At 40.4% G+C, this 144,179-nt stretch overlaps 2 protein-coding genes across 3 annotated transcripts; one reads left to right on the forward strand and one right to left on the reverse strand.

Moving 5' to 3' along the window:
• Window positions 1-50,853: 50,853 nt before the first annotated feature.
• MOSPD2 (motile sperm domain containing 2) lies at window positions 50,854-92,390 on the reverse strand. 2 transcript variants are annotated; one of them, XM_045856108.1, is made up of 15 exons: window positions 92,259-92,390; window positions 92,024-92,093; window positions 77,133-77,288; window positions 75,142-75,228; window positions 73,342-73,496; window positions 69,149-69,209; window positions 66,634-66,672; window positions 63,166-63,290; window positions 60,266-60,442; window positions 59,557-59,669; window positions 57,403-57,499; window positions 56,437-56,533; window positions 55,992-56,121; window positions 53,931-54,033; window positions 50,854-51,767 (listed from the first exon to the last, which is right to left on the reverse strand). In XM_045856108.1, the coding sequence occupies exons 1-15, from the start codon at window positions 92,265-92,267 to the stop codon at window positions 51,726-51,728; spliced, it is 1,461 nt and encodes a 486-aa protein (XP_045712064.1). In that variant the 5' UTR covers window positions 92,268-92,390; the 3' UTR covers window positions 50,854-51,725. The 2 variants fall into 2 exon arrangements, with proteins under 2 accessions (XP_045712064.1, XP_045712063.1); XM_045856107.1 differs by having other exon boundaries at window positions 50,854-53,339.
• Window positions 92,391-92,755: 365 nt separating this feature from the next.
• On the forward strand, window positions 92,756-119,399 carry FANCB (FA complementation group B). Its single transcript, XM_045856140.1, has 10 exons — window positions 92,756-92,802; window positions 93,948-94,103; window positions 98,870-99,893; window positions 105,031-105,183; window positions 105,922-106,014; window positions 110,900-111,028; window positions 113,762-113,928; window positions 114,581-115,014; window positions 115,131-115,368; window positions 115,897-119,399. Exons 3-10 carry the CDS (start codon window positions 98,946-98,948, stop codon window positions 116,303-116,305), a joined length of 2,571 nt encoding a protein of 856 aa, XP_045712096.1. The 5' UTR covers window positions 92,756-92,802; window positions 93,948-94,103; window positions 98,870-98,945; the 3' UTR covers window positions 116,306-119,399.
• Window positions 119,400-144,179: the final 24,780 nt, after the last annotated feature.

The raw sequence follows: 144,179 nt of genomic DNA on the forward strand, positions 1-144,179 counted from the left end.
AGGGGTCCATTTCTAAGGCCTTTCTGGTAAGATTCGAAACTAATTATTAGTTAAGATAACAATGACTAACCATTGTTAATGTTGTCATGAAAAGCAGTATCTGGAGTTTTCACTCCTTTTATTTTTTCTGTGTTCTTCTGCAGTCTTAATTTGACAAATGAAGCTCTGAGATAATAAAAAGAAAGGCAATAATGGCTGAATAATGTCTCCCCAAAATGTCCACATCTTGTGAATGTGTTATCTTACATTAAAAGAGGATTTGGCAGATGTGGTTAAGTCAAGGCTCTTGAGTGCGGAGATTATCCTGGATCTCACAGTTAAATTCAAGGTGCCCACAAGGGTCCTTATAAGAAGGAGGCAGGAGGATCCTAGTGGTGATAGGAGGAGAAGGCTCGGTGAAGAAGGAAACAGAGGTGGGAGTGATGCAACCTGGAGGCAGGAATGAGGGCAGCCTCCAGAAGCTTTAAGAGTCAAGGGACAGGTTCTTTCCTGGAACCTCCAAAGGGCCCAGCCCTGTTAAAACCTCAATTTTAGCTCCTTCAGGCTTATTTCAGACTTCTGAGCTCCAAAACTGTAACATAATAAAGTCTGTGGCAACTCGTTACAGGAGCAATATGAAACTAATCCAATAAGCAGTATTCATTGGGTGTATCCCATCTGCCATGCACGGTTCTAAGTGCTACAAAGCGCCCTCTTCCCCCGCAAATAAGGGAACTTGCCCCTAGGTCCACAGCTGCTATGTGCTGGGAGTCAGAACTCGGATCTGGACTTCAGACCCCACGTTGTTCCCATTGTGTTAAGAGTCAAAGATCTACCTTTTCTACTGAAAGCTGTGAGAGCTTCTTAGACAAATTGCTGATTCTAGACCTGGAGCAGGGAAGACAAGGTAACACAAGATGAGCCTGGAGCATTGTGTAGTGCAAGAAAGCAAGGAAGGACTCGAAACACACAAGGACTCGGGCATGTCAAAAGGACACAGGAGCCAACCTGTGCAAGTCCCCAATGGTCAAAGCTGGGACAACTTGAGGAACAAAGTAAAAAAGAAAAGTAGTATTGGAATATAATCCAAAGTATAAAATAGTCATGCATCCCTACTGATAATTGGGTAAATAAATAAGTAAATAAATAAATAAATAAGAGGGGGAGAAAGGACACACCTTCCTCACAGAAAAGTTCCAAATAATGCATTTAGCTACACATCCCCTCCAGGACGTAAAGTTTAATTCTCTGTCCTCACCCCAATGGGGCTAGGGTTAGTGACACCTTCTAATGAATAGAGAATGAGAAGGGAAAAGGAACTTTAAGGTGAAGAAACCTGGAAGACAGCACCTTATCCAAATCATCAAGGTTAATATCACCAGAGATAAGTCATGTGAACATAACGTATTCCCTGATGTGATCAGATGAGACAGGCACTTTGCCTCTGAGGTTCTTTCCTTCAAAATCTATTATCTTCCGTTCAAATCATAAGAAAACATCAGACAAACCCCAAATGAGGAACACGCTACACAATATCTGACCAGTGGTCTACAAAACTGTGAAGATCAAGAATCGTCTGAGAAACTATCACAGACCAGAGAGCCATGACAGCTAGATGCTGTGTGGTATACTGAATGGGATTCTGGAATACAAAAAGGATATTGGTGGCAAAACTGGTGAAATCCAAAGAGAGTTTTTAAAAAGTAAAATGAAAAAGAGGGGGGAGGAGAGAATCTGAACTGTGAGCTGTGGATATAGAACACTGTGTTATTGTTTATTATTCTTCATTACAACAACAGTTTGATGGAGTATTTCCCATATTGCACAGAACCACAAGCAGTAAAGTAAGCTGGATTTTACTGTCCTCATTTTACTGTGTCATTCAATGCTGACAATTTATTGGGCAAAATCCTAAACAGATTAGGTATAATATCATGTAACTCACTAAATCCCTTACAATACCCCGAAGTTGCAACTGAGTAACCAAATTGTAACCAAGTAACCCTGGGGGAGTTACTGTTTTCACCTCCATTTTCCAGAGGAAGCTAACGAGGCACAGAGTTGTTTACTGACTTGCTCAGGTTAACACAGCTAGCGTGGAGGAGCCTATGAGCAGAGGTAGTTGGCTCCAAGTCTTGCCAGTCGCCACTAAGTTACAGTGCCCTAGGTCTCTGGACTCAGAGAGGTTAAGTGATTGGCTCAAAGTCCCAAAACCAATTGGTTCAAAACTGACACTAGAACTGAGGTCTGCTCATTCCCAGCCCAGTGCTTTGCCCCCGTTTCCAGGCACTACCACCCACAATTATATTTCCTTTTCTAAAGCACACTACAATTAGAATTTCAGGAGCCAGTCTGAACTTGCTCTCAATGGCCAAAACAGAAAATTTGAGCAACAAAATACAGTAATATTGGATTATAACACGAAGTATAAAATAAGTAACTATGCATCCACACTCATATAGGTAAATGATGAAATAACTAAATAATTGCGGGGGGCGGGTAGGAATTCTTTGACTTCTACTCTTCCTGAACAACTCAAAACCCACCAAGCTGTCTCAGCTACATATATTTGTGGTCCCAGGTTGTATGACAAATAGAGAAAAAAAAAATCTTTGTCATTGTTTTAGTTCCTGACAGGATTCTAAATGATTGTCTCAGAGCTGATGACAATTTGAAATTTCTTAGGCTTTGCGGATGTTGTCTTGACAGTTCTTGAGCTTTTTATAATTCTTGAGGTTTAACTCTGTTTACACTGCCTTTGTACTTTTCTTTTAGTACGTGTCCTCTGCACGTGGACCCTAGTGTTGACCACCACCAGTTGTCGTCGTCAAAACACTGTCGTAAAATAGAAGAATGACTTTCAAGATTTATAGGTTTCAGAGATGCTTTTATGATTCTTTTCAAACCTTGAAACTCTTTTCTGGTGTAATATTCAGATTGAATCTGAAGAATAGTGAATACTAACTGTGGTCATATTTTCTTTAAAAAACCTGTCATTCTCTCAGGGTTTCTTGGGTTTTCATGAAAAGTGGTTAAAAACTCTGTAATTGAGAGAATCGCCAGTTGGATTCACGATTCAATTGTACTATGGTGTGAAGGTAATAAAGCTGAGGAAAAGCCTTTCTCACTGTAGCAGCAATTGTAATAACGTAACATTTGTCAAAGGCGTTTGCATTCCTAAAGTGCTCTTACCCTTCTTCCTCCAGTCTCACAAAACCCAGCAAGGTTGGAATGATTTCCTGTCTTTTATAAATGAAGAAATTGAGGTTAGACTCAAGTTCATTCAGCTAGTTGTGGGCTAAGCCAAGATACCATCATTTCCTGATACCTTGAGCCCTTAAAAAGAAAGCATTGCACTAGGGCAAAATCTTACCAGTATGTCAATCATCATTGTTTTGATAAATACTGCATAGTATCAATTCTTCTTAGATATGTCACTCTCATCAAAATGACAACAAACCCCATTCGATAGTTTATATGGTGATAGAAGATGAAACAAGGTCAAGGCCAATACTGGCCATTTATTATTATTTTATCCTCATTTAAGAAGCAGAAAGTAAAAAAAAAATTCTTGGGAGGCAAAGTCTACCATAACATAATGAGATAGTAATGGATATATATATATCCATTATATATATATATATATATATATATATATATATATATATAATCTCTCAAGGATAATTTTTTAAAGAAAAAAATCACAGTGCCTTAAAAGTACCTAGCATAAAAAAAAGGGGAATTAGTACTTATTTTTAAAAAGCAGGGCAGTAAGTGATGTACCTGGGATGGTCTTGGACTTCAATCCATGGGACTTGTTAGTTGGGATGTTTAATGGGGATGATAAAATCTTCTTTGCGAGGTTGGTGTGAGTGTTACAAATGAGAAAATTTATGTCCCTTGCCTAATACGGTATCCAGTACTTCATAATCACTATATTTTTATTTATGTTTTTATTAAATGAATGTCCAGGTACCTGCTTTTTGAGAATCTATGGATAAAAGCTTTCTTTTCTCTCTAGTAGAACAGATCAACCTTGAGAATTGTTTTTTCTTCACACTTGCTGTCATCTAATGCTTTCAAATTAATGTACCAAAAAATTACTTGTTTAATGCTCATAAAACCACTTCTTAGGCTATTTACTTGGAAATGAATTCCATGGAGGGGAAAACATCAGGCCAGAGGATATAAGAATTTTCTTTAAATATGATATAAAGGAAGTGTAACAAGTATTAAACCAGCAGGTACTTCAGATGAAGGCATGTGCCTTTCAAATAATGACAAAAGCCATTCGAGGCGGAACAGTGGAGACAAGTCCAATTTGCTACACAATTTTAACATGTAGAAGTATGAGTAACACTTCAACCATATTTAGCCTCTGCCTTCACACATGAAGGAATTTTATTCCAGTAACCATGGTTACATTATGTACTACTCAGGTACTCACAAAGTGAAAGAGACAAGTGAAGAGTAAAGTTAAGCCCTACTGAGATATACAAAGCAGAGACTAGTAATACAATGGCTTTTCCTTTTGCTTTGAAGATTTAGGTTTGTATGAACACGCATCTAGTTATTTTTGTGTGTATTTTACCTGTATCAGGACTATACTTTGACTAGGTAGATAATAATATCTTATAATCTAAAATAGCAAAGCAGCTCATCAAAAAAGTATATTAACTGTGGTAGAATAATGGGAATAATTTGGAGAAGTAGCGATGTTAGAGTAAGGGGGGAAATCAAGCATAGCAAATAAATCACAAGGGGCAATAAAAATCACAGTGTTTATGAGACGGCCATATAATTACAGTTAAGGATAAAAAAAAATACAGCAACTCCTCCCCCAGCATAAAGTAGTAAGTGAATCTGAAGAATTCAACTGTGTTCCTGCATGGTTAATAAATCATTTGTTTTTTTTTTAAAAAAGTTTTGCCAATTCCTGATAAAGAATAGATGAGATCTGTCCGGAAAGTATCCCATCGGGTACTATGAAAAACAGAGACATTTCCTGAAGAAGACACAAGATACATGAAACATTGTCCATGGGACAATGACGCCTCAGTCCCCTCCAAAGGAGGTACCTTGGGACCTCACACAGCTCTCCCAATCCCCATCAGCTGCCCTGTTGTATTTTCCTGAATCTCATCAATAGTCTGAAATTTCTTTCCTTTCAAAGGGAATTTGAGTTTTGGAAAAGCCAGAAGTCACAGGGCACCAAATCTGGGCTGTAGCGGGGCTGAGTCACCTGGATGATTTGAAGTTTTGCTAAAAAGCACTGCGTGAGATGTGATGCATGAGCACGCACAGCGTTGTGATGAAGCTGCCAGTCACTAGTTGCCCATAGCTGCAGCCTTCTGAATCATTTGAATGGTTTCCACAGAGTAATGTTCAAGCTTAATGCAAAATTGGATGTAGATTCTTTGCTCTCCTTGCTCAGTCATTTTGAGTGCGATGGCCACACAGTGCACATGCTCACTCAATGGCATCTACTGCCCCCACTGACCAGTACAGTGAAATACTCATTTTTCATGCATGTGTATTCCAGTCCACTCTCCTTGGCTGCCAGGTTACATCGATGTCACACAAACCATTCTCATTATGTTAACAATGGGTGGACTTTTTCTGGACTGGCTATACAAATATATATAAATATATAGCCTGTCCAGAAAAAACTTTTGATGTCTCTGGGCCACGCTGGAAAAAGAAGAGTTGTCTTGGGCCCCACATTAAATACACAGACACTAATGAAAACAAATAAAATCTCATAATGTTTTAAGTAGATTTATGATTTTGTGTTGGGCCACATTCATAGCCATCCTTGGCTGCATGTGGCCCATGGGACACAGGATGGACACCCCTGGATACGGCTGACAGTTGATTGACACCCCTGAAGGAGCTGCATAGAAAACAGACAAGCTTATGAGGAAAAAGAATGTTTTCTTACCTCACCCCACATACTACCATCCAGTAATACTCCCAGATGGGACTCTTGGTATTTTTAGTTCTTGTAGTGATGATTTCTATAACTGTAAATAATATTCTTGACTTAACAAATTAAGACAATACTTATTGACACCTTTTATGAAATATGAAATTACTTTATGCACTATCCTCTACCTGTTTCCTGTTTTGTACGTCCAACGTGTGATAGTTATATTTTGTAAGTTTTCTGCTTGGTTACTTTTATAATTTCAAATAATGTATTCATATCTCTATTCTCATTCCATTAGGAATAAGAGGCTCTAGCTAATATTTCAAACTTTATGTAAGAAGGCACTATGATATTCCTGAAAAGGGGGGAAATGGCAATAGAAAACAAATGAAATAAATATTTCAAAATAGAAAAATCACTGATTTAACCCCAAATATAAAAATATTCACGTTAAATGTAAATGACGTAAACATTCCAATTAGAAGACAAATTATCAGATTAAATAAACAATTAAGGCTCAATCACATACAGCCTACAAGAAACTCCTCTCCTCCCTTCTCCTCGCTTTATCTCTCTCTGCCTCTCCCTCTCCCCCGGTCTCTCCACAGAGGTTTCCAGGATCTCTTCATTATTCTTTGTAACAGACACATTTTTTTCTTCTCATCTTTTCTTCTCATTTTTATGATGCACCTTCCAAGGAACCCTCTATTTTCATTGGAGACTCATGGGTTTCTAATGAGTCAAACACATGACTTAGGATAATCCAGTTAGAACATTCCATCCTTCTGGGTGTGTCGCTTATGTCTGTGTCATCTGAGTGAATCTCTGGGCTGTTGGGGGGGGGGACTCTGAAACACCCGCCCTCCCTCCTTATTGACTCTGCGGTATGCCAATGTGAAGCCTGGAACTTCTGCCAGCATTTTGCCGCCATGAGAAAAGCCTGTCTGGGAAGAATGCTTGGCTCCTGAAGAAGGAAAGGGCTGAGGGCATGACAAAGAAATGGATCTAGAGCCTTGCTCAAGCCACACCTAAAGCATGGCATTTAGTCCGGTGAGCTCTAAACCTTTTCTTTTATTTCAGAGGAAATGGAAAGTATCAGGGAGCCCATCATTAAATCTGTAAACCAAATTTACAATGAGGAAATGTCTTTTCCTCTGTAAACCTCAGGTCTCTCCTATGCTTTGGACCAGAGGTCTCTCTCTCTCTCTCTCTCGATGTTCAAACTGTCTTAAGGCTCTTGCAATGAAAAATCTCTCACTGTATTCAATGTTTGCCTCAAATTGTAGCTTTATTTTTTCTCACCCTTCACACTCAAACTTCTCAAAAGAATGCCCACTACTTGCCATTTTCATTTCTTCACTTTCCCCTCACACCTCACATTCTAATTTTACAACTTCTGCATAATCAAAACCACTTTTACTAAGATCATTGGCAATCTCCCTGTCGTTAAATCCAATGTACCACCTTCAGACTTCTGACTTAACATCTCACCATGTACCTTTGACACTACTGTCCTTTTTCTCTTTCCGGAAACACCTTTCTTTGGTTTATGTACACCATATTTTTCTGGCCACTTGAGGCCCATTTCTTTTTAATCAACTCAAATGTTAGAGCTCCTGAGAGACAGGCCCTGAGCCCTCTTCTCTTCTTGATCCTTGCCCTCTTCCTAGATGATCTCACCAGTCACCTTGGCTTCATTGTTGTGTGTCAGTGGCTTCAAACGAGTCCTCCCTGCTGAACTCTAGATACAGTTTGCGTCTCTGAGGCATAACAAGTAAATTGTACCTAGACTTCCACTCAGCATTTTATCTAGCAAACTCTGCTTCTCCTTCAGTGTTTCCTATCTCAGTAGATGGCCCCCACAATCTTCCCAAATGCTAAAGGCAGAAATATGAGACTCAAAATGTGCTGACCACATCACCGTCCCTTGAATCTTGTCATGGGAGAAAGAGAATGAGGCAACCGTATGACAGGAGGCAGTGAACTGAGACTGGCATTTCAGAGTCCAAGATGGTGGAGGTGGAAAAGTTTCAGGCAGTGTTGAATTTCAAAAGATGACTAGGGCCTGGCCAAGTAGCTCAGTTGGTTAGAGCATCGACCTGAAATACCAAGGTTGTGGGTTCGATCCCTGGTTAGAACACATACAAGAAACAACCAATGGATGCATAAATAATTGAAACAACAAATCAGTGTTTCTCCCTTCCTCTCTCTCTAAAATCAATCAGTGAATTAAAAAAATTAAAAGAAACAATGACTAGGAGTGTACATGGCTCAAGTGGCGGGAAACTGAATGAAGGTCCTTAGATTGAGAAGGGTAAGGCAACTATGAGGTTAACATGTTGAGAATTTCTACATCTTTCTAAGAAAAAAAAAAAGCTTAACTATCTACACACATTTAATCAAAGAATAGGAATTAGTTTTTCCTTAATTAACATTGCCTGGGTACAAAATGTTTTCCCAGGAATTAGTGGACACGTAATTCTAAATGATATCTAGTAACATAGAAACAGATCCTGAGAAAAATAGTGATATTCTATACTGTTAAACATTAGACTGTGTACCTCTTTTTCCCAATTAGGAGAATATGAGTTTTTCCTCCTAACATTGCCCTTTAAAGGTAGAACTAATTTAAAGGCTCTGGTCTCTTGGCAACCATAGCTGATTCACACACTCAGTGTGGATAGTAGATGTGGTCTTCTGAAAAGATTCAAAGTTACTATCTATGCTTCCCAGAGAATGATTTTTAAATGTATTTAAACGGCACATAGCAAGGTATTTGAACAGAGATAAGAGTTCTTTTATCTCTGGAGTTGTACGCTATTCGTAATCTTCACGACAATTAAATCTATTCCAAGTTTCTTGAACTGCGCCCTCTTGCCAGGCTACAATAGTAGAACACAAGCTTGCTTGCTCTCTTTAATTCAGGGATTTGCATTCGCATTTGGTCTTCTGTACTACTCACAGGAAAATGTTAGCACGTTGTGATTCATTACAATACTGTTCTAGCCACTACACTGGCTGATGCACCAGTTCATTCTGACTAAAGACCTACTCCCTCATTCAGGATTCAACTTCTAAACTTCTTAAGTCAAGAGTCACAACCTTTGTGGAAAAACCTCTTGTCACATACAAGATTACAAACTACAGTAGTAGAGGAAGCTGTCAAAATGACACAGTAAGCTGTTTGCAGGAAATTTAGTTGTGGCCAAGTAGTTTTTTTTTTCCCTTTTCCAGGCCAGAAATACAAATTCACATAATTACTTTCAACATACATCAGTGAGAGGAAGGTCAGAAGTTCTCAAGTTTGATTTTTGTGTTTACCCCATAGGCTCTAACACTTAGTCAGGGGCTTTCAAATGGATTGAATTTGATTTCTTTTATTTTCTTCGAAATAATGAATGTTATAAGTGCTTGGTCAGCAGTTTAAGGAAATTACTAAAAACATCCTTACAGGCAATGTGGAAAGGGCACAAAGAACTGGAGAGAGAAGTCAAGCAATTTTCAAAGAAGCCTGAGAAAGAAATTCATTAGCAAATTAAGTTCTTTCCAGACATAAGGGGTTTCAGGGACCATTTACAGTTTTTTAGCTCTATTCAGCCACCTACCTTTCTGTTCCTTTCATCTCTAGCTGAAGTGTTTTCCTGTCATAGTTCTGCTGATTAATGAAATAAAAGAAGTGAAACTTCTTAAGACTGTCTTCTTACTCTTTTTGGCTCACCTATGAGCTGTCTCTAGCACAGGCCCAGGCACAGTTAGAATATTCATGGCAGAAAGAGGCTCATCATTCTGAAATAACAGTGAAATGAGCTTCTTTCATGTTTCATCTTGTGAATCAACATATACAGTGTTCATCAAACATAAATATTTAGCTTAAAATATTATTGAAGAACACTAGTGCATCATCCCTGCAGATCAAAACGTAGAACAGCTTCTGCCCCCTGTTCATTGCATTGATGTTTTTGCTTCCTTTGGGCTTGTACGACATGATTAGTGTGTGCATTGTAACTAATAATATATTGTTATATCATTGTTATTGTACTCCACAATAATGGTTTAATTTGGCCTATTTTTGCAATATGTACGAATGGGATTATACAGTACATAACCCAGCTTCCTTAACTTCGTCTTCCATGCTCAAGATTTAGCCACGCTGTACACTGTATTGTGTAAAAAAAGCAAGATTTATCCATGCTGTTGTATACATGGAACTAGTTCATTCATTTTCTTACTGTATAGTATACTATGGTATGGGCCTACCTCCATTGGTGTTTTCAGTTCTCCTGCTGAGTTGTTCTTGTTTGGAGCTGCTACTAATTATGCTGTTGGAAACATTCTAGAGCAAGTTTTTTGGTGTATGTACGTAAGAATGTCTGTGGGATTTAGATGTCTAGACATGGAATTGCTAGGTCATGGACTATATACATGTTCAGCTTTATTGTTAGACTATTCAAAAGGGATTTTACAATGTATACTTCTCTCAACAGTGCCTGAGAATTTTTATTGTTCTACCTCCTTGTTAAAATAAGGTGGGGCAAATGTAGGTTTACAGTTGTTTGTATGGAAAATAATAGTGATTAATAAATAATAAATAATACATGAATAAACTGTGTTTTGCGTACTCAACTATAAACCTGCTTTTGCCCCACACTGTATTTGGCGCTACCATTTATTTCTAAACTTTTTGCCATTCTGATATGTGTGTATTATCAGATGTTTTATTTTTTTTCACTCTGCTGCATCTCTTTGTGGTTTCAACTAGCATTCACCAAATAGCCAATGATGCTAAGCATCTTTTCATATGATCTTGACATTTAAATTCCCTCTATAGAGATATGCCTGTGCCTGTGGTTCTCCTGTTTTCCCCTTTCGGTGTCTGTCTGTTACTCATTTGTAAAAGGTCTTTATTTCTCAACAGGAGGGTTGATCTTAATCATCTCGTTCACCCTTACCAGAAGCTGGAAGCATTAACATATACATTTTATTCGTATGTACTTTATGCTATCAGTTTCCTTGGTGGTTCACAGTGGCTGCCTGTAAAGTTGAAAATGATTACAATAATTAAGCTAAAATATATTTAATCTGTAACAGACCTGCTATTTTAATTTTTATGCAGTTCTATTGTCAATATTTGCCTTCTGTTTTTCATTACTTGTAATAAGTTGACTTAGTGACAATTTTATCACTTGGAAATCTCCATCAGTCAGTCCATCTCATCTTTTTCAAGTACAAGGACAAATTAAAGTATATTTTCAATGAAACCATATTTAAGAATATGTAATATTAAATTAAAAGAGATAATATTCTTAAGTTATTAACACATAACAAGAACTAAAAAACATTAGTTATTAGACTTTATTTAAGACCAGCATTAATATTACCTTTCTGAATCCTTACTCATTAAAAGTAGATAATCTAGCCCTGGCTGGTGTGGCTCAGTGGATTGAGTGCTAAGCTACGAAACAAAACAAGGGGTTGCTGGTTTAATTCCCAGTCAGAGCGCATGCCTGGGTTGAGGGCCAGATCCCCAGTGTAAGGTGCATGATAGGCAGCCATACATTAATGTTTTCCTCCCTCTCTTTCTCCCTCCCTTCCTCTCACTGTAAAAATAAATTTTAAAAATCTTTATTTAAAAAATCTTTAAGAAAGTAGATAATCTGGGTGTTGTGGAAGTTCTAGGAACCAGAATTTTTATTAACCAGAATGCTTTATTTCTTCTAAAATATTGTACAGCTGCACTGTCAATCAAAATCTAGAAGAGAAAAATCTTTAAATAGTCTTATATATCTGATCTATAAAATTCCATTGTAATACATCTTCAAATATCCTTTTTCTTTGTAAACATTCTTTCTGCTTTTTCTCCTTCTGAGGTCTATCAAAAGAGGAAGCACTTCTCTGAGAACAATACCAGTCCTCTAGAGCAGGGGTCCCCAACAGCCAGTGGTACTGGTTCCTGGCCTGTTAGGAACATGGCCGCAAGAAAGTTCGTCTAAGCTCCGCCTCCTGTTGTGTGGGAGGGGTGGTGAGTCTTCCATGAAGCCTGTCCATGGTGCCAAAAATGTGGGGGACTGCTTCTCTAGAAGGCTTGGTTAAATATGAAATCCTGTCTCCTGTAGTTACATAACAGATTGCAAAAGGATATTAGCGTAAATGAAAACGTAACTCAAACTTCAAGAAAGTATATATTTCTGGTGCTTTGCAACTCATCACGCTGAAAACTTGCAAAACTAAATGAAAAATATTAGCATTAGCTATAGAAGGCAATTTCTGGCAACTCTCCTTCAGAATAAGGAATTCAAAGAAAGAGGATCATTTCTTTTGATTCTGAAGAATTTCCATTTGCTTTACAATGCACTTGGGACAGAAAGGTACCAAGGCCTCCAGTTATTGATGTCTCCATGGCATCCTTGGAAACTGTGCTGGAGGAAACTTATGGACTCCAGGTCTTCCTTCTGTAACAGTTATGCCCTAAGTTGCCTTCTTAAGTATTTTACAAAATGTAAATGCTTGATGTTTTGATAGACACCACCAGTCTCAGAGTAGTACAGAATCCTTTCAGCATAAACCTTCTTTGAAAATTAAAGGTTCACCATCCTCTATGTGAAGACCTATAAGTTTAACACCTGAAATGCTTTAGTAACTTTTTTTGACTTACTACTTTTGCTCTAGGGCACCAGAATTTTCATTTCTCTCTTTGTTCAAAGAACAGATTTTATAATAGATTTAAATATTATGTCCTCATACAAATTCAGCATGACAGAAAATGTACAGAGACTCTTTGAAAAGCTTAGGATTTGATGGGATCCATTTATCAACCTTATGGAACTGGATGTTAGCAGCATAATCTATATTTCCACTTGGAGCTTGAGCATATATACTATATGATTGCATTGTGCCAAAGTCTAATAGAACACAGACCATCTATTAATAAATGACTGAACTATGAGAGGATATCTTTGCTGAGTTTACATTATCATTCTAGGTTTAGACATGATTATTTTTTGTCACAAAGAAAAATGTAATGACCCAAATACATTCTGCCAGTAGTATTTATAAATTACAAAATGAACATGGAAATGGAATACTGAGATTATTAATTAAGCAGGGGCGCTTTTTAAAAAAACAAAAATTAGATATTTCATGGTAAATGAACACACATCACTGACTACCAAAGGCCCTGAATATCAAGGTCTTATTAATGGAGGAGCAGAGCAAGGCTGAGTATGAAACCTACCCGAAGAGTCCACATCTTAAAAGAGAGGTGACAGGCTTTCTGTGAGATGTGACTATAAAAGTTAACAGCACAGGCTGTAAGGAGTTGAATTGCTTGGTTCGAACCTCAGTTTCTCTGCTTGATGGCATGGTTCCTCAAGCAAATTGTTGTCTTCCATTATTTATCTCAAAAATATTTTTGAAATACAGCGGAGATACATAAAATAATATTTAAATGGCATGTACTTACTTCTCAAAATAAACATGTTAAAATTTTGAATTTTTTAAATTTAGATAACAACTGTGAAGACAATAGTTGAAATCTCTAGTCCTCTTCCCAGGCCTTTCCTTTGCTTCCCTCTCCAGATGTGACCACTTCAATTATTTGGATGTATATCCTGTTCAGGAGTCTACAGTCTATACATGTGTTTCAGGGGGCTATTCTTAAAATAATTGGATGTGTAAGAACTTGAGCTTGGCACCAGCAGGCTTTTGAGCTAATGGGCTCCAGCTTGCTGTGAAGAAGTAAACAAATAGAGGCCAATATACAGGGGCCATGTTTGGCTCATTTATATAACAGTGCATCGAAATAAAACTGTGCTTTTTTTCTTTCTTTGTTCATAGTTTCCAACACTTTCTTAAAGTGGTTATTTTCCACTTGAAACCGTTTGATGGCTAAGAGCAGGAACTTTGCCTTCAGCAAGCCGGAGTCCAGCTTCATTTCCTGGCCATGCGACTTTGGGCAAGGTATGGAAACAGTTTACATTTCAATTTCCTTATTGGGAAAATGCAAATAATAATAGTCACCTTACAGGTCTGATGTAAAAAAAATAAGTGAAAGAATACATGCAAAATATTGGCTCAGTACCAAGAGTGCAGTATGTTCTCAAAAAAACCTAACCACTATTATTATTGTTTTTGCAGATATGCGCATTTAATGATGTGAAGATGCCTTTTTTGCTTGTCAGTAATGGTCAAACGTTGGTGCTTTCATATAGTGCAACCCAACACAGAACATGACAACTCCTCTGACTTGGGGGCCTGGTAGTTTGCCTCCCAGGCTTTGACTCAGTAGGCTGGAAGCAAGTAAGCACCTGCCTTCCTAACCCTTAGCTACATTGAGAATTCTCTAAGCCCAAAAGCACTTACCACCTTGTACTATTTCTTCCATGATGTGAGCAAGGCTTTTCCTGTCCAGTTCTGCCTGTGAGAAACTGGGCTTTCGCTGCCTCCATCAAGGGGTGAGCCAAGCACAGCCATGGGTCAAATCAGCTGCCACCTGTTTTTGTCATGAAAGTTTTATTGGAACACAGCTATGCCCACTTGTTCATATGTGTATTGTCTATGGTTGTTTCACACTGCAACAGCACGGTTGGGCAGTTGTAATGGACACTGTAGGTCCACAAGGCAGAAAACCATTTACTCTCTGCCCCTTCACAGACACAGTTTGCGGACCCATGGTCTGGAATGGAGACCCGCAAAACAGAGTCTGCGTGTCTCAGGGACGGGGAGTTTTATTATAGTGCAGCGGGCAGAAAACTCTTATTGGTGGTTACTTTTCTCTTAAAAAAGGGAAAACACAAGATCTTCTAATATGTCACATGTGGTGTCACATTGCCACCCTCATTCCTCCTCTCCATCCTGTTCCAGAGACATCTGAAGACAGGACTGCACCCCACGACGGGGGGAGGAGCCAGCAACGGTGCCTCTACCTCCACGTTCTCACTGTATCATGAGACAAGGGACTTTACAAACACCCATTCAATATGTCATACAGGTTGTATTACCCAGTGTATCAACTCGAGCCTCCCAAACAGACAAGAAACTTTAAAAGATACCAGTAAACAATACTATTAATAAGATAATACTACTAATGTGAGCACCAGGGGGGAAATGAGACCTGAAATCAGTCAGGTTAGGAATGAAAACAATCCAATCCAATCTAATAAAAAAGTCAGCTAAGAGAAATTATCAAGAGGATTACTTGAAATGAAGGTTCTCATGTAGTACAATCAAGACTAAAACTCAATTATCTATTGTGTTTAAGCTATTGGTAAATGAGAAAATGAAGCATCCTAATTAGCAAGATTTGTAAGAACTATTTTATTTAATTTCTATAATATTAAATTTGCAGACTGGCTTTCTTTTTTAAGGTACAAAGCACTATCAGAACTGTAATATATGCATATAAATTTAAAATAAATGCATAACCAAGTATATAACGTAGATGGCTACTCAAATTCCCCCTTGGAGCAGTGTATAATAAATTAGAATTGGGCACCATGGCTTCTATATAGCACAGTTTCTTTCGTAATGCCTGTACTCACTGGCTTTTCTGTGGGTGACTCTCTCTTCCTTTTTCAAGGCTGGGCTTGCAGCTACAGTGTTACTGCTCATCTCCTAAGCTGGCAACATCTCCAGGCCCTGCTGGGTCATTATTGGGTAACCTTTTAACTTAGAATAAACATCCTCCAAGCTGCATCTTAAATAACTTGGCAGGGGAGGGGGAGGCAGGAGGCTGTAGCTGGTGGGGAAGGTAGATGTTGTTAGTGTAGAAAAATCATGCAAGTCCTAGGTATATAATATTATAGTAAAACCAAGTTTCCTAAGTAGCCTAGTACCAATGCATTCACATGCCAATACATTTATTCCCCCAGTCTCCCAGGTGGAGGACAGAGTCTAGGACAGCTAGAGACCACAGGTTGGTGGGTTCTGGCCAGAAGTTGTCTCTTCTTCTGGTTATCCCACTTACTTTTATACGTATACATTTTCTCCTTGTGCCATGATGCGTAAAAAGGTTGGGAAGCAATTAAAAACCATAGGCAAACTCCTGACCTCATAGGGGTTGCATCCTACTATAAAACCACAATGAAGCAGTAACTAGTATAGTGATCATTTACAATTACTTCATTACCTTTGAGATAAGTGCTAAGTACTGGATGCTGAGAAAGCATATACTGGAGATCTATTGTATCTGGGAATCAAGAAAGGATTTTTTGGTGGAAAATATACTTAAACTGAGAACCATGTAATGAGCACGAAGTTTTCTATGTTGCAGGTGGAGGATTGGAGGAAGAGTGAGAACATTGAAAGCCCTGGAAAGAGTTTTTAATTTGATCCTAAGAGCAATTGGAAGTCATTGAAATGTTTAAACAGGACTTGTCTGGAGGGTATCCTGAAAAGGGTACCTTTGGTGAATTGACTGAAAAGGACCAGTTATTATTTGTTAAAATATATTTTATTGATTATGCTATTGCAGTTATCCCATTTCCCCCCTTCATTCCCCTCCACCCTGCACACCCTCTCCCACCCACATTCCCCTCATTTAGTTCATGTCCATGGGTCATAAGTTCTTTAGCTTCTACATTTCCCATACTATTCTTGCCCTCCCCCTGTCTATTTTCTACCTACCATCTATGCTACCTATTCTCTGTACCTTCTCCCCCTCTCTCCTCCTCCCACTCCCCTGTTGCTAACCCTCCATGTGACCTCCATTTCTGTGGTTCTGTTCCTGTTCTACTTGTTTGCTTGGTTTGTTTTTGTTTTTGTTTTAGGTGTGGTTGTTAATAATTGTGAGTTTGCTGCCATTTTACTATACATGTTTTTTATCTTCTTTTTCTTAGATAAGTCTGAAAGGGACCGATTATTTTTAAGGAAGACTGGACTGTCGTAGAAGCCCAGGACTACAGTCGGGCAATAGAGATCAAGGGAAGTGCCAAGGGTCAGATATACAGTTGTCTTGATTTGGGCCATAGAGATGAAGAAGGACATCTGAGGAGTGACTCCTGGGCCTCTGACTTTTCCAGACTGGGTGGATGGATGAGGGTGCCCTCTCCAGAGAGGAGGACCACTGGGTGGGAGAGAAAGCACGAGTCCCGTTTGCAACATGTTAGGATCGAGGTGCTGGAAGACAGTTCAGACACAAAGTGCAGCATAAAGAGAGAGGCAACCAGGGCAGTTGCTTGGGGTGGGATAGAAATGGACTCGAAGGAGGTTTTCTTTCTTTTTTTTTCCCAGATGAGAGAGACGTGATTATGATTAAAAGCTAGTTGAAACATCCTTTGTTCAAAAATCAGCTGTGTTCTAATGTGAGCACCATGGTGTCACGTGGAGAAGACTGGCCCACCTGCATGGCTAGACATCCCTATGTGTGGAGGTGGGAAATGGGTTGAAATACTTAAACAATAGCACATGCTTTCTAGTAAAAATGTGTGTGTGTGTATAGTTTCTAATTGCAATTCTTTATTAATATTTTACATCCATTCACGATCCAACAAATATTTATTGAGCATGTACTCCGTGTCTGACTCTGACAGAGGCCCTTAGCCCACATTCTTGTGGAGAAAACAGACTGTGATCAGGTTAAAATAAATCAGTTGTATATGTTATATTTAAAATAATATGGTAATACTTGTATAGTGATAGTATTAAAAATAAGTACATGTGATTTTAGTAGGGTAAGTGCTCCAAGTACAATAAAGCAGGGTAAAGCATAGAAAGAGTCTGAGATGAAAGGGGCAGGGGCATTAGGGAAGGCGTGGTCTAGGAAGGCCTTTCTGTGCGTCAGTGTCAGTCAGAGATCTGAATTATAAGAAGGAAGAAGGCAGCCATGAAAAGACCTAGGAGGAGAGCATTCCAGGGAGAAGAGCCATAACAGAGACATCTGAGAAAAGTGAGGGGAGGCAGCAGGGTAAAACCTGGGTGGTGCCCCCAGCCTGCGATGTACCACATAAGGCATGAGAAGGGCTTTATTACACACGCTACTGGAAGTTACCAGAGGGTTGTTGGCAGGAGAATGACATCATTTTACCTGCGCTTTGTTGGGAAGCTCACTTGGCTTTGGCCAGTAATAATCTTTTCACTCCAACTTTAATAAAGGATCAGCTTTGTTCCAAGGGTCCAGGCGTCTGTTATAACAGATTTTCCATGGGATTAGAGGCTTGCTTTGGTTATTCTTGGCGTGCAAAGCAAGTTTATTCTCGATTGCAGCCTTGGAGAGAGGAATTAGGACATGTGACTGTGTTGTGATTTCTGCCCATTTCCAACTGAAAGCAGCTGGTCAAAGGGTGACAGGAGCCACATGTGACCGTGTCCAGATGTCCATCGCCTTGGGTGTGTGGATTAACTAGATGCGAGAATCCTTTCACGAGGAATGCATATCAAATCATCACGGTGCGCACTTTAACTATCTTATAGTTTTATTTGTCAGTTATACCTCAGTAAAGTTGTGTGGGGGTGGGGCAGAAGATGTCCATGATCTGCTTGCTTGCTGATGAGCAAGGAAGAAAAAAGGGATCTTCAGGACCGGAGTTAAACATGGCATTGAATTGAACTTGAGGTTGTATCTAAACACCCATGAGGTCCAAGCAACACCCAAACAAATCTCTGAGAATCCCAGACCAGGTAGCAAGTGTTTCTTAAGAAGCTGACCTCTTACAGAAAGACACAAAAACCAGCAGAGTAGAAATTAGATGTGTGGGCTTTTGGCATTTGGAATATGTCAGAACATTTACAGTCATCGCCCCTTCCCAACCTGGTTTTGTTTTATTCATTTTGCATAGAAGCTTGCCTCTCACTTTGTATTTAAATCTACTGATGGGAAGGGATACCTCAGAGCTGGTTTCTGGCATTATCATGCAGCTTTTACAAGGCCAACCTCATTAGTAACCGTAGTGAAATTTCTGCAGGGAAACTTACTGGACCCAGAAATTAGAAATCTCAACAGAACGCCGAAGGGGCATGTGATCTCAGTAAGTTCAGCCTAAGAATGTAGGTGGTGCTTCCAAGCTCAAGGTTTCTGATTCTCTACACAAACCTTTCAAAGGGGGATTCTTCTGGAACAAGGCTCGGGGATGGATGTGTGATTACTAGTGGAATTACTCAGTTAAATAACGAACAGGGAATGCAGTGAACAGTGGGTGAGGCACACGCTGGACGGGTGATCTTCTATAGATGCTGCAAGACCTTTCTCTGGACTTCTTGAGAGGTGATGGTCAGTTGTTAACATGCTATTTCTCGAGATGTTTCAGTGTCCGACTCCAAGACTTCTTAAGGTTTACCAGCCTGATGAGTTCATTTTCAAGAATTGTTTCTCTTCTTTCCTGGAAAAGAAAAAAAAGCACACTTTATTCCTGATAGTCCTGGAAAAAATAAGCATTTCAAATGCATTGCTAGGCTGTTAAGAAAGAAAGAAATCTACAAAGGCTAAGGGGAAGGGCAATTCCCTCAATCTTTGTTATATAGGCTACACGGGGCCCAGGGAGCAGAAAATAAAGCCTAGGGCATGCTAAGGTGGAGCTTATAATAGGAAAACCTTCCACAAAGCTAAGACCCTGAAGAGCTTCACCCTTAGAGTTAAGGAGAACAAGAAATCAACCCATAATACAGAAGAGACAGCTCAGAAACCTCCCTACCCCGACCTTTTCTTATTTGGAAGGGTGGTAGGGGTGGCTGAGCATATTGATACCATAGAACACCATACAGCAGAGCAAATGAGTGCACTACAGCTACTGCACCAAGCTGGGTAAATCTCAAATACTTAACAGTGATGAAAAAATAGCAAGTCACAGAAGAACCCATGCAGAATGATTCCATTCATGTAGAGTTATGTGACACCGGCCATATTGGATTTAAGAGTCACTCTGCTCAATGACATGTCTTAACTAAGTACATCTACCCTGTTTCCAAAGAAGTTCACATTTGAGGTACTGAGAGTTAAGACTTCTATATATCTTTTCTGAGGGGGACATAATTCAACTCATAACAGCATAGGACAATCCCCCACAATAAAAGATTATCTTATCCAAAATGCCGATAGTGCTGCTGTGAGAAACCCTGGAGTAAGGCAAAAAAGAAAGCAGGGGAATGACTAACAGATACTTCTGAATGCTTTTTGGCAGTGGAAGAGTAGAAAAATATGATACTGGGGAGGGACACAAATGTAGGAGACTGTTCTGCGTGGCGTGGGCTCAGCTCCCACTTGGAGATGCACAGGACCCATGCCCACCAATAGGTGCTCCCGTGGGGAATCAGGCCTGCAATGTGCCTAGGCCACTCTGAGTCGTGCTCTTGCTAAAAAAAACTCCCTTACCCTGAATTGAGGACCTTTACTGCAATGCAACTTCCTATCATCCAAGCTAAACCTTCCAAGGATGAGTGTAACCAGTTCAACCACGTTTGCCTTTTCATTTGCAAATATCCCTCTTCTATGCTGTGATCAGCAGCATTGGCTCCTTTGTTTTCTGTAAAAGGTAACCACCTAAAGTGAACCTGTGCATAGTAAATGAGGACCATCATGTAATATGCCGGGAAAACCCAATAAAGGCCGGTCACGGCAAGGGCCAAGGCTTTTGCTCCCCCTGAGAGGAAAGCCATGCTGTCTCTTTTCCTCCACCGGACTCAGTAGTCTGTGTGAATGTCTCATTTCATCCAGAGTGACGAGGACACTGCAGGGTTGTGTCTGCATCACACAAAGGCCGCTTCAAAGATCCTGGAGTGGCCCCTATCTTCAGCTTGGCTGTAGGTACACAGATGTGCATCTCATTCTCCTCAGATATACTTTACATTACAATACTTTTGCCCGTATAATTGAATTTTTTCAAGATAATACAATGTAAGAAATTATGAGAATACAGAAAAGTTATAAATGTAAGGGAACAGGCAGAGGAGCAATGTAGCCTTTCTGATGCAGTCATCATTCATTCCTTCCTTCATTCATTCATTTCAAGTCACATGGGGCAAATGTGTTGCCTTGGGTCTCAGGCAGGAGCAGCAGTGAAACATAGACTGTATGGTTTGGCAGGTGTGAGCCACCTCAGGGCTCCTTCTTATAACTATGGCACATGTATTGAGGGTCCCCCTGTTATTGGGATTCCCTGATTCTGCCAGATCCCCACTCTTTTCAGCTGCAGTTTCATTCCTGGGAGACAGGAGACGCTACAGACACTTGCCTCCCTTTCACTGGTGGTTGGGTCTTGTTTCCCAGACCCTGATGGGTAAGCATGTGGGATCCGGGTTTGTGTCTTGGCTCTCTCACTTGCAGAGAGGTCAAGTGAGTCTCTCTGGGCCTCTGTTTTTGCTATTGAAACATGATATTAATAGTACTTAATGAGCCCTGGCTGGCATAGCTCAGTGGATTGAGCGTGGGCTGCGAACCAAAGTGTCACAGGTTCGATTCCCAGTCAGGGTACATGCCTGGGTTGCAGGCCATGACCCCCAGCAACCGCACATTGATGTTTCTCTCTCTCTCTCTTTCTCCCTCCCTTCCCTCTCTAAAAATAAATAAAATAAAATCTTTTAAAAAATAGTACTTAATGATACGGTTATTGTAAAGAATAAATTAAGTGATGTGTGTACATTTTTATAAGCATGGTGGCATGAGTTAAACACTTAATAGTGTTGGTTGTCATCGTCATCATCACCATGGTTATCCTTTCTGCCTTGTCTCCTTCTTTGCTGAGGTCATTTGGACAACGTGTGAATTTGTCTTTTCATCATACTCATTGTTAAAACCAACACAAGAAGTGGACCTAAGTTCTCCTTGCTCCTGTATCTCTTCTCCTAGTAGAGGGACTCTCCCAAGCCCCATCACCACAGTGGAACAGGAGAGAGGCATAAAAAAGGGATCTATGAAGAGGAAGAGAACGTCTTCAACTCTGCACAATAGGGTGAGGCCAACACGCTGTGTCCTTCATAACTCATGGTTCTCTCCACATATTCCCAAGTTCTGCTTTTGCATGAGGGATGGAATTGTGATGGTTGCAAGGTCTATTCATTAAAATATGGCTAGCTACTGTAACAATCACAAAATATGGAACGGCTCAAGTGCGAAAGACGTCTATTTCCCCATGAAGTCAAAGAGAGATGTTTCTGGAATGGCAGGAAGCTCTCCTTCCACCATGTGGCTCTGCCATCTGCAACACGTGGCTTCCAAGTAGCTAAGCTCATTTGTACCGAGTTGGCAGAAAGGAAAGCGCTTAGACGATCACATGGAGAGAGTTTATGGGCCAGGTCTACATACAACACACCTCATTTCTACTACATTCTGTTGGTTAAAACCCAGTCCTATGACCATATCTGACAGCAAAGGAGGCTGGGATGGGTGGACTAGTTACATAGAAGATGATTGGATCCAGTGAACAGCTATAGCATGGGAAGGAAGAGGAGGGATGTGCCCAATGCAAATCACATTTTGTATAACTTCTGTGGTGGGTGGAGAAAGGAATGCCTTATTACTTGAAAAATCATTTGCAGGACTTAGCCCGAGGCACAGCATATGGAAGAATAGCCTGTCCTCTGAAAACTGACTTCACTGAGCAATGCTAAACACAGGACTGCCAAGGGTTTAACGAATCCAACAGTGTCTGCGGAGGGATACAACATACTGTTCTAGGAAATCCGGGAGCATTTCATGTAGCAAGGTTAGGCCTGAGACACTAGAATTTCAGCTGTCTCTGGAGCTTCCTTGACTCCTCACCAGAGATAGGATATGAACACCCTGAATGATGCTGAATAGCAGACATTCCCCTGACATTATCTGGAGCTTGCTACGACTCTGGGCAAGCAGACGGGGCTTAGCAGCAGGAGATTTTTGCATTCAAGGCAGCACACCTTTGCCAGCCATTTCAGCTACTTTTCTTACACTTGAGATGCATGGCAGCATCGGCACCCTGTAGGAGCTTGTTACAGATGCAGACTCTCAGGCCCTCACCCCACACCTACTGAGTCACAATCTGCATTTTAGCATGATCCCCAGCGAAACCCTGTGCAATTAAAATTTCAGAAGTGCTGCTTTAGAACACTGACTTAAACTTGGAGGCACAATGACATCCCCTGGGAAGCTTCCGAAATGCCAATCTTGGGTCCACCTTCAGAGATTCAGTTCTAACTGGGTTGGTTTGCAGCCTGGGCATCTGCGGTCATCCAAGCTGCCCAGGTGATGCCATTTTGCGGTTATGTTTCAGAACCACCACTTTAAATGGCCACTCTTTCTTCCCAAAGATTCCTCCTTGGTCAGTATGGGTGCTTGTTTCAAGGGTTGTTCTAGCTTGTGTTGATGTCAAATGTGACAGTCCAGATCCACTCACCTTAATGTGAGAAAGACTAGGGCATCGAGTGGACCTGGGCCAGCAGAGTGGCCGCTCACCATGATGTCACAGCCTGGTGGGGGGGTAGGTTACGGTCTTGCAGAAGGTTTGGGCTGGTAAACAATGCCTGTATTATTTTTTTTGTTCCTTAAAAGCCACTCCAGGTACTCCCCGCCACCACCACCTTCCTTCCAATTGGCACAGGCTTGGATAGGAAGGAGGAGTTTCAAATCCATTTGTTTCTGTTCCCCTGTATCATTTTCTCAGAACACGCAGTGGACACAATGCTCTGCTGCTGAGACAACGTCGTATTTCCGTTTTGAAGTGTGCACAGAAAAAGCTAACTTCACCGGCATTTTTTTCCCCAGGTAATCTCATGAAAGATTCTAACAATGCTAGAGGACATTTCTTTAATTTCAGGATCTGCCCCAATCCCATCATATGCTCAGGAAATGACGAGGCAGTAAACCTGAGTTACTCGTGTCTGCTTGGTGCAAATGGACAACGTGCAAGGTGACCCTCAGTCTAGAAAACTTAGCCGACACTTTTTGTTACGTTGTGCTGCCCCATGTTCATTTTATCCATGCCGAGCCAGCAGAGCCTAGAGCCCCGGTCACCTGTAGACTATGAGCCAGCATCATCAGTTATCCCTGAGAACTTACGAGAAATGCAAATTAGACATCCCGCCCCAGGTGTTCTAACTAACAACTTCTCTGGGTGATTCCCATAAACAATCAAGCTTGAGCAGTGTTGGCCTAGAGCTTAAAAGCTTAACACAGGGCACGGACCACTTTCTACTACCTTCTGTCCTATCCCGATGACTTTGGCTGAGTTTTCGACCTCTGTGAGCCTCAGTTTTCTCATCTGCAAAATAGCAGTAATTATACTTGCACCGAATATGTGGAATTGCTGTGAGTTGTACATGTGATAACACAAGGAAAGTAATTTGTAGACATATAGCTAATGTGCTGTGAGTGTTCGTTATCATGACTTGCTATTATTTATTTATGTACGTATGTTTTATGTATCAATATGTATTTATAAACAATTTTCTATTGAGTACATCCCACACACCAGTGCAGTGGTATTAAGCAACGTGGGTACAACCTGGGACAGGGCCTCACACTCACTCCAATGGTTATTGATCTAAAGCAGGGGTGTCAGACTCATTTTCACTGGGGGGGCCACATCAGCCTCGCGGTTGCCTTCAAAAGGCCAAATGTAATGTTAGGACTGCATAAATGTAACTACCCCTTAACTAGGGGCAAGGAGCTCGGCGCTGCTACTGGGTAGAAACAAGGTCCCGGGCCAGATAAAACAAGGTGGAGGGCTGGATTCAGCCCACGGGCCTTGTGTTTGCCACCTGTGATCTAAAGGCATAATCAAACAAGAAAAAAACTCCTAACTGGTATAAATAAGAGCTTGGATGGCCTTATCTTCGGGGGACCAAGCATGTGCGTGGAAGGGTGAGGAGGGGAAGCAAGGGTATGGCTTTGTGGTATACATGTTGGTGAAGAACATGAAGGGGAGCATAGGATTCCACCCAAAATGTATCTCTTGGGCATAGGGGTTATCGAGCTGATTATTGTTAAGGCCCAGCAGACACAGGAGAATCTCTGAAAACCAAGCAGAAGTTGCCCTTTCTTGAGTGAATTGTACATTTCTGAAGGAAATCTCCATTTGAAAGGGTGCCTCCCCCTTTGTAACAGAAAGAAGAGGATGGTTGTACATTGCTAGAAACTCTTGTCAGTAGAGCAGTCAAGGACTTAAATCTGCATAACAGCCACATCCTTGTTTACTGTGCTTTTCCTGGTCCACTCCCATAACTGAGCCCGTCCCCCACCTCCAACACCTTTTGTCCTTAGCTGGGGATGCCATTTAGTGTGTTGGCTTGGGCCTTTTCAGAGTTACTCAATTTTCCTGGATCTCTTCCAAGTGTGGAGGACGTTTACATGTTATAGAACTTCTGCTTTTGTATTAGACGGGGTCTTAACGAAGAACCTAGAAATGTAGAGGGAAAATTATTTTTCTTCTCAGGGAAAAACAATTTAAGAGTCTGACAGCAGATATTCCAATCCCAGGTGGGCCCCACCTGTGAGGCCCAAGAGCACGTCACTTGTCACCTTTGGGCATGGAGTCCTTGAATACAAAATAAGGGGGTGGTGCCAGTTCATTTCCAACATTCCCCCTGCTGCAGATACCAAAGTTTTAAGGTTCAAAACAAAGTAATGCAGTGGATATTTTAACCAGTTAAAAGAGCAATAAAAAAAAACCCCAGAAACATTTATAGACCAAGAATATTAAAATGAGCCCTGGCTGGTGTGGCTCAGTGGACTGAGTGCCGACCTGCAAACCAAAGGGTCGCCAGTTCGATCCCAGTCAGGGCACATGCCTGGGTTGTGGGCCAGGTCCCTAGTACAGGGCAAGTGAGAGGCAACCACACATTGGTGTCTCTCTAAAAATAAATAAAATCTTTTAAAAAAGAATATTAAAATGAATGTGGAAATAGTAACTGTCATATAATAATGAACTCTGCTGGCCTTTGTTCCAGGAGTTCCAGGGAGGGAACTTTTAAAACCTTGGAATACAAAGGGACATCACTAATAGCATAAACAACAACAAAAAAACTTGAAATAGAAATGTGTCTGTTATCCGAGGTGGGCCCTTGGGCCACCCACACCTGGGTTTATATTAAGGAGATGACTCAGGATGGGGACCAATCCTATGACTAGACCTAGCTGGATTCGAGTGTTGAGGCTTTGAGCCAGGTGATACAAGCTCAACCTCCAGGGAGGGGAGGGGGACTGGATATCGGGTTCAGCGGTGTAGGCAATGACCCAATCAATCCTGCTTCTGTAGTGGGACCTCAGTAAAAACTCGGGACACCAGCCTCTAGCAAGCTTCCTGGCTGGGAAGCACATGTGTGTGGAGAGGAAGACATGCCCCGACTTGCTCAGGGGACAAAGGGCCTGGTAGCTCTGCAACTGAGACCTTCCAGGACCTCGCCTTCTGTGCCTCTTCATTTGACTAGTCCTCATTTGTATCCTTTATAACCCAACCCTGATCATCAATACAGAGGTTTCCTTGAGTTCTCTAAGGCATTCTAGTGAGTTTTGCCCCATGAAGGGGTAGTGCGAATCCCTGCATTTGTAGCCAGTTGGTCAGCAGTGCAGGAGGCTCCAGCTGACCTCAGAAGTGAGGCCAATTTCGGGGACTGTGCCTTTAACCTGTGGAGTCTGCATGAATTCCAGGTGGTTAGCGTCAGAATGGTATTGGTGAATTTTAGAGACAAGACCCTTGGAAGGGGGAAGGGAAGTTGATGGAACTTTCTCAGGACAGAATTTGCCAGTCCATAGACAAAGAGTTGTTTTGCTATCGGTTATGCACCGTTTACAGAGTTATAAAATACCTCTGGCATACTCAAGATGAGACATTGGGGAAAGGTGAGCTATAGCTAATGCATAGCTTCCCAATGAGGCGCTGATTTTTCTTTACATACTTTCTTTACATAGAGAAGAAATGGAACTTGAGATATCATTAAGTCCACTCTCCTGCATCTAGGAGAGTCTATGTAAAAGCAGCTGAGGCTGACCAATAAACAGTGGCCAAGTCCCAAATGTAAATCATCAGAGAAGACAAACCCCACTTCCGCTGGCACTGTATCCCAACATCTCAAACCTCCCAGCTAGGAAATCCTTTCAAATGTGTAACTCAGCGCAACCCTGTGCACCCTGTGAACACTAATAATTGTGAAATTAGTAAATAAACAAAACCATCCTGATCAGTTCCTCCCGGGCAGTCTGTCCTCTGTGTTAAAGATGAGCATCTCATTCACAAAAAAACATTCTGTCATCTTCCCAGTCTCCCCTCCCCCATGCACATACTGCTCTCTGCATTGGGGTTTATTTGCCTTATGCTCCCAACAGTTCATCTACATTCTTCTTCTTGTTTTGCAGTCAGCTGCTCTTTTATATATGAAACAAGAAGTTCCCGTCATGTGACTGACATCATGGGCATCCAAAGTCAGCATCTTCCATGTGACTGCAAGTCCCATGCTGACTCGACCTGCGGGGGATTCAAACATCTACACAGAAAGAGGTACTTGGGGATAAGTCCCCAGTCATGTGTAAGTCATCCTTTAGGGTTTAAAAATACCCAGAGTTACCCTCAGAGCAGTGCTTCTCAGAGCCTGGTCCCTGGCCCATCCGCATCTTCTGGGAGCTTGTTAGAGATGAAAGTTCTCAGGTGCCACCCCAACCCAGACCTGCAGAATCAGAAACACGGGGGGGGGGGTGTTTCAACGGCTCCTCCAGGGAATTCCAATGCACAATGAAGTGTGAGAAGCCCTGTATAGGTCTTTAATTTTACTGGAATTTGAAGCAGTCTGGAAAAACCGTTGTGCATAATGAAATGAAATTGCTTCTTGTCTCTGTTTTTGGCTGTGACCTGGATACACAGCTTTGTAGGCAGACTCGCCTGAGGTTTTAGGCTGAACCTAAAGAGTCATTCCGTAAGCGGAAAAGATACCAGCATTCGGGTATCTGCCTGTCACTACCAAATCCAATAAGCAATGACAGCTACTGAATCTTTTATGAGCACTTTATTCAGATGGCCGGTGATCTGAGAAGATGGGGGGTTCATACCGTAACAGACTATCTTGCCTTCTCTTTCCTGGCCAGACTTTTTATACCAGGGGATAAACCAGGTACAGTGAGGGCTTTGAGATTCAGGGAGGATTAGGTGAGCGAAGCTGCAGCATTCCTGTTCTGGGCAGTTAGCTGTTCCCAGGAATGGTGGGTCATCTGTATGTCCCTGGAACACAAAAGGTCCGGATGTCCCTAGGTGGTAATCTTTTAGCAGTGCCCCAGGAGGTCGGCTGTTTTCCCAGGAACAAAAGCCTTAACATACACATTACTTGCTAGACTTATAACTTTTTACCTTAAGCTAAAATTTTCCAAGTCTTGAGTCCTCTATCAATTCTGCCAGGTTTAGTAATCTCTTCACCTCAGAACAGAATGCTCCTTGGGCAGGAAGAGGCCCATATAGAACCAATGGGAAGTTTAGCAATGGCAGTTTCTTTCTAACATACACTTTTGTTGGCCACATGTCTCCATCCGCATGTGCAAAGAGCTTCCAGTGTGCTCAGCTGAGCAAAACCACTGCAGCATCTCCCAGATGTTTTCAGTGCTTGCTTCCAGATCGCCGGACCCAAGAAAATGTGGGGCAACAAGCTCAACCCACGTGTATGCCTGCCTTTATCCATGGTTCACAGGGCCATGGTCATATACTGTTCTTTGCTATTAGCATCCCACTCCCCTCGTTTATGTGACTCATCTGCTGGCACTCATCCATTGCTGCAAGAAATGGACTTTTAATCATAGCACAAAGCATATGATTCTCTCCTATGACATGTACTTAAACTCCTTTTCCAAATCTCCCTAAAGATTGCTGCCAGGGGTGGTGATTCCTCTCAGATGCTCACCGTGAAACCGAAAGTGCCCTGTAACGGGGTAGGGGAGTGCAGAGGATATTTTTAACTTGGGAAAATGTCTTCGACTACTGTGGAATCTGGAAATCAATGCAGGAGGGTGTCTTCAAACCAAGGCTGTGTAATTAGGTGCTTCAGATGAAAACAGACAGTCCACAGGTGGCATACCACTTCAGAGGCAGGATCGCCAACACCAGTCCCTTCAGGATGTAGCGTGGAGGTCTTTAGTACTTCAGTTAGTCTATGTTTAATTTGCTTTTGATGTGGGTGTAACTTTTGCCCACCAGGAGGTAGAGAGTTGATGAGTTGCGAATCGCTGTTTTGCGTAAGAGCTACTTGGCCTTCAGCAAATCTGTAGAACTGGCATGCCCTTGAACTCGGCATAGTTCGCACGCTAGACTCCACAGTGGTCTTAGCTGTGGGAGAGGGCATTTGCATTTGGAATACTGGTGTTCCCAGGAAGGATTCATTGACACACATACAAACGTTCTCCTTCATACTTACAAACACTTCCCGGTGTAGAGAGGGAGACGCCCTTACAATTGGAGATTTCCCTTACAAATGTAACTCTCTTACAAAAGAGTAACTTCTACTGTTTTCAGATATTCTCCTATGTCTGCTCTTCTACAAAGTAATCGGCTCAAAAAAATCACTATGCCAAAGAGGCACATTTGGGGGCACCGTATTCTGCTCGCCTTCACTGTATGTTAGTGTCCCCTTGGGGAGAGCCTAAGGAATCCTGATACCCAGCCACACTCCACACCAATGAAATAAGAATCTCCAGGAGAACAATCCAAGTATCAATATTTTATAAGATCCCTAGGTGAGCCCAATGTGCACACAAATTTGAAAACTCAGGGGAAGGAGAGAGGACATGGCAAGGCATCACATTTCATCCACCTGGCCAATTTGCCCAACTCCTGTTCCTTCCAGTGAATACAAATTGCTGAATCTCTGCCTAGACATTATGCTGGAACATAAAACATCCTGAGAAGAAGCTGCATGTTCTTATTTGGGGACTGAGCTAACCCTCAATCAGAAAGCCCAAAGTGAGCCCCTTCCCTCACCTGCCTCCAGGCTCTGCTTTAAAAACTCCTGCTAGGCTATACTGCTGATCCTGGAAGAATTGTTCTTAACCTTGGCTGAACATTCATGTCACGAGGGGAAGTTAAACACTGAATGCCCAGGCCATACTCCAGTCCATTGAAATCCGCAGGGGTCGGGGCATGGGATGGGGTGGTTGTGGAAAATTTTTAAATCGAAATTTGTGTTGAGATAATTGTGGATTCGTGTGCAGTGGTTTTAAGTTGCATTTCTCTAATGTCTAATGATGTTGAACATCTTCTCATGTGTTTATATTTGCCATATATATATACTCATATGCATATATATCATTCATATATATATATATCCTCCTCAGTGAAATAGCTGCTCATGTCTTTTGCTCATATTCTAATTAGATATTTGTATTTTTATTGTTTAAGCATATTCACAGGTGTCTAACTTGTGGCCCATGGGCTGCATTAGGCCCAAGATGCTTATGAACACAGTCCAACACAAAATCGTAAATTTACTTAAAACATTGAGATTTTTTTTGTGATTATGTGTGGCAATGTATTTAATGTGCAGCCCAAGACAACTTTTTCCAGTGTGGCACAGAGACGCCAAAAGGTTGGACACCCGATAGTCTAGTTACTTTGTTAAGGTGTGCCAATTTTTCTGCCGGCCCATGGTTTGTCTTATGTTTTCACAGGGCTTTCCCCAGAGTGAAAGCTTTTAATTTTAATGAAGTTCACTTTACCCATTTTCCATTTCATGGCTTGTGCTTTTGGTATAAAGTCTAAGCACCTGCCACCTAACCCTAGATGCTAAAGATCTTCCTCCTGTGTTTTCTCCTAAGTGTATAGTTTTTTACATGTTACATTTAAAACTGTGATCAATTTTGAGTTAATTTTTGTATAAGATGTGGGATTTAGACCTTGAGTTTTTGTTTTGTTTCTACCTATGGATGTTCAAGCATCAGTATTTTTTAACAGCTCTCCAAGGTTACTTTCAGTGTGCAGTCAAGGTTGAAAACCAGTAGCCTGAAGGACGCACCTGTTAGAAATCTGAACCCTAAGGTTTTTTCCTGAGCATCATATAATATCAAAAAAAGAATGACAAATGTGTGCATTTACAATAGTACTGTCCAACAAATATATAATATATATTAGTTTATATTATATATGTAATTTTACATTTTCTAGTAGCACCAATATAATTAAAACTAGGTAAATTTAACTTTAATGTTTTCTTTATCCCAATATACCAACAAAATTATTTCAACTTATAATCAAAATACAAATACCTGAGGCATTTCACATTCTTTGTTCTGAAATAAGTCTTTTGAAAATTTTTTCATTGTTGTTCTATGACAGTTGTCCCATTTTCCCCCGCTTTGCCCTCCTCTGCCCATCCCACCTCCCTCCCACCGTCAATTCCCACACTGTTGTCCATGTCCGTGAGTCATTCATATGTGTCCTTTGTCTAGTCCCTTCCCCTTCTTTCCTGCCTTATCCCCCTCTCCCTCCTCCCCTCTGGCCACTGTCAGTCTGTTCCATATTTCCATGCCTCTAGCTCTATTTTGCTCGTCAGTTTATTTTTGTTCATTAGGTTCCTCTTACTGGTGATATCATATGAGCCAGTCAGTGGAATAAGTCTTAATTGAACTCACCACATTTGAAGCACTCAGCAGCCACATGTGCTCGCAGCTACTGAATTGAAGCACATAGTTTTAGACCAAGACAGTCTTGTTTCCTACCCCAATTTCTTTGCATGTTTTCTGACCATGAAACTTCTGTACCATTCTACCTGGCACAAATGTAAGATTATTCACTCCAAATCACCAAGGCTGTATTTAGAAAACCTGTTTCTGCTTACGGCAGGATGAAACCATTCTTTTCCAGACAAATGCACTCGTGGTGGAATATGCTGTCATAAATATTTATGTTGGACTGACAGTGATGGGCCCACAGCCTTCGAGCCATGATGCCCCCCCACCCCAAGCTTTGATTCTTACATTACTTTCCATCCACTAAAGCTACTCAGTTCACATGAGTTTACAGTGTTCTAAATTCACGAGGCCCTTGTTTATGGATGGAACTGTATAGCAGTGAGGGTGGGACAAGGTAAATCTTACATGTCATCATTTAAACTGTCTAAGGAACAAAGAGCTGAGCAGGACTGATTTTCATTGCACCAATGAAAGGATGCCAGTTTAAAGAAATGAACCCATAGCCATATGGCATGGACTAGAACAGACTTGCTCATCCTTAGCATTGTTGCCATTGTGGATTGGACCATTTGTTGATGTCGGGGGTTGTCCTGGGCACTGCAGGATGGTTAGCATCATCTCTGGTGTCTAGTACCCACATGTTCCACAGTGTGACAAACCCACACGTCTCCAGACATTGTCAGATGTCCCCTGGAGGTCAAAATTTCCCTTGCTGAGAATCACTGGGCTAGAATAAAATCAACTTCTGATTCATATATACATTTTTTATTTTAATGTATTGTTTTTGTAGAGGGTATTTTTGTCCTAATTTGAAATTTGACACAACTAACTGCACTTGAACTCTTAAAAAGAGGCATATTAAACATTTTAAGAGTTTATTTGAGGAAAACTCAACTCCAGTTGTGCAGTATCCGATCTAGCAGATAGAAAGGGGCTCTGAGGAGCTGTACAAAGTGAAAGACTTTTATAGGCAGAAGGGAGCAGAAACAAGGAAGTTATTGTAGGCAAAAGAAAAAACAGCAGGTTGGTTTCTGCAAGGTCACTTTCCTTTAGGGGATGGCAGGGGTCTATCAGGCAGGTGACCTAACTAGTGCTGATCTGGTGCTTCCTCAGTGACTAGTGTAGGATTCCATTTCTGGGAGAGTTGGAGCTGTAATTAAGTCGATGTTTGGGGATGTAGAGCTTAGCATAAGCTACTCCATTTTGGGCCTGTTGTCTTGTTTACTTTTTAACACCTAGCATTATGATATATTTTGCTCTTCAATTTGTTTTCCTCTTTGGTGGGAGGAATTATGTTTCTAAAGTACCTTTGACAGTCTTTTTTTTAAAAAAAATTTATTTTAATCATTGTTCAAGTACAGTTTTCTGTCCTTTACTCCCATCCCTGCCCACCCACCCATTCCTCCCCATGACAGTCTTAATCAATTAGAAAATGGCACCCGAACCCTGGCTGGTGTGGCTCAGTGGATTGAGTGCTGGCCTGCAAACCAAATACAGTGGCACCCTTAGTTTCAGGCAGTAGTACTATAGACTCCTCGAGACACAGAAATAGGACACAGAAATTTTTGTCCAATCTTTAAGATTTATCTTTGAAATAGACCTCTATTCTCTGCTTGATGAATTCCCACTCCTCCAGTAAGGGCAGCTCAGATGCCACCTCATTTGTGAAGTCTTTGCTAGTTTCCCAAGAAAAATGGTACCTTTGTCAGAGGTCTCCTTACTTTTTGTTGAAGCTCTGCTAAAAGCATCTATTCATTATGACTGTCATCCCTGCATAGTGAGTGAACGAATGAATGATTACAAGTGACATTACATGTAGAAGCTGGAGGCTGAGGCATAGCCAACTCTTATTAAACCAAGAAGCACATTTCATGTATGACAGACAGACCAAAGTAACCAGTAAATGGGTAATGGTTTGAACATGGCCAAGAAGCTCTCCAAAATTTTTAAAAAATTAATAAAGAGGATGGACAACATCTGTAAGGAGAACACCAAAGAGCAGAGTAGTTATGAAAAATGGTGCTGCTCATAACATTAAGCAAACTTGAATGAGTGTTGTCAACTCATCTGATCCTGTGATCAGTGACTTTCAAGATGTATGAAGCATTCACAGTAAATGTCCTTTATAGTCAAGAATCTGGGGGAAAATTCTTAGGTAGATGCTGCTGGTTTAGAGACTGCACTTTGAGGCGATCTTGTCAGGGATCGAGAAGCGACTCTGACTCTTCGATGTCATTCTCATCGGCCATTTAATGTTGGAGGGTCTGCTAAGCTACAAATAGCACTGATGACATGAAGAAGGGTGTCTTTGGATACCTTTCCTTGAAGAAAAGGAGTGAAATGCTTAGTGGGACAATCATAACTATTGTTCAGCATTCCTCCCCTCTTCTTCCCATGAGGGAGCCTGAGATTTTCCACCCCAGAGCTGACCTATAGAGCTGTTCTAGATTTTGTCATTTAATCTACCTTGAACTTCAGCAGCTCCCACTCTTCTTGCCAAAGATGAGGAGGCACGTAGAAACAGATTACAGCACAGATATGGGACTGGCTCATGGGATGGCATCAGACACTAATCAGGGAGAAAGTGCATGATTTCACAGCCACTGGTTCCGGACCACACATACAAATCACAGACGGGTGAACATGGGGTGAGTGCAGGAGAAAGAAAATGTGGATGTCCAGCTTCAGTATGGGGCAAATGCATGAATGCCCTCAGGCCACTCATTGTGTGAGAGGTATGGTAGTGATACACTACCAGCCTGTGGGAGAAGCAAGAATAGTAGGTAAGATACAGTTCCTAAAGGTACAGAACTTACTTAGGTTAGTTTCCACGTGGCTCTTCACGTGATCAGCCCGACAGCAAACAAACCAGAGTTTCTACTCCCCGCTCTACTTGCATTTCTTGTTTAAGTGACTCTCCACTTTACAAGAGAGGGAGGAGGGTGGGTAGGATCACAGCTTCCGGATCCAGCATGCTTGGGTTTGGATCTTTGCCCTGCTGCTGACTACTTTTACAACCTTGGCCAAGTCACATGACCTCAATGTGCCTCGCTTTCCTCATCTGTAAAGAGAGAGCAATGAGAATCCCTATTGTATACGTTTGTCATAAAGGTGAAATGAGGTCATATAGTTAAAGTGCTTAGAACAATAGCTAGTACATAGCGAGCACTTGAAAAGTATTAGCTCTTACTGTACATACTGATCAGAATTTTTAGTGTGGAATAGAAGCTTTATAACCAGCATTTTATTAAGGTACCACAATAAAAACAATCATCTTTCTTTAAAATAAAATAATAATACGAGAGAACAGCAGGAGAAGGGTTAGTTTAAGAACAGCTTCAATAAATATTACAGGGACCTCATTTACAAGATGTTCAGGAAATAATGTTGGGTTCAATTCATTGTTCACAGGCAGATATTATAGTAGCCTAGTTGCCACTGAGCGTGTTTATCTGCAAATAGCCAGCCCATTGACCCTGCCAAAATGAAGAAAAGGATCAGGTCATGGAATGCAAACTAATGGACATTAATTGATTTATAGTAGCAATGCAAATGCAAATAAACACAAACAATAATAAATACATGGCTTCATATTTTTTTTTCTCCAGCAAAACTCATTCGAACTTGTTCACCTGTATTTGAAAAGTATTGGAACAAGAGGCTGGAGTGGCCACTTCAAGTCCAACAAGAAAAGAATTTTAATTTAGTCCTCTTACAGATGGCTGCCAGAAGGGTCAGCAGAGTTTTGATATGTGACCATCCCAGCATTGCTTTCCAATGAGTGCTAGTACGTGTCTTAAATGTGAGAAAGCAAAGAACTAGCTGTCAGAAAAGTGATGATAAGGGAAAAGAGTCATGAGACCCTCTCGCAGCAAAATAATCCTAGTGTGCTGCTCTTTTTGTTCTACCACGAAAGAATCAAGGGTGATAGGAGAAAGAGGAGAAGACTCTTTGTCCCGAAGAGGAAGAGCAGAATGCTCTTATCACATCTGTGTGTGGGCCTGGGACTTTTCTGTTTGTGGTTGGGAAAGAAAAAAAAATCATTTGGTTCTACAATGGCTTCAGAAGATGAATTTATATCTTTAGATCAGGGTTTCACAAACTCAGCCCTACTGACATTTGGGGCTGGGTGATTGTTGTCGGGGCTATCCTGTGCGTTATGGGATGTTGAACACTATCTCCAGTGTCTACTCACTAGGTGCTAATAGAACCTGCCCTCACTTTCTAATGGTGAGGATCAGAAATGTCACTGGACATCAACAAATGTCCCCTTGGTGCAGGGGCAAACATCACAGCCTGTTGAAAACCACTGCTTTAGGTGGTCTGACCGAGATCAGAAAATTTAGAGTGGCTTCCCAAATTATCTTTAGGGAAATACAGTTTTGAAAAAAAATCACATCTATTGGGAACTGGTACATTTGGAAACACAAGAAAAATGAATTACTTGAAGAATAAAGCTCAAAAGGACATAAAATACAAACTTCTTTGGTTATATTCAAATGAGATAAAATTACTCTGTCAAGCTAGCAAAAGGTTTCCAAAGGTGTACTTTCCATATCTGTGCTTATGTGGGCCAGCAGCGAACAGCGGACTGGCCCCGTCCTCAGTATCACTACACTGGAGGACATCAGCCTTAGAGAAAGAGAAAGCAATGCATTAACTCAAGTAATACTTGCAGCATACAGTAGTCCCCCCTTATGCATGGGGGATATGTTCTAAGAACCCTCAATGGGTGCCTGAGACCGAAGATAGTATGGAACCCTATATATACTGGTTTTCCCTATACATACATATTTATGATAAAGTATAATTTATAGAATAGGTACAGTAAGAGAGTAACATTAATAACTAACAAAAAATAGAACAATTATATGACATACTGTAATAAATGTTATGTGAATATGGTCTCCCCCCCGCCAAAAAAAAATCTTATTGTATGGCACTTACCCTCCCATCTTGTGATGAAGAGATGGTAAAATGCCTGAGATGAAGTGAGATGAGTGATGTGGGCATTGCAACGTGGTGTTAGGTCTCTATTGACCTTCTGACTTGCTTTGGGTGAGCTGGGTCATCCAGGCATGGTGATGGCGATAGTTGGATGTCAAGAGCAGACAATGTTAATGTTTGGGGAGATTTAATATTTTGGGATCAGGGTTGACAACGAGTAACTGAAAAGGTAGAAAGTGACACCACAGCTAACAGGAGACTACTATAGTAAGAAATTAAGGTTTTATATTTTGTTCAAATTTTTGTCACCTTTAAATTACATAATGTAGGTTTGTTTTAGTGGTTTTATTGGTGGCTTTTATTGAATTGTTAAAAGGAACAAATGCCTTTGGAAAACCATAATCATTTATAGCTGTTATCCATGGCACAGCTGGCTATGAAGACTCCAGCTGAGATACAGCATTTGGCTTTTAGACAGTGCATCATGTCTTTGGTTCACTTACTGACTCATTAATTCAACATGTATTTGTTTAACAATCCATACCTTACCTGGCATTGGGCTGGGCCCTGGGGATCCAAACATGAGTGAGGGAGAAATTTCACCTCTGAGGGAGAGTAGTGGCATCCAGAGAACCTTCCTGGAGGAAGTGATACCCAGAGGAACCCAAGGCACGAATAACAGTCCATATGGTGAAGCACAGGAGCTGACAGTGTGCTTCTGGCAGAGGGTACAGCGTGGGAAACAGTCAGCACTTAGTCATAACCCTTGCAGGGAACTGAAAGCAAAGCATGGCTAGAGCTGAGAATGGAAGAGGAAGAGGCAAAAGATGATAGATACTGTTGTAAAAGTAATGCAGAGGTCAAACCCTGAAGCCCTTGTCAGCCTTCGCTACGGCAGGTATGGTGCTGAGGACCAGTACCATTTGCATTGCCTGGGAGCTTTTTGTAAACACAGACTCTCAGGCTGCCCCCCAGATGGGCTGAATCAGAACCTGCATTTTGACAGGAGCCCCAGGGGATCCATACGCTCAGTAGAGCCGGAGGAGCACGGCTCTGAGGCACAGGAGGGCTGCATTGTTTATTGGAGCCAATCCTGGCAGATGTGGGCAACTCTTAACATGGTTTTTAGGCACTGAAAGTTGACTAAACCCGTATCTCCAGGTACCCTTGCCTGCCTGTGCCATCGGTGCTAGGTAGATGAGCATGTAGCTCAATACTGACCTTCCCAGACTCCTTTGCACTTGCAGAAAGGGCAGAGCACCTCAGTGGAATCTTCGGGGGTGATTTTTGAGAAAGCCACTGCTTTCCCAATGATGAAAACAACAGGTGTGGTTGGCAGATCCCTTTGCCATTTCCTCCTGCCTTCAGTGGGGATGTGACTCCAGGAGCCGCGGTGGCCCTGTGATAATGGGGGAAGGCCAGCGCTAGCCTTGGCTTGTTGGAGTTTAGAAGCTCATCCAGGAGCCACTCCCTGCAGACACTGTTTGTTGGGTTGTTTGTTACTTGCCACTGAAAACACTGTGACCACTCCAGGATGCCGGATCATTACTATATCAGTTAGTATTATGTTTGTGCACACAAAAACACTTGTTTGAACAAGAGAGATCTTTACTGCCTTCTCACACACAGAAACAATTAGCAATATGGAGTCTAGGCTACCACAGTTACCACAAAACGCCAGGAACTCGGTTCGCTCTGTTTGCCTTCGTCAGTGTATGACTTCCATCCTCACGGGAGTTGCTGAAATTCCACCCATCACTTCTGCACTCCAGGTCAATGGGCTTTGGGGAAGGAAGAAACTTGCCTCTACCCTCAAGGATCTTTTGGCTGGTCTGATGATTAAATTACATGAGACAGATTAACAAGGGCAAGTACACAAATTTAATTATTTCCGAGTACAAGAGAGGTCCAGAGACAGGAAAGGAAAATGAAGTGCGGTCTATATGGCATTCTGAGCTGAGGATGAGGTTAGGTGCCTCACTGCAGGATGGTAAGAAGAGCAGATGCCATAAAAAGTTATTTCTGGCAATAACCCTTATTATGGGCCGGGCCCCTAATTAAAATTCCTTAAGGGAGAGGTAAAACTTTCTTGTGATCCTGCCAGGTCTCTGGTTGCCCCTCTTGGGGTGACTCATTCTGAACCTCCACAAGGCCACTTCCTAAATTTTAAGGAGCCTTCCTTGAAATCTGACACCACACTTCTACAGACAGTTCATTGGCCTGGACTTGTTACATATTTACACCTTCCTGGGAAGGACGTTAAGTAATGTGTTTCTGGGTTTCCATATCCTAAACTAAAAACCAGAACTCTATGACAAAAGTAAGTGGGAAAGGGTAGATATTTAATATCCATATTTCCCTGGAAGATTCTACCTCATTTTTTTAAAATTTCAGAATGATCATTCTGATACCAGGTGTGGAGAGCAAGTGGTGAAGAAAAGTGGTAGGCAGACCAACAATGAGGCAATGGAATATTCTAGGGCAGAGGTCGTGACCTACAAGCCATAAGCTAAATCTGGCCTGTTGCTCCTTTTTGTAAAAAAAAAGTTGTATTGTAACATAGGTCACACATTAAGATGCGGTCTACAGCTGTGTAGAGCAGGAGACAATCACTTTCCTCCTACCCTTCTGGGTTCTTGACCGAGATCCCTCCTGTAATCAAAGACCGATTAATAGGAAAGACACAAACAGAAGTTTAATTAACAATGGATACCTTCTGTGTACATGTGCGAGACCCAGGAAAACGGAGTAACTCCCTGAAATGGCCCAAGCCAGCACCTACTTACCATCCCCAGCTAAAGACAAAAGTTGCTCAGGATGGGCGGGGGGAGGTGATGCCGGTAAGGGACAGAGCCACGAAAAGGAGAAAGCAAGGTTGTTAACTCAGATTTAAGCCCTTGCCTTCTCCACCACTGATAAAAGTTCTGGCAATCTAGGGTCACCTCCTTTTCCTGGTAAGAGAGAGAGATACAAATGAGGTTTCTCTTAGAAATATAAATGTCTCTTACAAAAGGGTAACCTCTACTCTCTTTGCAGGGATTCTTGGCTGTTTCTCAAAAAGAATCAGATTAAATGTCCTCAGGACAACTACAACCAAAACAATGTCCATTGTGTAATATTATGGATGTGTTAAGAAAACTTCCTGTGAGAATCATTTCAAAATATATATGTGTATCAAATCAACGCATTAGATACCTTAACTTTACACAATGCTATGCCAATAATAGCTCAATAACCTGGGAAAAATAGAATATATTTGTATTAGGTGTATTCAATGCAGTTTTGAATTAAGATATTTTCAACTTCCGGTGGGTTTATTGGGATTGTAAAGCTGTTGTAAGTCGAGGCGCATCTGCCCTTGGGCAGGCAGTGAAGTGCTCAGCAGAATTTCTGTCTTCAGAGAAACCTCGCGATGGAAAATAAGACTCAAAAAGGAAATTGCCATTAACACAGAGAGAGGCGGGCTGAGATGAAAAGATTCTATGCCGTTATATCCAAGTCTGCCAATGCTTTCAGTTGAAACATACTTACAAGCAATAAAATCGCCTAAGTTAGGATTCTCGTGCTGCCCTCGAGGTCTGTTTGGATTTGCCCTTTGTGAAGAAAAGCCAAGAAAGGCGGATGTGTGTTGTGGAGGTAGTGACTGCCTACCGGCCAGGAGCGCAGGCTTCAAGCTGTGTGTGGGTTGGCAGAGGTCCTGCGGGGCAGAGAGCCATGAGGCTGGCTCTCACGGTGAGCTTTCATCTCGGGGAATTGCAAAAGTGTTTCACATATTTAGCCCTTTCACAGAAAGATAACAGACAAATATTTGTCCAGAGAGGAATAAGAAAGGAGAGGCAGACATGCGCAATCTGGCCATGGCTAAAATATGCACTAGCTGGAGGGGGTAACAGGATGTGGAAAATGCAAATCTATAGAAAGTTCTTTGAGATGGCACATAGCTTTTATTTTTAAACCTTAAAAACTGATCAGGGAGACTGAGGGAGAGAAACAGAAACACTGATTTGTTGTTCCACTTAGTTATGCATTCATTGGTTGAGTCTCCTATGTGCCCTGACTGAATATTCAACCCACAACCTTGGTGAGTGGGGATGACGCTCGAACCAACTGAGCATTCACACTCTGCCATATGCTGTTATTTTTACAAACGGGATTTAGGAAATGAGAATATAAAAACCACTATTGGGCTTTATCAGTAAAGCCCGTTTTCCTTTATTTACAAGGATCATGGCATTTTAACCTTGAAGCATCATCTTTGGCTCCGACTTAAATGTCTGTTGCAGGCTGGGCTCACAGGCACGCAGGATTCCTTGAACGTGTACTAAAACTCCCGACACAAAGTTTTCCGAAGTGTGTTCTCAGGATACCTAGTCCCCGAATGTATTGCTTAGAACGGGATTCCATGGTTTTAGAAATTTGGGAAATGCAATACCTAATATTCTTGGAGATTTCTCACACACATTAGTACATTTAAGATTCTGAGAAATTCTCTGGGGGGAAGTTTAATCTTGTTTAAGAGTGCTTCTCAAATTTATATGACGAAGGAAGCCTTTTGGCCCTGAGTCAACTATGGGGTTGGTATTGTAAGGGATCTCCTTGGAGAAAATGCACACTTTTAGAGACAGAAAACGGCCCTTGAGAAACTTCTCGGCCATGATATTCACAAAGCTACAGCCTTCTCTGCTTTGAGGTGAGGAGAGGAAGAAAAGCCGGGAGCACTCCATCCAACGTGTGGGTGAGCCCGAACACTAGCTGTTCAATCATCCATGACAAGTGACGGAACAGCATTCCTACTGACCTGTAATTCCCACTGGGGCTGCAGAGCAGGTATTCCAGCTTCTTGGAGAACAGCCACTGTCTCTCTTGCTTGCTATTTTCTCTGCAGTACCAAAAGCTGTTCCTGGTTAATGTTACCTGATTGATGTGCATGAGGAAGAAAGCTAGCAACGAGGAAGAAAGCTAGCCTTGAACTTCAGAATAGTCTGGTTTTTAAATCCCAGGAGTGATTTCCTTCATCATGTAGGCTCTACCTATTTGGCAGGTACGTGTTAGGTGACGGGGACTTGATGGTGAACCCCATCCCCTCCCTTGTGCAGTTTACAGTTTTAATGGGGGAAATGACGTCAATAAAAGCCCCACAAATATCTCAATATAAGCTGCAATAATTGCTGTGAAGAAAATGTGGTAGCATCATGGGGACATCTAATAGTGGCACCTGATCACATCCTTGGAATGAGAGATACTTAAGCTTTTCTTAAAAAGTAGATTTATAGCCCTGGCTGGCATAGCTCAGTGGATTGAGCGCGGGCTGCAAACCAAAGCGTCGCAGGTTCGATTCCCAGTCAGGGCACGTGCCTGGGTTGCAGGCCATGATGCCCAGCAACCGCACATTGATGTTTCTCTCTCTCTCTCTTTCTCCCTCCCTTCCCTCTCTAAAAAATAAATACAATATTTTTAAAAAAGTAGATATAATTGACATAGAGCATTGTGTTAGTTTCAGGTATACAATGTAATGGTTTATTTGTATATCTTGCAAAGTGTCCACCACCATAAGTCTAGTCAACATCCATCACCACTCAGAGTTATAATTTTTTTCTTGGGATGAGAACATTTAAGATTTACTTGCTTAGCAACTGTCAAATCTGCAATACAGCGCTAGTAATTGTCACTGTACTGTACATTATATCACTAACTTAATGATTTTATAACTAGAAATGTATACCTTTTTGTTACACAAATTTGTACCTTTTGATCTCCTTCTCCCATTTGGCTTACCCTTCTCCCTCTGCTTCTGGCGACTACCAGTTTGCTCTCTGATTCTGTGAGCTCATTTTGTTTGTTTGTTGTAGATTCTATGTATAAGTGAGATCATATGGTATTTGTCATTTTCTGTCTGATTTCACTTAGCGTGAAGCTCTCAAGTTCATTCATGTTGTCACAAACAGATTTTATTTTTTTATGGCTGAATAATACTCCAGTGTGTGTGTGTGTGTGTGTGTGTGTGTGTGTCGGTGGACACATAGGTTGTTGCTGAGCCTTGGCTATGGTAAATAATGCTGTAATGAACACAGGAGTACATGTATCTTTTTGAGTTAGTGTTTTTTTTTCCCCTTCAGATTGATACCCAGAAGTGGAATTGCTGTGTCATAGGGTAGTTCTGTGTTTAAATTTTTTGAGGAACTCCCATACTGCTTTCCATAGTGAGTGCACCAATTTCCATCCCCACCAACACTGCACAAGGGTTCCCTTTTCACCATACCCTTGCTGTTGCTTGTCTTTTTCATAATAGCCATCGTGACAAGTGTGGCTTAGGTTTGCATTTCCCTGACGATTAGTGATGTTGAGCATCTTTCCACATACCTGTTGGCCATTTGTATGTGTTTCTTTGGAAGACAGTCTATTCCAAGGGTGTCCAACCCACAGCTCTCGGGTTGCATGTGGTCCAGGGTGGCTATGAATGTGGCCCAACACAAAATCATAAATTTACTTAAAACATTGGAGATTTTTTTTTGTTTCTGTTAGTGTTTGTATATTTACTGTGTGGCCCAAAGCAACTCTTCTTTGTCCCATGTGGCCCAGAGATGCCAAAAAGGTTGGATGCCCCTGGTTCTGCCCATCTTTAACTATTTTTTTGTTTTGTTTTGCTATTTAGTTGTATGAGCTTTTTTTTAAAACCATTTTTATTGAATTTAATGGGATGGCACTGGTTAATAAAATTACATATGTTTCAGGGGTACAGTTCTATAATACATGATCTATATATTGTATTGTGTTCATGTTGGGAACTGCCCTGCCTGGTATCAGAAGCTGAAACCCCCGCCTAGGCTAAGGCTAAGGGAACGCCCTTGGAACTGTAAGCCAGCAAGGAGACAAAAGCTTATCTTCCTGGCAGGAATGCTGCTTCTGCTGCTTTATTCATAACTGAACCCCCCAAAAGCTTGGTCGGTTAGCCAAAGACGGGTAAGATTCCCCACGGGGGAAATGACCTAAGACAGGCACGATCACTTTTGGGAGGCCCCCCCCCCAAAAGAAGGACTTGGGGGGGCTGCAGCAAAAGGGGGGTGATGGACCCTCGCTCCTCGGCTTTGACATAGCCTGAGTTCTCAGCATCTGGGAAAAAAACCTCCTTGTCTCCCAGTTGCCTTAGTTCCCTTGCTCCACCTAAGCCTGAAACAATGACAGGGTGGTGCAGCTCGGTACTGAGAAGTGCGGATTCCCCAGGGTGATCAGGCCTAAGAAAGAACATGTAAATTACTGTGAAGCCTTCTTTGTTTAGAATGCTCTCAGTTGAATGAGAAGGATCCAAGGAGGAAGTCAGTTTGTTCCTCAGTCTTACAGCTCTTTGACCCCAACTCAATAGACCGGCAGAGTTCTTTGTTTTCTATGGTTCCTTACTTCCCCCTAATGAGTACTGTACTTTACCTGAATTATTATGCAGAATGAGCCCAGTAAAAGCAGGTATGGACGGTAAATCAGCGCGCTCCCCACTAGGGGGAGTGTCCATTCAGTCCCTACTTCCCCACAGAAACTAGTTTGTCTCTGTGCATGTGTTGTTTTATCTCGTGTGTTTATCGTCGAGCCATCCACAGCGTTCCGTGGTCACTGCTGGCCGGTGACCCACGCACAACTTGTTCACTATCCCAAGTCAGGTCTCCTCCCATCACCATTTATGCCCCTTATACCCTCTTGTACCTCCCACCCCCATTCCCTCTGGTCATCACCATACTCTTATCGGTGTCTATGAGGTTTTTTTTCTTTGCTTAATCCCTTCACCTTTTTGCAACCCAGCCCCCCACCACAACCTCTTTCCCCTCTAACAGCTGTCCGTCTGTTCTCTGTATATGGGTCAGTTTCTGGTTAGTTTGTTGGTTTATTTTGTTTATTGGATGTATGAATTCTTTATGTACTTTGGATATTAGCACCTTATCAGATATGATTTGCAAATATTTTCTCCCACTGCATAGGTTGCCTTTTCATTTTTGTTGATGGCTTGCTGTGCAGAAGCTTTTTAGTTTGACATAGTCTCACTTGTTTCTTTTTACTTATGTTGCCTTTGCTTTTGGTATCAAATACAAAAAAAAAATCATTGTCAAGACCGATGTTAAGGAGTTTACTGCCTATGTTTTCCTCTAGGAGTTTTATGATTTCAGGTCTTACATCTCAGTCATTAATCAATTTTGAGTTAATTTTTGTGTATGGTGTAAGACAGTGGTCCGGTTTCATTCTTTCGCATGTAGCTGTCCAATTTTCCAAGCACCATTTATTGAAGAGACTATTCTTTCCGCATTGTGTGTCCTTGACTCCTTTGTTGTAAATTAATTGATGATATATGCATGGGTTTATTTCTGAGTTATATTTTCTGTTACATTGATCTATATGTTTGTTTTTATACTAGTACCACACTGTTTTGATTACTATAGCTTTGTAATATAGTTTGAAATCAGGGCACATGATGCCACCAGCTTTATTCTTCTTTCTCAGTTTGCTTTGGCTATTCAGAGTCTTTTGTGGTCCCATAAAAATTCTAAGATTGGGGATTTTTTTTTTGTATTTCTGTGAAAAAAAATGCCGTTGGAATTTTGATAGAGGTTGCATTGATTCTGTAGATTGTTTTGGATAGTATGGATATTTTAATAATATTGATTTTCCAATCAATGAGCACAGAATATCTATTTGTGTCTTCTTCAGTTTTTTTCATTAATGTCATACTTTTCAGTGTACACGTCTTTCTCTGTCTTGGTTACATTTATTTGTGAGTACTTTATTCTATTTGGTGTAATGATAAATGGGATTTTTTTCTATCTTTCTGATAGTTTGTTATTAGTATACACTAAGAAAGTGTAAAGATAAAATTTTGCATATTTTTGTATCCTGCAACTTTACTGAATTTATTAATTCTTAGTTACTTTTTTTTTTGGAGGAGTCTTTGGGGTTTTCTCTATAAAATACCATGTTATCTGCAAATAGCGACAGTTTTACTTCTTCCTTTATAATCGGGATGCCTTTTATTTTCATTTCTTTTGCCTCATTTCTCTGGTTAGAACTTCCAATACAATGTTAATGATGGTGGTGACAGCAGGAAGAGAGGGACATTTCCTAAGTAAATGATGAACTGAGAACAAGCGTGGAAGAGAATTATAGGCAGACAGTTAGGACCAGACCATAAAGAGGAAGACAGAGGGTGATTAATAAGGCAGAAAAAGCTGGGAAGGGCCAGATCACTCAGGAGCTTGTAGGCTAAATTAGAAAATTTAATCTGGGGAGTGATGTGATAGGATGAGCATTTTCAATGGGTCTTGAATGTCCCTGGATGCAATATGGGGAAAGGACTGGAGAGAGTCATATATTTATTATACTACACGGCACCCTCCCCAAAATACAAATCAAATACTTCATCTGGTGCCAAAATTAAAATTTGGATTCACCAAGCTATGGGTTACTAGATCCATCCCTACTGTGGCACCTTCTTCACGGATTTTCAGGGGGTAAATCTCACTATATTCAAGTCTACCCTAAGTACTGACTTTGGAATATAACTCCTCTATAGGACATGCCCCACTTTCAATGACTGAGATCGTAAGCAATCTGAATGGTCCCAGTGCAGTAAATACTGGATTTGCAAGGAAGTTTTTTTTTGTTTGTTTGTTTGTTTTTTTTGCATCAGTTTCCTCTTACCTTTCCTTTTTAGTAACTTATCAGTCAGCCACATTTAAAAAACTAAAATTACTACACTGTGTCATACTATTCCTACTGCCCCTAATAATAATCTTGTGTCTCTCCACCCCGCTAAAAGGAAGTAGCTGGCGTTAGAGAGTTAGATTATTGAAAAAGTACCCCAAGCGCATTTTTGACATTTACGTTAAGACTGAGGAGAGTGCTTTGGCATTTGACTCAAGTGGCTTAAGCACATTTGCTTCATAGTGAGTGAAAGCAGCGCAGGACAAATTTAACTGCAAATAGTAAGGTGTCATACACAGGATGAATCTGTTAGCGTTAGAGTGGAGGTTCGATGCAGGAAGATAGAAGAGGATTGGAATAAGAAAGACAAATGATTCACTTCTTTGTTTGTCATTGTCCCAGGTCCAGCAACAGGGCACAGGCATAACATTAGGAGTTTTGAAGTTTCTTGCAGTTAGAAACAAGAATACAAATCTGAATGTTGGAGGCAACAAGCAAGTCCATGCAGGACAGTTTGGGATGACTTTTAGAAACTAGTGAGATTTTCAACACCTAGCATATATACAGAGCTCCAGAATGAGCTGACAATTTGCAGGGGACTTTTGGGAGTAATTCAAGGTGCCGGCGTTTGGTCCGGAATACATTGGACAGTATAAGTGCTGGGAATCACAGCACAAGTCTCTGTTGGGACTTTTGTCCTTTCTTACAGTTTCAAACTTTTCATGTAGCTCCCTCCACAGAGCCTATTTATGTGAGAATAGTAATGTAAACAAACTAACTGAAGTGAATGGGTTGTTCCAAAGGAAAAGGGAAAGTTCACAAAACTTACCGTTTTTCACTAGAGCTTTGTTTACAAAAGCACATAATTACCAGAAGTCCCCTTGGCCCTAGCACACTCCCTTATCATGAGAAAAGGTATTGAACGGATCTTTATGATTACATAAATGGTGAAAATAGTGCTGACATACTTCTCATTGATAGTTTATTTATAAAAGTTTGAAGACCTGTGTACACTGAGCCGGGAGACTTAACAAAGCCTCCTGGGACAGAGGCGTAGTGTCCGGCACACCTGTCATTTGGTGCTGAACGTAGACATTCCAGGTCATTTCCTTTCCTGTGGAGGACATTTGTGAATTCCAAACAGGAAATTAGACTGGGTAAAAAGTCGGGGCCAGCCCTCTGATCCTCTGTTTCCTGGTCTGTAAAATGGATATACTGGGTTGCATGAGCTTGCAGGTGCACCCAACACCGTACCTAATTTTCTCCTTTTGAGGTGGGGCCACAGCTAGTGAATGGGATGGGATCAAGCTCCCATGATTTAGGTTAGCTTATACAGCAGAAGCGATTTTGCACGCCAGATGTAATTAAGGCTCCTAATCCATTACCTTGGAGTTTATCAGAAAGAGGATTGTTCTGTGTGGGCCAGACCTCACCAGATCAGCCCTTAAACAGAATTGGGTCCTTCCTGAAAGATTTCGGATAGGAACAGCTATTTTGTGAACTGATGGTGAAAGAGTCCATATAGCAAGGACCTGGAAGTGGCCTTTAGGAGCCAAGAGCTGTCCCTGGCGAATAGCCAGCCAGAAATGGAAGGCCTTAGTGCGATAGCCGCAAGTAGAGAAATTCTGCCAACAACCTGAAGGCACTTGGCAGTGGACAGTGGATCTTCATGCCCCTTGTGGCTTCAGGGAGGATGCAGGTGGCTGACAGCTTCATTTTAGTCTTGTGCAACTTTGGGCAGAGCGTCCGTACGTGTTCATGGTCAACCCACACAAATTGTCATGTGCGTTTTAAGATGCTAAATTTGCACTGGTCTGTTCCAAGGCAACAAAACTTGTATGCTCTGATTTCAGTAAGTACCCTATTTTGCCATGCATAACATGCAGTGTTTTTGCCCAGATTTTTGAGGGTAAAATAAGGATGCACATTATACATGGGTATAATGACTACATACCATGAGGATAATAACAGGTCTCATGTATGCTGCACGCGAAAATGTGGGTGTGCATTATACACAGCAAAATATGGTACGTGACTACACTGATGACCGAAACTGGTAGCCGCACACCCTACTACGCGTCCTTCTGTGGTGACGAATAAACATCTCAGAAGGTTGATGCTGCACAGCCAATTCCGCATCAAAGAAAACAGTAAATGAACCCATATATTTCAAAACTTTTTCAAAGTAAGGTGTATCTGTAGCTTAGAATACCAACAAACTGATTTTCTAGCCAAGGGTCTGGAATGAATATTGTGTTTTGTCACCTCTACCTCTCCTCAACGTTAGGGGTGCCAACCCCTCACTCAGTTGACAATTGGTGTATCATTTTCACTCCCTCAAAACTTAGCTACTAATAGCCTACTGTTGACTGGAAGCCTAGCAGTAACATTCATAGTTGATGAACACATACGTTGTGTTATATATATAATTACATACTATACCCTTACAATAAAGTAAGCTAGAGGAAAGAAAATGTTAAGAAAATGATGAGGAACAAAAAAATATATTACAGCCCTGGCTGGTGCGGCTCAGTAGATTGAGTAATGACCTGCGAACTGAAGGGTCACTGGTTCAATTCCCGGTCAGGGCACCTGCCTGGCTTGCAGGCCAGGTTCCCATTTGGGGGCATGAGAGAATCAACCGCACATCAATGTTTCTCTCCCTCTCTTTCTCCCTCCTTCCCTCTCCCTAAAAATAAATAAATAAAATCTTTAAAAAATACATTACAGTATTTGTTGAAAAAAATCCATGTATAAATAACCCATGTCTGTCTTCTCTTCTGCTGTTCAGTGAAGGTAAAGCTCTCAGACCTGTCCTTTCAACACTTAAACCTATAATTTAGACGTGGCGGCTCTGGTTGGTTGTAGCAGACAAGTATTGAACTTGCAAAACTAGTTCAACTCTTTGCCCTGAAACCAGCTGGCCATGTGACCTTGGGAAAGAAAGTTACTTCTCAGGCACTTGGATTCCTTATGTGTAAAACACATCTTATAATGTATTCCCAGAATTTTCAGGACAAATGAGTACAGTTTCAAGGATATTCAAACTCTCTGTAGAAAGACTTAAAATATGCACATATCTTGTTCCTAAGGGTCAGGGAGCTGTTCCTCTATATTCTTACCAGTCGAACCAATTGTCAAAAATTCTTAAAGATTTTATTTACTTTTGGAGAGAGAGGAAGGGAGAGAAACGTCAATGTGTGGTTGCCTCGTGCGCACCCCACACTGGGGACCTGGCCAGCAGCCTAGGCATGTGCCATGACTGGGAATTGGACGGGCGACCCTTTGGTTTCCAGGCCTGCACTAAATGCACTGAGCCACACCAGCAAGGCCCCAGTTGTCCAGTGTTTTAACGTGCAAGAGATCAGTCATACTTTGCATGGTAGGGGACATAGTAAGTAGGGCAGAGAAGGGAATAAAATGTTGAACATTACAGGGAGGTCATTTTATTCACTGTAAGACAAAACTATTATGAAAATGTGAAAGATCCTATGGCTTATGTGATATTTTAATTGAATCGTTACAAACTCAAGGGGAAACAGTTACAGGGAATGTTGCAAGATCAAGCCCATGTGTGTGGTGTTTTGAAGGGGCTGTGGTCGTATTGGAAGAAACTATCTGAGCACATCTTCCTCAGACTGGAAGGGATCCTCCTTCCCAGGAGGCAAGGCAGCCGCGCGTCACCGGCCTCTTAGGCGTGTCCCTTGGCCTAGGCGGCAGAGCTAAGAGTGAGGTGTTAAGAAGGCAAGGTCCGGAGTGCCGGAGTACAAAGCAGGGTAATGTTTGGAGAACTGAAGTTTGTCTCTGAATGAGGTGGGGTATGGGGGAAGATCAAGTCAAGAGAGAAAGGTCTGGGAAGCTGGGCTGGAACGAGGCGGAGGAAACAGCAGCAGAGCACGGCCAACCTTCCCAGGCTGCTTTAAACGCATTCTTTTCTGTCACGCTCACATCTGTCCCGTGAGGCAGTACTATGCTTATCAGACTCACTCGGGGACGAGGACACAGAGGCCGAAAGAGATCAATTCCCGTTCCCCAGTCCCACAGACAGCAAGTGGCAGGCAGTCTTACTTCAGAGCCCTCATTCCTAACCACCACTGATTGCCTCAGTTGGAACAAATGGGAGAATTTCCTTTCTGTCCTCCCTTGGGCCCGGGAGAGAAGGGCAGCCCTATGCCTCTGGGGTCCCATGGTGTTGTGACACCAGCACACCTCGAGCTGCTGATTGTGGGAAAGCAACTGGAGCTTTCCTAGGCGGAACAGTCCCCGCAGCTGTTCTGCTTCCTCAAAAATTGTCATTTAGGAAAAGAGACAGCACCCGGCCCAGGAGATGTGGGGCCTCACGCTAGGTTACTCTTGTCTTCGTAGCTCCATTTTTATTTTCTCTGACGATTTTCTATCTCTACTTCTTCTTCTTCTGTTTAGAAGATAGACATGTCCTATTTGTTTCCAAGTAGCAATAGCTGCCCCTTGGGCCTCCCTCCTTCCCCATGGAGCCCCCAGCGCCACCAGTCCAATGCTCAGTGCGAGGAAAGCAGAGCTGCAGTGAACAGCAGCCAGATCCTGACCCGGGCCAGGAAAACGGACGCACTACGGACAGGTGGCCTGCGAATGAACATAATTGCACCCCTGGAAGCTTGCGGAGCTGTCCTTATAAAAATGCAAAGCAAGTCTAAAAGAAATTAAGGTCATCTTTGAAAGGTCAGAGTAAGCCTAAACACTGGGTTTAGGATGCCTTATCAATGAGAGACCAGAGATTTTTCCTGATGATATTTATTTCATAAATGCAATTATTTTTCTAAAACATATTAAAATAGAAAACATGTTCTTTTGATCAATTTATACAAAGAAAATACCAATATAGTAATAAAAATACTGAAAATATATGAAAAGCACCAGAACATTAGAGAAATTACACTAACAACAATTCTAGGAATATATTTTTTGCAATAGTACAATAAAGTGCTATTAAACCCAGTCAAAATTAATGGCAAGATATAAAAAGTTATGCTATTATTATGAAATTTGAGGCTAGATTTACCAACAATTGCATTTTTAGGCTACTTGCAGATCAAACTAATGATATCTCATTAATATGTTCATGCAAAATCTATTAATTTCCATCGTCAAGTGAAAACAATCTAAACCTATAGGTTGGTTCTTGGTCATTTGGTCATAAAAACATAATGACTTGATTCAAAATAAAATAATTATAGAGTACCACAAATAATCATACAAATGTAATTAAATAAAAGGAAGACAGGATAAAATCAAATGGAAATATAGAGATTCATCAATATAAGTGCAGAAGTTTAGATGCCTTTGATTTTATAGTAGATTTTCCATAATTTTGCTTAGTCACATTTAACACACACACAAATGTTAACAAGACATGTTGTTAAATTCAACTGCCCAGATGTCAGGGAAGAACGTGTTAGCAAGTCAATGTAATTTTTATATGAAACGTTAAAGGGACACTGTTAGGACAATGCATTTCCAATTTTGACTAATTATTCCCTCATTTATTGGCCGAGGAACAGAAGGCATACATTTTGGGATTGGGTTATATTAAAGCCAGGAATCTAACATGTAAGGGGAAACCGCTGTGCACAGACACAGAGGGGGTGCTATGGGCAGTACTTAGGGTGGGCTGCAGTCACTTTCACGTCTGGAGTTGGCAAACTGAAACAGAAAAACCCACATTAAGACAAAGTAGCAGACCAGTGTCCTTTTAAGGTTTGATTTCATAGGCCCGTTGTGAAGGGACTCTATTATATGGTTCTTCATAACTCACTTTTGGAATCATCGGCTTCTCCAGTTGAAAGCCACCAGCACTACATTTCAGAATAAAAATAAAATCTCCAAACATGGCCCAATCAAAACTCCAAATTCATTTTACAGGCAGACTATTTCTCTTTTCCTAGGAAGGAGGTTTTAGGTGTGAACCCACGTGGACCGGAACCGGTCATGTTAACGAGAACAAACTAATTCGGTAGCCTCTGCTCCTGGCACGGTGTTTCTGTTTAGGGACCCGGGAACCATCCTGGGTATCACTGTGCAAAGGGCAGAGCATCAGGCCAGTCACCGAGCCCTGGTCTGAAGGCTTTACAACGGATCATGAGTTATGTTTTCTACTCTTAGAGGGAGAGCTGACACTTGAGTTTTGATTTTTCTTTTTTCCCCATCCTCATAGATACTCCAGTCTTTTGTCAAGTTCCCTCTTCATGGCTGACTTGTAACAAGGAACGGAAATGGAAAAGAATTATACTGCTATGAATCTCAAACGCTACCTTTGCAAAAGTTTTTATCCTAACTCCTTTCACTTAAGAAAATAGGGTGAAGATAGTGCAATAGAGGATGATCAGGGCTTTAAATAAGTGAAGCGAAAAGGTCAGGGGCCAGACACAGTCAACAACATGAAAGAGCGTAACAAAGAAAATCCAACCGAACTCAGTCTTCCAAATTCTACCTCAATGAGTGTTCATAAAAAAGTCCAAGGTTAATAGAAGGCAGGCTGTTAAGGAAGACGGATAAGAAACAAAGGCAAAAGGTTGTTTGGCATTAAATAGTTTTACATTCCAAAAGGTTATTGACTAGCATCTGGAAGTAGTTCTCAAAATTACAAAGTCATGATTACAGAAATTACTCTGCATGTTTTCCCCGCCAATATACACGGTCTATATACACAGTATAGAAAAGCTAGTAAGTTGGCTCAACTCTAATAATCATGTCATAAAAAAGCAGATTACATTTTTTTTTTGGCTGCAACAAAGCACGTTATACTTCTCAGTTCTGTATACTCACACGATAAAACTTAAGCTTTGAAAGTACTCAAATCGAAAGGGAAAAATAAGTTAGATCTAAACTATGAATTTACACAATGGATAGGCCTTTACTTATTTTACTCACTAGCTAGACTCTTACCAATTTCTTCAGTGTTTCTGTATTTTGCCAGTTTACTTTCAAGACATGTATCTGTTCCCCTCTAAACTTGCCACACATTTCCTTTTAGGAAGCACAGACACGTGACACTGTTAGTAGCGTGGTGAAGGGCTGGGCCTCGCTCTTTCCAACTAATGGATGGAAGAACCGCATTCCCTACCGAGCACCACTCCTTTAACTGTACAACAAATAGAAGAGAGAGATGACAAAAGCAAGCAAGAGCGCTGTTAAGGAAAGCAGCAGCTGCTGGAACCAGATACAACGCTGAACTTGGTCTTCAAGCTTCCTATTGCTTTCTAGTAAACGATTGAGCTAAACGGGGAAAAAAAAGGATGAAAGAGTTTTATCAATCAACTGTACATTAGTCATGTGAATAACAAACAGGAATATAAGAAACCCACACATTTACAGGATGGGGTCCATCTACTCTGTAGGCTGGGAGCTGGAAATGCAATGAGGAATTAGATTCGTTTGGAGAGCAGGTGTGCATCTGCTGCCTCTCATTTGGAAAAGATCTAATTTTCTGTTGAGAAAGGAGCAAAGCAATCACTTCCTGGAGGGATCAAACCAGCTAGTGAAAGAAGAGCCTTTCACCCTCTGCCTTTTTAGAATTTAAATGCACTCCGTGGTCCCTTTGCCGTGAGGTCGAATTCTTTGATTCCTCCCCAAAGCACCATGCGCTTTGCAACATGGTTCCTAGTTCAAATGAAAATGGCCGGAGTTTCCAAAATGGTAGATCTCCAAAAGGAACTCACAGCTTACCATTTCTGATTTGGCTGCCCTTCACAGAGGAGAGAGCATTTCTGCTGTGCCTATGCAAAGGCTGTCCCTATGTCAGTGGGAAAGAGGGATTCCTACTGTTAATTAGCATTACCAACACTGTGAGGAAGAACAAGCACTTACTTGTAGACACATATCTTCACTGGTTTTATCTGACACGTTAAAAGCACCGTCTTTTAATGTGAGAGTGTTTGGTTTACTGCTTTCAACAATGTGGCATCTTAACCTATGACAATCCAAAGGAAACATAACTTCTTAACATTTTTAATGAAAAAAAAAAGTAAACTATAGAACAGAAAAAAAAACAAACAAACCCACAAGAAGTATATGTAACAAAGGTGAAAATACTCATTCCTTTCCCGGGATTCAGCTAAGGTGGCAGCTCAGTGAGTATTTGTATCTTTGAAGCGGACAAAATGTAGCGCCCCACAATGTTTCGAACTGTTTTTTAATAAAGAAACAGCAGACACTGGAAAAGCTCTGAAAACCAGGAAGTTCCCCTTTTGTAAGAAAGAGTTACATTTATAAGGGAAATGTCCATTGTTAAGGGTGTCTCCCTCTCTGTACCAGAAAGAACACTAAATCTCTAGAAATTCTTATCGACGGAGAAAGCACTGACCCAAATCTACCTAACAGCCTTCCTCTTGTCTGATATGCTTGATAACCCCCCATAACTGATTCCTTCACCCCAACATCTGTTTATCTTTAGCTGGAGATGGTAGTGAAGGTGGGAGCTTGGGCAATTTGGGGGAGTTTTACTGTTTCTTGGTCCCTCCCATGCACACAGGAGGATATACATGCCATTAAACTTCTGTTTTTCTCCTGTTGTCTGGCTTTGACTGGAGGGGAGGAGGCTCAGCCAAGAATGTCGAAGGGTCAAGCAAAATTATGTTCCCTTTCCTGCAGGTTGGTGACCGACTATGGGGCCTGCTCAGACACCACACTCGCCTGGGAGCCTGCAGGCTGGATCCTGGAAAGCCGGCGGAAGCTGGCGAAGGGGTAAGAATTCTCACCCAAAGTCTTTTCCTTTGTCAGAAGGAGAAGAACCATAGGCATCATGGGGTGTTCCTTTGGTCTAGTTCTATGTCTGGAGACCTTGGCTTTGGGACCAGTGAGAATATTTTCTCTGGAGAGATACATGCACGTGGCAGCCAGCTGAATAGCTCAGAGATCCAAGACACAAAGTGACAAACAGCTTCTTTTTTTGTCTGTGCCAGTTCCGAGGGAGTTTGTTGTCAGAGGTCCCAGGCCACAAGGGCCTTTGTTGTTTCACCCTTCCTTGTCCTGTAAGTGCTGGGAACGGCCCACGCCAGTAAGCAGCCGCCTGGTGTGGATTAGCGGGTCTGTGACTGGAGGCCTCTCACTTTCTTGTGGGAAACCGGAGACATGTTTGCACTAGACCGTTTTTTACGGCCCGACACAATGAAAGCTGGCTTTGTCATGCTAACCCTGGGAGTGAACTTTCTGGTCTTGTGAGGACTGCACTTGTGGATCCCTCTTTTGGGATACCTCTTGCATCCACGTCTAAGCCACAGAAAGGCTTATAGGTGTGAGTTGCTATTGAGATTAAGGTAAGAAGCCTACTCATCAATGGCCAGGGGATAGATCCTCTGAATTGGAAAATCTTCTGTGTTTGAAAACCATTTTTAGAGTGCTGTCACCTCAAACACTTGTCTTACTGTATCTATGGAAAGACCAAACTGAAAGGAGGACAGAGGCATTTGGTGACATCCCTAGAGTTAGGGACTTCCTTAGCAAGATGGAATGACAAAGCTCTCCTCACCTCCGCTTTGACAAGGAGTCTACCCAATTTAGAGAAGGGTTACAAAGATCAGTGCTCACTCAGTCCCTACCCACAGGGCCCTTGGCGGGCTGCTGAGTCATATTCCTCCCACCCATGACTGTACTGCAGTTTTCAGACAAGATCTGTGTGGTGAAACATCCAGATTCTTGCACTGGCCTGCAAGTCAGTGTCTGCTGTCGGCAACCACCTTGACAAACTCCAGGCCTCCTTCCCGGAGACAATGAAACTCACTCCCACAGCCTCGCAGCACTCGGCCCTTGCTACACGCCTTGGCGTCTGCCAAACTCTAGAAGGAAGCTGTCCCTGCCTACCCCATTCAGGCTCATTTCTCTCTCTGATTCTTCCCACCACACTGGAATGCCTGCGAGTGGACACCATACCTGTGCTCCATCACTTTGTTTCTGGGCACTTCTTTCCAGAACTGCGTCAATTCTGCGGGGCCCGAGCCAGACGACTGCTCCATTTCTGCAGCCATTATCAGAAACCGGTCTTGGGCAGACACGGTTAAACCTGCAATCCGAAAGGGCAGCTTATTATGTAAACAGGAATCTTTACAATGGATTAGATATGTGGCTTAAGGCATTATTCTAGAAAAAAAATAAATAAAGATAAGGATATGGAACTACCTTAAAAAAAGTTCTAAAAAGGAGGACTTCCTTTTTGATGTTTGATTTCAACTGGCATCAGTTTAAGCAATGTTACACATTCAAGAAGAATTAAAAGTTATTTAATGGTGGGAAGGACTTTGGAGACCATTTGCTTATCTCATTTTACACATGGGAAAATAGATGTCTACAGTGCAGTGGCTATCCCATCATGACTTACCCCCGTGGGGAGACACAATGATATCCACCGATGCACCAGGGTCACAGCTGCTGTTGCTTGGCTTGACTCTGTATTTTTCCGGAGCAGTTGTTCGCACCTGTGCATAAACACAGGAGTCACATGATAACCTTTGTGCTTTTGTGGGGAAATGGCTTAAAAGGGGCTTTTAACAAAATTAGCAGTTAATCATCGCCAAAATTTATAAAATAAGCTTTGGTGATTATGCATAGAATGTATTTTTCCCTGCCACTAGGAAAAAAGCATCTTGAGCTAATTAAAAAATATTTACTCATCTTTTAAGTCCAATTGTCACTTAGCCTTCCTCTAAAATAATTATCTTTATCTGTTAAATATCATCTGCTAATCACTTGAATTTTACAACACAAATTCCAAAACCTGTACATATTACAATACTGCATGGAAATTTAAAAAACAGCAGATAATTAAATGGCATCCAGACATTCTAGTGGTTAAATTTAAATTTAATGGATGATTTAAGGAAGCAATGCCTACAACATGGGGTGGTGGCGGACTCAGTCTTGTTGCAAGTGATACTCAGTATCAGGTCAGTATCCAGTATAAACTAGTACTCCTGAATATGCTACAATGGGAAGAAAATGCATATTTGATTTTATAGTTTTATTTTTCACAGTTACTAAGAATTATTCATATAATGAAAAATGATTCTCCTTGGGTTTTTTTATTTATAACAAATGTTAAACCCTGGGATTAATTTATGCATTAGCCTATTACTGCAAATGAAATATTAAAATATAGATCCCAGGAAAAATTTCAGATAAGCTATGCCACGTGGGTAGAACTAGAAGGCAATATAACATGCCTAAAAAGATTATAAATGAAACCATTGTGCAAGTTCAAAATGATCAACCTTTCAATGAAAATGTCTAAAGTCATACCCCATGCCAAATTTTCACACATAATTTATCTCATCTTTCAGAAATGTACCTTAAATGCCACTACGTTTTTGGTTACATTTGTCAACACTATTAAAGTTTTCTTCTCTCCAGATTCTGCACTTCCGAAATACAGTTCTTCCGCTGGGCTAAGTGATGACAAAAACATAAAGCATTTGTATTACTCAGAATAAACGGCAATCCGAATCTAGCTTGAAGAAAAACATTTGGTTAATATTTTGCGCACATTTGTATAAAGACATTGGATCAAAGAAGACAAGATTACAAAATTATCTAATATTTTGTATTTTAATCTTACTGATTCAATGCATGGCATTTAAAAAGCCCTATGTTTTTTCCCAAGATCAAAAGCAAAATAAGAAGGAACAGAGAGAGAACTAGGAAGATTATGCATTAGTCCCATAATTAGCCCCAACTTAAGGTACATTTACTTAAACTCTTTATGTTGTAGATAATAATCACAGCAAAGATAGAATTGCTGCTTCAGCTTTATCTAATTACAAACATTATAGTGGGCCATATTTTTATACACCAATGGAGAACAACATAATTTAAGAAGGAAGATCATTACAGATGTATTCAAGCAACAGAATCATTTCTTACTAATACAGGCTTTTTCTTTGTAATAGTAAGAAGAAAAATAAAAAAAAATCTGGGGTGAGAAGTGCAGGAAGAACTTGTCAAACAGTAAAATCAGAGAGTCTCAACATGCAAATTTTACTATTCTTGGCCACTGCAATGCCCGTGACCTACAAAGAAAACAAGAAGACTTCAGCGAAGTTTGTTTAGTTTAGTTAAACATTGGCCACATTGCATCAGGTGCCTGCAAACAATGGAGAATGTTTTTGTTTTTAGATAAAAGGGTGAATTCGTCATATAGCTCTGCAGTGTGCTCCTAACAGAGATGTTTATTCGTCTAGAGAATGCACATTTTTAAAGAAGTGCTCTCCCGGGAGGGCTCTGCCCAGCTTTGGACAAGTCGGTAAATGAGGAAGGTGGCTGGTTGCCGTTTCAGACTCGATCCGAAATATGCCGCAGAAAAGACAGGGAGGTTTCGGATCTCAGAAGCGCTCTCAGTTAACCAGCACAGTAACTGCGAGAAGCTCCAGGGAGACAGACCTCGGCTGGGTCCTCAGGCGTGTGTAGAAGTGCTGAGACTTTCCTGGGGCAGAGGCAGAGAATGGCAGAGCCCCGAGTTCTATTTCGGCTTTCTCCCTACCAAGCTCTTCTGGCCATACCTTGATGTTTATAAACCAGGACCTACATTTTTGACAGGCCTCCGGTGAAAAAACAGAGGTGTAACTTCCAAACCGGTTGAAGGAAAAATGGGAAACCAACTCCAAAGAGGCAAAATGGCAAAGAAAACCCATGGAAAACAGAACATGCATGTGTATTTCTGTTTCTCTCCCCCCACCCTTTCTCCCTGTCTCTCTCTCTCCCCCACACAACAACCCCAAATGTAACAGTAATCAAAACATGTTGTAACATACGAATCTTGTCAATCAGACAATCTCAGATTCAGTTTTTAAAACTTTAGCCATATTGTTCAAAGTTACACAGAAGGTTTCAAGTACGGGCATAGGAAACGATCTAGTAGGTCATCATTAAAGAAAGATGGTAGAGCAATAGTAACATAAGGCTAGATAGATTTACCAGCCAAAAGTATCATCAGTGGGAAAGCGCTCTTTACGTCATGATAAAGAAACAATCCTGCATCTTTTGAATTGTATAACCTAGACACAAAAATAGAGATGAGCTGAAATTTGGCCTCAAGAAAAAAAAACCCTATTTTTCTGATCCAGCTTCAGCTTTTGGAAAGTCAGATTGGTAAGTACCTACATTTCAGTGTTGTTTCTGGCATCTTTGAACTTGTGCAAGTCTAACAGTATCAGTTAACCGAGAAAAATACATGCCATTCACATTAACTGTTAATATATGAATATTCACTTTTATTACCTGATATGGTATGAGGCACCATACCATAAATGCACTCAATGGAATAAATAACACAAAGGTAGCTAAAAATATTCACGATGTCTGGAAACTAAGGTGAGTCTTCAGATAACCCTTAATTTTGTATTTCTCCGGTTTCAAAAACAGTATAGAAGTTTTCTTACTTTGTAGTTCCCTCAAGATGATCAAAATATGTTACAAAAGCAGAGCTAATAAAATCTCCCACTAGTACCTGATGTGTAATAAGGGCCCTTTAAACACACTCAATGGTTTCTTGACAGCTTTTGTCTTGGAATCAACTTTTTCATTTTCTTCTGCTTTGGAAGTAGGTTCGCTTACGTTTATCTAAAGACAAAAGAAATTATGAAGAAAAAAGATAAAGAAATTTAGTTTCATACCTGATGGTTGGGCAGGGCATTAGGACACAAGTGAACATTATATTGATTCCATCCAAATTATAACCTTTAACATGGCTTTATTACATCTCTATTATATATTTAATATATATTAACTTTACATCAACATAATCGAGTACCTACTGTAAATGTCACTGTGGAAAATATAACATGGTCCTTCCTTCCCCTTAAGAGCCTTTCAATTTGTTGTAAATTGTAATGTATTTCTCTATCAAGGCCCCAATTACAACATGACAACTAACTGCTTTTTAAAATACGAAACAGAAGAAGCAGATCAAGGCAAGGTTTTAATGACTTTTATTTCAGAAAAACAGAAATATTTTAGAAAAAACAATTCCTTCCAGGTGCATTTGGCCAATTTTTAGACAAAAATGGCATCAGCCCATCCGATCCCTCTTTCTTTTTACATACAAAGATGCAGAAGGACAGAGAGGTAAGTGAATTACCCCAAATCACATAGCAAGCTACTAGAATTGGGGCTAGGTTACAGTTTTTGACTCGGTTTCACTTTATTCTTAAAATCACCTTTTTCAGAAGAGATGTTTGTTCTTCATTGGAAATTGTTTCCAAGGTGTCTTTGCCATCACTTTCTATATCTTCCTTACTTGAAGCTTCATCCTCACTGGCAATAGGCCCGTTTTCGCACAATGGCGTCTGAAAGTCATCATCTACTAGTGGTGGATAGCTATACTTGAACGGATCCTAGAAGAAAAGAATTTTGGATCAGCCAGCTAAAGGGTGGGCAGAAAAATAATTGTCTCAGTAAAACTGAAATCCAATCCTTTAGCCAAGAAAACAGATTGAATTAGACTTAAAACAAACCAAAAGGGAAAAAGTACTCAGTGGTGTGGGACAACTGGCCAGCCATCTGTAGAAACAACCAAGCTGGATCTTTAGCCCACTCTTTCACATCAAAAAGAATTTCGGATGGATGAAAGCTTTAAGTGTGCCTGCAAGTGTGTGAATTTATTTTTTAAATCCATATAAGGTCCAGAACACCACACAGGAGGATTAAAAAAAAAATACCACCTGCCCTGGCTGGTGTGGCACAATGCATTGAACGTCAGCCTGTGAACCTAAGGGTCGCCAGTTCGATTCCCAGTCAGGGCACATGCCTGTGGTGTGGGCCAGGTCCTCGGTGGGGGGCACTTGAGAGGCAACCACACATTGATGGTTCTCTCCCTCTCCTTCTTCCTCCCTTCTCCTCTCTAAAAATAAAACCTTTTAAAAAATTAAAAAAAAAAACAACCTAAGTAGGGATAGCCTTTCTAAGCATAGCACAAAACCTACAAGGCATGCAAATATTGATAAAAATTGGTCACATTTTCCTAAAAAGGCCATAAACTGGGAAAATATGCACCACACATATCAGAAACAAAATACAGCTTTTGTTAATATACATAAATCAACAAGGAAAGAATAATGCAACAAAACAAGGAATATAGGAATGATACAGTTCATCGACACAATGAAGACTGCCTTTTAAATCACTAAAACATGCTTAGCATCACAATAAAAGAAATGCAAATCAATACTATAATGAAATATTTTTCACCTGAGACTGTCAAACATGAGAATACACGGTGTTGGCAAGAATGTGGTTCCAGCATTTTCACGTGTTATTGGTAAATGGACACAATCTCTTTAAGAGGGAAATTGGCAACAGTTATGAAAATTAAACACTAAATATACCCACTGACCTGATGATTTTACTTCTAGACCTATACCTGTGCACCTGTGTACCAGGAGTTATTTACAAGGATAATTACTGCAGCGCTATTAGTAATGGCCAAAGATTAGAAAATAAGTAATGTACCTTCAAAAGAGAGTTGATTAAGTTACATTATATCTACACAGTGGCATGTCCTGCAAGGGCTTAATGAATCAGGACGATCTCTGTGAATCAATAAGGCACAAGCTAAAAATAAATGCTGTAAAAAAAAACACATACTATGTATGTGGTCTGTGACCACCATGTAAAATAGTATCATGGAAGAGCGTCTCTGGAAGGAGTGAGAATCTAGAGACAAGTACAGCCTCTGGATAAAAACAGTGGGCGGTAAGCTGGTACAGTGCCTTTCACTGTACCGTTACACTTTTGAGTCTTTGGTATTGTTCGCTGTTTTGTTTTTTTTTAAAATCATGTGCAACTATTACTTTCCGAAAATAAAACAAAAAAAATTGTGAAAAAATAGTAGTCCTAACTACAATTTGTACTACAATCCTGAAGAAATATACCACTTATAGCAGAGCAGGGAAACAAAGTAACCTTTTATACCTCTAAAAATAAATATACATTTTACTAAATGCTATCAATTTTAAGATATAACAATTCCATGGGAAAACTGTAAAAATGACAAATCAATCAAATCACCATTTGAACTAAGGGTAGTACCTGAAATGAAGCATACACTGGTTTTTCTAGGTTAAAATATGAAATGCAGTGTTTCAGAATAGGAAAGCATCAAATTTCAAATTAAAAATAGTCAAGTTTTTTAAAAATCAAAGATAACACATACCAGCTTCTCATCTTGCTATCCCCTTGGTTCTGGTTGAATACAATTTTGCCAGGAAGGCAATAAACAAGGTAGATTATAAAAACCAAAAATATTGTCAATCAAGCTAACCCAAAGCGTAACAACTCCATAGGTTTCACAATTTATAAAGTCATTATCACAATATGTTTCACTCTTACACAGTCTTAAGAATTTAACACATACCTACTTACTCCTGGTCTCTTATTTGTAAGTAGTGAAATCATTTCTAAAACTGTTGATAGTATATATTATCTTTTAAATTAAAACAAGATTGTCCAATAGTAAACAATTGGAAGCAAACTAAAGGCACATCAAAAAGAAACCAAATACCTAATGGTTATTAATTAAATAATTTACGGTTCATCTCTAGACACTGGATACTACGCAGCTGGGAATAAGAGTAAGACTGCTGCATATTGATTTGGAAAGATCTGTGAGACGTTGTAAAGAAAAAAGCAGGAAACACAATAGTATTGAAACTTACTACTTGTTAAAAAGAGATGGGTAGGAGGAAGAATTACATATACACTGTATCTGCTTATACGTGTATTACATATACTCTACAGTTGCTTAAACAGACACCAGAGATCCCTGGAAATAAATATAAGAAGGGGAACTGGGGCGGGGGACGGGGTGGTTGGGATAGCAGTAGATTCACTGAATACTTCTTTTTACCGAACACTTTTCAGGTTCGAACCATTCAAAAATAGCAATCTTAACAACTTGAAAACTTGAAAAGTGTAACCCTGCTTGCTATTTTGGGGGATCTGTGATCTTTCTCTGGGTGTTACAACATTGCTTTCCCTTTTTCTCTGAGGAAAGAATACAGCCTAATGTGCCGTGGCCCAGTCTTATTTTAGAAACAAGTTCCAAGGTAACTATACTTACAGTTCCACCCATGTGGGGAGGCAGGAATTCTACACTGACATAGTCTTGGACTTCATTTTTACTTGTGAACTTCAACAAACTCACTGCTTCTGGGCCCAGCCAGGATTTCACAATTCTGAAAGCAGCTGAAGAAAAAAACGGTCACTTTATTAAGTTCTTTTCATTCTTTCTCAATGAATTTACTGTCGGTCCTAACCCAGGTCTTCAGTGTGGGCTAAAATTTGTTCGTGTGGTTTTGACATGAATTTCTTTAATGACTCATGTTGAGCATCTTGTCATGAGTTCGCTGCCATTTGCATATCTTCTTTGGAAAAATGCCTATTGAAATCTTTCGTCCTTTTTAATTGGGTCATTTGTCTTTTTATTGTTGTATTATAAAAGTTATTTATATATTACAAACACAAGTCCTTTATCAAATATATGATCCGTAAAGACTTTATTTCATTCTGAGAGCTGTGTTTTCACCTTCTTGATGGTATTCTTTGGAGAACAAAAGTTTTAAATTTGACTGAAGTCCAAAATATATCTATTTTTTTTCTTTTGTCACTTGTGGTTGTTTTGGTGCCCTATGTAAGAAACCACTGCCTAAACTAAGGTCATAAAGGTTTACTCCTATGGTTTATTCGAAGGGTTTTATAGTTTTAACTCCTATATTTAATTTTTCTATATGATGGGAGGTCCAAGTTCATTCTTTTGAATAGAAATGTTCAGTTGTTCCAGTATTATTAAAAAGACTATCGTTCCCTCTACTGAATTGTTTTGGCACCACTGTCAAAAATCAATTAACCATAAATGTCAGAGTGTCTTTTTGGACTCCCAATTCTATTTTACTTAATTTTGTATCTGTCCTTATGTCCATACCACAACATTGTAATTACTATAGCGTTGTAGTGAGTTTTGAAATGAAGAGTGTGAGTCCTCCAATTTCATTCTTCTTTTTCAAGATTATTTTTGCCACCCTGGATCCCTTGCATTTCTGTTTCAATTTAAGGGCAAGCTTGTTAGTTTGTTAAAAAAAAAAACAACCCACAGCTAGGGCTCTGACAGGGGCTGCACTGAATATGTTGATCAATTCAGAAAGCACTGTCATCTTAAAAATATTAGGTCTTCCAATCCTTGAATAAGAGGCGCCTGTTTACCTAAATCTTGAATATCCTTCAATGGTGTTTTGTAGTTTTCAGTGTGTAAGTCTTGAACTCTTTTGACTAATTTTATTTGTAAGGGTTTCATTGTTTGTGATACTATTATAAATTGAATCGTTTTCTTAATTTCACTTGTGAATTATTCATTGTGAGTATATAGAAATACAATCGATTTTTTGTATTGGCCTTGTGCCACCTTGCTGAACTTGTTTTTTTTTTTTTTTTTAGATTTTATTTATTTATTTTTAGAGAGGGAAGGAGAGAGAGAGAGAGGGAGGGAGGGAGGGAGGGAGGGAGAGAAACATCAATGTGTGGTTGCTGGGGGTCATGGCCTGCAACCCAGGAATGTACCCTGGCTGAGAATCGAACCTGGGACACTTTGGTTCCCAGCCCGTGCTCAAACCACTGAGCTACGCCAGCCAGGGCTCTGAACTTGTTGATTACTTGTAAGTTTCTTTTGTGTTTGTATGCCTTAAAATTTTGCATACAGAAGATTATGTCACCTGCAAATACGGTTAGCATTACTCCATGTTAGCTATGGGATTTCACAAATGCAGGTTTCACAAAGATGCCTTTTATCAGGCTGATGAAGTTATCTTCTGTGTAGCAAAGAATTAACCTTTTTCCAAGAAATGTCTGGCCCTTGTCTTCAGCTGCTGGGAGATAATCTTCACGCCTGCCAGCAGTCTTTGTCTGTCTGGGGACCTTGGGTCACACTGGAACAATACAACTTAGGGTGGGGGCTTTGTGTCCCACAGTGGCAGTAGAGCCCTAGAGACACTGGAGACTGAGATAAGACATTGTGGGAAATGAGCAGGGCCTATGTAATGAAGCCCAATAAAAACTGTGAACACTGTGAACTTCTCTGGTTGGCAATACTCCATGGGTGCTGCCACATACTGATGCTGGACAATGAACTTGCTCTGCATTTGGTACTTCCCTGGGTTCCACTGTTTTTCTTCCCCTGGCTAATTTTAATCTGAACCCTGTTTCTGCAATAAGCTGTAACTGCGAGTGTAACAGCTTTCAGTGAGTTATGTAAGTCATTCCGGTAAACCCGAGTGAGAGTGGTTTTGGGAACCCCCTGAACTTACAGTTGGTGTCAGAAGTGAGGGTAGTAGCCCAGTGTGAAGCACTGTGGTCCCCCTAACTTCACAACTGTTTCAATTATTGGTGCTTGCTTTCTATTCCTACTTTCTCGAGTGTGTTTGTCATGAGACTGTGCTGAATTTTTTCAAATGCTGTTTTCTGTGTCTATGGAGATAATCATGTGTTTTTTTTCCCCTTTCAGCCTATGAATATGTTGGATAACACTGGTTTTCTTATGTTGAACTGACTCTGCATTCCTGAGATAAATCTGTGTTGGTCATGGTGTAGAATCCCTTTTATATTGCTAGAGTCAGTTTCTTAGTACTTTATTGAGGGTTGGTCCATCCGTAGTCATAAGGGGTACTTGGTCTGTAGTTGTCCTGTGATGTATGTTATTAGGGATATAGTTGCTCATTAAATGAAATGGGAATTGTTCCTCTTCTGGGTTTTTTGGAAGAATTTACAAAGGATCGGTGTTGCTTCTTCTTCACATATTTGGCAGAATTGGCTAGTGAAGCCATTTGGTGCTGGGCTTTTCTTTGGGAGAAGTGTTTTTCATTACTAGTGTTTTTCAGTAGTTTAAACATTTTTATCAAAAAACACACAGTCCAACCTTGATTCTCGAACATCTCCCATCTCAATTCAGTTCTCGACCAAGTTTGCACGGAAAACATGTCTCGGTTGGTATACAAAACTTCAGTTCTCGACCTGACAACCCTTTTATGCGGATACAGTATTTCTAGTGGGGAAAAAATGATCTAGTTTTGAAACAAATTGCTTCTTGAACAACCTTCCGGAGCAAATTAGGTTTAAGAACCGAGGTTCCGCTTATTATAACCATCATAAGGGCTATGCGACTACAGAGATTTGAAGCAAATTTCAGATTCATCCTACCTTCGTCCTCAACACCTGAAGCTCATGAGAAAACGTAGCCAAGGCCTGTATTCTTTGAAACACCCCAACTGTGGGTGTCAGACTGAGGCTTCTGACTAGAGTTTTGCCTGAGTGGTTGAACCTCCCGAGGCCATTTTTAGGGAAGACCAGTGGTGTTCCCAGGGGTTGAAAGTTAGCCCAATTTGCTTAGGAACAGCCTTTGACTGTTCTAGCTCTAGCCTCTTAAGAGTATGTACCAAGCCAAATAGAAACTTTTTTAAACAACCGTAGAAATGTGGCTAAATTGGCGAAGAAAGAAGAAAATCAGACATTTTGTTTTAGAAAGTATAAGTAATATGCTCACCGTTCATTATCCAAGGCATATCAAAGATCACTATTTTTGCTGAAAGATGAAATGAAAAAAAAATCATTAATCGTGACTTAGTACCACTATAGTAGTATCGCTTATACCTGACCTAGAAAAAATGATGATCTAAATGTAAGTGGATAAATGGAGTCTTTGGATCTGGCATGTCATATTATGCTGAAGTCTACTGAACTTTAAAACAAGTTCAACTCTAATTTATACTTTCAACGATAATTTTCTAGAGATTTTTAAACCACTCTCACAGTTGCTGCTGCCATTTTAATAAATCACTATGTTTTAAGAGAAAAAATTATTTCCACTTTTCTTAATATTGTAAGTTCCAGGAAGCCAATCATTCCAAAGTTTATGGAGTATAACTTGCATACTTTTAAAAAAGATTTTATTTATTTATTTTTAGAAAGAGGGGAGGGGAGGAAGGGAGAGAGGGGGAGAAGCATAGATGCACAAGATACATCCATTGGTTGCCTCTCGCATGCCCCCAGCTAGGCACCTGGTCCACAACCCAGGCACGTGTCCTGACCGGGAATTGAACCAGTGACCTTTCCATTCACAGGCTGGTGCTCAATGCACTGTGTCACAGTAGCCAGGGCATTATTTGCATACTTTGATGAAGATGTTAAACAGCCCTATTGTGAGAAAGAATCAGAAAACACAAAGGGGATTTTGATATCCAATTTATTCTTATATTTCAGAAGAATCAAAATGTAATTTCATTCTTCTCTTAGCAGAGAATTTGCTAGAATGATTATATTAGTGTGGGACAGTAAAAATACATGTAAAGAACAAGGTATTTGCAATGAGGTACCCTGGTACTTAATACTTGAGTCTTCATCTGAGGTATGTGTAAAAAGATTTAGACTCAAGATATTAAGAAATAATACTTACATTTCATGACAGATTTTGAAGATAACCAATTTAAGACACTACAAAATTCAGTGTCTGTAAAATTACATTATATAGGTAGAATATATACATTTTCTCTAACTGGAATGAATCTAATTCATCTTTGTATTGAGCCATGAATTTATTAATAGGTTTCTCAAAAAAAATCTTGGATGTGTTTTATAAGGTAATACTAATACTACTTATTTATAAATGGCTCTTCACAAACTCCATTAGATAGTTCAATAAAGAAGTGGTCATTTTACTTCATTTTGCACATAAGAGAAGCAAGCTAACAATGTGGAGTGCTGATTCCCTAGTGACCCCAGACTGGCTACTGCTCAGCAAGCTTTAATGAACCAGGGGACGTGCTAGACCCAGGAAGAATTCAGATCCTGCAGGTTCCCCAAACCAAACACTGTCTTTTCCTGAAAACATTCATGACTACTCTCTCTGAAGACACAACGGCCAAGGTTTTGAAGGTGTAAGAGACAACAGTTCCAATAAATATGCTAATAGATCCATGACGGTTCTTGTCTGTTCTGCACTTCATGTTAATAATAATAATGCAAAAGCATGCTACAGTAAGATGACTTGGGGATTTTATGCTGTAGTGTCCCCTGCGTCACAAGTTCTAAAAGACCCTGTGTGTGGCATTTGCCAGGGTGCGCCCAAGCGGACCTGCGAGTTTCCATTTGCTGATGCCCCTGTTGCCTCTCTCTTGTCTTTTCTTTTTTTTTTTTAAGATTTTATTTATTTATTTTTAGAGAGGGAAGGGAGGGAGAAAGAGAGAGGGAGAGAAACATGAATGTGTGCTTGCTGGGGGCCATGGCCTGCAACCCAGGCATGTGACCCGACTGGGAATCGAACCTGCAATGCTTTGGTTCACAGCCCGCGCTCAATCCACTGAGCTACACCAGCCAGGGCTCTCTCTTGTCTTTTCATAGTCAACCCACTGAGGTTAAAAATATTTAACTATTTATGTGGGAAGGCATCTTCATTTCTCCAGGGGAAAACCATCATATAAATCCAGTAAATCGAAAATAAGCAAGATTTAGGAGTTCTTCATTCAGGCAATTAATGATATAATCACAATTAAAAACAAACTCCAAATGCCAGATTCAAACGTAGTATACTTTAGTCAAGTGTTTACTCAATGACAATTTGTAACTACCAATTAGTAACAATATGTACTGGATGTATGACTATAGCTTATCACAGTCCATGTTATAAGTGTTGCTTACCTGTTCCTTGTATGTAGGAAGTTCTATATAATAAATATTTGAAAGGAATTTTTCAATTGAAAGATCACTAAAATTGGGATAATCTTGGAAATAAATGTATGCTTTTATGTTCCTATATGTGTGCATACATGCATGTATGTAATAGGATGCCATATGTACAGTTTAGAACTTAAACTCTTAAGGAAAATGATTATTTATGAAAAATTTTCCCTGTACCTACAATATGCGCTTAAACTTCTATGAACACATTTAAGCTCTTCATCAGAAAACAACATTTCAGTTATTAAAGTCTGTAATACACAATTCTCACGCATTGTTTACAGTTTCTACATTTCATATTTTCTATAAAGGAATAAGTTACTTACAGAGGTATTTAGGGTAATAAATCTTAAAGCAGTTGATGATAAAGCGTACAAAATCCATGTCCTAAAAAAAAATTATACATTTAAATCTTTAAGACTGGTCCACATTAGAGAATTTTAAACTGTACATTTCTAAAGGTGATAAATTATTAAATACAAATGAGACAATTATTAAATTCTTTAACAATAAGCTCACATATAAATATATATATTCCCAAGAATTAAGGTTTTAAGTCATTACACTACTTATAATAATCAGTCCTAAAATTGAGTTAAAAAAATCAGAAGCTTAAATATCACTTATTTTACCTCAAACTACTTAGATACCTCAGGCTGCTAAGGTAGCATGGCATTATAAAATGATCTAAAAGCAATTCCCATAGAAAAATTCTAAAAAACTGTCGAACAGTTAAAGAATTATTGAAATAGGTATACAGTTTACAACCTGACTACTTGGGGTAACAATGCATATGTATGTAAGCTCTGCTATATTTGCTTTTAAGGCTAATTTCTATACCTCATAATAGCTTCAATAAAATATATTAATATTTTACTCAACAATTAATCTGATCATACTGGCCTGCTGTATCTATTTCACTTCTAGCTTCTTTCCTCTTATTTTGGGACCTAGAACTACAATTAGAATTTCGCAGTTTACATTCAAGTGCTGTTCATTGACTTCAATTTCTTCTTCTTTTTTAAATATTTTATTTATTTTTTTTTAGAGAGAGAGGAAGAGAGAAAGAGAGGGAGAGAAACATCAGTGTGTGGTTGTCCCTTGCATACCCCCTACTGGGGACCTGGCCTGCAACCCAGGCATGTGCCCTGACTGGGAATCGAACATGCAACCCTTTGCTTCGCAGTCTGACGCTCAATCCACTGAGCCACACCACCCAGGGCATTTGACTTCAATTTCTGGAAGGCTTTATAAATATAGCTATTTGGTTGATTCCACTGCACTGAACACAGCAACATGAAATCAGGTTATTAGGATAACTATTCATATGGATCATTTTATTCCATGTTATTCCACGGCCAAAGGCTGACTTACTAGTGCTGATCAGCCATCTTATAAGGACTATAGGGTGAAAGATACATGTAACCAGGCAAACTTAAACCCATCAATTACTGAAGGGTGGGTTTTCCTAGAGCGTCTATAAAGACATTCCTAGTATGTGAATTGCAGGATCTTTAACTGTAGTAAACTGTAAGCAAGTATCCTTACCAATTTTAAGTATTATGGGACAAATCCTACTCTGTAATGATACCTTTATAAACTAATCATTATAGCTACTGTGCATAGAGCTTAATAATTTGTAGTTAAGAGTCCAAGAAATATCTCAATAACTACTTATATATAATTTTGGTTACCTAGTATATGATCTCTGGCCCCCAGAGACTTTGCCTAAAAAGCCTTTATCCAGTGTTCTTGTTTACCTCTTCTATGTAATTGATGGTCTTGCTTATAAAGCCTGAAGTTACGGTTAATTCAAGTGGATCTGATGGGATGTCTATGGTGTGTGTATGTATTAGTGAGTGCTACATAAAAAAGCTCCAGGAAACTATTGGTCTGCATTCCGCGAGAATGTTTTCAAGGATGCTATTCGTTATCTTGTAAAATGTCCTCCCTTTGAGGACCCCATGAAAGACTTTTCTATCTAGTTTAAGTATCAGGAATGCATATAGTTCTCCTAAGACGCTGGGTTTAAAGTATGCCCTCTGAGCAATGTTAAAGGATCCCATTGCTTTCAGGTGGGGTGCTGAAAGCTGACAGGTAAGTTAGCAGCCAACTCTAACAAATAGTTGTTTAAATTTCTTGCTTTGTACTTCTGTATGCAATGCATCCTTGTAAGCCAACCTAAACCCTTTGTGAATCATTAGGGTGATATATAAACATAATTCAGTAAGATTCAAGTATTTAAAAACAATACTGATTTTGCCCTGGGCTCAGTGGGTTGAGCGCAGGTCTGTGAACCAAAGGATCACGGTTCGATTCCCAGTCAGGGCACATGCCTGGGTTGCAGGCCAGTTCCCAGCAGGGGACCCACGAGAGGCAACCACACATTAATATTTCTCTCCCTCTCTCCTTCCCTTCCCCCTTAAAGATAAATAAAATTTTTTAAAAAATAAAAACAATACTGATTGAAATATTTAGTCATGCAAATAAACCTTATTTATGAATTGAAGATAATGAGACAGCGCATCTTTAGTAGCTTGCAAAAAAAAAAGCAGACAGTTCAAGTCAATTCTTTGCCCCTGTACTTGGCTATAAAAACCATTAACATGTATTTTCCATGAATCTTGGTTAATAATTAGAAAATTATTATCCATAAAAGATAACAGAATCATGATTTACTTTTAAGAACTATTATTTACACAGGCATTTTGATTTAGATTTTGGGCATAAAATGATTTACTCTGTAATTTAAAACTCAATGATACAGAAATTACATTGAAAAAAACACCAGGGCAATGAAGTCTTAAAATACAGACGAATGAAGAAGAAAGAAAAAAAAATCTGTGGTTCCACCACCCAAAACTCATCTCTAGTTCTCTCCAGTGATTCTCCCTAGTCTGTTTTTTGTTGTTTTGTCTTTTTTAATGTCTAAGGTTTCCTTTTGGGGGGTAGGTTTCACTATGATATAACCTGGTTGCTAGTTTCATAAAAAAAAAAAAAAAAGGTACTTTCTGCCCTGGCCGGGTGGCTCAGTTAGTTGCAGCGTCGTCCCATACACCAAAAGGCTGTGGTCAATGGGGTCGGGCACATGGCTGGGTTGTGGGTGTGGTCCCCAGTCTCAGGGCACGTGCAGGAGGTGACTCATCAATCTTTCTCTCTCACATCAGTGTCTCCCCCACCCCCCACCTTCTTCTCTCTCTCTAAGATCAATAAACATATCTTTGGGGGAGAATTACAAAACATTTTTTAGAAAGGCATTTTCCAATAGTACTACAAATCCATTATGAACAGCATTACACATACTACACCCATTACAACACCACAGCCTACCATTGCCCCACGCTGACATTCACATTTTGTCTAACTTTTCGCTATTTCACATCCCGCTCTGAAAAGCCACGCTGGTGCATAGCGCTTTTTCTGTACTCAAGATTCTTTCATGAGAATAGACTTCCAGAAGTTAGTTACGAGACAAATAGTATGAATGCAAACACTTTAAGATTTTTTTTATTTTAATTGTTGTTCAAATACAGTTTTCTGCCTTTTCCCCCCACCCCAGCCCACTCCCCCAGCCCTCCCCACCTCCCTCCCGTTTCCACTGCCCCCCCCCTAGTTTTTGTCCATGTGTCCTTTATACTTGTTCCTGCAAACCCTTCCCCTTTTCCCCTGAAATGCCCTCCCCTCTCCCCTCTGGTCACTTTAAGATTCTTAACATACTTTGCCAAGTGGGTTTTCGAAAAGGTTCAAACACTGTCCCAGGCGGGTGTGCAAACGGCACCTCACTGCTACCAGAATGAGCCAGGGTTCGAATGTAAGAGACAACAGTTCCAATCCACATGCTAATGGATCCCCGTCCCCGATGAAGGGTTTGTAGTTACCACTACGGTCACAAGGGCCCAAAATAAGGACCGGTAGGTTTTACTTATTTTTCCAGCTTGGGAAAAACCACCTGGAGAGAGGTGGTTTCCAAAGCTGACCAAGTGAAACGAAAAACAGACCTACACAAGGAAACCAGCAGCCCCAACAAAATCACCAAGTGCTGCATGTGCAAAACTCAGGGGAATATTTCGCAACTGGAAAGCACAGGCTGAACCTAATGGTACGACGGAGAGCAGCCGTCACTTGCCTCAGTATTTACTGGGTGCGTTATGCTGTGCCAGGCACAGGGCTAGACGCTGTGGGGTACGGACTTTGTTAGAAAAGTTCCCTGCTACCACAGCTACTCAGTACGCTGCCAGCCTCCACAGCCCACCTTTATATCCTGTGTATCAGACAAGGAACATTTCTAGGAAACCCAGAGTTTCAATGCCAGACACTGGAGCACATTTATTTCTTTGCAAACCCTGTTGTATGCTTCACTTCACTCACAATGCGGCAGGGTGGGGGGGGATAAATCCCGGACATAAATTAGTTAGCTCAATTGTACAGCAATATTTGGTCAAGGGGAATGCCAGGGAGGACAGGAGGGAGCACACCACGATGAACAATGACTTAGAATTAAAAAAAAAAAAATGCTTACTATGCTATTGATCCCAGTTTCTGACAGGTCAAACATCACTGTTATGGGTTTTCCATTTTCTCTTTTAGCATAACGTTCCAACCAGAAGGCGATAAGCTTCTTTTTGTCCAGGATGGTTTTATGGTCTTTTATGTGATACTTCACCCTGATCCATACTTTTAGCAGAACATAAAGATAAAAAGAAGAAAGATGTGTAGGGCATTATAATGTCATTGTATACATATAGCATTCTTTCCCTTTTCATTTCTCCATTTCTAATTCATCTTGTGTGTCAGATTACAAACATCTCTGCCTTTTTTAAGAAGAAGAAATATTGTGCACTTGGGCACTTTACAGAGTAGCAGACAGGAAAGTATTTTTCCCCATCCTCTTAGGAAATAAAGAAATGTAACTATGAGGGAAAGAAAATACAGGTGAACAAACAATATTTGGTAATGACCTAAGAGTCCTCTTCAGTGTGCTTAACAAACAAACAAAAAAAAGCCACCGGTTCTGCCAAGCACTAGAAAAAAAATGTTCTTTTGGACGAAAAGCTGGACAGAAGCACTATGGAGGTGTGAGTGGGTGTCCTGCACGTGCGCGGAACGTGGCAGCGTGTTCAGAATGGTGGCAGCTGAGACAAAATGTGGTGAACGATGAGAGGAGAAGCTACGTGGCCAGGGCTGGGCTCGAACGGCCCTGAATGAAATGCTGAGGTGGCCTGATCTTCCTACTGACAACACCTCAGAGGCCGTGGCACAGAGGGGAGACGGGAAGAGGCGGAGAAGGAAATCCAGCAGGGGATGCCCTGGGAAGGGACTGGGGGGAAGGGGATAGTGAGGGGCTGGACTGAGGAAGTGCCGGGGAAATGGGGAGGGGCTCGTGAAGCTCCGTTGGAGGGGAAAGCAATGGTTGCTGGCCTAAGCTGGGCAGCACAGAGACAGACCCTGGGGGGGGTGGGATGCGGACGTTCAGCCGCATGCTGTGCTAAAGGCAGCTGGCTGGCAATGAATTGACGGCAATCAATTCATATGGCCTGGGGACGCGGTGGGCTCACTGCTGCTTGGGGGAGGTTGAAGCTGGCAAGGTACTGGAGGTTGCCCACGGAGACTGCATCAGCTGGAGACTCAAAGAGGCCAAGAAAGGAAGGAAGCCAGGGAAGCACATTCAAGGGACAGGCGGAAAGAGAGAAATGAAAAAGGATGACTGAGAAGGAGCAGCCAGAGGTAGGAAAAGGCAAAGAGTACTGTTCGGCCAGGCACAGACCGCACGTCAGAGGGGAGCAAGTTGCGCCGACTCTGTGTGGGGTGGGGCTCTGACACCCCTGCCTGTACAAAACCAAGCTGGATTTTGGACAAGGTGGGGAGAAGGGAGTCCTCCGGTATAGCAGGAATGAGCGTTACTATTTCTCCTGCTATCACACAGACTGAAGAAGGAAGCTAAGGGAAGCAGACTGGGAAACTTGAAAAAAGTCCATTTATCCATCATTAGGGACTGTCAAAAAAGGGCTTTTCATAAAAATACTGGGTTGAATTTTAATATCAGTCAAATGACAAAGAAGTTAATGACTCTGAGCGCCACTATTTTGGTTGTGTCAGGAGGATGTAGCGCTTGCCTTTGTGTGTTTTATTATAATGCAAACAGTAGTATCACTACTAATATCTGATGCTCAGTCAAGATGGCCCCAACAACCCCCAGCTGTAGGAAACTTGCTGGGTGGTACGTGTGGAGAGAGTGCCGCCTATTACTAATTCTGCTGAGATACATGAAAACATCTCACACTCATGAAAAGCCGGTAGTACAGAAGTTAGGTGGACTTACACAACTTGTTCCCTTCTTTGTCATAACCGTGGAGATAGATGCCTCCAATCTCCAATAACCATCTGGGAATAGAGTATTCAGTCAGATCTAAAAAGTAATAAACTTTGATGAGTAATTATCACTTAGAGAGAGGCCTTTTAAAAAAAAAGCAAACTCACAATGGAAGGTTCAAGTTACCTAGTAGTTCTGATGTAAAGAAAGATAAAGCTTATGCAAACATCTGGATAGAATGGCAATAAAAATGCTGTTTCTCACTAAGCAAACAGACTATATAAAGACACAGATGAGAGAAATGAGAAACATCCATTGCCCTTTGACACTTCACTCATTATTTATGTGGACACATTTCCAGGTTCTGGTTGCGTTCCACCTAAAGACTTTCAGACAGATACTGTCACAGCTGGGGAATTTCCAGAGGACACGCCAGTAAACATCCACATTACGGCCCCAGAATTCATGAAAAAAAAAATCACTGCGGTTTCTTTTGCAAAATAATATATTTCTACAGAGTCTGCTATCTGGTACAGTTTAATACATTTTATATTCTTGGGGCAAGTGGAAAATACTTCAAGAAGAATGCTGGTTCCTTTAGTAGGAGGAACAAAAACGCCTATTCAGTCTCTAGTGAGGCTGATAACCAACAGACTGAGGCAGCGAGTTCCAAGGCTTTTGTTACATTCACTGCTAGTTCCCCAAGAACTTTCAAGGATTTCTGTATCTTTCTCCACCCCCTTTTATCACCTATCAGCGGTTTACCACTGGCAACAAGCAATTCTATGTTCAGAAAAACTATTAAGTTTAAAAGTTTATCTTGTACTTGTGATTTAGAAATGGCAGATTAATATTTGTTTGCTTGATTAATAAATGCTTTGTGGTTTGTTGAAATGGCCTCCAGTTTTGACATTTCGAGTCCAATTATTTCTTAAATATTCCCTTTCTGATGGATTCCCTCTACAGATGTGAAGACTGGGGGCAGTGAGTGCTCTGGATTTATCTGTTGACTATTTTGTATTACGTCCCCAGACTCAGTCACCCCGTGGTTTTACAATTCTCCAGATCAGGAAATCCTTCTGTATACCCCCATCAAAACCAGTAGTTATGGCAGTTTCTTGTTTAATTTTCAGGAGGAGAGAAATAATGGGTCACCATTCCTGAGAAGAGTCCTCCATATACTTGAAGATTACAATAAAACCCCCTCTGAGGCTTAAAATTCCTGTTTGTGGAGAAAATTTCCATGTTGAAAAGTAGGCCTTCAAATCTAGCAGTTAAAAGAAGGCTGCCAAAGGCATCTCTGGGGGTAAGCTTGCTCTCTGGGGACGCCTGTTCATTAATTCCTTATGGAATCCCGATTAGCACAAGGAACTCTGGGGAGAGGGGAAGATGTAAGTCAACAACAGAGAAAAACAGGCGAATGGTATCTCCTTATCTCTAGGCTTGCTAGCGAAGATGCCGTCTTGTTATTGTTGAGTGGCACCAAACTGAACAAGCACAGATTAGGAGACTGCTGTGGGCCCAGAGCCTGAGAGTGATTCTGCTCCCTCGTGATCTGATTGCCTTTCCAGTGATCCAGCTTGGACATGGCCATATGACACTATTTTCTTTCTTTCTTTTTTTTTTTTTTAAAGATTTTATTTATTTATTTTTAGAGAGAGGGGAAGGGAAGGAGAAAGAGAAATAGAGAAACATCAATGTGTGGTTGCTCTCATGTGCCCCCAACTGGGGACCAGGCCCACAACTCAGGCATGTGCCCTGACCGGGAATCGAACTGGCGACCCCTTGGGTTTGCAGGCCCGCAGTCAATCCACTGAGCTACACCAGCCAGGGCCATATGACACCATTTTCAAAGTATTATGGGGACTGTATAAAACATTAGATTCTGATGTTTGTGATGACTGCGAAGGACATTTGCAAAAGCACTATTAGATGAAAGTAAAACAGTGAACATTTATGCAGGAGGTAGTACACAGTTCAAGGTAGACTGAACAGCTTACCGTTGACGGCCATTTCTTTCCTCCACTGAAAACTCTCATCAAGCATCTTCAGTGTTTCATCGACAACATCGTGTCTCCAAAATAAGTAACTTTCAACCCAGTTATCATCTTGCTGTAGCCTTTTCACGTCACGGGGATCATATTTATCTGGCTTATCTAGGGGAGAAACAGTAATACATATCCAAGTCAGAGAAATTCCTCAGTGATTACTAACAAACACTAATGTCAAAGGAGAAGACCTGGAAGACAAACACTAATGTCAAAGGAGATCTGACCACAGACACAGGGATGCAGTTCAGATGAAGATGCAATTGAAGGGATTAATGAATTTCTAAGGGTAAAGAGAATAAAGTTATCTAAAGACTGCAGATTTACTTTAAATAAGCCACCAAAGACTTAAAAAAAAACAAGACCAGAGTAAAATATTTTTCAGGACATTTTCTATAACTATACACCAACATCTGAGAAGATCGATTATGTTATCTGAACTTGAAATCCTTACCCTCATCAATGAAAAATGAAATTTTACATGTAACGGACCACGTTGTGCTTAAAAAGACAGGTTTGGCAACTGCCATTTTAAAAAATATGTAAATACAAAGTGGAAAACTGACCAGTATGCAGCAGTTAACATTTCCTATCATATATTGGAATAACTGTTTCCAATAGTAATGTCCCATGCTCAGATTACACACATGCTATGTTCTTACCAACCTGTGCCTGATACTCCCCCTTCCGTGCCCTGCTCTCTCTCTTCCGGTAACCGAAATCTCCTCGTCTCCTCACAACCACCTCTGCACAAATTTGACCGTTCTGCAAGACTCCTTTCAAAGGCTTCCTCTTCCAGAAAATTTCCCCAGAGCCCAGAAGTCATTCCTTCCCACCTGTGAACAGCTATAGGATTTAAACTAAGCCATTCTTCTTCTTCTTTTTTTAAAGACTTTAATTATTTATCTTTAGAGAGGGGGGAAGGAAGGGAGAAAGAGAGGAACATTGATGAGTTACCTCTTGCACACCCCTAACCGGGGGCCTGGCTGGAAACCCAGGCATGTGCTCTGACCAGGAATTGAAGGCAAACTAAGCCTTTTTTTTTTATAAAGGATCTATACTTTAAAAAAAAAATTTTAAGATTATTTATTTATTTTTAGAGAGGGAAGGGAGGAGAAAGAGAGAGAAACATCAATGTGCGGTTGCTGGGGGTTATGGCCTGCAAGCCAGGCATGTACCCTGATTGGGAATCGAACCTGCGATGCTTTGGTTCGCAGCCCACGCTCAATCCACTGAGCTACGCCAGCCAGGCAAACTAAGCCTTTCTTAAGGCACGTGCCACTTTCCCCTTGAATCAGAGTTACTGGCATGCATGCCATGCTTTCTCATAGAGACTGTAACACCACTGTGTACCCATTCTAAGAATGAGGAAACGTTTGTTGACTAAATCTATTCCTTCTCAATTTTTTTTTCGCAGTTAATGGGTCACTCCCAGGGGCCCAAGCAAGAGATTTCAGAAGATTCTCTGGTTCCTTCATCCCCATTTGATTTTGCACCTATTAGTTGCCAAGTTTCACAGATTCTATCTCCTGAGCATTTTCTCGGCCTTATTTCAGACCCTCAGAGATAATAGTTTAAAGGGCAGGGAAATACAAAGTGCATTCAGAGAATTATCTTCTTTGAGTCCCGATTTTCTTATCTCTAAGCTGCTTTTATACTCACAGGGTTGTGTGAGGATCAGATGAAAATGTATATATGAAAGTACTTGGAAGTTTAAAGCACTATAAAATATGAGATTAGGCCATAAATCATGCATTTGTACAGTGTTACCTTGGAAATGGCTTTCAATATCTCAGCTCTATTTTTCTGGTCGAAACAATGAGTGGTTCTGTAGTAGGTGAACCTTGGAAACTGTTTTTTACCTTTGTTATTTGAAAATTCATCAGTATTCAAAACACAACTTTCCTTGAATTAGAATTTAGAAACACGAGTTGGCTATAAAAGGCTTGATGCCGTGTAACATCCAGGAGGCCCTGGGAGCGCCTGTCTCCTGAAGAAACACCATCCGGTCTGGCTGCTGGACAGCGCTCCGCACTGGACCAACACAGTGCTTCCCGTGAAGTTACAGGCTGACTTCATTTTCAAGTCAATTTCTGTCAATTACCCAAGTCTGAATAACCACCGCTTCCTTGCCAGTTGCTCTTTCACACGAAAGTGACTAATTCAGCTGGAACACAAGCATGTAGAAGTATTTAATGCCTACTTCTCGATTTTGTCACATGCAACATTAAAAACATATACTCAAGGGTCAGGATGTAATAAAATGTACTGCTTCACTGGGGCTTTCTAAACTAAAATTGCCTTTTTTTTTTTTAACGAAAATGGAGAATGCTGATAGTGAAGACTAAAATGACCACGAGCCTGGGTTCCAGCTGACGAGCCAGCAGCTTTGCCCCCCACCCCACTGCTTCTGTGTAATCGGTGCAAACGTGAGCACGAGGTAAAAAGGCAAAGGGTTGCTTAGCATTAGGATGAGAACAGTCTTGAGCTCACAGAGTCTTTGAGAGGACTGGGCCTCCCCAAGAGTCTTCAGACAAGGCTCTGAGAGTCACCTACCTAGAACAATAGGTGGCAAAGTGGTAAATCTCTCTATCTGTAAATATTAGTCTTGATAAGAAGAAAACATTATTGTTACTCTCATTATTACTGCCACTGCAGCCGTTACCACGGAGGATACCATCAATGAGTCCATGCCCGTTAGTAAGAAATTTAGAGCCACCTGCTCTTGGATAGCTTTTAGGGATGTAGATCTTTGGAATTAGAAATCTGTTTGTAATAAAGTGATCATTGTTATTCATGAAACATGTCCTTACGTATGAGATACCTGTTAAGAATTTACCCACAGACAGAAATGAAAACAGGGAGGGAAAGACAGAGGAGAGGATTAGGGGGGAAGGAGACAAGCAGGAAAAAAGTGGGGGCGGTAGAGGACCTGGGGAAGAGAGGAAGAACAGAAAATGCGCCAAACACCCAAGGTAAAGAACCTTGCCTGGGACACAAGTGTGATAATAACTGCTTATGATGAAAAATTTGCTGCTTTCAAACACAGGCCCTGGCCACTGAACCCTCAAGTGCCAGGAAGTTTTCAGAAAACTAGGCCTTTGGTGAGTCCGGATGTTACAGAAAGAAGCTAAAGATGTACGCTCACGAGTTATCTGAAAACATCAAAACACGCATGTGCTTGCACACACCACCCCTATGTACCTACTCAGGACGTCACTTGGAAGGACTTTACCTCACAATGGTTAAAGCACAGGTAGAGATTAGGAAGAGAGTAGCTTTGAGGAACAGAACGCAGAAATAAAATGGAGTCACTACACTCAAGCTGCTAAATTACGAAAATCCAGTAGGTTGAGGCATGAGGGAATTATTTTACTCTTGTTTGAACCAGTCTGGGAACTTAAACGTGAACTTTCCAGTCCCTCTGATTAGCCTTTGAAGGACTCACATATCCAGACCAGCAGGCAGGACCAGACCTCCTGGTGGCCATCTGCTGGACCCCCTGGCACCCACCATCCAAACTGCCTGACATCTGACTGATAACTACCCAGGACCAATCCTGGGGCTAAGAATGCAGGACTAATTCTTCTCCAGGATGGGACTTTTGAGAACTCTTTTCTTCCTTTTTTGGCTGGACTGTGTATATGTCAACAATGGGAGGGAGTGGGAACAATCAGGTGCCTAATTAACAAAATATTCCCTTAAGGGCATCCTGTTGGCGGGCCACAAGTACCCAGGATCTCAGAGACAGAGACTGAGAAGCAGGTGATATTTTATGATGGGACTGAGCCATTGGCCTTTAGCAGTGATTCTCAAAAGGCATCAAGTATCAGACTCACGGGAAGGGCTTGTTAAAACTGGGATTACTGGGCCCCACACTTAGACAGCAAATTCATGAGTGGGATTCCGGAATCTGCATTTGTAACAAGTTCCTACAGAATGCAGATGCGGCTGTTGGTACAGGGATCACACTTTGAGGACCACCAGTCTACTGTAGGGGGTGGCAAACTTTTTCTGTAAAGGGCCAGATGGTAAATACATAAATATCCTGGGCTTCAAAGGCCACATATGGCCTCTGTCGCTGATTCTTCCTTTTTTGTTGTTGCTTTTAGCAACCCTTTAAAAATACACAAAAAAACCCCCACAAAACATTCTTAGCTCTAGAGCTGTACACAGTCAGGACTTGGCTGACTTCGGTGCAGAGAAAGAAGATGACTTTCTGCTTTAGCTCCTATCCTTCGAGGGCTGGATTCTTGTGCTGGACATGTGAAGGCATATCTCAGATGACACATCTCTGCGCTGATCTATTCAGGTCTTCATTCAATGTTCTTGAATGACATTTTATAATTTTCTCCATCAAAGACAAAGTTGTACATTTCTTCTGTTAGATTACTATGCAGCTTAGAGATTTTTGTTTCCAGGCAGGGGCCTGGCTCTGAGCGGGTCTGCCAAGGGCCAGCTGTAGTGTGTGGGTTCTTGACTTGGTGTAGGGAAGATTTCACGTAACGTGAGTGCAGGTCGCTATGAAGATACATTGACTAAAGCTGAGGACAGGGAAACAAGGAAGGGCCTAGCATAGGAGAAGCAACAAGGAGAGCCTGGGCTGGGCTGCCTGAGCTCACTGGGACGTCTGAGAAAAGGGGGCTTTCGAGACAGCTTTAGGGGGTTAGCCTGGGATAAGCTGCCAGCTGCCCACTGCCTTAGAGGTTAGGAGGAAGAAATGGGAGAAGGGAAAGGAAATGGCGCGGCTGCTCCCCAGAGGGAGAGCGCACGCGTGCTGGGTCTTTCTCTGGAGGCGTTTTTCTTTCTCTTGCAGGCGGCAATCTTAGGGGAGTTCTCAGGGGAGGGTTTCAGCAGAACGTTCATCAGTCTTCCACGTGTGTCCTTTCAGGGTCACGGTCTCCACTGATGGTTCATTTGGTAGGGGTCTCTAGTCACTGCATTTGGTTCTGGTGTTGCCAACCTGGTTTTGCTGCATTTCTGGGCCTGGAGCTGAAAGGGATTCCTAGATTTTATCTCCAGGGAGGAAAGGTTAGGGAAGAAGAGTTTAGTTTGGGGGCAAGGTCCTTGTTTTCCCAGTTTTGCCCGGGCCAGGCACTGGGGCCTTCCTCCCCCACCGGTGACCATCTGTATCTGGCTGCAAACTGCTGGGTCATTGTGTTCAGCCCTCTGTCTCAGTTTCCCTATTCTACTCACCCAGGAATTTTCCTAGCTTCTCACTGTCCTGTCTCATCATGAGACAGTAATGGTAGACTGGCAAATCTCATACTTATTATGTTTCTTGCCATATCGGTAACTACTCATTGTATATACTGTACAATTACAAAATAGTGGTGATCAATGCCTTTTCTCTTGACTTTATGGGAATTATTTTGAAGTTTCACAATTAAACATGACCTTGACTGTATGTTTATAGAAGATACACTTAGAGTTGAGAAAGTTTTCCAGGTTTGTTGAGTTGTGTTTGTTTGGTTTTCCTAACAGCGAATTACAGCCAGTGTGCTTTCTATCTAAACAAACATTTTCCCTCGTTTAATTTTATTAAGGAATATACTATGTTTGTATTGGCTTAAACAAATATAGAATAAAGAAGCGAATGTGGATACCTAAAAAGAGGAGGGAGTGAAGAGGCATAAAGATACGATACTCGTCAAGGTTTATCTTCTTATAATTTTGACTGTTGAACTGTACATATTCAAAAATCTCACTGAGAAGCATTAGGCTCATGTGTTAAATTCCTCTGCTGCATTTTCTCATTGTGAATCATCTTCGCATTCCTGGGACTACAACACTGCTTGCACCTCTGGGTCAGTGTGAGACTACACGGCGGCAGGGTGGGGAGAGTCGTAGAGACCTATGAGCACCAACCGAATTTTACAGTCACCGATCTATGTAGGTTTTTAACCTCTCAGAGACCATTTTAAGTGATCCTTCTCTTCTCCAAAAAAGCTCTACATTTAATCTAAGTTTATTAACTTAATGTGATAAAGCTGGTCATTGTATTATTCTTAGGATGTTAAACCTCTCTGTCACCTGTATATATAGTTATATCTTGCTTTTGTTCCTTATGTATGTCTTTGCCTTCTCCCTTTCTTCTTAATCAGTCATCCTAGGTTTGTTTATTTTACTAGTCCTTTAGAAAAACCAGCTCACAACCCCCGGCACATTAGACTAGAGTCCTTTTTGCATCCTAGCTTGATGCCAGTGTTGGTGGCCTGAGCTGTTTCATGCCTGGGGCACATTAAAAAAAAAACAGACCCAGTTTGTACCTACTACCTCTGTTCCCTATACCATGAATATCTGCTCTTATCTCCTTCCTTCTACTTTCTCTGTATTACCTTGTGCTCATTTTGTAGCTTTTTGAATCGAATCTTTAGCTGATTTTTATTTGGGCCTTGTTTTCTAGTGAATGCTGTGAAACATTTTGTTGTTGCTCAGTTTTAAGTATTTTGTAATTTCCATTGTGATATCCTCGTTAGCCCACAGGTTATTTCGCAGAAGTAAGAATCACACGCGTTGCCAGTAAGTTGTTAACCTACAGATTATTTCGAGTTATGTCATTTCAGTTCCCTAACACTTGATTTAAGTACCTGTTTATTGTGACCTCTAATAGAGTTGCTTAACGGTGTGAGAGCATGCTCTGTATGATCTAGCTGTTTTGGAATTTCTGAGACTTCCTTTATGACTTAATGTGTAGTGAATGTTTGCAAAAGCTCCAAGAGCAGAAAACATATTCAAGGAGCTATATTCTCTATTTGCTGGATAGAAGAGTCTATACACTCACACACACACATTACATAAATATTATCAACTTTGTTCACTGTGGTGTTAAAAATCCAACATCTTAAGGATTTCTTGCTTTCTTCTATTTCTGAAAGAGGTTTGTTAAAATCATTCAATATGTTTGTGGATTTTCTGTATTTCCCTCATAATCCTGGGAGCTTTAGCTTTAAGTATTTTGGGGCTATATTGTTAGATACTTTTTATGTTGTTAGTTCCTAATTGTTACACCTTTATACGGTTACTTTCATCACTAGTAGTATCCCTTTTCATGTGTATTGTTTTTCACCCTAAATAATATTTTGTGTAATGAAAGTGGAGATTATACAGGATTACTTTGGTTAATATTTGTTTATACACCGTTTTCCATCTCTTGATTTTCAACCTTTTTACATTAATTTATTTTAGGTTAGTCTATTATAGGCAGCATGCAACTAAGATTTAAACACTTTACTCTGATAACAAGCATGTATTTGTTTATATTGGTAGCAACTATTAATAAAGTTAGATTATTTCTGCTGTTCTACTGTGCGCTTCCTAGTTACTAGGCTACTTGTTTCCTCCTTTCCTGCTCCTGCAGGAGAGATGATATTTTCTTTATCTCCCTTTTCATGCCTCCACGGGCCTGGAAATTAAATATTTAATTGTGTCTCTCAGTGGTTACCGTAATTTTAAATATTCACACTTAATTGACAACATCTATAGTTAATATCTCTATTCTCCTTCTGAACAATGCAAGTTTTGTAATGTTTTACCTCCCATCTCATGAAAACTGCACAATCTTGATGTGAGAAATGCACAAAAAAGCCCCGGCTGGTGTGGCTCAGTAGATTGAGTGCCAGCTTACGAACCAAAGGGTCGCTGGTTCAATTCCCAGTCAGAGCACATGCTTGGGTTGTGGGCCAGGTCCCCAGTGAAGGGTGCAGGAGAGGCAACCAGACACTGATGTTTCTCTCCCTCTCCTTCTCCTTCCCTTCCCCCCTCTCTAAAAATAATAAAAAGATATATTTTTAAAAAATGCACAGAAAAGTATAGAAAGAAAAATTACATGCCAATTTATAAATACAGAGTCAAACCTCCTAAATAAAATATTAGTTAATGCAACAATATATTTTAAAACCCTAATTAATATAGCCTACCATAGCATTAAAAGAAAAACACCAAGTGAACATCTGATGAGATGCAATGAATGTGTCCAATAGAGGAACAAATGCATTCAGGAAAACTCAACCATGAGTCAAGATGGGAACAAAAGAAAACAACAAACAAAAACCCAAACTAGCAAACCAGGAATAGAAGGAGACTTCTTCAATTTGCTAAAGGATTTCTACAGAGACTTTCATGGTGACGTGTTCAGTGCTCTCTAAGATCAGGAATAAAACAAGTAGGCTTCTATCACTGCTTTGACTCAACACTAAAGGTTCCAGCCAGTGGAAAATACAAGCATTTAAAGATGTGAGAACTGGAAAGTTAGAAAGAAAACTGCCATTAGTTCAAGGTGATATTATTGTCCATGCAGAAATCCCAAGCTCATCTAGAAATAATCAACATTAATATGAGTTGATAAGGTTTCTGAATTCAATTTTAATGTAAAAAGTCAAATGCACTTTCTATAAACCAGGAGCAACCATTTAGAAAATAAATTTTTACCACTTACACAACAAAAATAAAATATTGTCAAAAATGAAAAAATGAAAATGCATGTAAACTATCTAGGATAAATTTGATAAAAATGTGTTCACCTTTATGGGGAAAATTATAAAATCTCTCAACAAGAAAGACTTTAGCAGATAGAAAGTTATACCAGGTTCTCGGATTGGAAGACTCAACCATGACGACATCAAGCCTCCCACAAATGACCTTTTGATTTAACACAATTCCACTCAATACCCCAGCAAAAGTTTTTTACCCCCCAAAACATGATAAGCTGATTCTGTAATTTATATGGATGAACAAAGCACTAAAAAGAGCCGAAGAAGTGATTTCCACAGAAGTGGAAACCAAATGGCCCACAGAGATACCAAAGTGCTCAGTCTGACTAGTAGTCAAAGAAATGCAAATTAAAACCACAATGAGATATTCCAACATCTCCATCAAAGGCGCAAAAAAAAAAAAAACCCCCCACAAAAAACTAACAATGGCAAACTTTAGGGCGTGGAAAAACAAGGACACTCAAATACTGCTGGTGAAAATGAACACTGGCACAATCACTTTGGGAAATAGTGGGCAATCCCTAGTCAAGTTGAACATGCCCATTCTATGAGCCACCCATTTCAGAGTTGGGTCCCAACCCCACAGCAGCAGTTCTCAAACTAGTACAAACACACACGTAAAAGAGTTTATGTGCTAGTTTTGGTCTCAGGCTTCCTTTCCCACTCTTCAAACTAACTGAGGGCCCCCAAGAGTTTTCTTGTTTATATGGGTTCTATTTATTGGCCGTTACTCTATTAGGTGTTAACATGGAGAACAATGTTACACAGGAGGACACAGAAGCCCTCACTCTATTCGCTGTGGGAGCAATGATGTCATTGCCTGCCCTGTAACGTCTGGGAAACACTGCTGTCTGCTTGTGAGAGAATGACAGTGAGAAAAGACAGTGAAACGGGAAAGTGACATTTTAGTGTTGTTATGAAAACAGTTTTGCCCTCTGAAACCCCTTGAAATGGTCTTAGAGAACTGCAGTTTCTGGACCAACTTTGAGAAAACCACTGCCTTAGAGAAAGTGTAAGCACCACATAATCATAAGAATGTTTAGAGCAGCATTGTACATAACAGTAAAACCTAAAAATAACCCCAAATCCATCATAAGGAGATTCATCCTGTGAACTACTACGCAGCTAGAAAAAGGAATAAGTTACACTATAGTTATTTTAGACAAGAGGCATGACTCCTGAGCTACACAAGCAAGCCGTGGACAAATATATTCAGCCTTTAAAGTTTAAAAAGAGGTAAAGTTACTAAAGTACCAGTGAGGGATGCATTCTAGGTGGTAAAGCTAATGAAAAGCAAGAGAATGAGTAAGACCAAACGCAGAACAAGTAGCTTCCTGGGAAGGGGGCACATAGGAAGTTTTATTTCTCTGGCTGAGTGGTGAGTACATGAATGTTTATTTTATTGGTGGTGTATACATTTTGTACATATAAGATATTTCAAAATTTCAAGAATAATAAGCCAAGACAAAGCAAAAAATTAAAAAGCCAAGAAAAAGTTATTGGATGAGAAAGTGATTTAACTGAACAGCAATGGAAGAAGCCACAAGGGAATGGGTAATTCCTTTTCAATTCAAAAAAAGTGTAATTGACATAAAGAAAACCCTGAACCAATTACAAAGACATACTAGTAAAAAAAATGAAACTACAAATGGATGTAAACTTATGAAAAGAAGTTTAATCTCACTAGTAATCAAATGCAGTGCAAACTAAAATAGAACCATCAGTTAAGAAATGATGAAACTAAACATGGGTAAGACTATGGTGAAATGAACACTTTTTTAACTGTCTGGTGGGAATAAATCTTGCTGCAACTTCTAGGGAGGAAAGTGAAGTGTCTTAAAAATATACTATTAACAATAAAAAAAATATATACACTATTAAAACCAATAATTCTACTTTCAGAGAGGAATCTTAAGTAAATAACCTGAACTACTGTACAAAAAATTGTATTAACAAAAAAGTGGAATCTGAGTGTCTAAAAAGGGAGTATTTAAGATGAAGACTAAGAAAATTAATTTATAGAACTGAATATTAACGGCAAAGTACAATGTTGCTTCCTTTATAAATATGCAGAAATAAGATCATGTCAGTTAAAAAAAGCAGCAAGAAATTACATACAGAATGGTTTTTAACTATTTTTTTTAATGAATCAAAAAATGTCAGGGAAAAATGCATCCACTGGTAGCAGAGCTATCTCTGGATGATAAGCTCATGGGGGATTCCTCTGACATTTTGGGTAGTATCCAAATTCATTGAAATGAATTCATTGACTTGTAAAGTCAGAAAACCTGACCTGAACTAAGTAAGCCCACAACCCCCTGAACAGGTCTCCAAACTCACTCAAGCACAAACACACCGCATGGGTGCCCAAGGCCCTCTGCACTATGGGGCCTGCCACTGCTCACGGCGCGGTGTGCTTACCGGCCCCAGGCTCCTCGGGGCGGACTTCTGTGGCTTCCAGAACATGTCCCCGTACCGCCCTCTCGCTTCAGCCTCTTAGCTCACACTGTTGGATCCGCCTGGGCCGAGTGCCCCCATCTTCCAAAGTCCATGAGAAACACCACTTTTTCTGTGAAATTTTGTCTAACTCTAACTAAGCCACCCCAACCAGATGTGATTTGTCCTTGTGTTTGACTCTTACAGAAACGATTGTAGCACCTTTACTACAATTTGTCTTTAGCTGTTGGCTCTGTTTCAGCGCCCCTACTGGATTCTAGTAGCTCAGGAAGGGGCTCTGTCCTTCTTCAGCTGTTTCTCTAATATCGACACACTGTTTCAGAATTAGGGACATACTGAGTATTTGAGGAACCGAATAAATGATTGTCACAGGGATTAGTTTCTTGCTTTGTCCACAAGAAGAAGGAACAGAGAACAGGAAATGTTACTTACTTGACTCAGCGTGGAATTTCTCACAGAAACAATGAGAGAAAAAGGATCACTAATAATGAATAAAACAATAATGGACTTGTGTTTGATTCTTTTTGCCAGCTACAAATCTATCTTAACTGGTAATTTAATTTCTATGGAGACAAAAATGTCCTTGGAATTCCCAACAATCTACCTCCAAAGAGTTTCTGGAGTACAGCCAATGCTTAAACCGATACACTTGCAAATAATATTTTCCTTTAGAAAGACTCTGACTTTGCTTAAGTCTGCCTTAGGCCTCTTCTGAGATGACAATAGAAAGACTGAAATGAAAGGAAAAAAGGGAAAGTGGATGTTCTGAACACCTAAGTTCATTTCTAAAAAGTAAACTCGAAAAGGAGAACATAGGCAAATCCAAAACTCTTTAATCACTTGATGCTATATTTCAGGAAACAGCTGAAACTTGACCAAAGTCTTGAAAAGTTTTTATCTTCCCTTTCCATGCAAGTCTTTAAATTAAAAAAAAAAATAAATTTTATTTTTAGAGAGGGGACGGGTGGGAGAAAGAGAGGAAGAGAAACATCAATGTGCGAGAGAAACATCAATCGGCTGCCACCTGCACACCCCTAACCGGGGACCTGGCCCATAACCCAGGCATCTGCCCTGACCAGGAATCGAACCTTGACTCTTCGGTTTGCAGGCTAAGTTCAATCCACTGAGCCACAGTAGCCAGGGCACAAGTATTGAAATTAATTAATATTTACAAAGGCTATGCAGATAACCCACTCACGTGCATTCATACATACCCAAGTGTGTATATTTAAGGACAAACCCTGTATTTAATGCCATACAGGGTTTTGCTTAGAAATAACGCTGTCTTTATCAGACATATTGTGAGGGTTGCTCTTTGCCAGATTTTGGTGGGGGAGGGAAGACTGTTAGGAGAGATCTTAACACTGACATTGACTAATTTCCCTATGTATATATTTAAGCAATGCTATATTCATTCATTCACCAAGTATGTATTGAGAAATGTGCTAGGTATACAGAGGCGAGTCTGAGCTTGCCCCCAATGTCCACAGGTTGCCCCAGACTATACACACTCTGCTGCAGGGAATGAACAATAAGCAGGCAAACAAATGAAATGAGGTAATTACAGGTTACAGTAACACCTGCAAAGGAGACACAATAAACAAGACAGGGAGGTTATTTAATAATCATCAAAGGCCTCTCAGATACATTTAAACCAAGATGTAAAAGAAAAGGATCTAGCCACGCACACTACCTGGGCAAGAGCCTTCTAGGCAGAGAGAAGTGGGAAGGTCCCCAGATAGAAACAGACTGAGTTTATTTGAACAAAATAAAAGAGGCAGTGTGGGGCTGGTTATGTTTTTTAACCAGTGGGTCATGTTTGTAGGTTGTGATAACGATTTTGTGGGGCATTGCATCAGGGAGTCATAGGTTTTCAGAGTTAAGTTTCTTTAACAAACTTTTGCTCCGGTGCTGTGTGTACACAAGTACTGGATTGCAATATGGAATGCATTTCCTACAGCAGGCAGTGGTGAAATCTGTACTAAGCAAACAGAGCAGGAACAGAGGAGGATGGAGGGCTGGGCAAGAACCAGGGCATGCATGGCCTCGCACTGTAGGCCACCATACAGAACTGGGATTTTTATTCCCAACCAAGTAGGAAGGTATTGAAGGGCTTCAAGCTGGGGAGTGATGTGATCTAATTCAACAGGACGATGTTGCCAAAAGATTACTACAGTGAAGTTCAGAAGACTGGAGTACCAGCCCTGGCCTAGCCAGTAACACTAGAGACTTTTTTTTAAAGTTTATTTTTAGATACAGAAGAAGGGAAGGGCAGGGGAGAAAACATTAATGAGTGGCCGCTACTTGCATGCCCCACCCCCAGGGGACCCAGCCCGCAACCCAAGCATGTGCCTCAACCAGGAATCGAACCTACAACCCTCCAGAGAGCAGGCCAGCACTCAATCCACTAAGCCACACCAGCCAGGGCTACAGATTTTTAAAAAATCCTTACCTGAAGATATTTTTGTTTTAGAGAGGAAGCGGTGGGAGGGTGGGGGGGGGGAAGAGAGAGAGAGAGAAAGGACAGAGAAATACTGATGTGAGAGAAACATCTCAAGTATGCACCCTGACCATGTGCTCTGACCATGTGCTCTGACCAGAGCTCTGACCTACTGCTACACTTCTACGACTATATTCTGCTTCCTCTCTTGGGCATAAATAAATGACTACTGGGGGGACACGAGTTCATTAGGTTGATTTCTGGGTTACTTCTTAAAACATTATAAACCATGTAGCTGTAAGAGTCACAAATTTTCTATGGAAAGAAATTTTAGAATTCTTTCTTTATTGGAACCAGCTATGTTATTAGACATGAGATCTCTGGACTAAAAGGGAATCAAGCGCTTTTGCAACTCGCTGATGCATAGTTTAGGATGTGAAGAAAATTGGCAGGGAGGGATGAAAAGATTTACCGACCAGGATTTTTTTTTTTTAACAGATTTCCTTATTTGTTCTAAGTCATCAACTGACATAATCGAGGGCAGTGTAAAGTTGCTGGGAACCTCTCCTTAGCACTAAAGTCAAGATGGGAAAGCTTAGCTCCTTTCATAGTAACCAAAATGACTATTTAATCAAAATATTCTTTGAGAGACTACTATATGCTAAACCCATGCTAGACAGTTTGATACATGCTTTTTCATTTAATCCTCCAAACCTAGTTATTTGCATTTCACAGCAATGGAAAGAGAAAAGAAGGAAGCTATCAAGTATCAGGATTAGCATTATATTTATATTACACTTATAATAAATTATCCTACATGTTTTAAAAAATTACAAGAATTAACTCATCAGTTAAAAATACTGGACAACTCAAGTATCTGTGACATATGGACACAGAATGTTCAAGCAATAAATCAATTCTGGATTCGCAGGTACTTTGCTGGGCACAGTGTGAGACCAAAAGATGAAAACTTGTTCCAGCACTGGAAGGCCTACTCAGTGGGTATCATGCTGGGTTGTATGATGTGGAATTAGGCAAAGTATCCAAGGAATTTGGATCCCCAGTTCAGTACACGTGAACAGTATTACAGCAGTTTCCAGGTTCAGCCTTGCGATTGCTGCCGGTGAAATGTCAGCAGAGGAACCCTGGACTGGACAGTGTCACCAGTGCCGTGCGCCTGGAAAGTGTCCTGCAACTTTCATAAACTCGAGAAGCTAGAGACACTGATTTCCAACTTACACGAACCCTTTAGCGAGCAATGGACGCATTACCTGCCGAATTGGAGCAGTGTGCATGCTATGTAACAGAGAAGAACACCTTGGAAACAGGCAGGGCACCTTCCCTGTGGGGGCCGAAATGGTCCCTAATCCTTCCCGGAGACGCCCGCAAACACTCCAGCAAAGTTGGGGACAGTCAATGCACACCTGCCTTAACACCAAGAACGCGGTACCCACCTGTCACATACTCAGCTTCGAACCTTCGTCGGGTCTCAGAGATGAGCTTGGCTTTATTCTGAGCTTGACACTGGAAGGGAGAAAACAGACGCTTAGACGGCAAGCGCACCATCCCGCTTCTCCTCCGCTCAGTTCACCTGCACCTGGGAACGCCCCCTCCTCCCCCCCCGCCTTAGAGGAGGATTCCGGGTCCCGGGAGAGGGCCGCCAGCCGTGCGGGGCGATCAGCTTCTCACCTCGGCCATGGTCGCGGACGCAGACCCGATGGCAGTCAGACTGCTCACTTCCCCGACCGCCGTCCCAATTTATCCTCATCGGCCAGGCCAGCCCGGCTGTAGACAGGGAAGGGTGGGAGGCGGAGGCGGTCGCGTGACACCGGAAGGCGGGTGGAGGTGTAGCCAATCTGCCCAATCAAACACAGCCGCAGGAGTCTGGAGGCGGGACCAGGCTCTAGATCTGGCTTGCCATTCGCTGCTTGTTCTCGCCACGCCCTTGCGTCCCCTGCACTGCGGGTCCACCCCCGCCAGCCTCTGATAGAAGCCGCTTCCCCCGCGGAACTCCGCCCTAGCAAGCTCCGCCTGCCATTAGCTTTCAAGAAGTTCCCGGAGGACCCGCCTCCTTAGCCTCCGTTTGCAACCTTCTCCGCCCGCCTGGCCGGCTCCACCTTTTCAGAGTTTGATGCAGCCTCCAGCCCAGCCCTCCCAGGATGCAGCGCGCGGGCGGGAGGTTTGCAGCCTCCGGGACCTGGCAACTACAGGATGCGGGTCGCAGCGCCCGGAGGTAGGGCCGGCGAGTTTCCCTTACCCAACCTGCCTGGACGGGTGGTGGGACTGGAGTTTCTTTCCTGTCCTGGAATTGAGGGAGAGCGAGGAGGAAGCGGCCGTCCCGGGCTATAAGTGTCCATTATGCTATATGGATGTGCATCATGCTATGAAGCGATAACTAGATTTTAAGTGCTTGGTATATTCGGGGATATTTCACTTGAAACTTTCTTCACCCCTTGCAACATCTTATCCACTTGGAATGTGAGATACTTAATGAGGAATGTATCTCTGAAATCTTTAAACTCCAACAGTTATATAAAGTTAAGACATGCAACTCGTTTTAGTTTATTAAGCTGATTATTCTCAAAGTGGGGGTGGGCGGGTGGGTGGAATTTTGCCTTCCAGGAGACGCTTACGAGTGTCTGCTACTGGCATCTGGTGGGTAGAAGCCAGGGGTACTGCTAAATCCTGCAACGCACAGGAAACCCTCGACAAGTTAGCCAGCGCAGAATGTCAGTAAGTGCCAAAGTTGAGAAACATAGACTCATAAGTTACTGGAGCACGTTTTCTGGTTGCTGGTGAAGAAATGGAAAGGAAATCATTTCCCATTCAATGATATTGGCTTTTTAAAAAATTGAAAGATACTGAAAATACAAAGGCGTTGCAAGAAAAATGAACAGTACCCGTTTCCACCATCCATAGTCAATCATGATTGACACTTAAGCATCTTTCACCCAGGCTTCTTTTGTATACATTTTTATAGAGAAGAAAACACATTGTTTAAAAATTATTTGGCTACATTTTTAATAACATTTCAGATACAGGCACAGCTCATTTTATTGCACTTCGCTTTATTGTGCCTCACAGGTGTTGCGTTTTTGCAAATTGAAGGCAAGACCCTCCACCAGCAAAACTATTGTGACTCACTTTGTTGCGATACTTGTTTTCTTACTGCGGTGTGGAACTGAACCCGCAATATCTCTGACGTATGCCTGACGTCTTCCTCTTGCACCATTCCCCTACCCTGAAAGCCATCCCTTTTTCCAGAATAAATAGACAGGAATGTGGGATCAATCTTTACAGCTTTGCTTTGATTTTGATTTTGATTTTGGACCAGGCTGCCTGGATTTGAATCCTCACTCTGTCACTGTCTATCTGTAGGCCTTTGAGAAGATCCTTTAACTTCGTGCCTATTTCTCCATCTGTAGAATGGAAAACAGTGCCTGTGGCATGAGGATGTGAGGAATAAATAAATGAGTGACTCCAAAGTCCAATAGTGTTGGTACAGAGAAAGCACTCGGAAAGTAGCCCTTGTAGGTAAACAGAAAATAAATAATGCCGTTTTATGTGTTTTTAGATAAATAATGTACTGCCATATACATTTTTCTGCAACGTAATTTTTCTCATTTTACTTTTGAATTCTAGCCATGGTGATATACATACATTTAATTCATTTCTTTTCATTATGGTATGATATTCCATCTGTATTTATTCATTCCACTATTGGTCATTGAAGTTTTTACTATTTTTTTATATCACACATAACAGCACAGTAAACATTCTAGAGCAGTGTCTTTGTGAATTATGTAGAATTATTTCTCTTGGTTTTTATCTAGAAATGAAATTGTTGGTTATACACATGTCCATTTATTGCCATATTGCCTTCCGAAGTCACCTCTCCCTTTAATTAAGTACTCATAATTATCTCTTTAATTCATGGGTCTCCCTCCAATCTCACCTGGTGGCTGTCTTCAACGTTCTCACCAGGATCTTTGTAATTTAGAAGTATACACTGATTTCTGTATTTTAAATCTTTCCGTTGTTTATCATTGCTTAGAGAAATTTAGGCGTGCTTAATATGCCATAGAAATCCTTCTTTAACTTAATCTTGCCTAACTCTGTTAGTGGATCACCATTCCTCCACACAGTCACCTGCATTTCAGGTGCACTAGGTATTGTTGGGAAAGGAAAATGGGAGATTGATTCTGGGGAGGCCTGAACAAATGACTTCTCAGCATATAGGTAGGAAAACGTTTTCACAGTGGACCTGTTCTGTAGCCAAGTTAATTTGCTTAGGTAACAATGTCCTGTATGTTGGAAAAATTATTATGCTCATAAGATGATGTTTAATATTACTAGGTGAGGTTTTTAGTTGTTTTAACTCACTCTTTTTTCCAAAGATACTTTGTATTGCTTTCAATTGATATGGTTTCATAGACACTTTTTAGATTTCCTACCCAGATCATGTGGTGCTTTTTGGATCCTCCTGAACCGGTGGGACAGTAATTTAAAGAATATGGAAATTCACAGAGCCCAGATGAATTTAGTAGCATTTAAAGGCAGCAATGTATATTTGCTTAGGAAGCTGCTGGAGAAGAGGGGATGAGGATGGTATTTTTGTTGCCAACTTATTACATTTATATTATCATGTATTGTTTTTCTAGTACACTCACACATTTTATATATAAAATATATCCTGTTGACTTTGGTATAAGGTAATATAGGACAAGAAATACTCATACTAATTACATACTATTTTATAAATAATCTCTTTCCAAATCTTCTGCCCTGCAATTGGTGGAGCAGGAGGTAAAATTTAACTGGCTTGAGTTAACCTATTTTTTTTTCTACAGCCATTGTTTTAAGGGTACTAACCAAAAAGTCAAATGACCAATAGGCTAGAATAGTAAGCCTGGTGCTCTAATAATCAGGGTTTGATTAATCAGGACTTGTTTACATTGATTTAAGAATCTCTAAATTGAACCTTTGTTTCACTTGTTTTCAGATTATTTCTATCTAAAGAAAATCCCCACTTATGCCGTATGTTGTTAAAGGTTTATTTTATGAATGTATGCTAAATTTTACTCTTAAAACAGATGTTCATTAGTGTAACATAAAATAGATACACTCATGTGAAAGTTTGAAGAAATAATTTATCTCCATTAATATATTAGTAGCTTCTAATTTTTTAACTCTGAAAGTGGCCCACTTAAATAACATTGAAAATATGGATGTTTTTGCAATCATACTTAAAAATAAATAATGACCTTTTATATAACAGTCATTTATGTTTTTAAATCTACCCAATTCTAAACCCACGGCAGTAAGTTTGCTTTTTTGCTTAGAGCTCAGCCTAGAAGAATGTTGGTTTAAGATTATGCAGGGATTTGAATACCATACTAAACTTTATAACAGTGGTTTGCAACATTTTATCTCTGCGTCATTCATATGTTCAAAACAATGTTTAATATGTATCATTTGACGCAGTACAAAGATCCCATGGATCTCTTGAGAAGGTCGTGGGTGTGCCTGCAAGGTTTTTAAATTAGGAGGCGGTGACCAGGTAAAGCTTGTGTTTTAGAACAATGACTGAGGTAGCGTGAATCAATTGATATGTTGGAGCAAGGAGAGACTAGCATAAGGAAGACCCGTTAAGGAGCTCTTACTGCAGCCTGAGAGATGAAACCCTGAACTACTGTAGTGGGAGTTGAACAGAAAGTTTGAAGACAGAGGGTTTTCTAAGTGACGGAACTTGGCGATATATCGCATTAAAGGAACCAAATGTAAGAGGCCTGATTTTCCCAAGTCACGACTTGATCAGGGTGCCACTGAAGTTTAGTAAAGGGGGAGATTCTACTGACCTTATAGCTATGAGAGTCTCCTTACTCGTATCACACTTGGATATGAGTGAGTCAGAGCACATGTGACATTTAATATTAAGATAACAAAATCCTTTCTGCACAGTTTTTTTTTAGAATTTTGAAGAAATCTGATGAAGTTTTTGAGTAGGTAGTGAAAGGCAATGTGTTCTTAGATCTTTATCTTGGAATATATCATTTTATGCTTTTCCTTTTTTGGAAATCTTCTAAGATACCTGATATATCTGTGGGAAATTTGAAATACAGAAATTATTATTCATACATTTTGATGTAATATAACTAACATGTTTATTTCCTTTAAAGCAAAAGGTAGTTTTATAAGTGGAAGCCACACCTTTGAGGTACCTACCTGTTTGTCCTATATCTTTGACATTAATGGCCTGACAATTACTGGCCAGTGACATCTGCTACTTTGTATTATGATACAATATCTCCAGTTACTTCAGGTCATAGATTTCATGAAATTCTTAAAAACAATACAAATCAATTTGCCCTGGCTGGCGTAGCTCAGTGGATTGAGCGTGGGCTGCGAACCAAAGTGTCACAGGTTCGATTCCCAGTCAGGGCACATGCCTGGGTTGCAGGCCATGACCCCCAGCAACAACCACACATTGATGTTTCTCTCTCTCTCTCTCTCTCTCTCTCTCTCTCTCTCTCTCTCTCTCTCTCTCTCTCTCTCTTTCTTTCTCCCTCCCTTCCCTCTCTATAAATAAATAAAAAAAATCTTTTTAAAAAATGCCATAAGGGAATGTATTTGTCTGTTGCTGCATAACAAATTACTCCCCAATTTAGCAGCTTAAAGCCACAAACATTTATCTCAAAGTTTCTGAGAATCAAGAATTTGGGAGCAGCTTAGCTGAGTAGTCTGGCGCAAGATCTCTCCAAGGGGCTGAGTTAACTAAAGGCGTGATTGGAGCTGGAGGAGCTGACCCCAAGAAGGCTCACTCACCTGGCTGCTGGCAAAAGTCCTCAGTGCCCCTCGCTGTCTTTAGGCAGGAAGCTATACTTCCTTGCCCTGTGCCCATCTTCATGGGGTTTCTGGAGGGTGTTAATGATACGGCAGGAGCCTTTCCCCAGCGCAGACGATCCAAGGAAGAGGTCGACAAGGAAGCCATAGTGCTCCATGACCCAATCTGAGAAGTCACACACTCATTTCTGCCACATTCTGTTGGCTAGAAGCACATCGTAATGACCAGCCCTGACTGCAGGAGAGAATTAACTGCCACTTTTCGATGAAAGGAGTTGCAAAGAATTTTAAAACCACAAGTGATGTGTTTAGAAATTCGACAATAAGGTTTGAAAGTAGATGCTGACTAATCTAGCCTGCTTTTAAGTAGAATCTCCTCCAAATTGGTCATTTCTCTAATATTCAGGCTATATTAAATTTGTAGATAAGGTTCAATGATATAATACTTTTCTTCCAATTGGCCTATTGGTAGATATTTATAATTAAAGAACAAAACCTAAGCCTTTAGAGTTTGCTTTTCATTCAACAGAGTAAAACAATATTATTTACTTACAAATGACTTCATTTTCCTTTATTTCTGAAATAATTGAATTTCCTAATGTAAATGATCCACAAATAAGAGAAAAGAGAGGGTATGAATTACCGTATTTTGCTGTATATAATACACATCCACGATTTTGTGTGCATTATACACGGGATAATGTAATCATTACACCCATATATAATGTGCATCCTTATTTTTCCGTCAAAAATTCAAGCAAAAAAGTGTGCATCATACATGGCAAAATATGATATAACTGATAGCTATTATGTAATTCTTGTGTCCATTATAATATTACTAATAGTCTGTTTTTTCGACTTTGAGTAAGAATAGTGACTTAGGTCTTCAAACTGCATTGCTTTTCTAAAGTAAGATTTAAGATTGATTTCTGTTTACTCCTGTGGAGGTTTTTAAAAGCCATGTTATAGCATCTGTTTTTCTTTCTGGGCTTTCATTTTGGTCATAAAGTCTATATGAGCTCCTGTCTCAGGGAAGCAGGGACCCAAGGGCCTGGGCTACAGGAGCAGTATAATTTGAATTGTTGACTGGGGAAACCAGATTAGGTTGGCAGGTTTGAAAGAGAGACAGGAGAGGAACCCTTAAGAAATTCCCCGAGCCAAAAAGAACGTCTGCAGTCACTTTAACAGAGCTCCACAGCTTTTAATAGTTGCTGTTAACACATCCTGTTATTGTTCGTGATGTGGTAATTTGCATTCTGTGCAAACTGTTTTTTTATGGGCTGTATAGAAATAATACTTGGGATATGTTTTTTGTTAAGTGTGACATGAAGACAGCATAAAGAGCTTAAAAATGGTAACTTAATACAATTTATTGTTCCCTAACAAATGTGATATTTTTCTAATCGAAACATGTGTTTTCTACTCTGCCTACCTGATGGCTATTTTTCTCATTTCAGTTTTAGGTTTAAAAGCGTCGAATGGAATCCATTTGCATTCGAAAAGTGGACCAACACAAAGACTTGATATTGTGGAATGATGAGCAAACAAGCGATGCCATGTGACGAGCAAGAAAGGCTCTTGTGTTATAATGGGGAAGTGCTTGTTTTTCGATTGTCTAAAGGAAATTTTGCAGATAAAGGGCCTGCACAAATACCCATATTACATGTCAGAAGAATGGTATTTGACAGAGAAACAAGTGCATTTGTTCAGAAGTCCACGGGATTCTTTAGCATAAAGGAAGAAAACTCGTATCACTTCAAAATCATGTGTTGCAACTGTGTGTCAGATTTCAGAACTGGAATGAACCTCCCTTGTATTATGATACAATGCAATGAAAAGAATAATGTTTTCAAATATTTTCTCCTATTTCTTCACAGTACCAATAAATTTGAAAAGCGTTTGAGTTTTAGACTAGGCCATGAGTTGAAGGATGGCGTAAGGGTCTTGAATGGCCCTTTAATTTTATGGAAACATGTCAAAACCTTCTTCTATATCTTTTCCCAAACTGGCAAAGTTATGACTATGTCCGTTAACTTGTCATCTATTGAGTGGGCAGGAGAGATTGAAAATCTAGGTATGGTTTTAATAGGACAAAAGAACTGTTATTTATCTGAGGAAGAAGGCACCCCAGAGCCTTCAAAATCAGATTATGCAGTTTGGAACACCACGTTTTGTGCATGCTTCCTCGAAAGCAAAGAAGTAATAAGTGATACATATATTATCCCTCCTGCTTACAGCACTGTAATAACTCATGTGCATGTCTGCGCAACTGAGTTTGTCAACAACCAGCTAAGAATGTCTCTGATTGCCCTTACTCGAAAGAATCAGCTGATTTCATTCCAAAATGGGACTCCTAAAAGTGTGTGCCAGCTTCCATTTGGAGATCCTCGTGAAGTGCAACTTATGGATTCAGGCGAAGATCCCCTTTTCATTGTATCCTTTAGGTCCAGTGCTTGTGCTGTTTGGGAAAAGAACTTTCAGGTACAGTATTTATTCTCGTAATCATTCAACCGGTGTAGTCTTAGACCTAGTAAGCATTCCTACCCTTCACAGAGTTCATCCTGGAGTCTTAGCAACCAAATCAATTTTCAGTGCTGCATTTAGAGGAAAATCATATATGTTACATCACTCTTTTTTTTTGTATGTGGAGTTATCTGAATACTACCTGGTAAAGGTTTTGGCTCGCCCTGACTGGTGTGACTCAGTGTGTTGGGCATTGTCCAGCAAACTGAAAGGCCCCAAATTTGGTTCCATTCAGGGCACATACCTGGGTTGCAGGCCAAGTCCTTGGTTGGGGGCATGTGAGAGGCAAAAGACTGATGTTTCTCTCCCTCTCTTTCTCCTTCCCTTCCCCTCTTTCTAAAAACATAAGTAAAATCTGCCCTGGCTGGCATAGCTCAGTGGATTGAGCGCGGGCTGCGAACCAAAGTGTCGCAGGTTCGATTCCCAGCCAGGGTACATGCCTGGGTTGCAGGCCATAACCCCCAGCAACCGCACACTGATGTTTTCTCTCTCTCTCTATCTGCCTCCCTTCCCTCTCTAAAAATAAATAAATGAATAAATAAATAAAATCTAAAAAAAAATTAAAAACAAATAAAATCTTTAAAAAAGGTTTCAGTTTGTCATTTTGAGTGATAAAACCTTTGAGTTTAGAAATACATAAATGTGTAACTACAATTATTACATTTGTCTTAAAATGACTGATTTTTATTCATATGATAATAGTTGGATGTGTATTTATACTTAGAATAAGATTATAAGTGATTTGACTTCATAAGCCTTTTTAGAAAACTGAAATGAGTTCAACATTTTAAAAGCTGGTAATCATGTATTTAAATTTAAATTTTAATCTAGAGGAATTCCTTGAAATGTGTCACGTTGTCCCTGAAGGGGCAAATAATTGTTCTCCAGAGATAAATGATGTGTTAGTCTTTTAAAAAAAACTCACTTAGACTTTTTTTTTGTTATATTTTGAAACTCAGAGTTGTCCTTAGCAAGCATTCACATTTTATTCACATTTACAGTAGTTGCATCTTTTAATGTAAGGTTTGGAAATTGCTTGAAAATACTGTCTGGTATGAAGTGTTCAATAATAGGTAAAAAGGGGCAGAAAATAAATAGGAAATCAGAGGGTTATAACTGCGTCGTGTGCACTAGTACTATTTCTCTGACCCTGATTTTTTTTTGGTAACACTGTATCCTCTTGGCTTTAGATGTATATCAGCTCATTCAGGTATGTGATCTGAGTGTTTATAGTTCAAGATAAATAATCATTACTTGTCAGAAATATCTTTTCCAGTAGTGATTTTTTTTAGCATGTTATTCCACTTTCAGAGTTTTTGTGCTACTTTGGAAAAAGCAGAGTGCCTTACTTTGTGTGCCCTAGGCATTTAATTGGAAGCTCAATTAAAATTTCTATCATGATATGGAATATTGATAAATATTTTGGAAAATTTGAGAGGCATTCTTTACTGTGAATCATCACTTTGTGTATGTAGAAATGTCAGGTTGAAATTGTGTTTTATCAGGCTTTGCCCTTGTAAATTACCTTTCTGTTACTAGGAATTGTGTAACGGACAGGACAGTGAGAAGCTAGGAAGGTTCCTCGGTGAGTAGAATAGGGTGAGTAGAATAGGGAAACTGAGACAAAGGGCTGAACACAATGGCCGAGCAATTTACAGCAAAGTGCAGAAGGTCACCAGGGTGGAATGTGCGCACCCCCTCCCCATGCCAAGCCAGTGACAAAACTGGGAAAACAAGGACTTTGCCCCCAGGGTAACCTTTCCTCCCTGGAATTGGCCTCTAGGCCTCAGTTGCATTTCAGATCCAGGCCTTTTCAACTTGTTACACTGACATTCTCAAAAGGAAGATCATTGGAAAGCTATCCTGTTTTCTTTTGAAAGCAATCTTTTGAAAGCACGTTGTACTTTTTTTTTATTTGAAGGTTATTTGGATAATATTTTCTGTCAAGAAATGGTGGGGGGAAGCATCTGGTATAGCCCATAATCCTTAATTGGGGTCAGGGTCATGGCAAGAAGACAGTTAACGTGACTGAATCCCAACTGAGCCACGTAGTAGTGCTACCTTAAGGAAAGTATGTCGTTTTTGTGAACCTGTTTTTCATCTTTATGCAATTTGAAATCATCCTGCTTCTGAGAGGGGATAGTTCAGTGAAATGATGTTGGAACGTGTCTAGCACAGTACTTGGCACAGAGGAGCATCTCAGTAAGTGGTTGTTATTAATGTAAGGCCCGGGCCAGGGCTGTCATCAATGACTTGTCCTATCTAAGGTCTCTTATGCACCTGGATAAGGAAAAAACAATTCCCTGGTGCCTCGTTCATTCTGTGGGCTATTGTCCTAACTCCCTGGAAGTGGACTCCCCTGCTTGGACACTGTAGATAGCTCTGCACTCACATTACCCAAAGCTGGAGACGGTCAGGCCGTGTAAGCCTGCCTGTAACTGTTGGCCTCCCTGCCTTGAAATTGTGTTCTGGGCTCTTTACAATGGACCACCATCCTTTCCACAAGCTACTGGCACTTAGCTGAGCCCCTGCCGCCATCTGCCTTAGGTTCCCTCCCCAGGGCGTCTGATAGTTCTAAATTGCTTGCAAATGCCCTATATTGAAAGCTGTGGAGTTACTCCCCCATATCTGGCAATGTAAGTGCTTCTAAATTGCCTAGGTAACCTTGGAGTTGTGCCGCTTCTGCCTCTATCTTGGTGTTATATTTATACCAACCTACTTTTGAAAATTGGATATAGCTTAGGGTAAAATATTTGATTACTTTAAAAGCAGGAATAAATGCTAAGAATACAAATAAAGGAGGAGGAGAGTTAAGGGAAGTAATTGCATGTGAGCAATTACACTTTAGTTTAGCAGTTAAGACAAATACATCAGGTTTTACAATTGAATGAAATGCGCAGTACCAAGGGAAGACTGTTTCCTAACACTGAGTTCCGAGAGGAATTTACTGTTGTGGTACAGTGTAAGGGGGTTTGAATAATAAAATGAAGACATTCTTGAAAATACGATGGTGTCTGTGATGGCAGGTTTTTCCCCAAATGGGAGGAAATAGCAGTACAGTCTTCCTTTGGGTTGGCTCTGGTCTTATCTTACCCATTCATCCTTCGAGTACTCCATTCCACAGAGGAATTAAGGCAGCTTACAAAGATAGGCTAAAATACAAACAAGCATAAATTAGAGAAAGTAATAAATCAAGGTTAGTGTGTTCTCAGACCAGCCCTCCTAGGGGTAATGTTTTATCCAATGACAGGGCTTGAAACAGAGCTGAGTCTAGAGAACCACACAAGTAGCTTTTCTCTTCTTAGGCTTTCTCTCGGGTAGAGATTAATCTCTGCGAGTTTTGGCAAGAACTTTATATAGCAGGTATTTCAAAATTGAGATCACTTTTAAATACACCTGAAATAGGTATCGTCATGTTGTAGATGGAAACAGGTTGTAGAAGGGTGTGTCTGATGCTGTAGCCACTAGCCACATGTGGTTATTTAGCCTTTCAAATGTGGCTAGTCTGGATTAGAATGTTCTAGAAATGTCAACTGTACACTAGATGCCAAAGATTTAGTGAAGAAAAATCAAGGTAAAATATCTCAGTTTTTATTGATTATATTGAATTGAAATGATAGTATTTTGGATATATTGGATTAAATAACATAACAAAGTTACTTTTACCTTTTCCTTTTCACTGCTACTAGAGAATTTTACTGGCTATTGGACAATTTTGTTAGGTATGTGCCTTGCGTTTTGGATGACACTAGTATAGACCTATGGATTGCAGGTGTGTGTGTGTGTCTGAGTGCACAGCTCTATGGTATCTGCATGCCGAGCACATTCTTATTACTAATATAGGTGTTATTCATATAGCCCTTTATATCGGTTTTATACTCTGTGATATTCCTGGACAGGTGGGAAGGAGAGGACATAGGTCTATAAAGAAGGTCTTTCCTTGCATAAGTGAAAAATGACTGCTATAGAAGTGCCTTAAAGGGGAAAGGTTGATATTTGGTTATATAGATTGAAGAGTCTTACTTATATTCTTGCTGTAATGCAAGCTGCCCTCCTGTATTATCTATTCCAGATGGTGTAACTGTGCTCCTGGGATTCAGAGTGGAAGTTTTAGTTTTTCTGCCTGAGGGAGAAGGAATATCTGATCCACATGGTGTTAGTTTTCCAGGGGACCAATCTGGAGGCTTTTAGCTTTCTGGGCCTTTAAGAGGTTGCCTTCTATTTTAAATTTGGGGTCTCATGTTCTGGTATAAACTGGTTGAACCATTCCATTAGGCTAGGATACTTTCTAGGTGCCCTGCTATTAGAATCCCTCCGCTTTTGTGGCTCTGATAATGGTTTTGTTCTTCCCAACCAGAGTTTAGGGTACTAAGTCCATCTTTACTTTTTTTAAATTTTAAATTAAATTTATTGTGGTAATGCATTGGCTAATGCAATGATATAGGTTTCAGGTATACAATTCTGTGACACATCATCTGTATGTTGCATTGTGTGTTTACCACCCAAAGTCACATCTTCTGTCATCCTGACTCTTAAAGGTTATTCTGCTCTTAAAGTGTGCATTGGTACCTTCTGGTTACCTAGTACAACTGAATTCTTGGGTGAGGCAGAAGTAGGCTTACAGTTATGAGTATGTGAAACACAGTTTATTCTGTAAACCTACATTTCCCCCACCCCGTATACATCCATCAAGGCTTATGGGAGTGAGGGTTGTCCTTGAATTACCCATGTTAGGGAAAGAACCTTTGCTAGACTTTCTCATGAGAAGTGTTAGAATTTCTAAAATACTTAGCCTTGCGAAGTATTGGATTTTATAAATTATAATAAAATTTTTGTACAGAAATCAGCAATGTTACCGTACTTGCACAAACATGAATAAAAATATTAAATTTAAGTTCCTTGATGTTTATAAAGTTAAAACTCCTTATGGGTTTTGATCCCTCAATATATTTTAGTTTTTAGTGTTTATACTACCATTTTCATTACTTGTTTATAGGATTGATGATAATAAGTGCAACTGCATGCAGCAAAAGGATTTAGGTGATGTCACATCTAATTATCTTTCCTTTTCTATTCCTTCTTTATACTCTTTCAGGTTGCTGCTCAGTGGGAAAAAATTAGCTTGGTACTCATAGATGACTTTATCGGAATTGGAAGGGAACAAGTACTGCTCCTTTTTAAGGACTCCTTAAATTCAGATTGCCTGAGTTCATTTAAAATAACAAATCTTGAAAACATAAACTATTCGGTAAGTTCTGTTTACTTTTTAGACATTAAGAACCATTTTAGAAAATTTGAGTGTTTTAAAGCTTTTCACCCACTATTTAAATGTTTGGGATTTCATACTTAAAGAAACTTTTTGAACTTTAAAAATGCACAAGACCTGTCTGGTGTGGCTCAGTGGATTGAGCGTGGGCCTGTGAACCAAAGGGTCGCAGGTTGGATTCCCAGTCAGGGCACACGCCTGGGTCGCGGGCCAGGTCCCCTGTAGGGGGCACGTGGGAGGCAACTACACATGGATGTTTCTCTTCCTCTCTTTCTCCCTCCCTTCCCCTCTCTCTAGAAATAAATCTTTGAGAAAAAAACAACTAACAGTTCATATCTTAAGATGTGGGGCAAAGGGAAATAATACCCCTGAAATCTCAGATTGATATAAAAAAGCCTCTGAGTCTCATTTTTTTCATTAGTAAAATGAGGGCAATTCTTATTTTCTCTACTTATGGGGTTTTAGGAGTTTATAAAAATTTTGTAAGCTGATACTTTTTGAAGTAGTATATAGATGTTACATGGGTAGTAATAGTGGTAATAATTGTAATTTTTCCTAGTTATAAGAAGATGGGGGAAATATATATATTTTGCCTTTTATATAATAGTGTTTAACATAGAAAACTGCCCTTTGGATAAACTTTAATTTTATATTGTTAATATTATCAATTTGCAGTTTCAAAATTTCAGTTTTAGTATATATATTTTTTTAATTTATTAGAGTGAAGCATTGGATTACAATGAAGATGACTTATTTGAAGACAAACCAGATAACCGTTATTTGGTGATTCCAGCTCTGGAAAGAAGAGTGAAAGTTAGTATCTATGTTTGCTTTTTGACTTTTGCTGTTTTGGATTAGTGCTATTTTAAATGAAAGAAAGAACTTTGAAAGTTTGGCCCTTAAAATATAAGCAACTTAGCAAATGTGAATAAATGGTTTTTAAACGATCTTTACTTTTTCCGTACCTTTGTAAAAACTGTTATGACATCTTTTATAATTGTAACATCTAAAAATGACACCTTTTTGTAGTAAGATTATGTAAAATTTAAGATAAAATATTAGAAACTCACTTTTAAAAACATTCTTTCTGGTCTGTAAGATCAGAATACCATGGTATCTCTTTAAGGAGCAGCAAATATGATGAATCATAACGTGTTCCAAACGTGAACAGTTCACCCTCCAGTTTTCCATATGAAACTCTATACAAAAAGGTTTTCCTATTGTCAGAAGGTAGTCCACATTTCCTGTAAAATATTCAGACTACGCAAAGAAATATGAAAAACAATTACCTTTGATTCTACTACTGAGATATAATCAGTTTTTATACGTTGGCATGTATATTGCAGATTTTTTCAAATAAATGTGAAAATTCCCATGGAAATGTGATTATGAGATGTTCATTTTTAACCTGCCTTTTTCCATTTGTAAAAATTTTCAAATGTACAGAGAAATTGAAAGAATAGTATAGGAATTATCTCTAGTCCCCACATGGATTCAACTGGTGTTACCTTTGGAAAAATCATATTTGCCTCATCTGTTTTGTGCTTGTGTGTGTGTGTGTGTGTGTGTGTGTGTGTGTGTGTATGTTTTTGTAGAATCATTGGGAAGTTGTGAATATCATAATACTTTACTCTTATGTATCTTAGCAGGAATCTCTGAAAATTAAGGACATTCTCCTATGTATCCAAAATACCATTATTACACTTAGAAAATTAATAACGATCCCTTAATCTTATTTACTATTCAGTCCATATTCAGATGTCTTTAATTGCCACAAAAAAAGTTTCTTCATAGTTACTTTCTTCAGAGTGCGGTCAAAGTTTACACTTGCATTTAATTACTATATTTCTCATTGGTCTTTTTATTTAGGATAATGTCCCCTCCCTTATTTTTTAAATGACACTAATGAGAAGGCCAGGCTAGTTGTTCTTCCTTTTGGATTTGTCTATTTGCTTGGATCATTTAACTTTTTCCTCTACTCCTGGCAAACTGTTCTGTAAAAAGTTGGATCATAAATATATGTACTTTGCAGACCCTTTTAAAATTACTTGGAACTATTTTCATTGTTAAAGTGAATCCACCAAATGCTTACTGAACACATACTAAATATGAATATGAGCAACAGATAAATGAAATATCATAGTGAACATAGAACCATCAAGGGAAAGATTGATTACATTTACAACTTTTACATTCTGAACTAAGTAAAATAAATAAAAGGACAAATTGTGTAAAACATTACAACATGTGACAGAGGATTCATTTTCTAATATAAATGTGCATTCTGAAATTGTTGAGCATGTAAAGCGGTCTAGTCCCCTAAGAGGGAAACTTGTGCTAGCTACTAAAATGTGAGTTGTGCATATCTCTTTACTCTTGTAGTTTCATTTCTAGAAATCTGTTCTGCGGATATACTTGCACATGTAAGCAATGATGATTTTACATGGACATTTACGTAATATAAATAACAAAATCAGTCAGAATCAAAATATCCATCATTAGGAGTACAGCAAATAAATGAATATATACCCGATGGACTACTACTATGCAGCTGTCAAAAAGAATGTGGTAGGTCTTTACACCAATTTAGAATTGATGCCAAAATAATTTAATTTACGAAAGCATGATTTCAGAAATTCCACTTCTGGTAATATGTCACCTAACTCATTTGGACCAACTCTCCTGATAATGCAACTTAAAATGATAAACTGAAATGTGTTTTAAAAGCTTCAGAAAGCTGAAAATATAAGAATAAATTATCCAGCCAAACTCTACAGGGTGGAACCCAGAGAGAGAAACAGAACACTGAACTGCTTTTGCCCCAGGGGCGTGTGCATTTAACATAAAGCAGTATTGCCCCAGGCACCGGGCAGAAACCAACATAAAAGCCTTTCTTCAAACACAAATTTATTCTAGGCCTCTTATCAATTTCACAAGGAATTTTTCAAAGACAATGAGCCACCACAGATTAACCAAGCACATAACGACAAAGCATTATTTATTCACACAAAATAACCAAATAGCATTTCTAGAAACTAAAGATACATTGAAATGAAACAAAAAAACTCAACAGGTGAGTTTAACAGTGGACTCAAACATAGGCAGAGCAAATTAGCAAGTCAGACTATGTTAGCAAAGTTATTTAGAAGACGGCTCAGAGGAAAGGGAGGAAAATATGAATGAAACCTAAAGGGGAGTCAGGGACGTGCGCAGGTGGTGAACCCAGGATAGCTGGGGTCCCATTTTACCTTGGGGATCCACATGTTATCACTAGCTCTAAATGTGGTTGAAAGCATTCCAAGTGTTGGAAGGCCTTCCAGGGGTTAACAAGTCTTCCCTCTCCCCATTTTCCATAAGAGATAACAAGTGGAGAGGCAGAAAGGTGAAGAAACTTGCGGAACGTGAACTACAATGCATTTCTATGTTCTTTCCCTTGTGGAATCTGAAATCTGTTTTCCAAGCAGTTGTTGGTGGGGACCTGGGGAGACCAGGACCTTGGATAAACTCGTGTACTTGTACAGGAATGTTCACAGCAGCGTGGTCTGTAACTGTAACCCAGATGTACGTCAACAGCAGACTAGAGAAGTAAGCTGGTCTAGTCACATGATGGGATACTAGAGAGCAATGGAAGGCAGCAACTGCAGCGACCGGGGACAGATGGATGACCCTGAAAAGAATTATTCCATTTGTTCAAAGTTCAGAAGCAAGCCCTTGCTGGTGTAGCTCAGTGGATTGAGCGCAGGCTTCGAACCAAAGTGTCGCAGGTTCGATTCCCAGTCAGGGTACATGCCTGGGTTGCAGGCCACGGCCCCCAGCAACCGCACATGGATGTTTCTCTCTCTCCCTCTCCCTCTTTCTCCCTCTCCCTCCCTCTCTCTCTCTCTCTCTCTCTTTCTCTCTGTTCCTCCCTCCCTTCCCTCTCTAAAAATAAGTAAAATAAAATCTTTAAAAAAAAGTTCAGAAGCAAAACACACAGAAAACTAAAAGTATTCTTTAGAAATTCATACAAAAGGGGGTAAAATGATGAAGTCAAACAAGAAAGTTATCTTAAAGGTCAGGGCGGTGTTGCTTCCAGGGGAGAAAGAGGTTCGTGGCCGGGGATGGCAGTGGGCAGCCCCTGGGGCGCTACTTGCTGGCTGGAGTATGGTTGTTCCATGGGTGTTGACTTCATTATTTGTCTGTAAATGTTTCTTTGTATCATGCAGTCTTCTGCATGCTTGAGAGATCACAGTAAAAAGAACAAAAGGCAGGGTTCACTATTGTGCAGTGTAGAATGTCTCCTGTATTTGGTTTTGGGTGGGTCTTATTTCTTTGTTAGGAGAAAGAAAGCGTTCCTTTATAGATACTTGCAAAAATTCTGGAAAGGTAAGCAATCTGTTGTTGGCTGCACAAGTGGGATAGGGGGTCTAGGAAGGGAAGGTGAAATGTCCTTTTCTGTTATTTAAATTCCTTACCGTGTGCTTGTTTTCATAGTTTTCTAACAAGACTTCATAAGAGAGTATCTGAGGGGTGTAGTGATTCACCATTCAGTCTTTGAATAGGCGGCATGTTGAGGGGGGCAGGGAAGAGAGAACAGGATCATTTCTGAGGGGTCCTCATTTTCAGTCTGCCCAAATATTCCTCTCTTCATTCCCTCCCCCTCCAACAGGCTCAGATTTGCTCCACCTCTGATGGGTCCATCTCCCTTTCCCTAAATTACTGATTAGCAAGTGAATGATGGAGTGTGAAGGATGTGGAGACCACAGAACCAGGTCAACAGATGATATTTCAAAATATTAGCTAGATACTTTCCATTTGTTCAATGAGGCAAAATGCGATTCAGTCTTCTTTCACTCTCCAGCTTCTGTTCATTGATAAAAAGACAAAGAATTTACCTGCCTTGAAACGTAATTCAAAAGAAAGGAATTAGAAAACAGGATGCATTGTTTTTTCAATTTGGAAAAACATTTATATTAAAAACCAGATTAATGCTTAAACAGTCTCAGATATCCATGTGAAATGAAACAGCTTGTATCAGTTCAGTGATGTGACGCTTTTTAAATTTTCAGTAGCAAAATGTATTTCATGACTGTTTCATCCTTTGTGCTGACATCTATTTATCTGGTGCCATAAAAGGAATGGGTTTCTCTATGTCCAGTTCAGAGCCAGTTTTTTTTCCCCACAGTAATTAAGAGTCAATCTTAGCACTGAGTTTATTAGCACAAAAATAAATGTGTGACAGTTTATTGTGTATTATTTTTAAAGTTTTTTATAAAGGTTATGTGAACAGAGGATTTCAAACAGTGTCAAATGAAATTGACTATTTTTATTCATAATGTTGCCTTTTGCTTTTTGAAGCAGAAATTCAACAAAAACAGTTTCCTTGTGGGGGTAGAAGTATTGGTAGGCTTTGCTTTTTATTTGTATTGATTGGACTTAATCATATTGGTTGATTATTTAGTAGTGAAAAGAATGCTAATACATTGACATTCCTTCAGTTTGATATGTAAAATCGATTGTCGTTACTTGCTGTGTTGCCCTTTGTAATTACAGACTTAAAATTTACAAATAGAATAGTTTTGCTCTGAGAAGTATTCTTTGCTTTCCTATAGAAAAATGAATTAATAGGCAGATTTGAAGAGAACACTTTCTGAATTAACAGCATGTCAGATTTGATTTGAAATTATATCTCCAGCAATGATTTTTTCCTACTTTACAGGTTGGCTTGGTTTCTATTCAGGAAATACAGCAGCATCTTTTGCTTAAGGAAAAAATTGTTTTAAAATCTTACAAAGCTTTAATGAACCTGCTGCAAGGAAAAGAAGATAATACATCAATTGCAGAGGAGGTAAAATTAACCATGTGACCATTTTATCAATTTATAATTGAAACCTATTGAAGAGTTATTTAAATTGGAAATTGGAATATATTAGAAATGCTCAATGGATCATGAAGCAAAGTGGCAGGGATTATTAATGGTGGGCTTTTATGACATTGAGAAATATGTGATTAAGAAGCCAGTATTTTACCAATTTACAAATTATTCTTATTCAGTAGGATATTAAAATTTCAGTTATCAGGAACCTTGGAGAATAAGTCCTTTTGTTTAAAAAGATTTAACTAAACTTTTTTATTTTTATAGCCTGAATAAAAATTACTTCTAAGGGAATTAGATATTTTCCGACTTCTTAAACAATTACTGGACATTATTTAATCTTGTATTGATGATAACACAATTTCATTAGTATAATAGTTGTTCTTTTAGTCTCTTGCATGGTTCATTTTCAAGGATATATGTTTCTCTAGTTAATGTCCCTAAATTGCTCTGATTTTTAGCCCTTATGTCTGCTTTTTATAATTTTACTCTCGTTTTCCTTGTGGTTGACCATCACGGGCACCTTCTTCAGGTACCTTGCAGTTATTTATGCCTGTAGAGTAATGTAGAAAGTTAGCAAAAACTGCTTTGAGTTCATAAAAATAGTTTCTATGCATGTTAGCTCCATTAAGAGAAGTTACAAATAAATCATGAATAGCTGGACAGAGAGGAACTTGATGGCACATTTTATCCCCTCCGGTCACTTTAGTGCTTTGCTCTGACCTTCTTCAAGGTTGACCATTCTTCATAATGCTCTGTGCCTTGGGTCTGTATTTCCCTGCTAGTAATACGAGGATTGGGGTCCAAAATATGGTTGTGTTGGTATAAGAAACGTAACAAAAGCATGTCATGGTACATTTCTCTATTACTCTTGTAATTTCCTGAGAAACCTCGTGAAAGTCATTTTTAAAAGTCTCTGCCCTGGCCCGGTGACTCAGTTGGTTGGAGTGTCATCCTGAACACCAGAAAGTGGTAGGTTCGATTCCCCAGGGCACATACCTAGGTTATGGCTTCCATCCCCCATGGGGAGGCAACCAATTGGTGTTTCTTTTTCTGCCTCCCTCCTTCCATCCCCCTCCCTCCCTCTTCGCTCCCTCCCCCTTCTTTTCTAAAATCAATAAATAATAATTTAAAAATGTATATATATATCGCCCTGGCTGGTATAGCTCAGTGGATTGAGCACGGGCTGCAAACCAAAAGGTCACGGTTTGATTCCCAGTCAGGGCATGTTCCTGGGCTGTGGGCCAGGTCCCCAGTAGGGGGCGTTCCAGAGGCAGCCACACATTAATGTTTCTCTCCCTCTCTTTCTCCTTGCCTTCCCCTCTCTCTAAAAATAAATAAATAAAATCTTTAAAAAATAAAAAAATAAAAATATATATATATATATCCCCTAGGGTGAGCATTAAAAAAATAGCCTCCCCATTCCCCTTCTTTATCTCATGCCAACAATTTTGCCAGTATTAGAAATGTTTAGAAATTAATGCATTGAAACCACTGTGTGCAAGACACCGTTTTTGCTCTTTACATTATTAGTTTGTAAAGCAATCCTAGCAGGTAGTAGACATTTCTGCAGGTTTTCGATGAATGGTCTGTGTCTCATCTCACAGCTACTAGCACAAGCGGCAGATTCCTAGGAACACGTTTAGTTCACTCTAGTGGAAACGCTCGTATTGTTTTTCAGTAATTACCACATAGAGGGATAAAAATATACAGGGTCCAGCAGAAGTAACGCCTGCTTGAGTGTGGTTGGTAGGGTCATAATATGGGTGTCATAATTCATAGTTTTAATTTGAACATTTCAGCTAAAATGTCATATGGTGTGCTTGGGTGTGATAGTGTTATATTACAGAATTGCATGCCTATGATTTTGTAATAAAAGAGTTTGTAATAAAAAAGGGGAGTTATTTGTGCCAGCCCCTGTAGTAGATTAATACTTAAAATAGAGCATGGACTCTGGAACCACTTTGCTTTGGTTCAAATATCAGCTGCACCCCTTGCTGACTGTATGACCTATGGCATGACCTCCCTGAATCTAATTTTTTTTTAATCTGGAAAATGTAGATAATAGTACTACAGACCCAGGGTATTAGGGTTATTGTGAAGGTTAAGCAAATACACAATGGCATTTAGAACAGTGTCTGATCTATAGTAAGTGTTCAGTAAGTTTGTATATTATTACTATCATTATTACTCCACCTCTTTCTCCTCCCCGTACTATTGCTATTGTTATTATAAATCTATATGTGTGTGGAAATGAATGCGTATGGCTTGGACTTTAAGAATAAAATTTTAGCAATAATCAATCAGCAGTGTAAAGATAGTTTAATCACTTTAATTTGTATGAAAGTTTACAGTTAAAGGTTTTGGCTAAGTCACTGAGGAGATAAAGGTGGGGTTGTTTTCAGCATGCTGGGCTACATATTGTCAGATTATTTTCAAAAGGGACTCGAGGTTTACATCCCTGCTGTGTTTCCAATCAGGCCATGCTTCTTGATCTGAGTAAATAGTTCATTACATATGTTTTTCAAGTTTTACTTTAATGAATTATGGATAGCCTATAATATAATATGTCATAGGTACTGTATTTGAAAATATATTGAAAGCTTTAAGGCCTGGCCAGAGGCTGATGAACATTTTTTTTATAGTTTTGCTACATATGACAATTTTTTTTTGGTAATCAGTTATTTAAACATGTTTTTCTATAAGGACTGTCTCGTTACTCTTTGTGGTAATGAAGAAAATCCTGTCCATACTGCTGATGAAGAGTTACCAGACAATTCTCAAGATTCAGAACAGGTAGTAGAGAAGATATGGTATCGCGTAATAGATGATAGCTTGGTCGTTGGAGTGGAAACCGTATCTTCTTTGACGCTGTAAGTAAATTCTAACACGATACCCTTATCTTGATTCTCCTGAACAGCACAGTTCAGCAGAAATATAGTATAAGCCATATATGTAATTTGCAATATGCCAGTAGCCTCACTAAATATGTGACTAGAAACAGGTGAAGTTAATTTTAATAATATTATGTCCCAAGAATCATTATTGCTGAGGGATAGACAATATTCTGTATTAGGAAGCATATTTTATTCAAGTCATTTGGGGCAGTATAAAAGGCAATTTTTACTTTAGAAGTATAAGTATTTACATTCTAAATTATTACCAAAATAAAGTCTTTTTAAAAGTGAGTAGTTTTTTTGTTGTTTTAAAAAAAAGGAGGGAAAATCTTCAAAAATAAAATCCAGGCCTAAATTTACCATTTCCTCCCATTAAAAGAATTACTTTTCTAAAGTCCAGCATATTTACAATGTTTTTGCTTTCCTACTTTAAGAGGCAGTGGTAATACAGGATTTTTAAAAATGCAGTTGGCTTTTATGCTTAACTTACTGATACATTTTACATTTGAAATATCTCCTAGGAAAGGAGAGAATAAATTTTGTTGTTGTTGTTTGTATGCCATTTAATAACCTGTTTGATTCTAAAGAATGAACTTCTAGGCGAAACCAAACTCTGGATGTTTTACAGGTCCCTGAACCAGGTGACTTTATCGTTGTTAGTGGATGAACCCCATTGCTCCAGCTTTCGGCTTATTAAGTGTCAAAATCGGCTGATCAAGTTGTGTAGGGACTCTTTTCCAGCACCGTGCGCAGTGCCCTGTGAAATAGGATCAGAGGCCAAAAGGATCAAGCTGACTGTTGACAGTGAGGAAGAGGAGGAGGAGAGCTTTGCTCAGGCACAGCCATCTGAGAAAGAGTGTGTACAGACCATCACGGCTGTCACACCCCTTTCGCCGCTTTTAGCGTCCAGTCAGTTTCATTGCACTCTGCTGCTACAGATCAGGAAGAGCGAAAACGGTAACTGTTCTGAACATCGTTACATTCCGTGTGGCCGACTTTTTTTAAGTCTAGAAGATCTTTCAAGTGGGAAGTACCTAGTGATGTTTCCAAAGAAACCTATAGGTAATTTTTGTTGGTACTTTTTAATCACATACCTAATTGAATGAGAAAATTGTAAGAACTGTCTTTATGTGGTAATCGAGTTTAATGACAGAGCTTGTGACATGTTTTTCTTGCAGAACACATGGAAGATCTGTTTGCACTCCTTGCAACATTGCACAGAACTTGTTTCCAAATTGCATCAGCCAGCTATGCCCTGACTTCAATGAAGGCATGGCTCTTAGAACGCATGAACTGTGAAGTAATCAAAGAATTTCCAGAAATTTGCTTTTGTAAAGGGCCAGAGGGTTTGTATGGAACACTCTTCCACTGGAAACAAAGGACGCCATTTGAAGGGATTTTAATCGTCTACTCCAGGTAATGCACGTCAGATTGGAATTGGTCCACCAAAGTTAGTGTGTGGTGAGTGAGCGGTTCAGTGGCGATCCCTGTGGTAGAGTTCTGTGCCGTTGTGGGATGGGTCCGCATCACTGCCTGGCCGTAGTGTGAGTGGACAGGTGGCCTCATTTAAAAACTGCAGCCGTTTTAATTGGATGTTCGTTTTGGGCTGTTTTTATTTTTGGTTGATTAGGGCCTAATAATTATTTTAAGATGTTCTCTTACCTCTCCCCCACAATGAAAATTGTAAAATATAATATTGATTTTATTACTCAGTGAAAAAAATTAATCAGGATGGAACCTCATGAGTATTAACTGACTTGGTGTAGGATATGCGTGTTTGACTGGTACAGTCTGAATTCTGTCAATGATCACATGCGTTATTGACTGTATTTATTGCTTGAGTATTTATACATAAACAATAGATTACTATAACATGTTGTGCACAACCGCTTTGTGCTGTCCTGAATTTTGTAATATTGTTTGTTTGTTTGTTTTTTATTCCAGGAATCGAACAGCTTTGTTACAGTGCCTTCATAATCTCACCAGAATTCTCCCTATAAACTGTTCCCTCAAAAATCTAAAGTCAGGAAGTGAGGGTTTGCTAAGTGATCGTTTGGCGTTAACTTTGGAGAAGGAATTGGTTATCCTTGGTTCTCTTTCTTCTGCCTTAGTTGAGGTGGACAACGACTCGGTGCAGAGGTGTGAAACAAGTAAAGAAAAGAGTAGTGATGTTCTTGCTGCTTTATCAGACAGAAAAGACAGCATCCATCCCTACAGAGAAGAACTTCAGAGAGAAAAGCAAGCGTTGGAAACGGATCTAAAAGTGAGTGGTGCCCTTTATAGAGAAATGACTGTGAAATTAGCAGAGGTTCAGCTGAAGTCAGACCTTGCTGCGCAGAAACTGAGTAGTTAATAATTATAATCTCAACCTGATTCCATTTTAAAACATTTTTTCCCTTGCCAGAACGTTTTGGTTCTACTTGTTTTTATTTTACATTATATGCCTCCTTTGTAAGAATAAAACCTGAGGCTTTTTGTAGAATCTGGTTTTGATGATGGCCAGAATAGATTATGCCTTAGAGCGGCAGTTCTCCACTGGGCCGTTTTGCCTCCCTCCAAACCTGTTCCCCTTTCTCCCCCCACCCCACTCCACCCAGGGCATTGGGCTCGTTTGGAGACATTTTTTAATAGAAGGAGTGGGGAAGGTGAAGCAGGGGTGCTGCTCACAGCTGGTGGGTAGAGGCCAGGGGTGCTGCTAAATATCTTAGTCTGTACACATGAGCACCCCCTAGAAAGAGTGGCCTCTCCCAGAATGCTGAGGATGAGATACCCTGTCTTAGAGTTACCACGTAAGTGCAGGCAGAACTGACCAAACAGTATTTGGTCTAAATCTTTGAACAATCTTAAATAGCCCTTTCATTGTGTCCTGCTTAGTGAATCCCTCTTACAAAAGTTACCTTCACGCAGGTAAACAGGGTTGTCGGGATTCATAACTTTGTGTAAAGACCGAGTTCCCGTGGAGATTTGAAATGGCAGACTGTGTGGGTGAGGCTATGGAAACGAAAGTGTCTGGAACTGTTGTTCATTTAAATGTTATTAGAAAGTTTCTGTGAAATTGTTCAAGTCTGTAGAAATGTGAAAGTATCAGGGCATTACTCTGAAAAGCATCTCTCTTTCAAAAGGTGAAGCATACCTCACAGGTCACTATTTTTCAAAAGTTGAAGACGCCTTTAAGCCATCTGAAATTCTAACTGTAGGCAAAGCTAAAATGTAATATTCTAACTAAAATAATTTAAAGAATATGGTGTTCCTCGCAGACTAAAAATTTTTTAAAATGAGTGAAAATTCAGTGGGGAAGTGATTTTTAAGGGGTTCAATGAGACATTTCAAAGGGGTAAAAATTCAGCCTATTTCCTTTTTTTTTGGAAAAAAAAAGAATTTTGCAATAATGAAAGCATGTCAGGAGAGGAAAAAAGATTCAAAAGGAATGTTTCTGATCCTTTTCACTCTAAAGTCTTTAAGTGAGATGTGGGATATATAAAGATGGTTATAGAAAGTAGCGTTTCACGCTTGCAGGTGTGCAGTGCCAGTGTCTCCCCCCCCTTGCCTCGGGAGTGCTTGTACCGAATGATCTGATGATGCCAGTGGGTTTTAAAGACTGTAGCTTATTTTCTTGTCTCGGTTTTTTATTATTGTCCACCTAATGTGCTAGTTCTTTTTTTAGTCATCATTGCAAACCGAGACAGCTATATTTCTATGAAATGTCGATGGAAAATATTTCAGACCTTCTGGAAGTAAAAATGGAATAATTTCAGGATTAATTGTGGAAATCTGGCAACGGTGTGTGTAAATAGATACATGAAAAGTGTCCATATCAGGTTCTGAAAGAACAACCAAGCATGAAATCGAGCAATTCAAGTGGAAGATGGTGTTGTCAAAAAACTAAAGACACTTTAATTGTAAGAGTTTGTCCATAGGAAACAAGATAATAAAAATAGCATTTGCTTATTTTTTTTATTGATACAAGCCACCTAAAGTTATTAATGTAGATCATACCAAATAACCTCTTTACTGGTAAGTTTGCTACTTCAGTATACTTTTCTGCTTATCACCAACTAGAAAAGCCAACCTTTAAATGGCCTCGCCACTCCCTCATGATTCATTCGGTTGTCCGTCCGCCTCTGTAAGCATATCCCTCTGACCGCTGCCGCCCTCGTCGTGAATCCGAGGCCCCTCCTCAGAAACACAGTCCTCCCAAATCCACGCTGCTGAAGTAAAATCAAGTTTTGTTTTTCTGAACAGAGCACTCCACAGTTGTCAGACGCAAAATGTTCTGGTGACCTCGGGAGTAGGAAATGTGTGCCAGCCAGCTTAGGTGTGTGACATTATTCAGTTTGGTGACCAGGTTGGGGGAAGGAGGAGGACATGTAACATTTATTGACTGTCAGCTATATGCAAAACAATAAGCTTGCAACACACATACACGCACACATACACGTTCATGTCTACGTCATACGTATATAGGGTTTCATTGTTCATGGCAAACCACGAAGAGTAATTGTTAGTATTGTCCCCAGTATGAGAAAGAATGTTAAACCAAATTAAGCGGGTGAATGCAAGCAACTTGAACCTGTGCCACTGTTACCAAATTTTTAAAATCAGACCCTTTAAGAACTCTGATAATACACAAATGAATTTTTTATTGTCTTCATAAAGCTTTGTTTCCCTTCTTTCTTCCCTCTTCCCTTCCTTCCTTTCTTTTTTTTTGCCTAAAAGTTTAGACAGTATCAGATATTGAAAGGTATCCCTTTTTTCTTCCTTGTACTCAAACTTGTAAAAACACCCATGTCCCTTCTAATGGAATGACTGAAAGCTGTTTCTTGGATAACCCCATCCAGGGAACTTTGGGGTTTCACTGCTACAGACAGTCCGGTGCAATGTAGAGAATGCTGAGCCATAAACAGTACCCATCATTGAATCCTTCAAGGGTTTGTCCTGTTTTCTCTTTTAGAGCTTCCTCGATCTGTCACTCTAATCGCTTACTGCTTTAATCAGATAGTCCTATCCTATTGTGTTGAGTATCTTCCTAATTCTAATGGTGGTCAGGCCACTTTGTAGGACCTTATTTTGATAATCCTGTTGGTTTTTTTGTTTAGTAGGGTAGCAGGTACTATTCAGGTAGCGAATGGTCATCAGGCCAGAAAAGCAGACACCTTCTGGGCCTGCACTGTTCGTGTTTTTCCTGTGCTACATTGTGATGAGCGACACTGGACGCAGTACCCGTGTGTGTAACCGTAACTTCACCTTTAATGATCAATTTCCCCACAGCAGCAGTGACTCTGAAAGTGTAAGTGGTGTTATGGGCCAGTAAAGGATACCATTAGTAATCCACCGAAGCAGTTAGCACTAGATACCCAGTCAGTCTGGAGTGAAGTGTAGGGCACTCTATCGATTGCCTGTTGTGTATCGATTCCTTCCTTTTCTTGTACCAGAACTCACTCACTCTCTCTCTCTCTCTCTCTCTCTCTCTCTCTCTCTCTCTCTCTCTCTCTCTCTTAAAGTTCCTTTCCCACAGTTCATGGGATTGGGGAAGTGGACTCCCTTCCTAGTTCCAGAAGTTAGTCCTGACTCGTCTATGTCAGTGAGTCCAAGACGTTTCTCTGGCGACTGTTACTGGTTTGGGATGCACATAGGACCTGCACTGGGTCCAATTGGACTGAGGAGAAGCACTCAGTTCTTTGGCGAGGAAGAGGCTCTCTTGCTGTCCAACTAGAAAGAAGTCGGTGGCCCTAATTTAAAAAGTTGAGCCCTGGCTGGTGTAGCCCAGTGGACTGAGCTCGGGCCTGTGTACCAAAAGGTCACTGGTTCGATTCCCAGTCAGGGCACATGCCTGGGTTGCGGGTCAGGTCCCCAGTAGGAAGTGCACAAGAGGCAACCACACATTGATGTTTCTCTCCCTCTCTTTTCCCCCTCCCTTCCCTCTGTTTATAAAAACAAAGAAAATCTTTAAAAAATTAATAAAATAAAAAGTTGACACTTATAATCACAGGAGATTAGGCTTTCAAAGAAATGTGTGATCATTTTATTGTGCCACAGATCAAGCCTAAACTCACCCTTTCCTGGGACTGCCTATCGCTTCAGAAATAAATAACCTGTTAACAGAAATGAAGGTTTCTATCACTTGCAGGTAAAGTGATTTCGCACTCCTAGAAATGGGAAAAAGAATCGCAGAGAACGGAGCTGCCCATTGTCCACATGCATTCCCAGGACAGGAAGAGTTTAGTACAGAGATGGGGTGGGGGGGTGGGGGGGTGCTTGCATTTGCTGAAAGGAGGGGAGGGAGGAGCCACACGCCCTCGGACTCCCCGCAGGCGCCTTTCACACCTTTCCCTGGCTCGCTCGGCTTCCTTCCTGGTTTTTTAGCTTCCAACTCAAATTAGGTCATATCTCATAGTATTTTATTGGAGATCAGCTTTTTTTTCCAGTTTTTTAAAAAAATCTTCCTTTCTCTCTCCCTTAGTATTACACTAGGCTACTTGTTCAATTATGCCTTCCTCATTGGGTTAGAGGTGTATGTCAGATTATTTAACCCATTTCCTCATAGCTCCTGTGTTAGAATGTAAAATTATGAATGTCAGGGCCATATCTTTTGGGTTTCTGAGATATAAGAATTCAGACTTGCAATTCTCTTCTGACAACCGTTCTCATATCCTCAGCTCTATCCTGTCTAGTAGGAAGAACAATCTTTATCAAGGTTGATTGTTCTAGGAGTCCTTGCGCTAGAAAAAGCTGATTTGATATTGTGGGACGGTTTTGGAAACAGACTAGTATCCCTGTATCAAAAGAGATGCACAGCATTATTAATTCAGAGCTTGTAGCCTTTTCAAAGGTAACAAATATGTGCTAGAACACAAGGGGCTGCCTTTTCATATATACTAGGGAAGCAAACAATAACCCTTTCTAACTTCATTCTAACGCCATTCAAAAAACAAGATTATGGGGATTTTTTTAAAGATTTTATTTATTTATTTTTAGGGAAGGGAGAAAGAGAGAGAGAAACATCAATGTGCGGTTGCTGGGGGTCATGGCCTGCAACCCAGGCATGTGCCCTGGCTGGGAATCAAACCTGCGACACTTTGGTTCCCAGCCCACGCTCAATCCACTGAGCTACGCCAGCCAGGGCAGATTATGGGAATTTTTAGTGTAGTGTTTGTAAGCCTGATGAGATGTTTTCAGATTTAGAATGAGTAAGCAATTTGGGTATGTCAAGTGCAATAATAAAATCCTCTTAAAAGCTATCCAAACGGGAAATGACTATACCCTACTAACATTCCAAAGCCTGTAACATTTGGGGGCGGGGGCAGGGGGTTGCATCTGAAGGGAGCCGGGACCAAATGTGCCCTTGATAGTCTGCAAGATCTTCAGAGAAAATGAGCATGCAGCGCATGCGTTGGGCCCAGGAAGGGGGGGTGGGGTTTGCTGTACAGACTGATCTGGAAGGGGAAAGAAATAGCCTGGAAGTATAAATAGTAGGAAAAATAATTATCCACAGAAAGAGTTGAAGAAAATTGTAATCCACACTTGCATATGACATCTTTAATGATGTGACATGCTGAGAAATAGGAATAGCTCAAAATTATTGATAATTGCGTGCCAGACAGTGAATGCGATGCTTAGCCCATGTGATTCTTACAACCGTATAAAACTACGCCACTAGCCACGGACTATTTTAACTTAGATTTAAATTAATTTAAATGAAAATGTTCTTAGTTACACTAGCCACATTTCAAATCTGGAATAGCCACATGTAGCTAGTGCGTACCATTTAGGCAGTATAGAATAGAACATTTTCATGGTCACAGAAAGTTCTATTAGGTAATGCTGCTCTCACATGTCTACTATTAACCATCTCTGGTTTATATATCAAGAAAGTGAGACGCACAAAGGTTAAATAACACGTCGCTCCAGACCCTTCGCTATTTCACCACTATGCTATCTGACCTCTGAAGTCACTTTGTAATAAAACACTGTATGCTCTCTGACTGTTTCATAGTCACAAAATACTTACTGTAAAAAAAAAGATGATGAGGAATGTACAATTCAATACAAATACAAATTTGTCAGTGTAATTGAAATATCGGGGGAAATCCGCACCATGCTATCTTAAATTCTGTAATGAGCGAGTTCTTAGAGTTGATTGATGGCCTCAGCTGAATTTCATCTCTTGTCCACTTTCCTCCAACTGCATTTTAATACGTGAGTCTCTCCCTTATTTCCTTTAGTTGTTTTTGTTAGAACCATTGCTTTCCAGAATTACTGCACTTTGCATTGCTTGTTTGTATTTCGGGGTTTCTGAAATGCAGTGTCTGTTCTTTATATAACCCTTAAGTAGCTTGTCTTTGAGACAACTCTAGGAGGTCTGGAGATTCTCTGAAGTGTTTGTGATTGCCTGGCAATAACTGTGTACGTAGAGCTTGGAATTGCAGAAAAGGTTGTGAGCTGTCTAGTCCGGAAAACTTACAAGTCTTGAGTTCATGACTATTATGTCACTTGAGAAGATAAGGAGTAGAATTCTGTTTTCTTTTTTCACTGCTTGCATCCTCTCATCCTTCCAAATGATGTGCCGATAGAAAAACATTTCATCTCTGTAAAGGTATCAGTGGTGTGTCAAGTGGAAGGGGCTATAAAGTTCTTTCATTTGGTCGTGTGTTTATTGGTGTTTCACAGAAAACATTGTCGTGCTGGAGAAATAAAGATACATATGACTCTTCTTGGCTTTCAAAAAGCTTGCAATCTTAATGAAAGAGACAGTGGCACAGGCTTATAGGCTGCATGGAGGTAATTCATAAAAGAATTCCTAGGGTTCCATGGGAACACCCTTCCAGGACAGTATATCCAGCAAGGATGCCATCTGCAAGCAGGAGTTCTGAATTTTGGGCTTTGGGGATCTGATCAAGGCTAAGCGTATTCATGTTGAGAGTGTTTGTGGACTAAGTGTTATAATATAATGGCATCATGTTTGGTGATTTAGGGGTCATCTGCCAGACCTATTGCTTGCTCCCATGAGGAAAGGCCCAGGGGGGAGATGTACACACAAAGGAAGAAGTTCAAACCAGAGCACTTGGGACAGTAAAAAGGGGTGTAAAATATTTAAATCATGTGATTTTGAAATATTTATTGATTGAAAAATAGTTTTTTCTTATATTGGTGAACCCATAAAATAATTATATTTAAAACCATTTTAGAACACCAAATGTATTTAAAAAACTAAAATAACATATCCATATATTTTATTTTGTCTGTTGTATCGGGATAAACACATAACATTGAATTTATCATATTGTTTTTAAATGTATAGTTTAGTAGTGTTAAGTGTATTTACATGATTGTGCAATAGAGAGATATTTATAGATCTCTCTCTCTCTCTCTATATATATATATATATAAAACATATGTTGCAAAGCTGAAAGTCGGTACCCATTAAACATTAACTTCCCTTTCCCTTCCCTCCAGACCTTGCTCTACCCTAATAATTCTCAGCCATGGTTGTACTTAACAGTCACCTGAGGACTTCTTAAGGGGATTTGCTGATCCTAAACTCAGCCCAAAGATTCTGGTCCAATTGGTCTGGGTCCTGCCTCGGGCCTTGGCATGAGTTTCAAAGGTCCCCAGATAATTCTGACGTACAGCCAAGCTACACAGCCACCTCTTTCCAACAAGCAGCAAATCAGCTTGGCCATTTTGGGGTCATGACTTAACAGATTCCTTTTTTTGTCACTGGCGTCTTTGTCTTAACAATGTAATTTGCCATTGTTTCTCAAATTTTGATGCACATACAGACCACCTGGGGATCTTGTTCAACCGGACATCCTGATTCAGCAGGTGTGGGTGGGTCCTGAGACTGTACATCTAACAAGCTGACAGATGATGTTGATGCTGTTTTTGAGTAACCTGTGTTGATCGGCTTAGGCCTAGGTTACGAGAGGGAGACTTTCACCTTCTACTGTTTACGCCTACTTAAATGTTTTGATGTAGGCATTTTAAAACAAAATTTTATTAGTTTATTTTTAGAGAGAGGGAAGGAAGGGAGAAAGAGAGGGAGAGAAACATACGAGGGGAACATTGATCAGTTGTCTCTCCCACGCCCCCATCTGGGGACCTGGCCCGTAACCTAGACATGTGGCCTGACCGGGAATCAAACCCGAGACCTTTCCGTTTGCAGGCTGGCGCTCAATCCACTGAGCTGCACCACTCAGGGCTGACAAGCATTTTTTAAGAGTTGAATTGTATCCCCCTAAAAAGGTATGTTGAGGTTAAAATGTGACCTTGTTTGGAAGGAGTCCTGTAGGATGTGATGAGTTGAGATGAGGTCATACTGGAGTCGTGTGGGTCCCTAATCCAGTATGACTGGTGTCCTTATAAGAAGATGTGAAGACAGAGACAGGGAGAATGCCGTGTGGCCATGTAGGCAGAGGTGGCAGTTATGTAGCTGCAAGCCGAGGAGATCCAGAGATTGCCAACAGAACACCGGAAGCTAGGAAGAGCCAAGGAAGGGTTCCCTTAGAGATTTCAGAGGTCGCGTGACCCTGCCTGCATCTTCCTTTCAGACTTCTACACTCCAGAACTGTGAAACAAGACATTGCTGTTGTTTGAAGCCACACAATTTGTGGCATTTTGTTTCGGCAGCCCTACAAAGCCAATATAATGCTTATACATGACATTAATTTTTTTAAAGATTTTTTAAAATTTATTTTTTAGAGAGGGAAGGGAGGGAGAAAGAGAGAGAGAGAGAGAAACATCAATGTGTGGTTGCTGGGGGTCATGGCCTGCAACCCAGGCATGTACCCTGGCTGGGAATGGAACCTTCGACGCTTTGGTTCACAGCCCACGCTCAATCCACTGAGCTACGCCAGCCAGGGCTAACATGACATTAATTTTAAAAATGTAAAAAGCAAGGGTATTTTGGAGGAAGGAGGATAGGTCATTTTAAGACAGTGATAAATGAAAGAGCATAATATTTGCCTAGGACTATAAAATAAGTGGTTGTTAGTATTAAAGTATAAGATTCTGTCAATCTGTCCTCCTAAGTATCTTTTAAGTTTGTCAAGCTTTCTTCCAGTTTCATGGCTACCTCCCTAGTCCATGCTACCATCATTTCTTAGCTGGACTTTTTCAGCAGCTTCCTAACTAGTCTCCGTGGTTTTTGCCCCTACTTTCTTCCAGTTCTGTTCTTGAAACAGCAGCCACAGCTGTTAAAGCTCAAATCGCATCTGCTGCAAAGCCATGCATCTTTTTATTGTCTCATTGTTCATTCAGTGGCTCCCATTACTTTTAGAAGAAAGATCAAAATCCGTATGTGGCATGTAAGCTGTGACACCATCGAGCCCGGCTAGGATTCCGCTCCTGTCCCCGTGCGCACTAGTCACTAACATCCCGTCAGTTCTTCCGGCGCAGCATTTTGCTGCCCAGCTCAAACTATTCGCGTGCTGTTCCCGTTACCCAGGCTGTTCCTCTGCAGCCCTCTCTTCACCTAGTTTCATGCTCGTATATCCTTCAAATCTCAGTTCTTAATTCACTTCTTCACGGAAACGTTTGACCCTCTAAGACCACGTCAAGTCCCCTCTGAGGTACACCATACTTCTTGGCAATGACTGTAATTAGAATTTATTAGCTAACTAATTATAGGCATGTACTATAGTGAACTCCGGTTTGCAGTCAGGGCTGTTGACTTCAAAATGTAAAACTTTTAACCTCCTTATGGGCAGGGCTCATTATCTGTATTGATTACCTTTGTATACCATCTGGCATAGTACCTTGCACATAATTCTGCTGAACTATTGTTAATGTAATTTTTTTTTTTACAAAGGAAGACACTGGTGAATGAAATGTAGCTTTAAGGAATTTAAGTAAAGAGCTAACCTTGGTATGTATTATGTGTGTCACGTGGCAGAATTTCCATACCGTGTGTCACATTAAGGAGCTTGTACTTAACCCTTCAGTTGGTGATTCCCAGACTTTGATCATGTGGGCAGGTGTAATTTTAAAAAATTGGGAAGGCTAGCATGGATTTCACAACTTTCTGTCTTGTCACATAAGAATGTTTAAAAGTGGCACTATCATTTTATAAAACAGAATATATTGATACTAAATGTATAATCATAGAATGCAGATAATTTAAACTGAATAAATTTGATTTTGTGAAAAAAAAATCACCATACTGGCCTTATTTTTCTCAGTCTCGTTGTGCAGCACACCGATTTGGAGACTTATTCCACTAGTCAGTGGATCGATGTTGGAATCATAGATGAGAAGTTTTGAAGGAATTAATGGTGGCAAGTGGCACAGTCTGATCTTTATTTTACACAGACGTCCTTGGTAGCTGTTTGGAGGCTGGATGGTAAGGGACAAAGTATAGGTTCCTGAGTAGCAGTGACGAGATTGCTAGAGTGGTCTAGGTGGGGATGAAGTATTGATTTCAATTGGCAGGAGGGAAAATGAAGAAATGCGTTGCAGAGTATTTAGGATGTGTGGTCAACAGGACTTAGTTTGTAAGTTATTCATGATTCTTAAGAGGTGGGGGATCAGAACCACTGAAGTTGAATGTGTGAGTTTACACATAGATGTACACATTTATTCCTGGACTTGCTCTGGACCCAAACCCGAATGATCAAGGGTAGAACCTGGCTGTATGAAGTTTTAAAGCTACAAATGTGATTTTGATGCTTACTATAAAAATCATGGACAAGATGGTCAGTAGAAGGAGAGCGAATAGTCAAGGAGGACTCACAGGTTTTTATTTTGGGTTCATTATAAAGAGAGTTGAGGGAGAAGAGTAGTTTGAACTCGTTCAATGAATCTATCCCATTTTTATTAATGGGCTGGACTCAATGAAAACAGTCTTCTTTTCCTACTCAGACTGTATTTCTTATACATCTCTGTAGCTCTTCTGGTCCCTTTAGGTATGGAAGAATAGTCACATTTTCAAGCATTGTAAAGTTCAGCCCAATCTACTGTCTTCAACATGAGACTATATAAGAAAGAAAATATATCATAATTACAGTAACCAAGAAAGTATCCATAACAAGAAATGTGGAAGACCTGAGTGAAGAAAACATTTCAATACTACTAAAGAATTCCCCCAAAGACTGAAAAATAATAATACATGTCATAGTCATAGATAGGAAGACTCCATATCATTGTCAGTTCCGTTAGTTTATAGATTTAACCCAATCCCAGTAAAAATACCAATACATTTTCTTTAGAGTGAGTCAAGCTAATTCTAAAATTCTTGTGGAAAAAATCTGCTGGCCAGAAAAGCCATGAGGACTCTGAAAAAGAAAAGCACAGTGGGGAATACAGATTCACTCTGATTCACTCAGATATTAAGATACATAGTAAAATATTAATAAGTAGAAGTGTGTTTCTAGTGCACAAATAAACAAACAGTCCAATAGAATAGAAAGTTCAGAAATAGGACCAAAACATACAAGAAGTTAGTACATTGTAATGACATTCTACCTCAGCGAGGTATGGTCTTAGAAGATCCAAGTAGCAATGTAGAGTAGAAAAGGGAGAATGTACCTATTATCAGTATCAATGTGATATGGATCAAACTTTCATGTATAAAAAAAGGAAATAAAAATATTGATGAAAACAAGGGATAACTTCTGTGTTAAGTTGGAATGGAGAAGACTTATGTATGTCTTTCACAAAACCCAAAGCCATCAAATTCGGTCACATTAAAAGAAAAAAAGTGAAAATATCTTCATTTTTTAAAAAAGCAGAAAGCAAAGGACAACACTGGAAAAACATTATCTGTGGCTTATCTCTCAAAATAAGGACTAATATCCACAATACAGAGAAAATGTGAAAATGATGAGAAAGAAAAGAAAAAAGGCAAAAAATTCTTTAAAATTTAATGTAAAAGAAAATGCAAATAAGCCTCTAACAACATGCAACTTCACACAGTAAGGAAAATGAAATTAAATTGCATTGTAAAAACTAGACTTGCATATAATAGTAAAATGAAGTAGGTTGCCACAGACCCTAGACAAAACTGGATACATTACAAAAATCACATTTTAAAGGGTTCAGAGACCTGTGAAAACAAGGAGTGGATGGACTAAAATTACAAAAAAGGGAAAAATTGTTCCAAAATGACTTGAAAATTGCCATCCATTTGTTTATCTGGGGGCAGGCTGTGGATCAGGTTGGTTCAGGCAAAGGGCTTCTGCTTGGGGACAGAAGTCAGCAACCTCTTAGCAGTTGTGTGGTGCTATATGACAAATTGAAACATTAAGGGGTCTTCAGTGCATACAGTTTTCACCTTGGGGTATTTTCATAGATCTGTGGCTGCACAAGAAATGAGGGAGCTAGCAAAAATCCTTCTGAAATTCATACCAAGATCTCTCAGTTGTACAGTGCCACCAGGGAGGAGCTCCGCTTCAAACATGACTGGTTTCCCCTTCAAGACAACTTCTGAGAGTCTGAACTGTCTTTTGGTAGCTTCCACAGCCAAGGAGATCAGTGCTTCCAGACTCTAGGAACAGGAACATACTAGAAGTAGATGGAGTCTTACTAAACTGGCGATAGATCTCTGATCAAACTCAACTTCTGATTGGATTGAGTTGATTAACTACTCACCCTAATTGACTACTGAAATAAAAGAGACTTTTTTCCCCATGGAATGTCTGGATTTTCTATACACACTGGCACACAATAAAATAATGTCTACATATGCAAAGAAGCAAGAGTGGTATGACTGGCAATTTAAGAGGAAAATTAGGTGTGGATCCACAGTTGTTGCTGATACCGAAGTTGGCAGATAAGAACTCTAAAAATGTTCTATAAGATATTCAAAATAGAGAAAGAGGACAGAATTGATGAAAAGATGGAAAATTTGAAACAATTGCAATCTAAATAATGACCATGTACAAAGTTTAGAACTGAAAAATGTAATACCTGACATTAAAACCTCCGTATATGAGTTTAGCAGCACAGGAACTTAACACAATGCAGGATTAATGAGTTGGGATATGGATCAGTTGAAAATACTGAAACTGAATCAGAGAAAAAGGTGGAAAAAGATTTGAGTAAAAGAGACATAGGAGACATAGTCAAATGGTTTAACATTTATGTAATTGAAATCTTGGAAGGAAAGGAAGAAAAGCAATATTTGAACAGGTAATAGTTGAGAATTTGTTCAGAACTGATGGAAGAACAATCCAGAAGTTCAAGAAGCTCAGAAAATTCCTAAGCAGGGAAAAAAAAGTAGGAAACCATACTTATGCACATCATGGAAAAACAGCTGATAAACAAAGACAAAACCAATTAGAAAGGCTTAAAAGTGGTTACAGAAGATACATTACCTTCAACAGAACAATAACATAACTGACAGCAAACGTCTTATCAAACAACTGAAACTAGAAAGCAATGGAACTTCACCTTTAAACTGCTTATAAAAAAATGACAGCTTAAAATTTTATGTGTGGCAAAAATATACCTCAACAATAAAGGTAAAGACATTTTCAGGCAACAATTAAGGAAATTAATTGCCAGCAGGCCTTCTCTGAAAAATACTGAAGGGATTTTTTTCAGGCAGGAATGAAATGATACTACTATATGGAAACATGAAAATGTGGAAGGGAATGAGGAACATGAAAAAAATACACATTCAGTAAATACATGCCAATAAATATTGTACAAAACAGTAGTGTTTATGTCTTGAGTTTAAATTATTTGTAGAATCAAAGTGCATGAAAATGGGGATTGGCATCACCAAGATGGTGGAGCAGGAGACCCAAGCTTCTGTTTCCTCCCAACAAGGAATACCAGTTAGCTATCTACAAACAGACACAGCTCCGGGAGAGCTCAGGAGTCCAGTTGAGTGTCAACAACACAGTGCACAAAATAACCTGAGAATATCTGCACACGAAAAGATAGGAAGAATCATTTAATTTTACCTGTGTTATCCCAGTGCCTGGTCAGCACTGCTCAGAGCTCCCTGGCCCAAGTTCCCCTTGCAGGGAAAAGGATAACAGGGTGAGCAACCATCTTCCTCAGCCTTTCAGGACACTGCACAGAAGACCCACTTTGGTTTCATCCACCCAGAAAATGGCGTAGCTGAGACATCTAGAGATGGCTAGGAATGAGGAAGAAGGGCAGGGACTACCAGTGTTAGCCATGCAGTATGAGTGAATGCTGTTCCAGGGCCTGCTCTGCAGAGAACCCCAGTAGCCTTTGTCATTGAGGACCCCAGTAGGCCTTGTAAAGGCTGTGTACCCCTGCAGCTTTGATCTCTGAGTACCTTTTCACTGACTGCAACAGACTGCTCTACAGAGGATCTAAGCAGCTTTTGCCACTGAGGGAACCAATGGCCAGCATAGCCATTACAGATCCCATCTAGCTCTTACCACTGAGTGCCCCTCAGATTTTGCATTTGCAGGCACCAGCTGCCTGCTTCCTCTCCTTGCTCTCCTTTCCCTCTCTCCAGCCGTCTTGCTGCAAGATACCCAGGACCTGCACTATCAAACAGACATGGCCTCTGTGGATGCATGAGTGCACCCAAAAAGACCAGGCTCCAACACCCACTTGTATGCCTGTCACAGGATGCTACTGCCATGCATACACCTATAGCTAAACCCTACAGACATGTATCTGCATGCCCCTGGTAGCTACAGGTAGTGCCCACAACTGAGCATGTGCATGCCATCACCTCAGGTCAGCATTACCACCAGCCCTGTTTCCTCACCTCAGGACCTGGCGATACCTCTAAGGACCCCAACATCCATTGCAACCACCACAGACAGCCTGCAGCTCTCATCACAAAGGGCCATTCAGTTATCAATGTGGAAAACAGCTTCCTGAGCCAATGAAACGCCATGCCTGCACACTTAGTGCCCTACACTGCTAGAGCAAGGACCACAGCATGTTCCAGCATGCCCTGACCCACAGGTGAAGGTTTTTTCTTACTGCAGTCAGTCCATAAATCTGGAAGACATGACTGCTTCTTGAAATGCGCAGATGCATAGATTTAGGATATACAGATCATGATGAGTCAGGGAAACATGACAGCACCAAGGGAACCCAATAAACTTCCAGTAACTGACCCCAAAGAAATGGACATCCATAGGTTGCCTGACAAAGACTTCAAAATAATTGTTCTAAAGAAACTCAGAGAGCTACAAGAGAACACAGATTAACATTTCAACAAAATCCAGAATACAGTACAAGAGGAAAACGAGAAGTTCAGCAAAGAAAACATTAAACAGAATCGCGTTTCTGAGCTGAGGAATACAAAAACTCAAATATGAAATGTAATAGATTCAACAGCAGACTCCATCAAGCAGAATAAATATTCAGGGAACTGGAAGACAGGTTATTTGAAATTATCCAGTCAGAGGAGAAAAAAGTAAAACAAGGATGAAAAGGAATGAAGAAAACCTGGAGAAAGATACAGACTTCCAGGTATTGGTACATGAAGCTCAAAGGTTCCCAATCAGCTTCAACCCAATGAAGACTTCACTGTGACACAGTTTAATAAAACTCACATATTAAAGACAAAGAGAGCATGTTGAAAGCATTAAGAGAAAAGAATTTCATCACATACAAGAAATCCCCCCCAATAATGCTGATGGAGTTATCCCTACTAAAACCTACCTTACAAGAAATGCTAAAGGGAATTCTTCAAGTGGAAGAGAAAGGACACTAACTAGTAACATGAAACAATGAAAGAAAGTATAAAAGTAAAAAGAAAGAGTAAAATTTACTGGTAAAGGTAAATATATAGTCAAATTCAGAATGCACTAACATTGTAGTGGTGGTGTGTATAAGTCACTTACACTATAGTATAAAGATTAAATGACAAAAGTATTTAAAATAATTATAGGTAAAATTATTTATAGGTAATAAATTAGGTAATAAATTATTGGGTAGGTAATAAATTATTATAGGTAATAATTTTAGGTAAAATAATTTGTTAATGAGGCACAATATAAAAAGATGTAAATTGTGATGCCACAAATATAAATTGGGAGGGGGTAAAAGTGTTGAGCTTTTGTATGCAAACAAAGTTATTGTAAACTTCAAGTAGACTTATAAATGTAAGAAATTTTATCATGCTAACCACAAAGCCAAAAACCTATAGTAGATGTAGGAAAAGATAAAGAGAAGGAATCAAAGCATACCACAATAGAAAATCATCCAATCACAGGGGGAGAAAACAAGCCAGGAAGAGAGGAACAAAAGATCTCCCAAAAAGCAGTGAACAAAATGGCAATAGTAAGTCCTCACCTAGCAATAATTACTCTAAATATAAATGGACTAAATATGCCAATCAAAATAAGTAGAGTTGCTGAGTGGATTTTGTTTTAAAAGACCCAACTATACACTGTGTACAAGAGGCGCACTTTAGCTAAGGAAACCCCTTGGCCGAAGGTAAAGGGATGGAAAAAGGCATTTCATGCAAATGGAAACCAAAAGAGGACAGGGATAGCTATTATTTATATCAGACAAAATAGAATTTAAGTAAAAAATGTAATAAGAGACAAAGCAGGTCATTATGCAATGATAAATAGGTCAGTACATCAGGAGGAAATAATAACACATATGCACACAATATCAGTGCACCTAAATTTATAAAGCCATTATTCACAGATCTAAAGGGAGAAATAGACAGCAATACAGTAATAGCAGAGGACATTAATATCCCACTTTCAACAATGAATAGATGATTCAGACAAAATCAGTAAGAGCGTTGCTCCTGAACTATACCTTATTTCCAATGAACCTAACAGATTATATGATATGCCATGCCTTGGAGACTGAGGTGGATTATGAACTAGCCTCTTTGGATTAGTCACCTGTACAGGACTGGTTTACAAGAGAATTGTGTGAGAATTCTGTTCTCTAGTTGGTTCTCTACTTGGTAGTCACATGAAGAACTGAGACTATCCTTCCCACCCTGTTCCCGCCCCTTGGACTGGGTAGTGCCTGTAGGTCATGGTGAATTATGGGGAGATGTGATGTAGACGCAGGACAAGGCCTTGCTGCTACCAGAAGGGGTAGAGCCTTGAATGTAAAATTGTTCGTGCTTTATTGCTCTCAGTGATGGTGAAACAGGTGAACTGGCTCTTATTGGGTGTTAGGAGTGAAGGAGAAGTCAAGGATGTTTTTCGGGATTTTGTTGTGGGATGTGAGTCCACAATGACCATTCCTAGACTTGTGGGATCAGTTTCCTGTCCCTGTCGTACACTTGGCTAGGCTTTTACGTCTCTATCCACACATCGGACAATAACTAACATTTGCATAGTGCTTTCCCATTTGTCAGGATCTTTCAGGAATGGTATTGTGTGATGCTTTCCGAAGCCCTGAGAAGTTCACCAGGCAGTCCGCTGTTTCACTTTTTTATGAGAAGGAAATCGAAGCTCAGAGAAGTGAAGTGAGTTGCTCCAGGTAGTACAGCTAATAAGAATTCCAGTCCGAAATCCGGTTTTTGTAATTCAGTTATTTGCAAGTTCATTTATATATCCATTCTGTATTTCTTACACAAATATTTATTAGGTACTTCTGAGATTAGTTATGAGCTAATGGCTAGAGATACCAAGATGAGTGTGACATTGTTCCTTCCCTGAAGGACTACGCAGACAGGTGTATTCACATGTAAGAAAATGCTGGCATTCAGAAAGAGAAATTAAGAAAACAATCCCATTTACAGTTGCATAGAAAATACCTAGAAATAAATTTAACTAAGGAGATAAAGATCTGTGCTTGGTAAAGCATAAAATATTGAAGAAAAATTGGAGAAGATACAAATGAATGGAGGCATATACTGTGCTCATGCACAGGAAGAATTAACATCATTAAAATGTCCATACTACCCAAAGCAATCTAGGCTCCAAGATTATACAGTGGGGGGTACATGACAGGCAACCACACATTGATGTTTCTCTCCCTCCCTTCTCCTCTTTAAAAATAAACAAAAATCTTTTTTTAAAAATAATATCCATTGTATGGACAGAGAATTCTTTTTTAAAAAAAGATTTTATTTATTTATTTTTAGAGAGGGAAGGGAGGGAGATAGAGAGAGAGAAACATCAATGTGCGGTTGTTGGGGGTTATGGCCTGCAACCCAGGCATGTACCCTGGCTGGGAATCGAACCTGTGGCACTTTGGTTCGCAGCCCGCAACAAAAATCTTTAAAAACAAACAATCCAATTAAAAACAGAGAGAGGACCTGAATAGACATTTCTCCAAAGAAGACATACAGATGGACAATGGGCATGACAAACACTCAACATCACTAATAATCAGAGAGAAGCGAGCTATAACCACAATGAGAAAAAGACAAAAGAAGACAAAAAAGAAAAAAAGAAAACCACAGTGAACTATCACCTCACACCTATCAGAATGGCTGTCATCAATAAATGAACAAAAAACAAGTGTTGGCAAACATACGGAGAAAAGGGAACCCTATGTATTGTGCATGGCCTTGCAAATTGGTGTAGCCAGTGTGGAAAAATTACGGAGATTTCTTCAGAAAAGTAAAAATAGAAGTACCTTAGGACTCATAGTTCTTCTGGGTATTTATCTGAAGAAATCCAAAACATGAATTTGAAACCCCAAAACACTAATTTGAAACACTAATATGCACCCCTATTTTCAGTACAGCACTATTTACAACAGCTAAGATACGGAAGCAACCTAAATGCCCATCAACAGATGGTTGGATAAAACTGCGGCAAATATATATAATGAAATTCTACTTGGCCATCAGAAGAAAATAAAATCTTACCATTTGTGACAGTATGGATGGACATAGAGGGCATTATGCTGAGTGAAATAAATCTTACGTAAAACCATATGATTTTACGTGTATGTGGAATCTAAAGAATAAAATAAACCAGAAACAGATTCAGATATGCAGAGAACAAACTGATGATTGTCAGATGTGGGGGGTGGATTGGTGGGATGGGTAAAAAGGTGAAGGGATTGAGATCACATGGAGGGTTGGCAACAGGGGAGTGGGAGGAGGAGAGAGGGGGAAAAGGTACAGAGAGTAAGTAGCATAGATGGTAGGTAGAAAATAGACAGGAGGAGGGCAAGAATAGTATGGGAAATGTAGAAGCTAAAGAACTTATGACACATGGACATGAACTAAAGGGGGGGATGTGGGTGGGAGGGGGTGTGCAGGGTGGAGGGGAAGGAAGGGGGAAATGGGACAACTGTGATAGCATAATCAAATATGTTTTTAAAAAGTACAGGTTGGGAGTTACAGAATAGTCACAGGGATGTGAAGTACAGCTTAGACAATATAGTCAATAATATTGTAATAACTATGTATGGAGCCAGGTGGGGACTGGGCTTATTGGGGGGACCCCTTTGTAAATTATATAAATACCTAACTGCTATGCCAGTTCACCTGAAACTAGCACAAAATAATATCGAGTGTCAACTGTAATAGAAAAAATCTAAAACGTACAGTAAGAAAAGGAGCGTGCCAGCAGATTTCTCCCCGAGTGAGGAGGTATTGAAAGGGCACAGAGAACTCCTTATGAACCAGCTCCGTTTCCCTACAGATAGAGTTTCAGCTGGCACACCAAGGATGCATAGGAGACGTCAGGTGCAAGGCACTATGGGAAACTGCTGCTGCTTATTGCGTGTTCCCTGGTTCTCCGAGTTCAGAATCTTGAACCTTACGGGGAGATGTGTAAAGTTAATGAGACTCAGGTCTACCTTTTATGCAAAAATTGGGAAGAAAAAAAAAAGGACTGAATGGAGGGAGAACATTGTTTTATGCAAATGGTTAGATTTAATGAATAAATTCTCCGTTTAAAGGACTTTTAAAAAGTCAACTATTCAATAAGAGAATTATCCTACGAAGATGGGCAATTTTCTCTATTATATTTCACAGTGTGAGCCCAGAATACTAAACATTCCTCCAAGTTACGAAGCAGGGGAAATAGAAGTTTCGTAATTAACAAACGTAAAATCAGACTGGTTCACCAGGGTAGCATAAAAATGTGTCATTAGAGCAAGTGAAAATATGGTGGTCCTCTTTATCTTTAATGGCAAATATTTTGACGTTATGGGAAGAGAAGTTACAAAGTTAGACCTTTCTGTCCTGACTCAATGTGAGCACTTACTCGTCTTGAAAAGTTGAATGGTATAATGCGTTATCAGTTCATATTGAACTGAATGTCCTCTGAATTTTCTTGCATCTTAATGTCGAATTTTTCTGCCTCCACACGTCTCTCACTGCAGCAGCTAACAGATGGCAGACCAACAGCTGCTTCCTGCCCCCAGCCCCGCACTGCCTCCGGCACCGCCGCTACTGTGAACGGGAAGATTTGTCCATCATTCCAACTCTACCCAGCCCCATCTTTCCTTCTCCCTTTCAGGTATGCATCTCATTCCTTTGTTTGTTAGTAGAAATCAGAGCTTCATTGAAGAACATTTTTAGAAATGGCAAGAGTGTTCAAGGGCAGAGAATGTAATGTAGACTGATCTTTTTCCAAGGCCAGAACCCTGCGAATGGCACTGCATGACTCCTGCCCTACTGTGGGGCAGGCCCGAGACCTGGCTGCAGGCAGAGGCCGTCTGGGGGGCCGTCCTGGCTGTGACCCTCCTGGCTGAGCACCCTAGCAGTGCACCCTTCCAGGGTGGCCCATGTTGCTTGTATGTAGAATGCGAACACTTAGGTCTTTGTGTCAGCGTTAGTTGAATGAATGAGACGGTGGAGCAAACACCTAAGCTGTCTGGTTCAGTCTTCTTGCAACTTAATAGCATTCCTTTGCAGGCTTCTCTGTCTGTAGAAATGTATGGTCCCCAGGGTGGTCCCTGTCCCTTCACTGTACACCTCTTCCTGGGCCATCTCGCTCACCGAAATGGCTTGACCTATCATCTATTTATGGGTAAATCCTAGGTTTGAAATGTATAGCCTCTGCACGATGGCAGACAACTGTACTTGAAGGACAATAAAATAATTTTTAAAAATGCAGTAAAAAAAATCAAAATTCATAGCCTCTTTCTCCAGTCCCTTCTCCCTTCCCATCCGCTTCTCTCCTCTACTCTTGTGCTCCGTAATAGCAGACCCTTTCCCGGAAGAATTCAAGGGTTACCTCAATAATGCTCGAACTCCTAGAAACTGCTGTGGAATATCACTTTCCGCATTTAATGTACGCAGAAGAGAGAATGGAGAAAAGGCAAATACCAAACATAACCCTAAACAAAACACAAAATGAGCCGACACAAACCAGGCCCCTCTGAGGTCTTTAGCAAGGGGCTCTTGGGCACCCTTCTATGCAATGAACAGCCTCTGGGATCTTTGACTCCCCCCCATTCCTCCTTCCCACCGCCACTTCCAGTCCTGCTTATTTCCCATTTTATTGACCACCATAAACCTGTCTGTTGGTCTCCCTGATTTTGTTCTGTTTGTTCTCTATTTTGTTGCAGATTAGTCTTCCTAGAAATCTGGTTTTGTCTTGATATGTCCTTCTTTCTCAGTGGCTACTTGTAGAGTGGCTCCCCTCTGCGTGCAGGCTTATATGCGGTCCCCTCCGGGCATGTGAGTCTGCTGTCCAAAGGCCTTGTGTCACTTGGCTACCACGCTTCCCACCTCCAAAACCCGCCTGTACATGGATGCAACTGGAAAGCATTATGCTAAGCGAAATAAGCCAGGTAGTGAAAGACAAATACCATATGATCTCACCTTTGACAGGAACCTAAACAACAAAACAAAGAAACAAGCAAAATATAACCAAAGACAATGAAATAAAGAACAGACTGACAGAGTTCAGAGGGGAGAGGAGAGGGGATTTCAGGGGAAAAAGGGGAAGGGTTTACAGGAACAAGTATAAATGACACATGGACAAAAACTAGGGGTGGGTGGAAATGAGAGGGAGGACGGGAGGGTTGGGTGGGTGGGTTGGGATGGGAGTAAAAGATAGAAAATTGTACTGCAACAACAATTTAAATAAAATTTAAAAATATATAAAAAAATAAAATAAAACCTGCCTGTAGCCCAGTGCAGCCTAATGCATAGCCACTAGTCACACGTGTGATTGAACCCTTGAAATTCATCCTAAAGGCTTGAAGAATTGAATTCTTAATATAGATATTTTAATTGGTATTTAAATGTAAAAACTAGAGGGATTTTGTCAATGTGAATGTGAATATTAACAGAAAATGATCTGGGGCATTTGATTTCAGTTACTGGAAGGCATTTAGGTTATGTTTGCAAGAACTTGGGTATGTGAATTCATCTTTTCAGTTGTAAGTTTATAGTATTTAAATACAGATCAAATGTTGCTGATAAATTTAGCATCCAAATTAAGATATGCTGTGTGAAATGCACATTAGCTTTCACAGACTTAGTATGAGTAAAAGAATGTAAAATATCTCAATAATTTTTGTATATTGAGTATTTGTTAAAACAATATTTTGGATCTATTGAGTTAGATAAAATGTATTTTTATTTATTTTTATTTTTTAAAGATTTTATTTATTTATTTTTAGAGAGGGAAGGGAAGGGGAGAGAGAGAGAGAGAGAGAGAGAGAGAGAGAGAGAGAGAGAAAGATCAATGTGCAGTTGCTAGGGGCCGTGGCTTGCAACCTAGGCATGTGCCCTGACTGGGAGTAGAACCTGCGATGCCTGGTTCGCAGCCCAAGCTCAATCCACTGAACTACGCCAGCCAGGGCTAAAATGTATTTTTAAATTAACTTAATCTATTGTTTCTGTTTTTTAAATGGGGCTACTAGAAAATTTTAAATTACATGGATGGCACGCATTCTGTTTCTATCAGACTGCTATTCTAGAACAATTGGGCTAATTTCCTGTTCTTTCCTCGCTTCAACCTAGACTTTTCCAGGGCAGGTTACATTTTTAAGATTTCATGTACACTGCCCCCCCATCTTCATTAATCACTCATATTTGTTAGATAATCTATTTGAACAAATGGCTTAGAAAAATGTGAGCTAGGTTTCCACTCCGCCCCCGCAGTGTTTCTAATGTTCTTCACATTGGGAACATCCTTGTTTTCTTTTCCAAAGCCTACATATGCTCTGGGTTCAACTCAGGTGACCTGTCCTACCCGACTCTGTGCCGTCCGTGACCACTTGCTGTGGGTTGATGGTTCCTATCTCTCTCTCTTTTTAAAATATTTTATTTATTTATTTTTAGAGAGGGGAAGGAAGGTGGAGAGGGAGGGAGAGAAACATCCATGTGTGGTTGCCTCTTGTGTGCCCCCTACTGGGGACCTGGCCTGCAACCATGTGCCCTGACTGGGAATCGAACCAGCGACCCTTGGGTTTGCAGCCTGCACTCAATCTACTGAGCTACACCAGCCAGGGCTGATGTTTCGTATCTCTCAATTCCCAGAGCACCCAGGGTTAGTTTGTATACACTCAGGTTTTATTGTAACACTCCACGCTGTTGTGCATTGTTTTGACTTCTTAACATACAAAATTTCCTTTTCCTTCTAGAAAGTTCAGTCACTTGAATTAAGCATCATGCTTTCTCCCTCATTTGACACATTTACTAGATCTAAATTGCCATGTTTTCGAGCAACAGAAAGGCTCAGTAAGGACCAGCTGATTAATAGCTCAGTGTTGGAAAATTCCATAAGGTGAAGTGTACCCTTAATGGAGTTGCGAAATATTAAATCTGGCACTTTTAACTAATTAAAGAAATATATTTTTATTTCAGAAGATGTGCTGTAGTGGAAAAGGAACTTGCCATGGAGTCAGCAAACTAAGGCTTTAGTTCCAATTCTGCCGGTCTGGGCACTTGACCTTGGACAAGTGCACTTCACCTTCTCCGGGGCTGACTCTCTGCATCTAGAAAACGGTTAGATTAGGTAATCCCTAAGGTATATTGCAAATCACATATTTTATTAGTCTGTGATGAAACTCTTTCTCAAATGCCTTACACACTACTCCAAATTTGTAAAGATAGAACATGCTGTGCAGAAATTAGCATTTTTTAAATGTCAGAGTCATTATTAGAGATGTCAGCTATTACGCACCGACAGTGTGATGCAGCGAGGGGGTGGTTGTGATGTGTGTGGCTGCTTACTCTTCCGAGCATGTGGTGTTTACTTTTTAATTAATGTCTGCCCTTTAATTTCCTCGTTTGATGGCTGACTGTCACTGGTCACTTACTGCTGACGCCAGTCCTGCCTATATGTGTAGCTTGCTTGTCTTCATCTCACCTAGTGTGGGACTTCTAATGTAAGGTGACGTGGGGAGACCCAGTAATATTAAGCTCATTTGACTTACATCTGAAACTGGTCCTTTAGTCCCCCAGCCAGCTTAGTAACCCTGGGGGACTTCGCCATTTAGAAAGTATGTGAGCTTTCATGTTGGGCTTCCACAAGCCTTGTTCTGTACTTCGTTTCCAGTCCCTGTACTGATGGCTGAGTTTCACAGAAAAGTCATGTATAGATAATAGAGGGCATCATCATCATAATGGTTCATCAACACAGTGAGGAATTCTCACAGGACCATGCAAAGGGAAAAGCAGCACAGAACAGAAAGTCTGGAAGTAGACTCCACGGACATGCAGGGCTTGGGTGTATACAGAAGTAGTTTCCCGGAACAGAGAGGAAAGGATGGGTTATTGAGTGTCCCATGTTATTCTCACAATAAGCCTGCGAGCCAGGTAGCAATATTTTCTGCGTTTTAGACATCAGATAAAGAAAATGTATTATTTTTGTTTTATTTCGACTAGTCCTGAATACTGGGCCATTTCATGTATAAAGTGCCCCGAACCCTTCCTAGTGGTCAAAGGAAGCAAATAGAAAAGTGGTTCCCAACCAGGAATAATTTGATCCCCCAGGGTAAAACGTCTGGAGATGCTTTTGGCTTTTACAACTGCAGTCGGAGGGATGCTTGTCTCATCTAGTGGGCTGAGACCAGGGCTGTTGCTAAGTATCCTGCAACACCGGATAACCCCCAACAATGATCTGACCCTAAATGTCAATAGTGCCAAGAGTGAGAAACCTTATACATAGATGAAAGGAAGTTCTTAGTCCTTCTCTAGCAACGTACCTTGGATTAAAATAAATAATTTATTTCAAGTCCATTTTGTTTTCTCGGCTGCACCATACTGAAGGAAGAAACAAGTGGAGGGAGCTTGAAACAAAGCTTCTGAGGCTTGGCAATACCTGGAAAACTTTTCACTGTATCTTTCCTATGGAAATACAAGTACATGAAACCTAAAGATTTGCTACACGTGTAGAGTAGACATTATTCATGTTTGCTATCAAGAGTTCTGATTGTCCTTGTTTGGGGGGTCAGGGCACATGCCCTCTTGAAGTTAAGGGTAGTCATGTGACTGAAATGTGAGTTATGGAGGAAGGCCCGTTCTGATTTTCCATGGTTTCTTTCCAGGCCACAGCAACCGTGAGATTGTACGTTGGTGTGGAGAAACGTAAAATCTATGCAATGTGGAGACTGCACCAATGCATGGAGATCAGCACTTCTGCCTAGTCTCCCAGATCTGCCAAGACATTGTACGAGTAAGAAATCCCCTTTTGTTTTGCTACAACACTGAGAATTTTAGAATTACTACTGTCACACATTCTAACTTATCCTGTCTAATGCAGCCAAGTTAATTAGCAAGGACTTTGGCATTCTTGAGCCCCCAAATTTCTGGGGTACTACTTCTGCCTTGGGAATCGGGGTATAGTACTATTTCTCATACGTATTCATTCACACCGCTTTCTCAACTTCTGGTTAGCGCTGAGGTCCTGGAGAGGCGGGCTCTCTATAAAACTCCAGTACTGCAGTAAGCACTGAATGTTCTTGTTGGGGCTATGTGTAAAGGAGTATTTTTTTAGGCTTTGGAGATATAATTTATGTCTTAAATGATTGCTGTTGGCATTAAAATATGCCCTTAGTTGTGACATCCCAAGTTTGATGACTTTTACCTGCTTATTATAGAAATCTATTATGTAAGATATAATGTAAATTTTGTTTAGTTTTCTGAATTTCTAACTTAGGAATTGTGAAAATTCTAGGACAATGGTAACCGACTTCTTCCTCTTCCATGTGCTTCACTCTGTTTCTCTCTAATTTGGATCATACCATGCCATTATTTCTGTGACCTATTAGAAACAATATACCCTTTTTATTGTAAGCTAAGGATCCAGAGACTAAAGACCAATGTTTTAAAGTTGTCATCAGCTACGCTGGTAACATTACTTTATTTCTACAATGCAATGTGATCATTACCTACCCCCTTCTCTGAGTATATCCATTTCAACTAGCATCTTTATTATTGCATCTATTTTCTTACTCAAAAGTATGTAGTTACTTTATAGCAACCCTATAGCTTTATTGAATGAGTTCTAACTGTAACCCACAGATCAGCTGCCCAGAAGTCTCTAGTTCTTTCTGCCTGATGGGAGTTGCGTCTCCTTCCCCTGTGGTGTCAGGTACACTGCGCTGAGACACAGCGTCTCAGGGGGTGGGAAATCGAACATGCTGACCATGATGTCTGGGCAGTTGCATAGGCACCTGATTTCTTGTGGTTCATGCACACTGTGTCCTGCTTCCCTGTCACCCTGGAACCCTGGTGGCTACTGTCCTCTCTCCACACCAGCTGTGCTCTCTCCGTGCCTGCATCACCTCGGGCTTGGGGCACTGCTGTGCACTGGCACAGAATGCTGTTGTGGTAGATTTTTGTGGAACATTTAGAGGTGACTGAAGGGGATCACAACTCCGAATAGTCAAGACAAGCCTTTTAATAATTGAATGAAAAATCCCTTGGCCACTGTTGTCACTGGGAATTGCTCAGTGGCCATCTTTCTTTTCAGGCCAGAGCATGTCACCATAACACTGGGCGCTCTTGCAGTTCCACGCTCGGCTGACATGTCCCCTCCCCCCTTCTCTCAGGGCCCTCACTCCCTGTCTGTCAAGCTGACTTCCCCCCACTTCTTTGACACCCAGAATTCCCTTTAGTCTAGTATGTACTACCAGTTGACTTTCCCAAGGTTTAACTACTCCCTGGTCCTGCTTTTTCATTTTATAAACTTCAGCCAGACATTTGGCCAAACAGAGGCCACGCATCCTGGGTAGACACCCTTTACAAACATGTTTTTTAGATTGGTGGTTTTTTTTTTTAATCGGATCACATTGTTAGGAATGGGAATTTCCAATTTCTAGAACAAGGAGGAAGCAATATAAAGTATTAAGGCATTTGAGGGGCATAAGGAGTAGACGTCTTTGTGGGCAGGAGGAGTAACACGTGAGACTGGAGAGTTACTGAGTTGTAGTTGATGGCACCTGAATGCCTAGGATATAATGGAGGCTCTTGGGAAGTATATCATGTGGCCAGAAGCAAGCTACTGAAAGATGCAAAGGTGCAGAATGTTTTGCTCAAATGACATTCTAGAGAGTTCCCTCTGGCTTTGGTCAGAGGGCACCATTATAACACTTCTACTCTAAAAGGAAATTTAAATTCCTGGACTAAGGTAGGGTAGGGATCCTACGGTGAAACGGTTTTGAGAGCTACTGAGTAGGTGGGGCTGAAGGGCGTGGCCGCAGGGTGGGCAGATGAGTCAGTGAGAGGATGAGCCGGGCTTGAGAAGTTTAGGTGTGATAGCACAGTCTCCAAGATAAGGGAACAAGGAAGGAGGAGCGCTTTGGGCTGAGGGTGGAGGAAACCGTGGAGGCAGCTATGCCTGTGGTTAGTTTGAGGCATCAGTGACACCCTCATGAAGACATTGAGTAGATGGCTGTAGACCCGCAGATGCCGGCGCCCTCAGGTTTGGCACGCTTGGTTTGAAATGTTCTCGAGGGTCATGACATTGCTACAGTACACATGTAAATCAAGAGGTGAAAAGTTGGTGCTTAAGGATGAATCATGTAGACTATAAGGGAGATTCACACATCTACTTGGAGGACCGGGAGATTTCTGCAAGGGTGGGCTGAGAGACAAAGGGAGAAGTGGTGGTTAGTAGGGTGAAAAGAAGGGACATAATTGCAGTTGAAGCGTGCGGGGTCTGAGCGGACAGCGAGATGTAGAAAAGCTACTAAAATGTCAGGGCTGGACCTTGGGTGGAATCAGGTGTGTAGGTGAGGGAAAGGGAGGTGTCGTTCATTTTGCCAAACTGCAGCCTTTGATCTCTTAGCTCCGCTAAGCGGGGCGGAGCTGAGAAGTAGACCCTGGCGTATGGAGTTGTCCCTGCTCTCTAGAAGGCAGCCCGTCCAAATGTGCAGAGGCAGGTAGCTCTCTGACAGTCTACAAAGCAATAGAGGTGAGGAATGAACTTGGGAAAGAGGGTGAA

Source organism: Phyllostomus hastatus, unplaced genomic scaffold (genome assembly GCF_019186645.2).
Source record: "Phyllostomus hastatus isolate PE091 unplaced genomic scaffold, TTU_PhHast_1.1 phas_scaffold_12, whole genome shotgun sequence".
NCBI lineage: Eukaryota > Metazoa > Chordata > Mammalia > Chiroptera > Phyllostomidae > Phyllostomus > Phyllostomus hastatus.

Bases quoted from the DNA above. Each gene is read 5' to 3' on its own strand.
- MOSPD2 (XM_045856107.1), bottom strand. The intron at 75,229-77,132 runs GTAAGCTGTTCA...ATTACTTTTTAG, and splicing joins GAAAGAAATGGCCGTCAACG to ATCTGACTGAATACTCTATT. The intron at 56,122-56,436 runs GTAAGTCATGAT...TTCGGATTGCAG, and splicing joins CATTGTGTCTCCCCACGGGG to GTTTAACCGTGTCTGCCCAA.
- FANCB (XM_045856140.1), top strand. From the start codon at position 98,946: ATGATGAGCAAACAAGCGATGCCATGTGACGAGCAAGAAAGGCTCTTG. The intron at 106,015-110,899 runs GTTAGTATCTAT...CCTACTTTACAG, and splicing joins CTCTGGAAAGAAGAGTGAAA to GTTGGCTTGGTTTCTATTCA. The intron at 113,929-114,580 runs GTAAGTAAATTC...GATGTTTTACAG, and splicing joins ACCGTATCTTCTTTGACGCT to GTCCCTGAACCAGGTGACTT.